At 37.7% G+C, this 144,179-nt stretch overlaps 1 protein-coding gene across 10 annotated transcripts; it reads right to left on the bottom strand.

Moving 5' to 3' along the window:
* Positions 1-65,253: 65,253 nt before the first annotated feature.
* LMBR1 (limb development membrane protein 1) lies at positions 65,254-143,734 on the bottom strand. 10 transcript variants are annotated; one of them, XR_012628946.1, is made up of 18 exons: positions 143,376-143,734; positions 127,802-127,874; positions 125,304-125,343; positions 122,750-122,889; positions 116,299-116,399; positions 94,547-94,673; positions 94,064-94,132; positions 91,561-91,625; positions 90,359-90,431; positions 84,291-84,371; positions 83,245-83,321; positions 82,959-83,036; positions 81,995-82,068; positions 81,655-81,745; positions 80,125-80,191; positions 75,717-75,878; positions 72,527-73,050; positions 65,254-66,907 (listed from the first exon to the last, which is right to left on the bottom strand). XR_012628946.1 is itself a non-coding variant. In XM_074868651.1 (17 exons), exons 1-17 carry the CDS (start codon positions 143,436-143,438, stop codon positions 72,968-72,970), a joined length of 1,464 nt encoding a protein of 487 aa, XP_074724752.1. In that variant the 5' UTR covers positions 143,439-143,734; the 3' UTR covers positions 65,254-72,967. The 10 variants fall into 10 exon arrangements, 7 of the variants coding, with proteins under 7 accessions (XP_074724752.1, XP_074724784.1, XP_074724793.1 ...); XR_012628947.1 differs by having other exon boundaries at positions 65,254-69,232; positions 72,816-73,050; XR_012628948.1 differs by having other exon boundaries at positions 72,816-73,050.
* Between the last annotated feature and the right edge of the window lie 445 nt (positions 143,735-144,179).

The following is a 144,179-nucleotide window of genomic DNA, read 5'->3' as shown; positions in this document are numbered from 1 at the left end:
ACTCAGTAAAATGCAGTCACCTAGAATAAATTATGGACCCAATGGGAATAACAAAGGACATCTTGGACCCTTCTTGAAACCCTCAGCAAAAAAAAAAAAAAGTTTTTGTTAATTAAAGTTGTAAGGACATCCTTAAAATCTTGCAAACTGTACCCAGTTATGTCAGTGAGTAAGACAGTCTTCCATTGAAGTATGTGGAAACAAAAAAAAATTGTAGTATGAGGGCCATCATTTTACTTCATGTTAGAAAAATGATGGACTTAAACTCCATATGCAAATTAATATAAACACAATAAAGCTGCATATAAGTCTAGCAGATAGGTAATATCTTTCTTAAAACTAGCCAGCTTCTAGGGATTGATTTTTACCATAGAGATTCCAGTTTATAGCACCATTTTTCTAAGTGATTCTCTGCACTAGAATATAATTTAGATGATGGATCCCTCTCAATTACTGTCCATTAGAAGACAGGAAAACATTAAGTTCAAGTGAGTATTATGAGAATTACAGGCTACCCTTTAAGTGAAGAGATTGTAAGTGAAAATTAATTTTTAACATGTTCAGTTCTGATGTTGGGTAGCATGATTTTGAGCAAAAAAGCTTTCCTACAAAGCTTATTTTTCCAAGTAAAATCGTCTTTCATTAAAGAAAAAAACACAGTGTGGCATAGTAAAACCATCTAACTGCAAAGGTCCTCAAACAGCAAAAATTGCTATATTTCACATGACTTCCCTAACTGATTTTAAAGGGGTCCCGCACCATAAGGTAGAGGATGGCTGCTATATGCTGCAGATGTTCTGAGCATGCAGATGTTAAAGGGCTGTGAGAGAGCACGTGTTGTCCAGCACAGGAGTAGCACCTTCAAGAAACACACTGGTGTTGCATGTGCACTTTTTTGTATAAGTCAAAGTAGAAGCTTAAGGCTCTTACCTGCAAACGCTATAAAGATAAAGAGTAAATTTTAAACCAACTCACTAAATTTTAAACTAAACTTTTCCTGTGCAAATTCTACATTTGCTCATACAGACATGCCTAGTATTTGCAGCTATTTGTTTTAGTTATCTATTTATCAAATTAGCTTAGGAAGCTCAGAAAGCCAACTTGAAAAATGCAACCCCTCTCATATAATCTTGACACTGAGACTAATTTAGAGACATAACATGACCATCATGTGTTTCAAAGACATTTCTCTGATCTACTTTTTAAAAATAAAGTTAAACAAACTTGAGGATTCTTTCAGACTGATTTTTTTTTTTTAATTGACAGTATAGCTTAATAAGAAACATCATGTGTTTACCCTTTGAAAATGACAGGAATAACATCCCCAATACTACTAGCGAATAAAATCTTTCTCCCTCTGTAGAGACCCATGTGGAAACAAGGGAAGATGAACATTTTGCATGACACAAAGAACAATTGCTCTGCAGCTGCTGTCATGACCCTCAGGCTACACTAGAGTCATGGCCCACTTCTTTTCCCCTATAGAGATCTTTTGGTTAATGTATCCATTTAGTTTACAGCCCAAGTATAAATCCTATTTTATGCCAACTTACTGAGAATTTCATAGCAGGTTGCTATCTATCTGTGCAGCCTGCACATTCCCATACAATAAAATATCTTCATTTAAGCTCTTTCTGACACTACGTGAAATCTGAGGGATTTGTGTGGTGAAATCTTTGTCCTCATGATGTGATCAATAAACTCCTAGGGCCAGGAAGTCACCATAGGTCCACTTCTTTGTTCAGTGTATCTGGAAGGAGTGACTTGGTCTGCCTATGTAATAACTTTGTTAATATTCAGTAGTTAACATTCAACAGCTTTCAGAATTAACACATAATACAAAATATTCCTAGGAAGACAATGCAGACATGAAAGATTCCTTTACAGATGTCTGTGCATACTCAGTCAGTCATCAGTATTGTCCATGATTTGCATTCTCATGGCAACTTCCATGTGAAGCCCCTTACCAGCACTAGTTAAGCCTCTCACAGCACATCTATGAAGATGGGAGAGCTCTCAATGGCTAGCACTGAATATAAAAGCAAGTTACAGAAAAGGGAAAAGTCCTGATGCAGGGTGAAATATTGGCCTTTTGAAGGTCAAAAGATGTTTTTGTTTCAACTTGAATAGAAACATGAATTGAGCTCATTTGCTTTCTATCTTTTTTTTTTTCTTTCAACCTATGAAACTGAGAGTCCTTTCTACTTCTCCTCTCCTTTTGGCTGTACTCCAGCTCCTACACATGCAACAGGGATTGATGACAATAAAATATGCTGGTATTGAAAATCTGCCCATTATTAATAAGGTAGATGACTCATTACTCCTTCAATATGATGTTAACATCAGAATAAAGCTAGTCTTTTATTGCTATGGGGTTTTTGTTTGTTTACTTCAGAGCTCTGTTGCTTTTGCCAATGGTTTAAATCTGTGAGAAAGTGCGGCTGCAGCGACACCAGTTTGACCCCTGTCCATTCCAGACAGTGACAGTTTTTCCATTCTTCTGAATTGGCACAGGATCAACCCCACTGTAAATCACTGAAAACTTCCACATCCTCCTGTTGTTGTTTCACAGCATCAGATTAGGACTCCTCCATAACTGTACAATCCACTAATGTTTCAATTTACACATGCTAGTTGTAGATTTCTTTAATGTCTTTGCACAAAAAGTAGAAAATAAAAAGTCCATAATGTTGCCATGTGACAGTCCAGGATGGCCTCTGAGTGGCTACAAAGCCTTCTCTTCCCCTCCTCCCTGAATCCCAGTGCTCATTAAATGATTATTTAGAGTGACTGCAAAACAAAGTAGAGGGAGAGCAGAGATTGAGACCAAGAACGCACTGGGATGGTGATGGCAAACCACACAGCACCCAAGTATTCATCAGTAGTTGACATGAAACAATGACATTCCATCAAATTAAAACTGGAATATTAATTTCTCAGATCTCGTGGCTTGAAGCAGTTTCTCAAATCTGTGGTCAGGATATTTTTGTTACTGAACTCTGTTTACCAAGTCCTTATTCCTACAAGTGACTTCTGTGTATGTTATGCTCTTTGACTTTAGGAGTGTCCAAAACCAAAGACATTCTGAAATTTTGAATCACTGAATTTAATTTCACTCTTCACCAGAAAGAAGATGCAAACATATCTGGATTTCCATTTAAAAAATGAGAGGTAAGAGATTCTAAAATAGCCTATAGTTGAGTAGAGCAGGTACTTCTCTGGGACACGGTGACCCTCAAGGAAACACTCAGCATTTATCCAGCAGGTCTTGTGTCTTTGCCTACCTTCCTGAAGATAAAGCCGGTGAGTAAGCTGCAGTCTTTCTCTTTTTTATGATAAAACTGATACTGTTTGTTTAAAAAAAAGCTTTGTGATTAAGTTAAAACGTGAGAGGAAACTTCCCAGGCTGTATCTGAAATGAAACAGCTGAATATCTGGCAAGACTCATATATCATAAACTATGCCTCTAAAATTGATACTCACTTCTCCTTCTGCCAGAAACCTAAGAATTCCTTCCTTCTACCAAATTGCAGGAAACATCTCATCTCATTAATGCCACTCTTCCTTAGAATCTTTTAAATATGTATTTTTCATTAAAATTCTAATTCTTGATAAACTGAAAGCAAGATCTTGTGACAAAGAGGTTATAATTAATCTAGCAAGAGCAGTCAGAGAAATCCATGTAATTGAAGGCGAATGTATGAATGAGGAGACTAATGCTACAGAACTTCCAAAGTCTTTTCTGTGGAATTAATACTACAGAGACCCATAAAAGATTAATCAAGATAAGCAATCAATAACTTCTCAAGTGCTAATAAGCACTGCCATGTTCCATGATATGTTGAGCAGTTTATCATGTTTAAACATATGAAGATTTATAGAAAATCCATTGTTAAAACCAAAGGATGAGGTAATGCACCACTTAGTAAATGAAGTGCAATTAAAATTTATGCTTGATATTACACATTCAAAAGATCTGTAAAAAATCATTTTGATTTCCTCTTTTTAAAGAAAAGGAATTAAGGTACTAGTTGAACTGTTCAGTCAGTAGTCCTGGGAAAACAGTGAAGATAGCAATGGTATTCTTCAAGTTAATACCTGCTTTCAAGTGAAAGGTGATGAAATAGCCTTAAAAAATTGTTAAGCACTCTTCTCACTTCATTTTACTCAGCGATCAAACTTTGCTTGAAAATTTTGAAAGTTAAATAGAATACCTATTAGGAACATGAAGGTCTCTGCTATCCATCAATCTGATAGATTTGCAGGTCAGATGAGCAAATGACTTAATGGCTAATTAATAGTCCATAAACTACAGGTCTTGACCTTAGGGTCACTGTGACAGAACTCCACACTACAGCATATTATTAATTAAAACCATCAAATTATATATTTAGTAAATCAATTCTTTAACAATATTAAGATCTCTCAAATGTATTGACATGATTTTTTATTTATTTATATGTCATTGGGCAGCAAATATATTCTCACAACCATACCATAAGCATCCTTAGTAAACTTAACAAAGCTACAGTAACAGAATGTATAACAATACTTTTCCTTCATATATAGCTGTTGTTTGTCTGGTTTTAGTGTTATTTGGGGGAATACTTTGTAAGTGAGATTCCCCTCCAAAACTCAGCAAAAATTTTAATTTAAAAATCTTTATGATCATAAACATTTCATACAAAAAAAGGCTAAGATCCTGTCTGCTTCCTTGATAAATTGTTAACTTTTAAAAGGTTTGTATTTAAAACAGTAACACTATGTACATCACTTTGCCTTTGCAATATCCTGTACCATATATTTAAGCTTATATCTAGCTGCATAGACATAAATATATACACCAAGTAATTTCTATATTCCAGTTACGATTATTCCCGAAGCACGGATGATTCATATTTTTCTATGGCATGCACATAATGATACAGGAGAGAAAATAAACAAACTATACATTGTCCCAAAGAGTGTACAAAATGACAATCAAATTTCAGCAAGCAAGAATCAGATTTTCAAGATACAGATGATTGTCACCTTGTAGGACTGAGGACAGTCACATTGCTAATAGGAGCTGGATGCAGAAAAAGAGAGAGGATGAGCTTAGGTGCCTCCATGGACACATAAAAACACTAGGATGAGGAGGAATTTAATTCAAGGCTCAGGCAACTCATAAGAATGCTTAGTGATTTAGTACCCATCCTGTTTCATAAGATAAACTCTTTAATTTCATCACTACTGCTCACAAGGAGGAGTGTATTCATGTGTCCACATGTACATGCTTTGAATTGCCCTCTGGAAGTACCTGCTACTCTCCCCTAACACAGGAAACTGAAGTTCCTAACTTCTGGTGTCCTAAATCACACCTAAATTAGATGTCTTAAATAAACAGCATGATTTACTTCTCTCCATGGACAATAAATTATCCAGACAAATTTATCACTATAAATTAAATCAGTATGATAGATACATACAATTGAGGGTGTGTAGCGCCTAATTAATTAAGTGGCATATTCATCTGCAATTAGTAAATAAGCTCTCAAATCTTGGCATGGGTACTGTAAAGTGTATAAGGCATGGTTGCATAATTACGATGAAGCATGATTCTTTTTTATGATAGTTTCTTTAGGAAAACATATTCACTCTAATCTAAATTCACAAATTTCTCTGACTCACCCAAAATAACATTTTTGAAAAACAAATATATTATTTAGAAGGCAATGGAAGGATTATTAAGGTCATATTAGAGACAAACTTTGCTGAGACATCACTTTCATTACAAATATTAGCTGGTTGTTTTTAACCAGCTTTGCTTCAGAGTGGTACAAATCATCTTGTACCACCTATAATTGAATATATAATACTTACTTCAGGAGTAAAGTGTTCCATAAACATTTACAGCTGAGGCAAGTTTGTTTACAAAGTGGGACCATCTCCTTTCCTGATATGAGTAGCATGAATAAAATATTCTATAATGCGTCACTCTGCCTGGCACAGAAGCCCATGTTCATTAGTGATAACTTATCAGTAGATGTTGACAGAGTTGGCCTAGGGTCTCCCAACAGCTGTGAGCACACTGATTGGAAAAAAAAAAAAAAAAAAGGAAAATATTTCCTGCTAAATCCTGTACAACTCTTCCATTGATTAGCATGGAGTTGGTTAAACAGTCTCTGAAGCACTCTGCTTAAGTCAAGCATGATATTTTTTGCAATATTAATTTCTTAGCAGAACCACCCTATCCAGTCACTACAATCTAAACAAGGAACTACCTAAAGTTATAGTACCAAAACATGATGCCAACACTTTCACTTTGAGTTTCAATTATTGTTTAGTTCTTTATCTGCAAGTCACGCATGAGACGGAAGCCCATGACACGCCACTTTGCTGAACCAAAGCAAAAATCACGCTTGAATACCATGCAATCAGCGATACTAAAAAGAAATCCAGTGACATTAATATGTCATGCTGGATGTACAACCTGCAGAAGAAACACTGCATCCAGAGCAACAAGCATTACCTATGAAAAACACGTTCCTTCCTGGCATCTCTAGGGCATAGGGTTCACTGCGTTTATAGTGATCATCTTAATGTATTATTATATTAAATGTTTCAGGCACTTTCACTTACCTTTCAGAATTAAAGATTAATCAATTCCATGGTTGTGGACATCTAAACAAAATGTATTGATCCCATTCATTTTTAAAAGCAAGACACTATGCTGTATTTCAATATGTCATATTTTAAGACCAGCTTATTGATCACATTTTGAGAACTCTTGATATTCCATTGGAATTTAAGATACAGAGTAAGTGTAAGATTTTCATTATGATGATGTGTCCACAGAAGCCACAGTCTTGTGTATTGACAAGCTTTTGTTTGCATTGAGATCCACCCATTACCCTTACTATAAGCAGAGGCTCAATCTGAGAACCATTACCCATTTTGGTGTTTCTGCTGATTTCCATGGGACTTCACATACCCATTGGAAGTACTCATACATGAAAGGAACAGGTCCTAAAAACTGGGAGCAGACTTGCATGAATTTCATATTACACATAGTCTTATACTGCAAGTCTGCAGAAACCTGTTAGATTTCTGGGAGCAATTTTACTTAATTCACTTACTGACTTTCACATTTATAGCAGTTAACTTCTTCAAACCAAGACTAGCACCTTCAGTTTGCTTCTTTAGTACTCAATGTAGGTCTAGTTGGCTAACAGAAGATAAATTTCATGGAGCACCAACAGTTTATGGCATCTAGACACTACGCTGAGGGTCTCATAACTCAGAAATTAAGCAAAAAGTGCACTGTTCCTCACAAATACACAATCAATTCGGAAGCCCAGAGGCATTAAGCAATGAGTCGACACTCATTTCTACTATTTTCAAGATTTACAGCTCCATATTACTCAGCCCTGGAATGTTTATAAAGCAGCAAACAGAACTTTTAGAAAGTGAGTCTGTTCACCAATACCAAACTTATATTCCTACATGGCCCCATTTTCTTAGATATGTATTTCTGAATGGATGGACAGAAATTGAGCCATATAGTCCTGTTGGCATCAATAGAAGTCCAAATGCTAAATATACGCACAGAGAGCATGTTCAAAACATGCTATTTATGTGGTAGTTTGCTGAAATGGGAATAGATTGAGTTAGAAGAAAGGAATGAATCATTTCTGGATGCTGCTTGGAACAATCAGCTTCGGAAGATGATCTCAAAGAAAATGGCACATACCTTAAAACCACTCTTCTGTGCATGCATTCCATGTTGTTGCTCTTCAGCATTATCACTGAAGTGTCTTTCATAAGTAATAAATATGTTATGTAAATAAAAACACACATAAATAAATTCTAGAGCTTCAGGCAAAAAAAAGCTTATATTATCATAAACTATGAAGACTGCAATTGCTACAGCCAATAACGTTTTAAAACAGAACTGTGCTGATAAATACGTGTGATAAGACTGAGTAAGGCTTACTTAGCTTAGAGTGGAGTAAATCAGTTGATTTAAGTCAGTGTAATTATAGAAGCAAGGTAATACGGTAAAGTCCTCAAAAAGTCACCAGCTTTCTCTCAGTCCATTTTTTAATGCCGAGAAAGAGTAAATAAAACCTGTGCAAGAGGCTAAAAAAATCTGTTGAGAACCCAAAAGATACTGAACTTCTTTTAAGTACCTTTACTCTCTAGCTACTTTTAAGAAATCAATACATTCTTTTCACAAGAATTCACAGTCAGTGATTTCCTATTATAAAATGCAGAGAATAGAAACTATGAACTTTACACTAGATTGTTTCCTGAAATGTGGCGGCTTAGATTAAATATAAATTCTATTTGAACATACCTACCACAAACAAACACACTTTGTAAAACAAAACAAAAATGCAGCCCTGTCTGCCTAGATATGAGGTTTCTCAAAATGCATGTTAATTCATCAAAATAGAGTTGAGGCAAAATGAAAAATGTTTTTCTAAAATCCTAGAGCATTGATAAAACGAGATTATGATTCAGTTTGTTTCTGCTTTAGGAAGATGGAAATTGATTTAATCAATTTTTTAAAACAAAATTCGAAGTGCAGACTGTCACCCATTTTTCTCAAGAGGCAATTACATCTGTTCTAAACACCAATCTTTCTTCTCCTGTATCTGTAGTCCACCAGCATACTAGCAACCACTTGGTGCAATAAATGTCTCTTATAAATCTTTAGGAGAGGCAGAAATTACAAAAAACAGTGACATTTCTCAGTTTGCATTCTGAAGCTCTTCATCTGATTTTTTCTCAGACAATTTCCTCCAGGCTAATTACCTCTCAGTCTCTTAGGTGACCTCCTCTGCCATACCCTAAAGGTTTGTCTCTCCATCTTCTACAGATCCTGTTGTACCTAAAATGTCTATATTTTTATGATATCATTAATCCTCAAGATCACTTAGTAGTGCACTTCAGTAAGTAAACTCTCTTTGGTAAAGGCCATTTAACTTAAAGAGAATATGATCAAATATGAATAATATTGCATTTCTTTTCTTATTTGTTTGATGACAGCAGCCTTTTTATTGTGAAATCCCCAACGTTTTTCCTTCTGGAGCCCTCATATCCAGACCTTGAAGCTTCTCCACTTTCTACATCTCCAGCTGTGTCCTGTATTGTCATGCTCACTTCTAAGACTCAGTTTCCCATTTTCTATACCACATTCTCATTCTCAACCCTTCCAGCTCAGTTGCACTTGAAATTCAGCTCCCTACAGCTCCTCTCTTTCCGTGTGTCTCATCAAATCTCCCACATCCATGTTTCTTCTTCTTTCTTTCAAAGCTTTCTTTCAAAGCCACATCTCTACTTTCATCTCCTCCTACACTCCTTAGCTCTGGCAAAACCATCCTCTTCACCACCTTTCATGTATATTCCTTACTTGTGCCACCCAATTTGTTTGGAACAAACTCAATTATTTCTCAAATTCTCTCCCTCTCCTTCTTCATCTATGGAATAAAAACTTCACCATTACTAGAAATACAAGCTATTTGGGTTCGCATGAGTGCATAAAATCATGAGTAACTCTTGTCTTACCCATAACATGCTGTGGATGTTTGGGAAAGTATCTATGGCTGATGTGGTCTTAAACAGGGTAAATCACAAAGTCCTGCTTCAAGAAATCTTAATCTTTGGAATAAAATCATAACTAAGAAATAATCAGTCCTACCTATAAGCACATGTATGGAGTCCCTCATATTCCCTGCAACATTTAAAACACATATATTTAAAATTTACTTCCACATATAATCCTTTATCGGAACTGAGAATTTTATCCACTTGTATTTGTAAAAATGAATGTCTAATTCTCCCCTGCAATGGGGTTTTGGAGTATCCCAAAATTACTCTTTGGGTAACAAAAGAACACTTTAGGTATGCCAAACTCATTGAACACATGATACTTGCTAGATTTCTTCAGCTTTCTGCAAGCATAATGCTATGTGGTAATACCAAGAGGTTGTCCTAAGGGTTTGACATTAGTTCAAATCTCAGAGCTTTGATTGTCATCCAGATTAAAAGCATTTTGTAAGCATGCCAAATTAATAAAAATGCCTCCTTGATACAATTCACCTGGCCTTGTATTACCTGTCTATACCCATTTACACCAGAACAATGTAATTTCAATTTTGAGATTCCAGAGAGAGTTCAAAAGACATTTCACTCCGCTTGGGAATACTTGTTTATCTCTACTACATAAAAACCATAAAATTAAGGTAAGAAACAGATCCTCTGCTGTAACTTAAGCCTGTCTATGCAGGCAGTGGTTTTTTTTCCATTAAGCCTAAATGTAGATTCCGTCTACCTGCAAAATATGGGTCCAAACTGGCTTTTCCTACCATTATGCTTTAACATTTTATATTTACTCAGCCTAAACTGAACTGTGGATTTTGCACAAGAGAACTTTTATTTATTAATTTTTTTGAATCAAGAATGTGTTCTAGAAGGTATTTGAATTATGTTCTTTGTCTCTTAAGACATATCCCAGTATTTATTATAAAAAAGGAAAAAGATTGCGTGTAGAAATGTAAATACATCAAAACACATTAGGGCCATCTAACTATAAAAAGAAATGAAGGAGCGGTAAGTTAAGGAATAATAGGGTCAATCTAAAAATATATCTGCAGAGGAAATCAGTCTAAAGGCAATGTGGTTTTTTGGTTTATTTTAAAGCGGTAAGAGGGGGGAAATGAAATAGATTTCAAAGACAGAGAAAATCCCACACGATAAAGTGAGTCAAAATTAAAATATTGGCTGAATCTAGATGTGCCATGGAAAATCTGAAATATCTTTGGTTCATGAGTGCATTAAATATCTAAATCACTAGTGCAGAATTGAATTAGCAGAGCCATAAACCCCATAATTCTGCAACGGCCTCATCCCTGAAACTCCAAAGACAGAATGAATAGAAGCAACAGTAAAGCATTGCTCGAACTGAAACTGAATCACTTCCAAAAATGAAAGCTCTGGTATTATAGAGTACAACACCTGTATCTCATACACATTCTTGAACTTGTAGACATCGCCACTCCACTCAAATGCTTTCTCTTTTTCCAGGTGTAGCGTACAACTGGGATACCTGAATTGTAGCTCCATAACTTCCACAGAAAATCTTATCTAGTATCAAGCAAGCTCCTTCTATTCAAAAATTCCCCTATAAAATATATAGCCAAAGATAATGCTACCAATTTTGTGTGCTGGTAGTCTGGTATAAATCTTACCCCATATAATGGAGAAACAGTAGCATGCTGTCAGGACATTGCATGCTATTGTAGAGATACAATCTACTTCAACTTCCATCTTATCCCCAAAGCTCATTAACATATGAAATTGCAAATGCTATGTAGGTCCTAATGCACGGTGGATAATCTTCTAATAATATTATTAATGTGTTGATATTAATAATATTGGCATATGGTCAGAAACACCTGGTTGCAAAAATCACATGCTTTCCTTCTGAAGGCAAAAGATAAAAGTCTACTTTTGAAAGGAGAGCATGACAACTTGAATGGAATGCTGATCTGCTTTCATAGAGTGCCAAATTTATCTAATATCAACTCTTGAGTTACACTAAATATCATCCAGTCCCACTTCTAAGGGCACCTCTACCTCTTCTTGGAGAATTTTCTCTATTTATGTTGCAGTCAATAAAAATTAATCAATCCTATTTCCATATGCATAGCTTGTTCTAAACCTCACTAAATCAGTATAACATTCAACTTATTTTATTCCTTTCAGTAGGCTTTGGAGTCATCCTGTATTTTATTAAAGACAAACATTCTTTTGTACCAAAGATCTAAAATGGGCTTATATTGTAATGCTATTACAAAAGATGTATTGTGGCATCTCCAGAAGCTGACACGTTTAAGTAAGATTGGAGACATCACTGCTCACCCATCAATTTAAAATGTGAGAGAGCACTGGTTATTGAAGAAAGCATTGCAGAAGGAAAGGGGATAGTATAGACTCCTGATAAGTGATAAAAAAATGTTTGTGTTGTATAGAATTTTCTGTTGGTTGCTCTTATGTTGTCCTCTACAGCATTGTTTAATATTCAGCAGCAGTAGATATTTCTTTACATAACTTACAAACTATGCTTCATATAGTTTTAATTCCTTCATTTCTAATGAGTTCACAAAAAAAAACCAAACTTAAACACATATCAAAGCTAATGAGCTGATGCAAGGTCACACTATATCAGCATAATATGCTGATATTTCACTACCACTACAAACCAGAGATAAGCAAAGCTGAGTTTAACATTCCTAACTTCCCTATTGACTTTCAGGGCTTGATTCAGCTGCCCAGACAGAAGCATCTAATGCCATTTGAGATACCACAGAGACTCTGAAGCATCCACCTGACACCCATCAGATGTGATGCAGGATTTGAGAGACCTACACCCTTCAGGAGTAGCAGCTGAAGGCCAGCCATGATAATCTAAGGCACTAGATACCTATGGCTAGGCAACTGAATCCCACCTCTTGTGATTTTAGCAATATGTTTACTAGAAAAAAGCTCTTGGGATATAGTGTGAGCTGTCATAGGCTACTGCATTATACTCAAATAGACTGAGCACACTCCATCATTAAGCTATTTAAATTTTTATCTCCCCACACTTTGGAATGGGAGGTTGCTCCAGAACTTTTAACTACTCTTTCTGATATATACAAATGTTGTTCATATTGCCAGCCTTACTCATGCATGATTAAACCCATTTATTTTAATGCCAATGCTATCTTCTAGCTTCAGTAGCATTAGTGTTTTTCCTCCCTTGACAGGTTTGCTGAGAGAAGACATATACACTTACAGTACAGTGTTTGTTAGGCTAAGCAATGCTACCATTTAACAATGCTTTTTGGGATGACGTTAATACTCTATCACTACTGGAAACATGGTGTCTCAGACTCTGTTTGCCTCTTCTGCAGTCACTTTGGTGAATCACAGTCATCCTGTTGTTAACTAGCAGACTCCAGTTTTTCTACCCCCTTGTCATTTTGAGTGGGTGAGCTTCCAGATTACATTTGTCTTTTCATTAACTCTAATTTATACTATGATGGTTTATTTCATTTCTTTCTCTTCCTTCTTATATATCCAGCTAGGTTATCTTTTTACCACCATTCAATATACCCTTTCTTTGATAAAACATGAGCTCTCACCTTCACTTAATCATTGAAAGCTCTCTATTCTTTGGCATAACTGAGGAAGGTCTTTATTAGCTCAGAATTTACATCTTGGGCCAAGAAGAAAACAGGGTTGTTTTCTGTTGAGAGGATACAAGCAAGAAAGGAGCAGGAAAAAGCAGATGAAAACAGCTGATTATTTGCAGACAGACAATCTAGCTTCTTATATTTGGGTATTTAAAACCCTGTCTAGAGAAAGGTACTGTGAACAACATCTAGACTGGGCAGTGAGCAATGCAAAAAGCAATGACAGGACTCGTAACAATGGCACCACCATGGCCTTGCATGTACTCCAGTATATAAAGATGTACATATGATAAACTAACATTCCATTGTAAGAAAATTCCGTTTGTGTTACTGTTTTCCAAGGAACTGAAGCGTTCCTTGGAAAGCATAATGGCTTTTCCCTCAGAATGAGACTATTTCCAAAACAGCCATCCTCATCAAGATTAGTACATTAAAATATTGTGGGGAAGAAGACCCAGTATCACAAGTTCCCTTTTCCAGCAGATGGCATTAGTAGTTGCCTGCTGCTTAGTTCCTGGACAACCTCAAGTCCAAGGAAGCCAAAAATCTTGGCAGAAGAATCTCAGAACCTGAATTTTTCACCTCTCTTACTGACCTTGCAGCTTTTATAAACCCTCACTTGCCCTTTAATCTTCTCTCCCAATTATTTTATTTCATCTTTTATCTGGATCTAACAATATTAACCTGTGGAGGTCAATTTCTAAGTCAAAATCTAATTATTCAAAATAATCATTGTTTTATTTTATTTTGCATCATTTGAAGCCTCACCTCCATTCCAGAGAATGTGATGGAGCAAATAATCCTGGAAACCATCTCCACACAGCTGAAGGTCAAAAAAATAATTAGGATTAGTCAGCATGCATTTATGAAGAAGAAATGCCTGACCAACCTGATAGCCTTCTACCATGAGATGACTGGCTTGCTGGGGGAAAGGAGAGCAGTGGAGGAGAGCAGTTGATGACGTTCATCCTGACTCCTGTATGGCATTCAGTGGTGTCTCCCACAACATCCTCACAGAGAAACTGATAAAGTACAGACTAGATAAGTAAACTGCAAGATGAACTGAAAACCTGCTGAACTGCTGGGCTCAAACAGTTGTGATCACTGGCATGAAGTTCAGCTGGAGGCCAATCACCAGTGGTGTACCCCCAGGGACGGATGCTGGGGCCAATACTGTTTATCATCTTCATTAATTAAGTGGAAGATGGGACAGAGTGCACCCTCAGCAAGTTTACAGATAAAACTGTGAGGAGTGTTTAACAGACCAGATGGTTGTGCTGTCATTCAGAGGGACTTCCACATGCTGGAGAAATGGGCAAAGAGGACTTTCATGGAGTTCAACAGAGGGAAACACAAAGTCCTGACCCTTGGGAGGAATAACCTCATGACCAGATGGAAAGCAGCAGGAAAGGACCCAAGGGGTCCTGGTGGACACCGAGTTTGACACAATCCAGCAATGCACCCTTGCAGCAAAGGCCAACAGCATCCTGCGCTGTACTAGGAAGAGCACTGCTAGCAGGTTGAGGGAGGTGATCCTTCCCCTCTACTCAGCACTGGTGAAGGCAGATCTGGAGTGCTAGCTGTAGTGCTGGGCTCCCCACTATGACACATGGACACACTGGAGTGAGTCCAGCAAAGGGCCGCAAAGGTGATTAAGATATTGGGCTATGTGTCATACAAAGAGAACCGGAATTGTTCAGCCTGGAGAAGATTAGGCTCTGGGGGATCTTATCAATGTGTATAAATACCTGATGAGATGGTGTATACAGGACAGAGTGTCTTCTCAGTGGTACCCATGGAAAGGACAAGGGACAATGGGCACAAACCAAAACACAAGAAATTCCATTCAAACATAAGAAAAAACTTTTATACTGTAAGGGTGACTGAACACTGGAACACGTTGCCCAGAGAGGTTGTGGAGCCTCCATCCTTGGATATAGTCAAAACCTGACTGAACATGGCCCTGAATAACTTGCTCTAGCTGAGCCTGCTTTGAGCAGGAGGGATTGGACTTGACAAATGCCAGATAAGCCTTCCAACCTCAATCATTCAGTGATTTTGTAACTCTGGAAAGCTAAACAAGACTCAACTTTTGACCAAATTTTGCTAAACAATAAAAATCTTATGGCTAGAGTTCCTTGAACTAATGAAATCCCTATTTGTCAAGAGTCTGCATCTTTCACTTCCCCTATACTGACAAGCCCCTCTTTGGAAGAATCAAGCCCCTCTGGTTTCTTATGTGCCCTTTTATTCATATCTTACAGACTCTTTTAAATGCAGATCTTGAAGACTATTATGTGTAACTGAACCGTTTGACATACCTCACTGCTGAGCTGTGACTAGCTCTCACTATCAGCTTGGAGGCGACCCATCCTCAGTGAATCCTGCTGGCTGCCAGAGCTGTTTGCTCCTTCCCTGCATAACCCATCCAGTATTGCCAGTGTATGTAGCGTTTGATCAAGGTCACCTTTCCTTGACGGGAGGCATTTAATTTCCTTCCCTTCCACCAATAAGGCTAGAGGGCCCAGTCCAAAACCCACTACAGAAGAGTCCAGATGAATTAAATGGACCCTCAGATCTCTCACTGGTTGCAATCAAGAAAACAGACAATTAACACACAGAGGAAATAACAAATTTGGGATTCACCTCTTCTAATTTCAGATGAGGCATCTAGTTCAAGCTAGGTCTCTCAGCTCCATAGTAAATGGGGTAGAACAGAACCTTCACAAGAGAATGCAATTCCTCTCTAAGACAGGAGGCACAAGTTGTTATCTGAAGCACTGAAGCACTCTGTTACTCCTAAACTAGAATTTCAGGCAGCAAGTCAGGTGAGCTGAACCCCATGTCATTTTCTACATGTTACCTTTGTCCATTTCCACATTGATATTATTGCTCTTCCTCTTTCCTCAGCCAAAAGCAAGTCCATTTGAATTTGCTTCCACTATGTCTCCTGACTTAGTAAATCAAATCCATTGTAAAGCACAAAAGCAAAGGCTTTCTTCAAATCCAAATAAATTATGTTCAATGTCTCAGGATTGCCTCCCAATCTGCTAGTGTATATAATGCATTTAAATGAAACGTATGCATATGAATGGTGATTGCTCCTTATTGAAACGCACATCTCTAAACACCCTGTAATCTTGTTCCTTACCAGTGTCTCCCAGAAATTATTCCAGCATAAAAGGCTTTCTTCTTCATCCTCAAACCAGTTTTAAAGCCATACAACACAAACTGTTACTCAAGCTCTTATACTGTTATTGTATTTATTATTTATTCCCTTTGCTCACACACACAGTTTTAAGTGTTTTCCAAATGTATAAGGGAAATTCTTGAGACTGGAATTTGGTCACAGATTAGGAGAACAAGCAATATATGAAAGACAGAAAAGAGAGTCTCCTAATATTCTTGTCAAAAATGAGCAATTATTTAGAGACCTCATCTGATGCTTATTGCCAAGACTGGGAGGCTTTCTTTTTGCAATGATTTTTTTGCAGCCTGAATTCTCTTCCCATCAGGCAGTCCCCCAGAAACATCCTATCTCGTAAATGAGCAAAGTAACTGAGTTGCCCTTTCTCTGCCTGTGTCTTATGCATTCTGATTCTGTAGCCACCGATTAAAACCCAAATTGACTCAAAGAGGCATTAAATCAGGATACATTGTCTCTGAAAAATATATAAAAGCTTTCCTAGAAGTGTTCAATCATACCTAGGGATATATTTTTACTGAGTCTCAACTGCTGTCAAATCACAGTTTTTTCAATTTGCCTACTAACACTGTGACCAGAAGTAAATTTCATAATCCTATCAAAATTACTTAAAAACCTAAACTTTATTTCCTAGTTGACTTAGGCGCTTCAGACTCAAATCACATTGTAAACCTCCTACCTGCCTAAATCCCTTTTGAAAACTGACTACTTCTAAGCTCTTTCCCAAAGAAACCTACACTCTCATTGTTAAATTACAGATCTGACTATTTATTTCCTTTCAAGTAACAAGGTGAATATTTTTTCCAGGAAACAGAGATTTCATCACCAGAAAAAAAAAAAAAATCATCTTCTAGAATGATGACATTTAAAATATGCTAGTTGCAGTATGATTCTTGCATGAACGGATGATGAAAGAAATGCATTTCTTCCTGCCAAAACTAACAGCTGTATTATTAAAAATATTGATAGGATTGTGCAAAAATCCAGTCAGGTTACTATTGTGAAAAAATACCTCATCTGCTGCTTCTTTTTAATACAGTAGCAAATATACTGCCTGGTTTGGCTTCATGCCAAGATTAATTTTAAATTGGACCTCATGAAATATTTATGAGGTCCAATTTAATGGGATTGCTTTCCCTGGCATTAAGCCTGTGTGGATAGCATCTTAAACACTGATGTTTTTAACAGAACCTCAAGACACACACACAAAAAATCCTTGGGTATTAATAGGCTTATTAATAAATTGTTTAACACTATGACAGTATATTTTAGAAGTATTTTGACAGGCCCTTTGTAGCGAATCTCTACCTGCTTTTCTCTAAGTCTGCACTTTGCACTCTGTCAAACAAATGCTGCTTAGCATTTAGCAAAATGGTATATCATCATTAGTTAGAAACAAGCTGAAGTAAGCGTGAGTAAAGAGCTAATCACCCTTAGATAGGCTTCCTGGGGAACTGACAGTGCTCAGAAAGCTACAGACACCACTCAGCTCCTCCGTGGCTTTCTTGACTCACTGAGACACCATTTACCTTTGGTTTCTAATTACATTTAATAGTTCAATAAAAACACTATATTGAGACACGTATACTTACAAAATAACTCGGTATTTTTTAGAGAGAAAACATCTTGAATAATTGATAAATCATTTTCCTTCTCTTTTTCAATTAAGAGCATGGACCTAATCTCTAGAGCCAATTATTTCAACTGCATTTGAACCCATTTTTAAATAGCTGCTTCACTGCTTCTCCTCTGACAGTGTTCACAGTGGACCTTCACCAACCAAAAATCACAAGTGGAGTGACTAAAGTCAGTACAGACCACAGCCAAATCTGATCTCAATCTGTTACTACTAGACAGCACCACTGATGTGTGACCCCTGTTAAGTGTGAAAACAATACTGCAGATAGATACCAAATGCCACCTAACTTCAAGGATCAGCTCAGCAAGCTGCAATACAATTGCTTGAGTTCAGCACTGAGTACAGAACCCATCTTTCTCCTACACAGAGCTTTGGGAGGCCAGACCAAACAGAGGTTTGTCGGGAGTGGAGGGCAATCATATTCTGCACCACCAAAAATATATTACTATATGTTCCAGAAAATATATTCCTGTGCGTTTCCCAGCATGATCCCTTTAGAAGGGCCACAGATCAGGCAAGCAGGAGTACGTAGCATGCAATTCAAAAATGAAAGCGTGGGGGGAAAAATCATGTCTAATGATGTGTTTAGATAACTGGAAGAAAATGGCAAAAAGATACACCTTTCCATATGTGTGCCATCTGATTCTACTACAGCAAATAACAGTCACAGAGTGTGACATGACATTGTAAAACATGCCTCAGTTCCTTTTTACTGGAGCTAGATGTATTCCCACTTAAATCCCACATCCATATCACTGATACTGCATTCAAAGAGGCAGAAAGTTGGCTTCACCATTTGCCTTCTGATGAACGAGCACACTCAATAGTGAAAGCTCTTTAACAAAAATAAAGCTGTGTTACCAAGAGTTTGGAACAAAACATAAAGAGCTAATGATCTAAATAATGAAACTACAAGGGAGTTTTAGGAAGGCAGATTGTAATTAGCCAACTGGAATTTAGCCAGGACACCACAGCTAACACCTCTGTGACCTTCCATCAACACTCCTTTAATATGCATGAAGTTGGGATTCTTTATCATTAATAAACTGAATGAAAATCCAATTGGAGCAAATACTCTGTTGGTTGATTTTCATCATCACAGAGCTGCTGGAATGATGAAATTCATGGGGGAAAAACTGTGAATACTCAGTCTTAAATGCTTAGCTAGCTAGCAGTCTGTCCCCCTTCAAATACTTCTGATGCTGACAGTTGTTGGATGCACATAGAAAATGTTTTCACACTCATAGCTAGGATGCATAAGCAACATGTTCACCTCAGATCTCTTCCTGCCAGAAACCAAACCACGCAAATTCCCACTGTAGTCAGTCGGATGGAAGAAGAATCCACAGAACAACACCTTGAACTATTTCCACACTCCTACAACGCCACCTTAGCTCTTGGTATCTTTTCTGAATTGGATGCTGCACCCACACACTTTATTAAGGCATAGAAGTGCCAGGTCAGAACAGCAAAAGCCGGCTCATTTTGTTGTTCCCACACAGACCAACATCCCCAGCATTAAAGAAAAGCTAATCACAGGAAGGCCATGATTCACAGGCAGCCATTTCAAATGAAGGAATCCCACCCCACACAAAGCAGCTCTATGGAATAAAACTTTGAACTAGCTACCCCTGTTCAGGAGTGTTGATAGCAAGATTAATTATCCTTCTGTTGAGAGGGAGAAGCTGCCACAATGATGTGTCACCAGCACTTACTGAGCAAGGATGTATTCATCACAAGTGACAAGACTGCAGAGAAGTGAAATTCTTGTTTAATATTTGTCTGTATGTTAATGCAGTTTGAAAACAAAGTTCTCTAAAGCTGGATGAGAAGAAAAAAGAGAAAAGGGAAGAAGAAAAATGCTTTAGCCAAAGTAAACGACGGGAAGAAGTAAAGCAATTTAATTTTTTTACTCATTTTACAGACCTTTAGAGATTTAATCTGCACAGCCATTAGGGATTTAAAGAGGACTGATGTTTAACTTGTTTGCCCATTTGACTTAAGACAAATCCATCTGACAACAACAAAGCACTTTCTTTGTCTTCACCACCACTTAATTTAAAGGGGACATGTTTACTAACAGCTTAATCTGTTTAATACAAATACCCTTTAACATTCTTTAATCCTGTCAAAAAACAAAAAACAAAAAACAAAAAAAAAAAACCAACCCAAACCCCAAACAAACTTCCAGAGACCCCTCCAAAGTCCAAAGCTGGACTTTGGGGCAACCTGATATCAATAAAATCTTAGCTTTACAAACACACTGCACTGAACAATTTACATCTTCTTTATAAAATAGAAAAAATATATTATTGCTAAAATGTCTGTTGAACACTATACACTCTTTTGTAACAAAAGCTGTCGATCTGCAGGAATTCAATGCAAATGCACATATTTATTTCACATAGCTGCATACACAAAACTTTAGTTAGCATTAGTAAGGATTAATGTCAAAGAGCATAATAACCACATCATCTCTCAATGTCACACTATTACTTAAAACTTTACTGTTCTCAGGAGAGTTCAATGGTCTTTCTTCAATGCACATGTAGCCTTGAATTGTTCATGGAATGCCCTCAAATGCATTTTTTTCTCATAGTATGTTCTCTTCCATGACCATCAGTGTCTCTTGGTTGTTTAATTCTAGTAAAGGTGGAAAATGTCACATTCTGCAAAAGTGTTAACCACCTGCTAGTCAGGTTTATTCTTTTCTAATGATTGCATTTTCTCACCTCTGCTGTTGATGTTATCCACAATCTATGAAAAGAGTGGAGTAGCAAGAATCAACAGATTCCAATAGTCTTAATGGTGGAACTGTCTGCTGTATGACTTTAAACAAGCAATTCAGGCCCAGACCAGCGTAATATGTGAGCATATGCTTAATCTTAAATTAAAGAACAATCATTCATAATAAAGATGTGCTTTAGTGTCCCACTGCATTGAAGCCTCGCCTTCCCTCTGTATTTCAATTTCCCCATCTGCAAAATGCACTACCAAGAGTTATTCCAGTGAAAAGGCATTGTAAATACAAAGTATTATTCTTGTCACTTTCCCTGAGAACTTTGTTCAGGTAGTGCCAAACTATCCCACAGGGTCTCTGAGGTTAAATTTTGTGGTTTGCAGTTTAAAATGAGTAGTCCACAGGCTTCAGAGCCTTGCAGAGAACTGTTTGTAGAAACTGTGTTACCATCAGCTCTTCTTGTATTTCAAAAATTCTAGTAGCATACATCTTTCCCCTTCTTTAAATATGAAGGTTAAAATATATGTCTGTAAAATACATTCAGGGTTTAGTATTTTTAATAGAAGACACTATAAAAATTGTGTACTGTTTTACTTAATATGTCAGTATTGCTTCAGGAATTAGTTACTAAAATAAAGCCTTTTATCTTCAGATTCAAACATAATGGAACTTAAAGACACCTCTGACAAAATACTCATAGTGAATACCTTCATGAGTAAATTCATCCATACAAAAGCTAAGCGATTATTAGTCCCTGGCTAAACAAGAAGGTAGTGGAAGAAATGGGAACAAGCCAATACTAAGCATTTACATAGGCCTTTTCACACAAGAATTTAAAACATTTTACAATGAAAACAACAACAAAAAAGAAGCACTCGATTCCTGAAACTCAGTCTTCTGCCGTATCTACTACACATCAATCTTCCCCAGAAAATGTTGTTCTAACATTTACTTTGTTACACATATTTTCACCCCACCTCTGTACCAGGTATACTGAGTAAACTACAGTCTTATACTGCCACATGCTCTTTTGAATTCAGATAAATATTTTCACTACAGAGGCTTCTATAAAACCCAATTACATCCAGTCCTGTAAAAGCAAGCTAATCCTTAATTGTAATAATATTAAAAATCATATTGCAATAATGGTATTTTCAAATTAATGGCACAATAAAGACCTGCTAAAAGGCAGTCTTTATCAGCCTAATAACTATACTATTTTAAAACAGACCATGGCCATAGAATAGGTTAGATTTTCAGAGGTTTACCTGAAAATTTGCCCCTTAAGAGAATATTTAAGATTTTAAGTTCTTTTGGAGGGAAGCTATTTATTTCATGTTGGTATAGCACCTGGAAAAGAGAAGACTTCATCCTATGTGTCAACATTGTAGGAATAATACCTAAAACTAGTAATATTTTCATTAGCATTGTGTTCATTCTTTACAAAAATAACTAGCTTGGTCTCAGAAATCTTACAGTTTTAATCAGACATCTTTTTCCAAAAAAAAAAATAAAACATGCTACCTCATGGCATTTGCGAGAGTAAGACTGGGGAACCAATTGACTGTACATCTAAAAAGTGCACCCCAATTTTACAGATCTCTTTTTGAAAGCCTCACTGGGCTATTTCTGGAAGCATGAAGATAGTAACTGAGAGGCTGTCTTTTCCTTCAGTTGCAAAGGTATACACAGGGGGTAATTAAATTGCAATTAACTTTTAACCATCTTGTCTCTCAACAAAGTAATTCTCTCCTGTGGGAAAGGAGAAAGTAAACGGGATTTGGAGGTGTGGTGTATTTCTCTCCCTGCTTTCCCAGAGCTGCAGAATGCCTACTCCAGCTGGAAAAATATAAACAGCTCCAATGAAGCACAGTAATTTGGACATCTTGCTTGGTCACTAAATGCCAGATACCTGATAATGCAGGCACTCACTAAATCCCCACGTACCTGGCGTTTTTGGAGTAAGACAGGGTATGAATAGGTGGTTAGTGAAGACAGGGATTTTAATTAGCCTGAATTTGTAGGGATTTACAATTTTAGGCTATGCAAGTGGTGGCATGTAAATTTTCTGCCTGATCCCTCTTTACATTTGCATGTATATAAACTGTAAGAAAAGCCTTGGGTATCCTCCTTTCTCAGAGGAAGGCTAAAAAAAATTCCTTGGAGTCAACCTCAGTGACAGAAAATAGACATGGTAAAGAAAAAAATCCAGTTAAACTTCAAGAATTCTACAGTATATAACCATCCCAAAGACATGGGAGCAACTGGGCATTTTCCAAACATGATTTCTCCCAGTGGCAGTGAATTGCTGGATATCATGCTGAGAAATAGGACAACCTGAAGAGGAAGTATATGTTTCATTGTTTTTTAATTAATAATGATCACTTCAGCTGTGCAGGCAAAAGGATATGCCATAGAAGTACACAGGTGAAAGAAAACAGCTTTTTACTAGAAATTTTCTAGTGAAAGAATCTTCCATGTCTATGCTATCACCATAATGTCTCGCTGTTACTTAAAGACAGTTGAAACTGGGCAGGCCTCTGCACTGCAGGGGATGTCACCATAAGGAAAATCCCTCTTACAGCCAAAATGTCCCAAATCTGTGGTGCATTTTGCTGTGTGGTGCTTCAGTTTCATCTGAAATGGTAAACCCACAAGATGACCAGTAACTCAGTTGTGGAAATTAAAAATGCTGCTTCTCTGAAAAGATCCCCACTTCAATTGTTACAGTGCCTCAAAGTTTTATTGATGTATTTTTGGTTGCCTCTGGGCTTTGTATTCTTTTTCAGTTAACATTGAGAGTGAATATGGACATTTTATGGATCAAAGACTCTAAACTGCTCTCTAATGTGCCACTGTCAAAACAAAATGAAGACTCTTAAACCTTGTGACATGTAATAGAGAATTAGGCATCTGGTGGGATAGGATGGGTCAGAATTTCAGTTTCCACTTTCAGTGTGCATCTTCTTGTGTCAAAATTCATTTCATATTCAAAATATCCTCACAAAATGTGTCTCACAAATTATTCCTATTTTTAAGAAGCTTTCCATTGCTTTCAAGACCATTGCCAGTGGAGTCAGAAACTAGATCAGAATCAAGAAAATACTGATAAGAATTAGGGGAAAGATTGTTCAATTGTTCATACCCACTGCACCAAGAACCAGGTATCCCCTACAAGGCAAATGCTGTATGTTTCATTTGTAACAGCTGACCTGAACATCACACTACTAAACAATGTAAGACAAATTAGAACAGTTTCCTCACTGAAAAACAATGGAAAGTCAACAATGCAGCTCATTATTACAGCAAATAAAAACCAAATGTCTCAAGGTTTTTCCTTGTATACTTCTTTTTTGCTAGAGGAGTTTGTCAGGACATAGGAGGGGTATTTGCAAGTGCAGTGAACAAAGACCATAAAAATGGACAACAAAGATAATAAACTTTGAAGATATCAGGGCTCTTAGTCAGACATTCACTGCAAACCTGAGTGTACAACCCCAGAACAACAGCTGCAAAGGTGCTGAGGCCTTTCAGCTCCTGATGATTTTGTCTCTAAAGGAATACTTTGTTGAGGGTGCTGCCTGTAGGAGCTCACTGTAACTATTTATTGATACCAGAAAAGAACTCTACTTTCACATGTTCATTGGAGGTTGTTATTTGTTGTGCAAAGCATTTGACACTGTCTCATACAACATCCTTGTCTCTAAATTGGAGAGACATGGATTTGACAGATGGACCACTCGGTGGATAAGGAATTGGCTGGATGGTGACACTCAAAGAGTTACGGTCAATGGCTCAATGTCCAAGTGGAGAGCAGTGACGAGGGGCGTTCCTCAAGGGTCAGTGTTGGGACCAGCGCTGGTGACATGGACAGTGGAATTGAGTGCACCCTCAGCAAGTTTGCCAATGACACCAAGCTGTGTGGTGCAGTTGACACGCTGGAGGGAAGGGATGGGCCATCCAGAAAGACCTTGACAGGCTTGAGAGGTGGGCCCATGCAAACCTCATGAAGGTCAACAAGGCCAAGTACAAGGTCCTGCACATGGGTTGGGGCAATCCCAAGCACAAATACAGGCTACGCAATGAGTGGATTGAGAACAGCCCTGCAGAGAAGGACTTGGGGGACACTGCTGGATAGAAAACTGTCTATGAGCCAGCAATGAGCGTTCACAGCCCAGAAAGCCAACTCTATCCTGGGCTGCATCAAGAGAAGTGTGGCCAGCAGGTCAAGGGAGGTGATTCTCCCCCTCTACTCTGCTCTCATGAGACCCCACCTGGAACTGTGTCCAGCTCTGGGGCCCCCAACATAAAAAAGACATGGACCTGCTCAAGCGAATCCAGAGGAGGCCACGAAGATGACCAGAGGGGGCTGGAGCACCTCCCCTGTGACAACAGGCTGAGAGAGTTGGTGTTATTCAGCCTGGAGAAGAGAAGGCTCTGGGGAGGCCTTATAGCAGCCTTCCAGTACTTAAAGGGGGCCTACAGGAAAGATGGGGAGGGACTCTTTATCAGGGAGTGTAGGGATAGGATGAGGGGTAATGATTTTAAAATGAAAGAGGGTAGATTTAGATTAGATATAAGGAAGAAATTCTTTACTGTGAGGGTGGTGAGACACTGGAACAGGTTGCCCTGAGAAGTTGTAGCTGCCCCCTCCCTGGCGGTGTTCAAGGCCAGGTTGGACGGGGCTTTGAGCAACCTGGTGGTGTGGAAGGTGTCCCTGCCCATGGCAGCAGGGTTGGAACTAGATAGCCTTTAAGGTCCCTTCCAACCCAAACCATTCCATGATTCTGTTCTATGATTCTATGAAGAATACCATGCCAAGGCAACCAGAATAAGGTATGGAACCCTTTTATAATTTTATAAGTAATTAAACATTGTTTCATGATAGGTCTTGTTCAATTGCAGGAAACACTGAGAAGGTATTGCAGAAAATGTAAATTATTTGTATGAGTTCCTGGTTTTAATATATATATAAAAAAAAGGTCCTGTAGAATCTAGCTATGCAGAATTTTATTTTAATATCTAATAGTTAATCCAATTTTGATGCAACTGTATAAATGTGGTAAAAAAAATCACACTCTATTTCACAGCTCAACTTCTCCAACCAGTCTTCACCTCTCACAATACACCAACATGGTTCAATCTTACCTCACTCTTGACAATTCATGGTTCAGGGAAGATAAAAAACAACTGAAGAGTTTGTCTCATTGAGGAAACTGGGAGGAGGAAGTGCAACAATTACAGCCATTAAAGCCTGCATAAGCACTTATTTACTTTTAAAAATCACATTTCCTTGTAGCAGAGGACAAAATTTTTAATAGGTTATAATAGTGACAAAATACAAATATTTGATAAAATGCAAAAGTAAAATGCAAAGTGGTATAAAAAAAGGCATTTTTTGCTCAGATTTGTATAGAATAACAACTGTCAGCAGCTAACATTAGTAGTCAGCTAAACCCAACCATCTGATTAAGCTAGGCTATGTCACTCAAAGATTAGGGTCAAATAATATTGTAAAGTATCAGAGGTGATGAAGAGATGGACACAGACAAACAGTAGGATGTCAGGTACAAGAAATGGAAGGTTCATGAAATTATAACATGAGAAAAAGAGATCAGATGAATGCTGAAAAGAGGCACAGATATTAGGGATATGAAAATACACCACTGGCCTGATTCTCATTTGTGTTATGGAGGCTTTATTCCTTTCTGTTTGGTTAAAGTGGCTTTGAATGAGAGAAGAAAAAAAAAAAAAAAGGAAAAAAAAAGCAGGTTCCAAGAGTTTTTAGATTAAACATACAGTGAAACCATAACCCCACTGGAGTTACTGGCATGACCACACCTGGTTCAGTGCTGACAACAATTTAAATCTTGTTTTTCAATAAAATTAAATTATTTAACACTAGAGCTGGTTAAATACAGAAAAAAAAGAAGTATTCATATTCCAAAAAATATACAGACTAACTAGGTTTCTAATCTCTTTAATCATCATTCATGCATATTCATCTCAACTCATTTTCATTTGCATGAATGGAGAATGTTTCAGACTCATACTTGATGTAAACACCTCGGGATGTGCATCAACAGCTCTATGTAATCTATTGAGAAAGTAAAACCATTATCATGTGTACTAGGTCACCAACCGCAAAGTATACAGTGAAAAACAAAGATATGGCAGGGAAATAGCCCAGAAGAAGCCATAAAATGAAATTAAATTGCCATGAATTATTTGGTGAATACCTATGAAAAAGAAATACATTCACAGAAATTGGAATTAATCTGCCAAATTATTTACAAAGGGAAAAAAAGATTGATTTAATTGGATAATGTTATTGCTACCAATATAATCAACTTCTTGTTGGGAAGGTTTAGTTTGGGTTTTAGTTTGAGCTGTTTGAAACTGGAGTGCTTTAAAATTGCACACAGACAATTACATTGGATTTGTCGCAGGAAGAGGTGTGTTCCAAAGCTGCTTTTAAAAACTAAACCCAACTGAAAGAATAACCATGCACTTAATTGAAAATATTAGATACAATCAAATGGTACAAAGAGAACAGAAGGCCTCCCTTCTATACTCATATTTTGCGGTGGTAAATCTGAGTACCAGATGTGTTAATACACAAGTGCATAAGTAGAAATTCGTTATACTACCCTGATCAAACCTCTCTTAAAAAGGAGGGAAATGAAAAACTGTTTTCATCCCAACTTCCTCATATGAAACTCACTGTCAACTGAGTATCAACTGCTAATGAAAGGTTCCTTCAGACTGCCTTGTACTTTACTCTAAATCAAAGTATCATGACTGCTTTCACCTGCTCCTGCTAGGATAATCATCTGAAAGTTGATCAAACATATCTGAACAAGTACAAGAGCAATAACTGATGGAGACGGATGCTGTCAGCTAGGAAGACGTCTTCACGCGCTATTTGTTCAGCACTTGTCACCTTTGGATCACAGTACCTCTGTGTGCACTTTTCTTTTTTATTATGACAACATTGCAGTCCAGTAGCTTTCATTCCTGAAAGCTTGATGAAAATATGTGATGATTTTTTGAAATATGAGAAGAAGCTGCTTATCTTTGGAAAGATGTTTTCTTTGATGCTGGTGTAAAAATGCATGGAATGCATCTAAACTCAATTAAGGAATATTTGTAGTATCACTTAACCTCTTACAAACGCTTCCTGGCCAATTGTAAAGAGAGCTGACATTTTCTTTGAACAGAAGAAAAAAAGGAGCAGGGAGATCCATATTAAAACATATTTCTTGTGGGAATATAGTCTGGGAAATTTCTTCCCAGAAGAGAAAAGTTTTAGGGCTGCCAACAAAAAATAACATTATGTAACATCATGTCATTGCTTATGGGTTGGATATAGGATACCGTTCGTTACCCAAGCCAAATCCATCTGAAGGTACTGGACAGATTGCAAAGACATCAAAGGATATTTCTGTATCTTATTTAAGAATGTTACTACCTAGAAACACCATTCCTTAGCTCACTTGTACTACACAAATTTTCCCACTTCCAAATGAAAACATAACAAAGCATTTTCCCACTCTTGGAGTCTCAGAGTCGGATACTCAAGAAAATTTGCTATTCTTTTCAGAGGTGGCTTCCAATGAATTTAATTCATATAAGAGTTTCATTATGGCAGATTAAACAGGAACACAGTGGCAAAGATCTGAGGAAGAACAGAGTGTATTAATAAATCATACCTCTGAGATCCCCAAGTCTGAAGGAATACAGACCTTGTCACTTCTAAACTGGCCATTCCAATCTAAAGTAAGTCACAAGATGCTGCAAGGTGCTGTTACTATCTTACTATTTGAGTATTTTACATCTCTAAAGTCATTAACAAAAACCAGCTCCTTCCCCCTCTGATTATTCACACCAATATCTCTAGGAAACACGCTGGTGGTCATACTTCAGCTCCTAATATCTCATGGTCCTGATTCTTATAGCCCAAACTCCATCCAAATCCTAACCCTTGCTGCTTGTTGCCTTTAGGCTTTCAAGGATTCTCAAGCAACAGAAAGCACCAAGTGGAGATTAGGCTCTGTGAATCACGGATCTCCATGTCCATGTCTCTCCAAGGCTGCTGGTTTTAACAAACAGTCTTGGAGGAAGAGGGAAGGGAGAGTACAGTGTAACATGTAGTGTTTACTTCCCCTACCTGTGCCAATACTACTTATTCAGCTGAGACTGAACAACAGATCTCAGTCTCCAGGAAAGTAATTCTCAAGGGTTCCCCAAGCACTAAATAAAAAGATAACAGAAGGTGAATTGTTTAGGTTTTTTAAATGCAGTAGAACAAGGAAAAGCGAACATCAAAACACTCCATGCTTCTGAACTTCAAATCTCCGCTATGTTCTTTCATTTACATGGATGATACAAATGTGACATCAATGGGCTCTTTAAAGAATTAGAGTGGATAACTACAGACAGAAAAACTGAAATACAAGAAAATTCTCTGACTGTTCTAAAAATGCTTACAAAGGAAGGGTGTGTATTTATTCAGCCAGGATAACACTAGGATAAGGTCAAAGTTGACAGATGAGGAATTAAGCAGCAACCTGACATCAGCATTATGAAATACTATTCACAATGACAAATGTGAATGTCAGCTGTCCTTGATCAACATCCAAGAATAGTAATGGAATTGCTAGTGTACTGTGGACAGTTTTCTCTACCACACTTTTACACATTAGAGAAATCTGGTCAGTAACTAAATGAGTGGAGTTTATGCTGGCAAACCTCTAGTCAAAACTTTATGTGCACTAGCACAGTATCTACAGCACTGTCACTGTCATGCCCAAAGCCACACACAAGCTACCCTCAATGAAGTTAGCTCAAATAGTCACACTAAATACCCAAGTATTTGTCAGACTTCCTGGGAGGGATTTACAACTCATACTCTCAGGACAATATTGTTAGTACTGGCTATTATCTACTTTTCGTACAAAGGGTACAAGCTGTTGACCAAAGGCTATTGTATCATGAGATAAATGACTTCCTGGAGTTCCCAGGATAAAGGCACTGGGAGATAACACAATACATAATGACTTCAGGTGGCCTTTAGACTAAGTCTGATTCCATAAGCAGGAGAAACTGGAATTTCCTATATTGATTATTGAATGGGGGCGTATTTTGGTAGTTCCCAAGAAGCTGGCCTTTAGTATCAAGGAAAGAGCAGATCAGTGGGATTTGGAATTTTAAGTCTCAGTTCCTTATAAGGCTTTATCGTAAAATAAGGAACAATCACACTAGCATATGTCTAGCATATATATGCAGGGAGTCCTCTATTGCCTTGTTCCTCCTGACAGGAGTTAGCAAGGTAATTAGTGAACACACTAAACCGTATGAAGAAAAACCTACACTTTTTTTCCAATTTGTTTTATTTGCAGTGTTTACTCATGAAGATTTATCAGAAAACTTTTGCACTTTTCCCAATTCACGCTGTAAGTGTTCTGCCCTCTGAACATCCAGGCTTTTTGATTTTGTTGTGTGATCTAAGTGACTGAGGCTGGAAAGATCTGCCCCCCTGCAAGTTGGGTCATCATGAACAAAATATTCTCGGTCACTTTGGTGTTCAAGCCAAAACCCAAATGCACTGATACCTAATAAATACTTTTCCGGTATACTGTAGGTACACTGCCCTGGCAAAAGGATACTACATTGCATTTGCATGTGGATGCTACATTGCATTTACATGTAATGAAGGAACAACAAGATTCCTTCCACATGGATCTCTGACTTCTAATTATAAACCATATCTGTGTGGGGGATCAACAACTAGACTTCTCTGCTTTCTCTTTTCTTCTTTCATTCTTCCAGTTCCTTCATCCATATAAGTTATTCCTTCTGTAATGCCTCCTTTTCCCATTCTTCTTGGAAAAAATGCTCAAATGCTTTCAACACAAGAATATGCCATTAAAATTATCAAAATCCTTGAAAATATGGGATCTTACTTATTGGTGGGCTGAAAAAGAAACAGAATCGGTGGGATGCAATCAGTAATAATTGAGACACAGAATGGGAAAAACAGATGACTATAGCCAGTGTGGATCTGATAAACATTGATATTAAACAGATTTGGATATAATTTCCCTAAGATTTAAGAAGGCCTTTTGATACCCTAATCTACAGGTTGAACATCCCCAGCACTGGGAAGGAGCTTCACTGGACTGGGAGGATATCAAAGAAAGAAGGCCTTTGTGAATGGAAAAATGTAAGGCAAAGGGAAGTGATCAGCTGGTCACCACAGGCATCAATATGAGGACAGTTTCTGCTCACACTGGATATAACATAAAATAAGAACACACAGTGTGGCAGAAGAGCTTAGCAATAATTAAAATAAAGCAAAGGATGGAGCAGTATTAAGTTTGGTTCCAATAATTTTGCAAGTGATCTGAACAAACTAGGAAAGCATATGGGAAAATTGTTGGCTTCCTTATTGCAACCTGCAGAAAAGCATGTTAAAGAGACTTTTACAACAGTAAAAATTAATAAAACAAAAAATTTTCTATGCTACAGAACTTAACAAGAAAGCTCCTCCTGATGAGTAAGCACAGTTTTATCAGTTTATTCTCTCCTGACTGCTTATGTTTCAGTGCTCAGCAACTCTTAAAGAGAATTGTAGCAGTAGTAAAAACACATACATATTCTAATATTTACATGCAATGAAAAATCTCTGTCTTCACTTAACCTTCTCAATGGGTATAAGAAAAATGATCTGCAAAATGGTTTTGGTATAAAAAAACCAAATTACAAGGTAACATTGCCTTCACTGGTGCAGGGACCAGTCCTTTATTTGTAAAAAAATTTATGGGCCTTATCAACAAAAAGTTATCACACTTCTGAAAATATATAGCTGTAGATAACACTTCTTAGAATTACTAATTTTAAAATGGTTTGAGAAGCTGAGGTTTCATTCAGAGACTTTGGAAACAGAAAAACATACGCAATATTTGAATAACAAAATTATTTGGGATGCCTATAAGCTTCAGTTGCGTCATCTCTAAAGATATAACACTGAATAAACTGTCACAGGCCACCATTGAGAGCTCCTAGCAAAGGCTACGCAAGCAATATACCTCAGACATTGACCTCCTTAACTCACTCTCATTGCAAGTAACCTGTCATAATGCCACAGGGTCAAACCTGGAGGTGAATCTTACCTACATTCAGATGTTTAAGTATATGTTAAATGAACTGGTTGTCTCACAGGCTGGAAGTTAAGCACATCCTCAAGCATTTTTTCAGATAAGGTTCTGAGTGACAATGCACTCATTACATATGAGATGTCAGTTTTAAGCAAACTAAAAGCATGGGGCAGGCCCTAAGAAAAGAAGTTTTAGCATAACCAAATCTGACCAATTTCATAATTGAAGTATGGATACAGACATGATTTGAACTGCTTTGTTTTCTACTCAAATGATGATGGGCTTGGTCACTGACTGTGTTTTACTAGGCCCTTTAGGCTGAACGATCTAGTGGGGCAAAAGTAAGAAATCTGCTAGGAAATCTAAGGTTCAATTCTTTCACTTACTTTCTCTGCACCCATTTTGTTCTAGTACAGATAACCAATTTAAATCCTTTACTAATTCACTGAACATAAACAAATACACAAGCCAAATTTTTCTTCTGTAGCACTAGCTTTAAGAAGAGTATTCTATCACTTTTCCTAATTACCTACCTAAATACAGAAATTCTTCATTTCTGTACTTAAAAATCACGTCACTAATAATATCCTAACAATAACGTCCTTATTCCTTAGTAGCTGGAAAGGAGGACCACCTTCTAGAGACCAGTAAGAAAGAATGACATTAACTTGTCCTACAAGAAATTCTGTTACTGGAAGCACTAAGAATACAACAGTGAAAAGGGGCAATAAGCAAAATGTTAAGTTAAATACATTTGGAAGTGAAGCACACTGACTAGTCATAGTGTCAAATAAAAAAATATGGATAGTCTTCAATTTAGAAAGCAAATACATTTTTTATACTATTACAAGCATTTTAGGGGAACTCATCGTCTTACCCCTGTTCTAGCAGTAGCCTCAAACAATATGGAAGTCACCTTTGGATTTTGAACTATTTAAAAAAAACCCTAAATATAAAAAGGCTTTTGACGATGCCAGAGGAAAGGAAATTTGCATGTGGAGCAGAACTAACAAGGACTGGAGTAAATCAAAATATGTATTTCTAAGGGTGTTAGGAAGCACTACAAAAGTAATGAACAAAACATTCCCACTGCCAGAAGATTACAGATTACAGTAGAGAACGCACTGGCTGCAGAGGACAGTTCTCTTAAACAAGGCTGTCTCAGTCTTCCCATTAAAAGACCATTTTCCCAGGAGTTCACAGCTTCCTCAAACTGTAATGGTTTGGGCTGAAAGTTTTGAAAATAGTTTTGACTAAGACTGAATTTTTTGAGAAATGTTGACCTAAAACAATTCTGTTCTTTCTCAGGGATGAGAGGATGAATACACTGCTTCCCCCATTCCCCTCCCACCTTTTTTTTTTTTAATAAAGAGCACTTTTTACAGCTGTTTGGTGGAGATGCTACAGCTCCCTCCATGACTCAGAACAGAATTTGGAAACATGGCACAGCAGTTGCCATAGTGTCAATATTCTGTTGTTCTTGAGAAAATGTCCACAAATTCAGCCAAGTTATGAGCTTCTACTAATCTGCCCACACAGACTGCACAGAAGTTTTGACCGTATTCCAGATAACAAGAAGCAAGCTCCATCCACTTAAACCTGTTGGGCCAGCTGGGGTGTTCATGCCACGTCCTTCCGAACTGCAGGTCCATCCCCTGGCAGAGCTTTACAAACCTTTCTGCCTGTGAGCAGCCACAGGCCCACTGCCTAGGAATGAAAGCAGTAAATTTTCTCCCTCCTATGCTTTTTATTGCCTCCATCTGTTATTCTTCCTCTCTTCGGTCATAGTTAGAAGGAATATTACAAATTATCACAGTGGAGTGAGGAACAGGCAAAAAAGTTTGGGGATGATTTGATAAAGCAGCTCAATTACAAAGTGCACAGGCAGAAGCTGGGCCACATAACAAAGACCAACAAATGGCAGCAGACTGTCCAGTGCAGCCAAGGATTTTGGCCTTGCCAGTGTCTCAGGCAACCAGTATGTTTCCAGGTGCAGCTTTACAACCACCTTTCCAACAATTTTGAAGTTTTATTTCCCTCCACAGCATGACATTATAAATATTAAGGCAGGAAAAAACAAAACAAAACAAAAGAACCCAGCCCAACACTCTTGAATGCCTCCATAACTTTACTTCAGCACCTGGATAGTTTTTAACTTTTAGATGTTCATCCACATGAAGCCATTTCATTCAGTGTACCAAGAGGCCAATAGTCTGGAAACCCATCACAGATATGCAGGAAATAAGACTGCCATCTTTAAGATCCTCTCTCATTTACAGCAGGAGTTGAAAGACAGGCAGTGCATGAGGAAAGGAAAAAACATGGTCTTAAGGTTAAAAAATGTCATCCTCAAGTATTGCTCAGCTTTGACCACAGCCTATATGATGCTGAAAAGATCACCCTGAACTTTTCACTGCTGAACTCTGACTGTCTAGCCCTTGCTTTCTGAAAATCCAGATTTTCTGAGATCACAGAATCTGATTTATGAAAGGGCCAAGACTTCAGAACTGCAGGAGTCATCAGCTACACATCTGCTTTTGCTACGAGAAGTGTGAAGTATTCTGAAAAGTATCAGGTTTAAGGCATCTCAAATTGGATTGATAAAATCAGTGATCACTTTTACCTTGCATTTCACTATTTTTTCTGTCCCTGTGTGTTAAATAGAAAAAATACATTAAACAGTGATTAATCAAAGGATTAATAAACTACCCTCTTATGGTAGCACACAGAAAGGTACTTGAGGAAGTCGATAATCGTGCATTCAATGCTGGACAGAATGGTGTGCAGCAAATAACTCAGTGGCATACACTGAGCAATTCAGATAAAAAGAAACATTTCATAAAGCTCCTATTCAGTGGTGTCTATTGTATACGTTAAAGGCGCAGACGTCTCAGAAAAAAAGTAGCTATGCAATCATGTAACTTAATATCCCTGTCAGGATGTGGATGAACAATTGGAAAAATTACCAGAATTAAGATTGCCTATGTATTTTCTGTTTTCTCTACACTTGACTTTACAACCTTAACACTCTTGTAACAAAGCGTATGATATACTGGCTTACCAAAAACGATTTTTCCACTTCTGAGTATTTCCATGTCAGGGATTTGTAAACACCTTTTTGTATTAAAGTCCTACTAATATTAAAAAAAAATGGGAACTTTAAAAAGTCACTGAACTTCATATATACAAAAATATTAGTTCATTATACATTTCTAGTAACCGAACCTGCCTTTCAAAAATACGTGAAAATGCTATCATTTATCACATAAGAGTATAAGACCACGTTCAGTGACCCATTTAGGAGGGTATGGGGGTAGAGGCCAGGAATCTGAAACTATCCACTCTAAAATGTCTCCCTTTTTTAACTTGAATCAATTAAGGAAATGGTTTGCCATTAAACTATGGCTCTCCCACACACCATTTAAATACACACTTGACTCCCATTGAAATGGTCAGTTCAACTTAAATTAGATTGAACTGTGCATAAACAAAAGCCTACTGGAGAGCACAAAACTCCCATAGCACCCTCTACTGATAAAGAGGGAATGGGATTAACATTCATACAGAGCAATTCCACAGAACAGGCAAACAGAGAAAAGTGAAAATGGGTTTTCATGGCAGTTCAGAATTTAAGCTGCTGCTTTATAAAGGGACCCTTTCAAGACATTTACACTCAAAGGCCCAATCCTGTAGTCCTTACTCTGGCAAAATTCCAGCTGAAGTCAATGGGAATATTGCCTGTGTAAGGACTATTCAAAATTAGTCAAACTGTCTGAATATCATTCAATCAGCTCTAATCACTGCATTGAGAATAAAGGCCGTAATTTTGGCATTTTTTGTCACTTTAAATTCTTCAACAAATACTTGCATTATTCTCTGTAAATCATCTTGCCAAGCAGTATTTGTCAAATAATTGGACAATTTTTTTCCATCAACCATTGAATAAATTATGAATAACAAGCACTGATTTAACCATGTGACTCCCATCAGTCAATTCTTAAGTTTCCTATGAAGGGCTTAACTGGGGGCTTTATTGGTGGCTTAAACATTAGAGAAAATCTCATTCGACAAGAACTACTCAGCTACCTTTCCACCAGTATTGACAGCGTAAAGGCTAAACCTAAATTGTGATTTACTTTTTTAATTATATGGACTACCATAAATGTTATCATATTTTTTTGACAGATTGTCTGATTTTACTGATTCTTCCCAATGCAAAGTATAACCTTTAGGAAAAAAATTGAAAAGCTCTACTTAGGAGAGACGATATATGTAAAGAGACTTAATAACATTTGTTAGATTAACAGATACACTTGGAATAAATATTTATTTTCTCTCAGGCTCATAAGCCTCACACAGGCACAATAGCTACAACACTACCACATTATTAGCAACAATATTTTTTTCTCCTATACAAGAAATCTTTTACTGGTTCTTCCACCTTTGGGACAAACTCTAATTAGAAATATCAGGGTCATTAGGAAATTTTAAAGGGAGAATGAAGATGCAGCTTCACTATCTTTTTAATAAGAAATTAAAATACAAATTAAATAGGCATTTAAAATAGAAATTTAAAATTTCTATTAAAAAATAATAGGGAGAAAAATTAACTTAAAATTAGAAATACTAGGGCATCAGAGTGCACCAACTGCCCAGTGACCAGTCTCTAAAATATTAAGTGAATTCTATTTTAGAAGAAGAAACAATCCTTTAAAAAGATCTATTATTGTGCAATACGGTGCTAAGAGAAAAATTTTGGGTTCATCTGAACTTGTATAGCGGCCGTAGCTACTATTACTAGAAACAAATCATTGTGGATATTAACGACCTCATCTGAAATTGTTCTTCAGTAACACCTATCCCCCAAAACGGCTTATAGCCTGTCAAGCTGGATACGCACACAAGGCAACGATAGCCATAAACAATGCCAAGCAAATGCATAGCCCGGGTCTAAGGTATGCCTCTCCTCCTCTCCTTTCTTAAATGAGCACATTGACTCCTTGAATGACTTTCCACTCAGGTCAAAACAAAAATAATAATAATAATGTGAGGAGGCAAGGGCAAATGAGAAGATGAGCAAGAAAGATTGTAATGAGAGTTTATAAAGCAATGGTGATTGGTAAAATAAATTGAAATCTTACAGGGAAAAAACATATAGAAGGAATTACTACTCTATGCAGTAGCTTGCTCTACATAACCAATGTGGATTCCCTCTCTCTCTCCCCCGTGTGGATGGATCTATATGCATGTTTTCTTGTATCATTAACTCACATTAACTTTGTGTTTCCCTCTCATTAATTCACCTTTTATTTCAGGTAGTATCAGGAAGTGCAATTAGCTGCATCAAGCACATCTTCACTATGCAAATTATTTAGCTGGTAATTATGTTTATAATTAAGTGGTTTAATACCACTTTCTTACATCTTTTCAGTTGCTTACAACCTTGCCAAACTTTTGTTTTTGATTGTTTTCCATGCCAGGTTTCTGTCTCAGGAAGAAAACTTTCTCGAAGGTTTCTGTAAAAAATCTTTTATGTAAGTGGAAAAACTGTTTTCTCTACATTCAAAAACTCGCGCCTTTCACTGATCTTGTTGGTGGCAATTGCAGAAAAGAGATACAATTTGGGCATGTCCTTCTACATATCTCAAGGGAGTCTTATCAGAGTTGGCAGATTTAAAGCCTCTGTCTACTGCTAACGTGTTCCATCCTCCCAGAGCTCTGAAAATAAAACCACATCGACCATATTTTAACCCCAGCAGTTGACTGTTCCCTATTCTTGTCCTAAAAGTCTACCAGGGGATACCAGTGTAAGAAGCACAAGGACCGAGATCACAAAAGCTATGGCTTTTAATCTTACACTGCAGCCTGTGGATACACATCTGGGTGATACAACCCAGCCAATTTCACAACACTGCCAAGTCTGCCTTAAGCATAGTGTGGGCCAAGCACCTAAGTGTTAACTCACTTTTCCAGAAAGGTTTTACAGCTCCCACTAAGCTGTATGTTGCAGAGACTTAGAGGCAGGCGGCAAGTTCCCCACCTTAAAGCTAATTTGGGCATGACGTCAAATGAGCAGGCACACCTTGACAGCAGCATAGGCATTCGATCTGCCTCCTGCACTCTCGCTGCTCCCCTTGTTGCTCTGTGGTGCAGAGGCAGAATAGTTAAACTCCTTGATGCCAATGGAGTATAGATTAGGAACTAGGAGAAGGCAGGAGAAAGGGCTAGACTGGACCAGACTGGGATAAGACAGGAGAAATCAGCATTCTACAGCAAAAATCAGAAGCAACTTTGCATTGACTGCAAAAACTGATGCTAGCCAACACTCAAAAAAGAACGCATCTCTAAAGACAGATGTAGTGTCAATTCTGGCACTTCCTAACCTTCGCAGCCTTGCTTTTGTAATTATGTTGGTCTTTTACTGTAGGTCTCTGCTGTAATTGCCCTGGTTTTTCATATTAAAAAGACATTGGGGTAGATTCTCTGCTGGTGTAAATTGGCACAGTGCCACTGATTCTAGTGGAGCCGTGCCAATTTTCATCAGCTGCAAATCTGGACCATTCTTGTTAATTTACTTGTAAAGAAGCTCCCCACATGCCTCTAATCATTTCTATTTTCCCCCTTGACCCTTCCTGTGTTTGAGGTTGGGTTTTTATCTTAGAAATGTAGTGATAAAATGCTTTCTTTTCTTTCATCAGCAAATTGGGATGTCGTTAGTCACCACTTTAGCCTCTCCTCCACGCACAGATTCACAATAGGGTGCAGCACAAAAAGCTCTGCAACAGTGCTGTCCCAGGCTGCTGTAGCTCCATGGTTTGGCAGGGTGCAGGAAGGGAAGAACATAGTGCGGCTTGCACGGCATCTCAGGTGATAAGACCTGCTTACTGTGCTGCATCAGAACAAGAGGTGGCACGTGCTTTGTCTCGATGGCAATTTAAATGCATCCACAATGATCCCTGGACACTCGACTGACTGATTTATTTTTCTGATTAAATCTTTTGCTTTCTGTCACCGACCTAGTTTTTCCCCACGTTGGCTTTATTTATGTCACCTTAATTATCAAGTTCTTCCTTTACAATTAGCTGTGTTACTAGCTACTGTCTAAAAACCTCATCTGGTATTTCTTGTGGAACTCGTGTCATTTTGATAAAACTATATAGGCACTTGTATTGCTAACCTTCTCCATTAAATTGTTAACCTTTAAAATATACTATAAGGCTGGAGCAGCAAGATATACTGTTGCAACAGTCACAGTTTTTTCCTTAGAATTATATTCCATCCAGACTCTTTATAGTTTTTTTATCTTTAACGATTTTATCAATTAAGTTTCCTGACACCAAGGAAAGGTTCACCATTCTAATTCCTGGAATCATTCTCAGAACCATTTCCCCCAAAACAGTTTTGTATGAAACCGGCTACCTTCAGTTTTCCTCTATTGTATCACATTTTGCTGATTAATTACCTAAGTTTTAATAGGAATTCAGGTAGCAATTCTTTAGCTCCTTCAGATTCCTTGGATGAATGCCACATGTTCTGCTTTCGCTGTCATTTATTTCCATGGGTTGTTGCAAACCCTGTATATATACATCACTGGTTTTGGCAACACTTGCTGTTTGTAAATAGCAAACATTAAGGCAGGTAGTTTCTTACAATCTGCTCTGCTGAAGTTCTAAGCAACCAAAATACTTTGTCTCTGCATAAGTCTTTGTCTTTTCAGGTTGTTCCCTTCCTGCCCTGGTGTCTCCTCATGCATTTCCAGCACATTATCACTACAACTCCATACATTCTTCAGATTTCCTCTAACTTATTTGAGATTAATTACACTTGTATTACAGGGATATGGCTTGAAGTAATAATAAAAACCTGTTATTTAAAATACGCACCAAAAGTCACATTCCAAGTTTCAGATGTGTTACAACCTCAGGTTTATAAGGTGTTTTTATATCATGTATGTTATATATCATATTTTGACATGACATTGAATGATATCATCCACCTCTACTTACACTCCTTAAAGTCCCATTGGAGAAGAAAACAGTCTTTGCTTTGTGCTCTTTACTGTCATACTTACCTTATTCAGGGCAGTATTCAGCCCAGCCATTCTCTCATAATCCCATACACTCTTTGCTTTTCTTGCTTGAAAAAAATCTATGGAATTTAGAGAACAGCCTCTCACTTCCACACCCCAATCTGTCTTTCCCACACAGTATACGAAATGAATTATTGTACCTCATTGATTTTCTTCACGAGCACCGTATTTCACAAGTGATAAATTATATCTATATTATCTTGATACCAGACATTAAGCCCTACCCAGAGTTTCCTTTAAGCTCCTTATATCAGTATTTGCAAGTTGTATTATTTTATTGAAGTGTTCCTCTTTAGAGGTGTCTTTTTCACCTTTGCTGCACCACAGCTGCAGTTGCTTTCTGCATCTCCGACTCTTGAGTGTATTTTGCAAGGATGAGAGATCTGTACAGCACGTAAGAAACAGAACATTTTCATCTGAAAATACCATGAGGAGATAAGCAAAATTATGGAAAAATACACTTTCTCGTGAAGAATGGTTTTTGCTGATAGAATACTTTTGTGTTCTATCAGGAAATACATGGTACTAAGGAAGAATATGAAATATTTTTGCTTTGTATGAGTTGCTGATGAAACAAATAACAGAATACTATATTGTTCAGATATCTTATTTTTTTTAAATTGAAAATTTGTAAAATGCACAGGGTAGAAAAAAGACAGGAAAATATTCTAGGCCTAGATGTCTCAAGAGTGGTCTGACAAACCCAATCTATCCAGATTAGCAGCCAAAATTGAGGGCTGACTTGATGACATTGTTAATGTATCTTTTCAAGGAGAAAATATCAGTTAATAAAGAGCTCTTCAGCCTAGCTGAGAAAGGCATAAAAAGAGCAAATGGCTAGAAGCTGATGCCAGACAAATTCAAATGAGATATAATAAAGAGTAACAGTCACGATAATTAACCACTTGAACAAACAACCTCCTCCAAGTTATAAAATTTTTAGATCAAAACTGAACGGCTTTCTGAAAGATATGATTTAAACAAATGGTTTAAGTTCTAAACTTTGCTAACTGCAGAAAATTCCTTGCACAATCTTAGAAGGTCAGACCGATGAATGAAATTGTGCCTCAAACCGGAAAGTTTTAACATGTGGCAAGACATAACTTTCAGAATGACACAACCATTCAGATCAACCGCTTGTTTGCCCTAATTGTCTTTTTTGCATTCTCTTAAAATGGTAATTTTGTGAAACAGTTTTCTAATGCTCTGTCTTGTTACATAAAAGGTTAATTTCCCTACAGAGAGATCAGGTAAAAAGCAGGTGAAAGTTGCATTTAAAAAAACCACCCGTTTCAAATAGCATTTAACATAAAAAGAGAGAGAGAAGGGGAGAAAGACACAAACGCCAGCGCTGCAAGTATTAAAAGCACCCTCTGAAAACCTCTGTGATGACAGTTTGAAGAAAGCAGCTTTTATGTGCTACTGAGCCCACCTCTACAATGTCTTTTAAATGCAACTGTTTACCTAGAAAATATAAGCAAGGGCCAGAATCTGGACTAGAAGAGGCACCTTTTGATTGCAGACACTGAACTGAATCCTTAACTAATAAATTGTTCCACACCTTTGTCTGAAACAAGAAAAGCAAAGGTCTGCATTTTCTCACAAGAATGCACAAGCCCCCTCAAAAGCAATATGGTTTTCTACATCTAAGTCTCAGTATTTGTTGACTTAAAGAGTTTGTATGAATGACAATGCACATCACTGGTTTGTTACTTCTGTCATCTGTGCTACTGAGTGTACCTTGACTCAGATGAAAGTTGAAAGCTTCTTAAAAGATACACAAACCACAATGTGACAAATAGCATGCTTTGTTTGACACAGCAAACAAGAAATTACTTTCATCAACCCAGGAAAAGAATCCTGTGTTTTCAGTGCTAATTCTGAAGACCGCAGCGATGGAACCAGAGCTTTACTTCATCCTCAAGGAATGAGGACCTCTCCAAAGACAAACAGAGAGAAAGAAACAGTATCAGTGCATTAAATGCTGACAATGGTATGAATTCGAGGCTTGTACTCTACAGTACATTTGTAGGAAATTCACCCCTTACATAATTAAACAGGTTTCCCACGAAGTGGAAAATGTCTCCATTAAGCAAATATTCATCTAACCGGAAATTACAGATTAGAACATACACAGCACTTCACAGATACATCCAAAACTAAACATTCATACATCTACAGCATTACACAACCTAGTACCATCCACAGTTAATACAAAGGCATCAGAAATACTGCAAACCAGATGTTTTGGCCTTGTCCTTTTCACAGTAACAGTACCTAAGCAATTTCCAATTCATTCTTATAAAATATTTGGAAGTTTTTACAAATACAAAGCACTTCAGATCTATAAATCCTTACTAATATGTGCATTATTGGAGTAAAAAAATTTTCACTATGACATGCACAATAAAAATTAATGGTCATGCATGAAAACACATTTGGCTTGGAATCTAATTTGTTCTAAAAATGTACATATACAAATTTCCCCTTAAATTAAGCTTTTCCTCCCTGAGAAGGTAATAATATTTACTTAACAGATTTTGAATTCAGCTATAAACCAGTGACAGCCTTTTCACTGACTTGAAAGGGCTTTAAATGGGACTTAATAACATCTCTACTACCCTTGCAAACTAAAACTGTGCAGCTTTCCTACCAAGTTGGGAGTACATGCCTGAAAATTAGCAGAAACTGACAGAAAATGCAAACTGTAAACAAAAAGCACAATGAAAAATACATAGTGTGTGTGCATACCTATGTATGAACAAATATATATATATACATTAAATATCTATGAACAAATAGTAAACATGGGAAAACATTTTCAAACTTCTGAGAAGAAAGAGCAGACACTGTATTTTTGTAATTAAGAATGTATGTCTGACTCTTAAAAAAACCTTTAACTGGGCAACTACATAGCTTTGCAACACGGTGTTCCTTGCTGAGTCAAAGGCATGGCTCACATGTGCAGATTTGCCAAAACCTGCCTTCCTCAGCCAGCTGAAGTATTTCAGGCTGGAATTCTTCGTTAATGCATTCAGACTCAGCTCTCATCATTTATGACAGCAGTGCATTTGATTCTTAGAAGAGTTACTGGCTTGTACACTTTTAGCAGCATAAATGTCCTTATTTCCAGTGAAAAAAAAATCGTTATCTCCACACGTGCAAAGGTCATTACACATCCTATTCTCTGTCCACACCATGGAGCTTGTTTTGGAGACAATAACACAGCCCAACATCACTGTAACAAACTACATACAACCCTTCCAGCGATAAGCTTACAAAATGTGTAGCGCTCACCATTCTTGCTGTTTACACTACAGACTTTACTTACTGTATCAATATACATTTTATAACATGTTCTTTTAAAAACACTGTTCAAATGTTGATCAATTTGAAGTAGACTCCACAAAAGTACTACATTCCTTTCAAATACATTGATTTTTTATTACACTCCTCTAACATGGCAAAGTGTAAAAACACAGTACAGACAACATCATGCTATAAAGACCCGGTTTCAGTGAAGCTCATTACAGTTGCTATACTAGAAAGTTTACTTCAAACCTTTACCCTAGCATTGTTGTTTCTCTATCAAATTTATTCAACCCACACAATTGATTAGCTCTTCCTGAAAAGTTACTCTCCTGCCACTGATGACAGCAGGCCACCTGCCTCTGCTAATTAGCAGAACCATGCTCAGTTGCCACTCTACAAGAAGAAAATGGATTGGCTGTTTGGCTAGGGTATTTTGTTCTAGAACACCAGAAGCTGTTCAATCTGTGCCTTACTCCTTCAAAGAGGCTTTAAAACTTACTACACCGTATGGTACCTCAGATGAGTGCTGCTAACCTGTGGCTAAAATCCTCATTTTTCCTTAATCTTCTTAAAAAGAATTCTGTAAAACTCAACTGTTCTAGACAGATCCATGATTTCAGCACTATTTAAACACACAATTAACATTTTAAAATTATACACATGGATAAAACCAGGTATCATTAGTCACTTATTAGTCACCTTCAAAACAGGGAGCGTGCTCATTATGTTAATGTCCTTGGAGTGTTTAAAGCAACCTTTTGCATTTGAAGTGGAAGCTCTTGGTAAAAGGTGGCACTTAAGAAATGGTAATTACCGAGGCATGGTACCCTCCAGAATACTTCAGTATGAATTTTAATTTCTTCCTGACCATGTAACAGCTAAGGCTAATGCAGACATTTTAGTTTAGAAGCAGTAGGAAGTACAGTAAAAGTGAAAACCAAAATAAGAAACAATACTAATCTTCTCTGAGTTTCAATTAAGGCCCAGCACCTCTGGATTAAAGGCTTATTTTAATGAAAAGCCTTAATTAAGCATACATGTGTATAGGATCACCTTAATGAGGTATGACACAAATAGAAGAGACATCAAACATTATTTTAAAGGAAGCTTATTAGCAACTTGAAGAAACTCAGTCAAGGATTCCTAAAAAACAAACAAACAGAAAGTAATGCAATACTGAAAAGACACAAGAATGCTGGACCAAGTTCAAGCATAAAACAGAGAAACCAAAATAAGTACAAGCAGTATTTTTCAGTACCTTTGTATTCAAATTGATACATACTGATGATTTTTCTACACATCAGTGGGTTTATTTCTGCAAATATTGCAGTATTTACACTTTCATTTACATTTCAGACAGCAGAAAATCAAGTTTTCTACTTTATTTGTTAATTAAAATTTATTACTAAAAATCTTTAGAAGTTTATACTGTCAAATATCCCTTTATGGTATTACTGAGTCAGGTTTGGTGCCAGGTTAACTTGCAAGTTCACTTTAAAACCCATTATTTTACCTTTTTATTCCTGTCTTCAGAAACAATCAATGATTTAATGTAATCTTAAAGATAGCCACTTCAGTTGCTTTTTACATCTTCCCCTACAGTACACAGAGGTATTCTCATTTGCAGATTTGACTTTAAAGTAATTACTTATAATTACAGAGAAGAAGTGCATCCAGTGGATTAATCACTCCATTTATATGCTACTCGAAGGATTACTCTCAGGACAGCCTCATTGCCTTTGCTTGGAAAATGTCAGTTCCACAAGAAAACAAATCTCTCTAGTCTGTAGCAGCTGAGAAGGACTCTGACAACTATTTAAACCCAAAAGATTAAAGAAATTGCACACCTGTACTTGAGGCAGCATCTGTACCTGTCCTCCTCTTGGGAAATAAAGGGCTGCCAAGTGAGAATAACCAGGAAAATGTCTAGAGGAAGCCTACACTCCTACTAGGGACTAAAAGGACCTTTGCACAGTTCTGGATCCGAAACACATCAGGGGTTATTAAAAACAAGGGCAGTGCTTCTGGCTCAGGAAGCCACACTCTAAAGTCTGGGAAGTCCCTGAAGGAGCTGCTGCTGTACACTAACCCTGGTCTTACGGTCTCCCCAAGCCATCTGCTTTTTTCCATGGGCTAATATGGGACACTAGGTGACAAAGACTTTTTGTTTGATCCATATGGATACCACTCATTTGTTCTCTTTGTATAGAATTTTTTTTTTTTTTAATGGTGACTCTCTAGAGTTGCCAAAAACACAGGTCACCCAGAACAGCAGTGATGTAAAGTTTTACATCACTGATTTTACAGTGATGTAAAATTTGAAGCTACCAGAGCGTAATGGGCTGCCCTGACTTTGCTAAATGGAAGGGAAAACGTAAACCCCCACCCTACTGAGCCATGCTTAGAAAGAGGTGCAGTCACGACTACTGAAATAATCACCGTAAAGGTGTTTTTGATGTCAGAGCCACCCATGACTGAACTGATCCCCGGTGGATCATAGATCACCAGCCAACTGGCGCTAAACCAGCGCAAATAATGACTCGGTGCTCATCACTACCCAGGGAAGCTACTGGAGCAAATGGCCAAAGACTGTGCATCCCTGTCACCATCACTGGAAGTTGTGAGAAGCTGGAGAGCTCTGCTAAAAGGCCACTGCTGAAGGAAGTCCTTCCATGTATGATAACCGCACGGCCTTCCTCTCATGTTAACACCTGTCAGATTATAAACAGCTCTGAAGTTAAAAAGACACATTGAAAAATTGAAAAATGCAAAGTGGAAAATAGCCTTCAGGACAAAACGTGCATGAAATTCTGTTAATGCACGCTACCGACCCCTGCGTTACACAGAGGATCTAAGGGGAAAACGCTGACGAGCAAGGACGAGATACAGGAAAGCGTTCGGCTTCCGTGGCGGGGGTAAATCAGCAAGGAGCCCCTGGCAGAGGCGTCCCTCCGAGCGGCCGCTGGCCCGGGCCAGGAGCGCTGCCCCAGCCCCCTGAGGGGAGGAGGCGGCCGCCCCCCACCCGTTGCCCGCCTGCCCGCCTGCCCGCCTTGCACGCGGCGCTTCCCGCGCGCCCACCGCGCCTGCGCAGCAGCCTCGGCCGCTGTCGAGCACGCCGGGGAGCTGCGTTGCCCAGCAACGCGGCCCCTGCCGCGAGGGGCGCGCAGCCCGCGCCTGCGGGCCGGTGCGCGGGGCGGCCCCGGGGGTGGCGGGGCGGTGGGCGGGCCGGGCCGTGGGGTGGAAAAGGGACAAGAGTTAAAGAGCAACAAGGGCACAGGCCTTGCGAGGCCGGCAGCGGGGTTGGCAGCGCTGTGCGGCGGCCCGGCCTTGTGGGCCGGCTGGCGGGGCGCGGCGCGGCGCGGCGCGGCGCGGTGCGGTGCGGTGCCCCTCTGGCCACCCAGAGGCGGACGGCAGGCTCGAGCCTGGCTGGAGGAGCAGGCGGTTAGCTGTGGTAGCGGGAGGAGCAGCTACACGCTGGGACAGAACAGTAAGCAGCGGCTCCTGACGGCCACAGCCAGCGTTAAAGGGTGCGCCCTCACCCTCTGCCAGCCTCCTCTCCGCCACCGGGCCACGCCGCAGGTCTTCCCGCTGTCCCGATGGGGATGTTGAGGTCGCAGCCGAGCAGTTTCAGCCCCAGAGGGGTTGCTGACATCATCCTTGCTCTATGTATCACAGGCTGCCTTGTCTACAGTAAAATAATCTGGCAGAACAGTTCACCGGGTTTATTGCTGCAGCCATATTTTTTCCTCGGTTCAGCTTGAAATTTGTGATTACCACCGTTCGTTGTGAAGCTGTTCCGTGTACGTTATTGGCAGCCCCCTGGGGGTGAGATGAGGCTGTCAGGAGAAGGGCACCAGCAATGGTTTATGGATCCAGAGTTAACTTCTCTGCCTGGAATACACGTTAAGCTGTCTGCCATGGTAGGCCTAGGAGAAAATGAGTGAATTTGTAGGTTTCCCTTTTGCTACTGATGAGGCTGTTTCTGCTGAGACATACTATTCAAGTTCTTGTACATGTCTATAGAGCCACACAAGTCCTGTAAAATCAGGTAAAGATTATCAATGGAGCATCATGATTTTGACAAGGTACAATTTCACATCTTTAAAAAATAAGGCAGAAGGGTGAGGAGAAATGAAGGAATACGTAGATAAACCCATTCCCAGGATGAAAATAATACATTCTTGTTTATATTCAGCGTTCTGGAAGGCAAGGTTAGCCTTTGGGATTGTTTTTAATTACATTGATGTAAAAATGTGTTTGGGCATGCCAAACTTTTATAGTCCATAATGAGTTTATTGCATATAATAATTACAGGCTCAGTAATTAAAACTTAAAAATTACTGCTATTTTATTTAATATAAATGATAAATCAAAGATTTCATTTGACTTTTTATAAGTTAAAACTAGGATGTGTTAGAAACATCAATCTTAAGTTTCATATAATGGTAATTGTATGTTAGGCTTCAAGTACAGGAGTTGCATGTGTGTGAAAGCCTTTGACAAGTCAAAAATATTGGCAGAATTTCTTTTAATTTAGTATCATATGTAAGTTTTTAAATAATTTATAACAATAATTATTCAATATTTGGGGTTTTTTTCTTTTTAGGGCCGCTCCTACAAAGGAGAGACAACAGCAGTTTTTGCAGTTGCTTTACACAATCATCTGATACACAGCCATCAGCTCCAGGATCTTTCATTAGCAGATTCTTTTAAGTCAAGGACAAGGAATACCAAGAACATTTACAAACCTGTGAACAAAGAAGTGGTCAGAGCAGCAGTAGATACTGGACTAAGAAAAAAGCACTCACCACAAAACCAAGGAAGATGCAGAAAAGGAGTATGTTCTTGATCCCAGTCTTCCACAGCTAACATTAGGTAAACCATTATATTCTGATTTGTTAATTTTTGTTTTTATTTAAAATAAACTAAAATGAGAAAGCTAAGCTTTCTGTCCAATAAGATAATTTAATGCTAAATGGCATAAAATCTTGTTTTAAAATTTGTCGAAATTCATCAGTTTAGGCCATCAGGTAAACAATGGAATTGCCATCGGTGGCTTGAATGTGTCTTTTCATATCTGAAATGTAATAAAAAAATATTATCCTTGTGACAATGAAGGTAAAAATGAGGAAGCTAGTGCGTCTTGATGAAGAATTCTTCATTAAGAGGCAGGAAGTCTTTTACCCTTTTTTTTAATGTTTTGTATATTGACTGTCATAACTTCACCTTATATTCTCAAGCAAACATCAATGATTTTGATGCTGTATTTACTGGGAGAATGTTTTACTATTAAGATTTTTCTTTAAGTCTATTTGAAATGGTATGGTTTATTCCTTATTCAGTAAAAAGACATTTACTAGTGCTGCATTAAATGTATTCTTTGTTAATATATACCCACCTTTACTCAAAGTTAAAAAGATTTGCTTTTACAATGGTCCTGGGGCTAAACCCAGGAAGAATTAACACCTGTAGTTAAATACCTTTTTCAAATTTAGAAGCAAACATGCAACAAGATAAAAGTCACAGATGTGAGGGCTTGGAATGATGCCTGGTGAGAAAACTCACTTTTAAATAGTAGTATAATAATACAGTTGTACAGCAGCGACAGACAGTATTGCTTAAAAAAACAAAGCCAGGGAGCATCTTAACAGACCAGGAGTCCAAATGTGTTTCCCACCTATCAGTTTCAGTCTTATATTTCCCTTTTCTAAAGGTTTCAACAGTATTCTTGCCGCGAACATCTTCTTGTCTCCATCCTTCCACTTGTCATGATTAGGCATTTCTTAAAGGACCTTCCGGCTCTACAGTTTGCAGCTTTAAGCATAATAAACTTTCATCATCATTAATAATTGTTTTATTTATTCTTTTTCATAAAAATGCCCTTAGGCCTCTCTGAAGATCATGTTGCCTTTGCTATAGTAACTGTCACAGTAGCCCCGGCTCTAAAGAGAACCATGTAAATCAGTGAGGCTCCATACAAGCACAGGCATCTGCCTTTTGGAATCAGCTGAAGGTTAAGAGGGTAACTTAAGATAATACACAACAAGTGAATGTAACAAGTGATAGGACAAAGGTAGTAAGACAAGGTGATTATTAGTATGTTTACATGGTTATAGTTCTAAAGATGGGAGGGTTTTTCCTTTGGTTCGTTTTAAAGAGGAATTTGAAAGAAGAGAGGATAGTGGAGGGGAAAAAAACACCAGAGAGGTACTGGGGTTAACGCAAATATAAATAAAGAGTGATTATGGAAGCTAAAGGTTGTGGTGAAAAAATGCAGCCCAAGTGTGAGCATGTTCTCTGCAATTATAAGAAAGACAAAGTGTTTTCTCTTTAAATCACAGCATTGACTGAAATGTCCCATATGAATGCTTGTGCAAGTGATGCAGAAGAACGTGCTGAAAGATTGCCATTGTTTCTGGGTTTTGCTTATTAGTATCTTCACCTATAGTCTCACATTATTTTAAAATGCTTGTGTCAAACTTTCTCTTCTTAATAAGGATTGTGTGGTTTAAACCTTACAGCTGTGAAACAACTTTGAAAATGTAATCTAATGCAAATGTTTCTTCATGAGTTTGTGGGTAATCAAACAAAATCACAGGCCGCTATCATTAAATTTTTCTCGATAGGGACTTGGGTCCTAAAATCAGATAATAATAGTTTAAAGGTTAATGTATGTAATCACTTTGCTAGTGTTCATTTTAGGATAGATAACTTGCTTGGCTGTAAAATGGGTGTGTCAGTAAATGGGTTGGGCTTGTAAATTTGGTGCGTAAGGTTGAAAACTCTTGGATGTCTTGAGCTGTGATAAATGTAGGCTTTCATTGCTTGTATTTATTCAAAGTGCTGCTTTGAGATATCTTCATAGAGCCTTTTGCTTCAACCACATATCCCTTCTTGTGTGTCCCGCTGCCAGTTTTCCTTCATCAACTATGTTGTATAAAAGCTTTCCTTCTAAACACCTGTATAACCTGTCCCTCACAAATATCCCATCTGGTTTATATTATTTAGAAGTTAGGTTTTGCCGCCAATCTCTTCCTATTTCACAGCTTTCATCATCCATTTGTGAAAGTTTTAAATAAGTATTTTTTCTTACCCCAGGGGTATCCAAAAGGCTTTCCACAAAGCCATCTCATTGTCTTCCTTAAAACAGTCTCTGACCACAGTGCTTGGAAGAAAATCAAGGGCAGGCATTTTTTATGTTAAGATACTGTCTTTCACGCTGTGACTGGTTTGCTGCCTTGTTCCCTTCTTGTGTATCCAGATTTTCTCATCGTGAAGACCATCGCTTGTGTATATTGGACTATCAAAACGGGATCTTGTTTCCTTACTCATTCACTGATAGCTCTTAGGTATTACTGTCAGATGAAACTTTGTACATGTTTTTACTGAAACTTTTATCCTGCATTTTATAATTTGATTCTTCCTTTGTAGTAGAAACGCTGATCTGTGCAATATATGCTCTTCAAGAGTTGAACGGTCAAGAGGAAAAGCACTCCTGGTTAGGAAAACTTCCTTGCCACTCAGCTACCAATTTCAGCAATTCATATGTCAGCTTTAAGCAAAATACATGTTCTGAACTAGTTTTTAGACTCTAAAAAGTTTGCAGAATCCTTCATATTTCTCTTAAGCTCATATTATTTTTCACCATCAAGAGCACCAGATAAAAGCATTTTACTGCACCAGAATTGATAGACAATACTATTTTATGTTAATACAGTGTATATTTTACATTCTTAAATTACAATGCCGTAAATACACACGTACGTACTTTGCTGCTTGACACGGAGTGGTTTGAATTGTAGCCCATAGCCTGCAGGCAGAGCTGTGAGCTCCTGCACGTGTGGAGGTGCTGTGTTTGTGTCTGGGTGTCGAGTTGTACAGGAACTGAAACAGCGTGCCTCTGAGACAATTCATATGTGACCACCAATTTAATCTGCAACATTCATTGATTCAGATTTTCTTTCGATACTTAGGTTTACATGCATTGCTTACCTTTGACTCGATACCTTTACAACGGTAACGAAAGTAATGAGATGAGGTCTGTGTGAACTAAACCATATGTAGGGAAAGCACTTCCCACGTTGTTCCAAAAGCATAAACTGACCCAGCTTGAAATCTCAAAGCCATCCTGTTATTCTAAGATATGTTCTAAATCTAATCAAATTGATTTACGTTTGAAGGATGTCATGAGCTCACAAGGAAGTAGGTTAGGCAGATAGTTCAACTAAAGGGAAGAAAGTAATTCCTTTAGTACCTCACAAAAGTTCTTTAAAAAGATCAAAGGCAGTTCTGTGCAAATTTTAAATGATTAACGATATACATCTGTAGATGGATGAGCTCCGGAGCAGAATTTCTGTCTCAAAAATTAACAAATCCTACCCTAGAATAATGAGATACTTGCTCAAGTGGATCGCCAAAACGCAGCTCTTTGGTTCGTTAGGATTCCTTTTCTCTTCACAACTGACTAGTATAATGGGTTTGAATATACAAGCTATCTGATAGGGTTTTGAAAGATTATACAGAACAAATAAGTGCTGCTTATTAATGTCTGCTTTATGCAAAGATTTCAGTCTGAGTGAAAGAGTTGACCCTTTCCTTCCCATTTAGAGCTAAACCTCTCATCTAGGGGTTATCAGCTTGCATTCAGACTATTGCATGTCCCTCTTCCTTTCTTGTCTTAGCAAATACCACTGAGGCCTCATCATGGACTCATGTTACTGGCTTACTACACATGCCTTGGACATTCCTCCACTGACTTTGGTCACACAAGCTGCTTCCTGTGCTCTTCAAAGATGACAAACATCTGTTCTTTGCTGTACCTACTAGCGTCTTTTTACTACTGACACTGGACTTTATCTGCCATTTGTGGGGGCAGGGGGGAATATTGTAAGTATTTTCACTGATTCCTTCTTTGAGAAGGCAGAGATTTCATATGGACATGCAGCAAGGCTCCTCACAGTTCTCATCTGAGATCGACAAGCTCAGCTATCAACAGTGACACGATCACTGGTGTCTCGTGACCATCTCTTTGTTTCTTTATGCTCTTTATTTCTCTTGCATCTGTCACACTCTCATTACGCTTCAGTATTTTGTGCCAGCAACAGTTTTTTATTATACCACTTTATTAATTTTTATTTTTAAGAATGCAAAAATGCAATGTTGAAGAAACCTTCCTAAATGAATTCTAGCAGATTCTGTTTATACTGATGATTTGAAATTATGTTATTGTGCATTGTTACATCGTCTAGTTAATAATCCCCATCTTAATGGCTGTGAGAAGCTATCAAAATAAATTCATATTACTTGGCAAATAAAAGTTTACATTTTTAAAAAATTCCTGTATAAATCCTGTATGTAAAAGAGGTTCTGACAATTACTGAACAGCTAATTAATCGTAAGAAGTATGGTGCCTGCCAGTGGTTTGTCTGATGATAGATTTGTGTGAAGTATCTGTATAAAGTATTTTTAAATAACTGTGTCATCGATGAATTTCACATGAAGAAGATCAATTGTCTGTATCTGCCAATGGGTTTTATTCAGTGATTTGTTGTTGTTATTGTCTACAACTCAGAAATTAAGCCTAGTTGAGCTTCCTTCCCTGCCAGTAGCTGCTGAAGAACAGGTAAAAATAAAGCAGAGATCCATACAGCGTGGAGACACCATACGGCCTTGTGCAATATGCAGGGAAGAATTTGCACTTCAGCCTCAAGTACCTGTATAACTGTGTAGTTGTGTGGACTACACAATTGTATTTAATTTTTTTGGGGTAGAGTTACTGCTAAAAATCATTAGCTGGGAGAAGAAAGGAAGGAAAGATTCTACTGTAAGAAACCATTTAGCATTTAATAGCTGAACCCAGCTATCAGTGGCCAACTCGGAAAGTATTTTGGTCCTGACATGGTAGAGAAAGGTTGGTAGTGTTTGTTCACTTCTGAAGTTATGACAGTAGAAGAGAAGGCAATCAGCCTTTTTATCTGTTCTTGCAAAGCAGGTGTAGGCTATTTTCTGCTTCATTTAAACTCCTCTTAGATACGATCCTAACCTTCATTTATCAGAATGGTAAATATTCACTAATTATACAATTTAATTTTCACAAGTTTTGTCAATTGCAGTTTAGTTCAATAGTTATGCCAGTCAGTTGCTTCCTTAGGTTATATGATGAAATGCTTGCATTTTACCTCAGTGGCTTTACTCAGTGTATGTGTGTAGCATAAGCATAAATACATCATGCTTTATTAGATTCTGTCATCTCTCATCTTGAAAATATTAAGCAAAAGGGACAAGTGACTGGTTGAAGAGGAGTGCTGCTTCAGAGAGATGATGATGGTAATTAGAAGAATTATCCCAACTACTTGCAAGTTTCTTTCCACGTTGCATTTTAGAGTGTTTTTTTCTGCCTGTTCTCCCTCTTAATTTTTCTTGAGGGCTTTTTACAGCCAAGTCTGTGATGTGAATCAAGGTCTTTTAATAACCTTAGATACAGGGCTTTTGCTTCCTTTTGCATCAAAGTTATCTGAAGATGTACAATTGTCCACAGACAGGTGGGATGGATCTGGCAAAAGACCATTCTGCCAATTTCTGGCTACCCTGAAAGTCTAAAGCTTGACAAGAGAGCGCAAAAGACAGCACTCATTAAAGAGGTTACTTTAGATTTGGCACAAAAAGGGAAATGCCTGTGGAATTCTTTTTGTCCTCAGTGTTTCGTTAGCTTTCCTCCCTCAAGGGAAAAAAGCCACTGTATCTGAAAGCTTTCCCTTCAGCTGGCTGCTAGCCATTAATCCTTTTGTGTTTGCCAGCTCAATAGTGCACACTACTTGTTCTGGTTTTCACTCCTTTCCCAGTTTTTCCTTCCTCTAAGAGCCAACTGCCTTTTTTGTCCAACTCTATATCTTTTGTCAGGATGGAGATCATCAGCATTTGGTGGGAATTTAGGTCAGATAAAGGTGAAGTTTTCTTGTAGCCTGTGAACATGCTTTCTCTTTTGTTTTTTTGTATGTGTGAAATGCTGCATTTGATGTATATCACTTCTTGAAATTTAACGTCTCTGTGGGGAAAAGGGAAGAAAATTAATCAGCTTTCATTTTAAGTACTTGTTTTATAATCTTTTCCTCCAGTCAGTAGCAGTTGGCATTTCTTGCTTTCTGCCACTCCATGTGTTGTTAACACAAAATTCACATATTGGTTTAAGATTTAATATATCAAGTAATTTTTATAGAAGACTAATTTTATTTTCACCAGAAAGACTTCAGTAGTAACAGAAAGAAACTGATGACCTTTCAGGCACTCAGAATTTTTCTTGTCAGCATTTTTTACTTTTCAGCTTTTAGAATGTTTTAAAGTCAGGTCTGGTTGGGTGGTTTTTTTCCTTTGAAAAAACAGGTGCTGCTTTCATGTTCTCATGTATTCTATAAAGTGAGTACATTTTTATATAACTATTCAAGCTTATAATACATGAGTATTTTAAACTACTTAAGTGAATATCTTAATGAATTAAATGTAATCATCTTGAAAAGTAATTTTGATTCCAGATTTTTATGGTAAGAAATACAATTTAAGACTATTTTATGATGAAGGACTTTATTCTATTTTATTACCGTTTTTAAAACCATATGGGAAAACATAATTTGTAACTGAGCAATACATTGTATACTAAGCAGGAATAGTTTAATTCATGAAGTTTCATGCAAATATATGGAGATTTACAAAATTCTCTTAACATTTTCATTATAAAAATATGCATCTTTTAGAGTGTTCATGGGTTGATGAATAGACAGACAATCTTTACATTCTGTAATCTATCCTGTTTCATCTGTTCCAATGATATGAAATTTATTGTACGTAATTGAAGTTATTTTTTCAGGCATGCCTGAAAGCCTTTGAAAAATTTACAGGTAAAAAGTCTTGTCCTATGTGTAGAACAGAGCAGTATCAGACCAGAGTAATACATGATGGGGCACGCTTGTTTAAAATAAAGTGCACTAGGTAAGCCTTACTTCTGCTACAGGTGTTATCACTGGAAAATATTTATTTCTAAATAATGTTCCAAAAGTATTAAAACTTTAATATATTAAGAAACTAGACAGAATGAATGCACTACAAAAGTTAAAGTTAAAAAAATGCATAAAATATTTGTTTGATATAAATAGTAAAATTATATAAAATTGAGTTTTCTGTTCTTGAGCAAAATTGTGTCTTACAGAACTCTAGCTTCCTGGAGGGGATATATTGTTAGAAAATGGTATAAAACCGAGAAAATCAGTGCCTCCTAAAGATAGCAAATTAAGAAAGCAATTCTTTGAGGAAAAGGGTGATGTTGGATTTGCCTCTTTCGTCTGTTTCTTGGTCTGATTCAGCTCCCTTAAATCGAAACTCCTGAATATCACCTCTCTACCTTTTCATTTATTCCTTCTTATTCATATCAGGCAGCACTGGAGGCACTCGGTTATTTGTTAGTCTGTTCATTCCATCCTCTTTACAACATAGAAGTAAGGAAAATAATTCAAATATTTAATTTGAAGGCCTGCCTTTTGCCTAGGCCAACAATAGTGGGCTTTTTGTGAGGCTCTATATTTCCCTTTTCTTTTTGATAAATCACAGTAATCTGTTTTTCTATAGAATTATACGAAGGGGGTATAGTAAGGGGAGAAACAAATCCATAACCAATCATAACTTCTTTTCACTGTCATCCTTCTCTTGCTGGACACTGAACTGGATTGTTGCATTCCATAGCTTTGCCCTTCTCTAACTTCTGCTCAGACACAAGTCAGACTGTAGTAAATTAGGGTCCTGACCCCCTGCAAATGAGGCCAGATCAGGTGCAAGCATTTTGCAATGACCCTGCTTGCCTTTAAGCACACAGCTGCTGCAGAGTCCCTGTGCAATCCTCAAGTCCTCCTTTGCCAACTTTGTCTACCCCCAGTTTAGTAACAGCCAGCCTAGCTCAGCTTTTCAGTAACAAAAACTGCTCTAACACATCCTCAGCAATTACCATACTGTTCCTCGGGGGGTGAGAGAAGCCATCTTCCAGTCCACATCACCAACAGCCTGGTTAACAGAGATTACAAAACCACACAAGAACCTATTTAAATGTAGCTAGTGTGTGCAACCAGGAAAATACTCTTACCCAAGTTGCAAGCTAAATCAGTGGTAGGTTTAAACCAATACTTAAATCAGTTATTTGGGGTTTTTTTAAATCACTGCTTCAGTTAAACAGAAGAGTGCTTGCAGAAGAAGGCTTGTTACTGTCTGTCACTATTTCTCATGCTTACTTGGTTGTATCCTGTTGGAGGAGAGCTTTGGAGGCAAAGACCCTCTCTTGCTATATTATGCATTTATGTATGGCAGTGAGATTGGTACCCTAGAGGTGATCTGGCAGTCTGATGCAATAAAACTGGTACCAGTGTTCTGCCTCTGTGGTGACAGTGGCAGGGGAGAAAGAAGAAATACTGTTCTCTGCCTTAACACTGAGACAGCTTGCTGGTTGCTATGCTACCTTTGTAGTCAGTGCGAAGTCCTTCCCTGTAACAGAGGAAATGAATATGGAGGTAACTAAAGAAAGCTAATGTTACATTTGAAGGTGCTCAAACACTTAAGTTTGGAAGAAGTGAATCCTTCTGTGGACTGTGACTGTCCTCAAGTAGCATGATTAGAACAGACAACAGAAACACTTAGGTTTTTCTGCATGGAAGACTGGGGAAACAGTCGTATACTTCTTTCCCAGTAAGGCTGTCAGTTTTCCAGGGGCTCAAGGTACCATGCTTAGCTATAAACAGGGTCTCAGTAAAGTTGAAGAAGGCTTCTGAATACACTGAAAGTTGCAGGTGACTGTCATTTGTTAAAATTTCTGTCACCGAACTTCAGATGGCTGCGGTAGCAGTCTACCAAGCTACCTACAATGGGCTAGCTTTTAGGGCCCCCATCTTAGATACCTGTTTTAGGGAGAAACAGCCCGATAGGCTGCCCACATTTCATCACATGATTATAAGCTGTGGGAAGGTCTTCATTTAACATCGTTTCCATATACAGTCCACAGCATTAGGAAATCATTCCCATATCAGAATTTTGCTGGGAACAAAATGGGCACTACTTTTTCACCTTATATTAAGGATAAATTTATAAAGTCTCCCCCTATGGATTAGCCAGGTTTAAATGAATTCAGTACCAATTGTGATTAAAGGATATATACTTATTTTTCTTAGCAGCTTTCAAGTGGGAATTGTAGATTAGTTTTCCTGCTATTTGCTCTTATACTTTTAAGTGTTGGTTAATGAAATCACTGAAGACATTTTTCACAAGGAGCTATCCATTTCCAGATGCTAAAAAGCTTTTCTAAAATAAACTTTGCCTTCTTAAACTTGTGCCGTGCTTTTAAAATGTCACTCCCTAAACATTAGCATAATCAAATCGCATCACAATTGGAAAAAAAAAAATAATTTTTAATAATCCTAACTCCTCTGGAAGAATCACAAAGGTTAAATGTCAAGTTTCATATGCTTAAATAAATACCACAAAATGAAAAACAAGGTCTGAAATACTAATACTAGGAAGGACCCATGCTACTTGTTTCAGGGTGCTACAGTAGCCCTTACTACACCTTTCATTAAAATTTTTAATAATCTAGATCAAAGGAGATAAGAAAGGTCACTGAAGCTAAAGCAGGCTACTTTGTAGCACTACTATACACAGAAAGCAGGGTGTTGCTTCAGCATGTTAGGTAGTGAATTTCTTTGATCCTACCTATAAATGTCACTTCTGTATGTCATTTAATTGTGGTATAGTCTTTTATTGGTGCAATTAAATCTTTTCAAATGCATTACATTATCTCCAGCTTTGCTAAAAATCTTGCCATTGTTTAGGAAGCAAGGTAAGTCATTGTGAAATGATGTAGTTGACTTTAGTTTCTTCCTCCCCTACACATGATTTCTCCCAACAATTTTAATTTAAATCTCACCAAACAGTATAATGGTCCTGGAATTTGTTTAGTCGTTTGACTTCCTTTATCACATGGAGATGGTAAACATTCTGTTGCTAACTTGAAGTGGCTCCAAGCAGCAAAACTAGGAGGATATTAAACCAGTAAAAGCTTATCAACTGATTCATTGATATGCTGTAAATTCCAGCCTTTTCATTTTACTTTTGAGGGTTGCCATAAGTCAACACATTAGTAAGCAATTTGCTGACATTGGATCACTTTAAAAGGCTTCCCAGTGGACAAAGTTCACCTCAGTGCTTTGTTTCATCGTTTTATTTTATCATAGTCTTGTGCTGCTGTACAGATGACTGATGTAGTTTTGCATACCGATAGAGTATTTCAAATATTCAGTTTATGCCATTCTAGTCAAGTTTTAAGAAGTCACAGACCTAAAATAGAGAGGTACGGTGTTTTCAGAAATAAATTCAATTACTCAGTTTCAGCTGCTCTAGGAAAAAAAAAGATTATTCAGCATTATGCATTAAAACACAGTGGGATTTAACATTTAAATCCTGGAACATGTTAACACTAATAAATTATACAAAATGCTTATTTCCTTTCTGTTCACCTTGATAGTTCACACTGATTTGCCAGTTTACAAAAAATTTTGGGTTGAATTTGTTACACATTTTTTTTCTTTCCTACCCTAGACTTTATTTGCTGATTGACAGATATGGGTTGGGTCAGGTCATACTGCAGGAGTAGCTCAAAGCAGATAGTATCTTAGCAGCAGGGGAACTTAATAGATCACTGTCTCAGGCAGGAGAAGAGTTTTCCCCTCGTTATTTTTACAGTTTCTGCTCAAGGAGGCTCATGAGAGGACTTTCAGGCTCACTTAGTGAAATGGGGTGCAAGCTCAGGGAAGAAAGGGAGGGCTTCTCCCTGCTGAGGGAAGAGGCACAAGCAGCCCAGGCACAGACAGAAAGGGGGCACTGCTTGCTTAATGCAAGCCCAGCCCCTCTCTGCCCTCTGCTTTCAGCTCTCCTTGCTTAGTTTTCCTCAGCAGCCTGTCTAATCATAGCGTAGTTCAGAAAGACAGGCCACGTCCTGGAACTGACCACACAGTGTCTGTGTTGCTCTCACGTTCACAGAAATAGACACTGGATAAGAGCAGAGTTAAAATGCGGTTGCTTTTCCTCAAATTTTGGGTCGTGAGAGGCTATTGGAAATCATTATCGTGCTTGCTCTAGCTTCGATTACATCCCTCTAGCTTTCTTATGAAAACAGTTCAGGTCTGTTTGAGTTTGATACCAATATAAGTGAAGACCAAGCATAAATCAGGACTGAAAGTGTTTTCAAATGGATCAACATTTACTTGATGTTGAACCGAAACCATAAATTATGTCAGGTTTAGGTGTAATCTCACCCTGTTCTTCATGAAGTCAGATTTTAGAATGAAATCAGTAAGAGCAGCTGAAATTGCAGTGTGGAATAGATTCAGTTCTAGAACCTAGGTAATAACAGTTCAGATAAAACATACTGGGACTGTTATTGCTTAATTAAATACATCATCCCATTAAAATATTGAAGACATAACCTGATTAAAGTGTACTGCATTAGTATTTCATGTCTTGTTCAGGAAGCCCACAGTGTCATCGTTTGGGATTGTTTGGAGACCACCAAGTGTAAATATTGAAGGAGGCCTGTGGTGGGATCCTTGTTTGGTTGGTTTTTTTTATGTTTTACACATACCACTGAAGGTCAGTGTACGTGTTTGCATGGGATAGGATCAGATTTTTTCTTTCTTGTCAGTGAACAGCCATGAGGAGAGCACAAGATTACCCATCTGCTCTCTGCTAGACATAGAATTCTCTCACAGAGTACAGAAGGGGCTGCTGCTTTTCCTAGCACATTGTGATTTAAATACATACACTATACAAGGGGGCTCAGGGGATTTTTTTTTTTTAAAGTTATGTTAGTTAATGCTGATGTATCAACTTAACAAGGTAACTAAATCCAGTTCGTACTGACAAATGGATACATCCTTTCAATATACTGTTGTGTTAGGGATCATGTGGAAATACAGTAAGTCATAACAGGTCTCAGTTAGCAGTGAATCAGACCATAAAAAAAAAGAATACACAGGATCAAATCTAACATCAAGAAGCAAACAACTTGCCTTACATTATGGTTTTCACCATTTCCCTTACCTGGACACTTCTAATGTTTGTCTCTAAAGTCTTTATTGAGAAACATTATGGGTTTCACTGGAAGACACTTTCACACTTGCACATACTTGCACATTTTTTTAAAAAAACCCCAACATTAACCAGGGAGTTTTTTCATAGTTTTAGAAGGAAATTAAGGAAATTCAAAGTTTAAATGAAACCTTAGAATGTTAAGCAAGCTTTTCAGATAGTTTTTGGGGGGGTTTTGTGGGATTTGGGCTCTCAATTTCTTTGAGTCTAGGAAAGCTCACTTTGAATATTCTGAGATGCTATGAAGGGTCACTTTAGCAGTTGTAGGGGAGCACATGTCCTGGTAGAGAAAAGCTACCCCCAAAAAAAAGTGAAATGAAACAATAGGAAACTGTTCAGGTACCATTAGGCTGTCTGACCTTGACAACACTTCTGCCGCCTCACCTCCCCCTTCCCATCCCACCCTCCCTGACAAGACAGCTCCCTGTTTTCCTATAAGGTTTTCACTCACAGGAAGTGCATGGAGAGAAGGGCTCACATTGCATGGTCATGGTACAGGTGTTGAAATGTTCCTTAAAGCTGCTGAAAGCATGTACAAGGAGAGTCACAACAGACAAGTCGAAGATTTGTGTGACTCCCTAAAGAACCTTCAGCTATTGTGGTAACAATGAGAAAGCGGCCACAGTGAGTTGGGATTGCACTCTAGGAGATGATTAAGTTTAAGGAAAGCATTCATTGCTCTTAGGTATTTATTTTGCTGAGCGCAGATGGGAGCATTTTCAGATATGACCACCTGCTTGCTTAGGCCTATGTGCAATATGCAGAAACATATTTAAGGTAGTAGGTCATAAAAGTCTGTACCAATGACAACACCTCAGATGCCTCTTCTCACACTGGTTATCAGTGCCTTTAACTAACCCCACAGCAGATGCACTGGTTTCCCATCCAATAACCAGTGCTTGGCTAAGTTCTGGACTTCCTTTCTCAAACACAGCTGTACCTTCTGTGCTGCATCATCTGGGTTAAGAATAGTACATCTATTTTGGGAAAGTTCAGCTATGAAAATCCTGTGTTTTCTCTGAAGGATAATGGCCTATCAGGGGAGTCTGGGGACCTGATGCTTCTAACCTCTAAATCAGCACTGGACACCAGCTGCAAATTGGAACAAGATTCTGTAGATCATGCAACGGATCAGGCTGCCTTGTCCAAACACTCACAATTCATCCACATATGAACTACCTGTAAATTAACTCCAAATCTAACAGCAGTCAATTTTCTTTTCAGATTCAATAGATCAGCAATCAACTGTTGAGTTCTTACGACATCAACCTAGCTGAATTTTTTTCTAAGATGGATTCTTCTATAGCTGCAAGTCAAGATGTGTTTCAGCAGTTGGAAGGAAAAGAATTATTAATAAGTGAAACTGACTGGGAGAAGATCCAGATGCAGGTAGGTTGGCTTTTTTTTTTTTTCCTTTTAAAGTAGTTTTGCATTTATAAGCTCTGTTACGCTCTTTTGAGGCATGACAGTCTTTTCAGAAAGCACAACTGAGTGCTTTCTGTTTTCTTAAATTTTGGCCCATCTGTTCCAAATCAGAAATATTTTAAAGTTTTTACAGTTCAGAGGTTTACCTCAACAGCATCTCTCTTCCACTCAAAGAGCCCAAAGAGGCTGTAGAAAAAATTGAGACTGAAAATGTTAATAGTTTCTCAAAATACATTACAGTCATAAAATTTGAGCATTTAGATTAGTATATTGCTGATATTATTTACCTTCCATTGTTTCACTACAGGTTGATTTATTTTTATTCAGGCATGTTAGCAAGAGATATTTGACTGTCCTATCTGTATCATGCCACTCAGTCCTACAATTCATCCTGCCTGTCTCTCTTCTGGTAACAGCAATCAGTTTTCAAGACAGACTGTTCTACTTTCTTGTTCCACATTCTTGTTTGTATTTGTTTCATCATACCTCTCTTCAAGTATTTGCAGAGTTTTCCTTGGGAGAGTGACATATTTGTCCTTTATGTCACTCACATTATCAAAAGAAAATCCTCAACTGTTGATACATGTTGAGGAGCGGCTGAGGGAACTGGGGGTGTTTAGTCTGGAGAAGAGGAGGCTGAGGGGAGACCTCATCGCCCTCTACAACTACCTGAAAGGACATTGCAGAGAGCTGGGGATGAGTCTCTTTAACCAAGTAACAAGTGATAGGACAAGAGGGAATGGCCTCAAGTTGCACCAGGGAAGGTTCAGACTGGATATTAGGAAGTATTTCTTTAGAGAATGGGCTGCCCAGGACAGTGGTGGAGTCCCCATCCCTGGAGGTGTTTAAGAGTCGGGCTGACATAGTGCTTAGGGATATGGTGTAGTTGGGAACAGTCAGTGTTAGGTTAATGGTTGGACTGGATGATCTCCAAGGTCTTTTCCAACCTAGATGATTCTGTGATTCACATAGCTCATAATGAACTACCTCATAGATCGTAGCTGACAACACATGCACTTCCAACTTTGGAAGCCTTTTCAAAGTCAGACCTTCCAAGAACAAATTATTTTGTATGGACAATGGCACTTGCATTATTTAGAGAGTTAGAAGAGGGCTGTTGCTTCCCTTTTATACTCAGTTTCACTATTGGTCTTCCAGCATTTTTATTCTTCCTCCCTCTGTCACTCCCACCTTCCTCCATTTTAATTTCCCTTTCCCAAAGATGAGACAGAGTTGTTTTAGGCATTGTGTTCATTCAGCAGTACCCTGCTCTTATCCCTCACCTGTTTTTTTACACCTGATAGGCTGCATGTTCCCACTCACAAGGACTGCCACTATTGCAGCTGGTAGCTGTACCAAGAAATTTCTCCTTTTCCTTCAGCCACGTTTACTAACTAGAACCCTGACTGCTGCTTCTCCTTGAATGACTCTGATCAATTCCATAGCTGTACATAGATAAAAGTGGCCCTCAAAGATGCATGATCATCTCAGAACTTTCAAGAGAAATAAAAACATGATTAGGACTTTTCAGTTATGCATTGCTGAAACTAAGGTCACCACAGGTAATTTATGAGGCCATAAAGACAGAAATCAGAAGCTAAACCAAAATGAAACAGCAACACATCAAGGTAAAAAGAAAATTCATTTTGCATAAAAAGGCAGTAACTGACCAACTACACAAATGATAGAGCGCTTCCAAATAATACTGACAAGATCAAATTGTGTCATGCGTGAAGGTGGTCACCACAATACTAGGTGTATGGATTTAGTCTTAAGCTAGAAGTGGGAAAGGCTGTATTAGAGAATCATTACAGAAAAAGTGCTTTACATATCGGTTGCTGATCAGCTTTGGTTTTGGGCAGCCAGAAGGCTGTCTGCAGGGCTTTCAGAGATAGTTGCAAGAACTTGTGGAGATTGTGGGACACTCTGAAGGACTAGGGATAAAAAAACCTATCTTGAAATAGGGGAGGAAGAAAAAAATTGTGGGGAAATGAGGACATTAGTTTCACTTCATTTCCCAGAAAAATGCTGGTACAAACTACTTCTAAAGAACTAATATTTGACATGAGATTTGCCAAGAAGAGAATCATATCAAGTCAATTCAGTTTGTTTCTGTAACAGGACAGAGTCCTGCAGATGAAGCAGAAAAGTGTCATAAAAAATTAAAGTGCAAAATACACACTTATGTAGGAATAACCCCATGTACAGCATGACTTGCATCTTATATATGTAGCAATATAGAGACTTTCTATAGAAAGACAACTAGAAATATATTTGAGAACACAAGTTCAGTATGAATGAATGATGTTGCAAAAAAAAAAAAAAAAAAAACCACACCAAAACACAACCACCAAAAGAAACCCAAACCAAAAAAGTACTGAAGACATGATGGAGTGTAAGGGCTCCAGCTTGGAGGTTTGCGTGTTCAGTTCTGAGCTCTGCATTTCTAGAAACACCCAAGGGTCCCCACAGGCAGCAAAAAGGATGATAGGAGGCCTATGTAAAACACTTGAGGGAATTGGGGGTCACTTCTATTGAAGATAAAGGGAAATGTAACCTTTCAGGGGTGGAAAAAGCTGGTGCAAGCAGAAAGACTTGTCTTACTGTAGACACTTGAGAACCAAATTAAAGCTTAAAGCATGGCAAGGGCTGTTCACATTTGACATTTAGGAAACCTTGGACAATTAAACACTGGAATATACTGCTTAGAGACAGCACAGGAATTGCATCGCAGACAGGCCCTGCCAGGCTAGTTAAATACCAGCAGTAATGTAGGTATGTTTGATCCTGTGCAGCTGAACAGCTCAGACATCTCCAGGTCCCCTCCAGCCATGTGATTCTTGAACTTCCAAAACTCCTGAAATCTCCATGAAATGGAAAGTCTGAAGCTGTTTCAGTTTCAAATAACTTAGGAAACATGGTGGTCAGGTTTTTAATACATAAAAATTGCCCTTCAGTCAAACTATTAAGCTATTGAAAATGAGTTATACTTTACATAATCAGCATCCTCTTCTATGAACAAACCCCACTTGCCTAAAGTAGAGTGCTCCGATTAATTGTGCACCTGTCAAACACAGAGCTGTAATGCCTCTGAATGTACAGGAATCTACATCACATACCATATATCATGTATTTTAAAAACCTGAGAATCTTCAAAGCATGTGAAATTGGGGGGAGGAAGAAAGAAGAGAGAGGAATGCAACTATTCACACCAGCTACTGACAGGGTAATTTAGAATGCCACAGATTTTTGTTTAAAATAAATTTTGTTTTTAAAAAATGCAAAACGCCACTATGAATCACACTTTAACTTTATTGAAAACACAGTAAAAAAAAAATCTTCCTACAAAACATTCAGTGTAACATTTCAAACAAAGGAAAAAACACATTACCACTGCTTTTCACAGAAAAAAAAAATCAACCTGGCTAAGGCGGCAAGGATTTTCATTTTGTTTTGTAACACAGCAAAGTATCCATAACTGAGAACATTGTCTGGATGACCTAAAATAAACCAGGAAGGGTTTGGTGGGGAGAAGGTATGTACACAGAAAATTGTTCTCATTGAAGTAACACTGAAAGCATAATTTTTCAGCTACATTTAACCTTGGTTCAAGATACATCCATGTGAAAGAAACATCAGCTGCTCAAGACTGCAGAGTTTACAAAGCCTTAAGCACAAATTGGGCCAAGAGGGGACCACCGATTCCATTCACTATCTCTCAAGCTCGGAGTTAAGGTTGTGCGTTTTTGGTGGTATTTTGTTTTTTGGTTTTTTTTAAGTAAACTGAAATCTTAACCAGTAACACTGCAGTGAAAAACCTGAAAGTGCATGACAAGCTACCTGCTGCCATTGTTACAGTGCCAGCAGCAGCAACATCCATAGAAATGCTAGTTCAGAAATATATTGTTATGGTCATGTCACCCAAGTCCACGTGAAGCTGATCCCGTGTGACGAGATGGCCAGCAGCACTCTGAGAACATTTGCAGCCTCCTCAGTGGGAATTTTGGAGACAAAGCTTTGTGAAGACAAGAGTAATACGTGTTTTCTATTGGGTAACGAACATAGGGTTGGGTTCCTAACCCCACAAGAAAGTAAAGGAAATCCAGCCATATTTTTTTGTGTACAAGTATGTGTTTCATACACTTTAAAATTTGAAGTCCATGACCCAAATGTATCTTCATTTTCTATCCATTTGTTTTTAAAGCAATAGAAGTCTGGCCACATAAAACAAAAATACCTTGAAGCTTACCTTTAAAAAATGAAAAGTGGCTCAACTTTGTTTTGCTATATAAAGCCAGGGAGGAGAAGGTTACTCACACAGATTTTGTGAATCTAAATATTTTGGCCCAGACTGGGAAAATTTGTGGTTAGGGGGAAAACAAGTCATGAACAGGTTAATTTTCTCCTTAAGCACTTAAATACACCCATTGTATTCAGAATACAGGTATGGCCATCATGCCACTCTTCTGAATGATCATTTTACGTGGAGAGAGAAGGTCCAAAATGTGCTCATACATGTGAACCACAAAAGGTACAGAAAACAAAGAGTCTTACCTTGGCACCATGCAAAGTCTGGCTTTGATCAAAACATGACAGTTATGCACTGCCGACACACCAGAACGATGCGTCTCGATCGCCAGTCGAGTGAGGCAGCCACACACATCAAGAGCTGTAGTCTTACTCTACAGATTACAAGGACAGTAACTGAGGAGTGGTTCCACAGAACGTCAGCTACACCAGAGTATCGGCATGGGCTCAAATCAGCTGTACGAGCACGTTACTCTCTCTCTGAGAAGTGGGCTGGTTGCCTCACACTACTGAAAGTTAAAAGCACATCTATATGCAATGACAAAACCATTTTCATGTCACTCCTATTTCAAACTTACATGAGCTCTTGGTAATTTGTTAGAGGACCCATTCTAATGACAGGATCATTTTCACGGAATCTAGTGGTAAAAAAAGATCAAGTACAAACGAATGAATAAAATACTAACATTTTCATAATGGAAGAACATTTCTAACTACAGAATGTCTCTGCATAGACTATGTGGGACAAGAAATATATTAAAATCAAAGCAATTGCCCTGATACTTCAATAGCTGCTATCTATGAAAGCACTGAATATATGAGGAATGCAAAATAAAGCACTGTTCATGAAAGGAGCTTCATCCAGTGATGCCAACCAGAAAACTTAATGTAAGGGGGGGGTGGGGAGGTGGAAACAACAGCAACACTTGAGCTTAATATACCAGAAACGTTTGGAAGCCATTTAGAAGCAGTATCCCAAAGTGCTCCTATAGGTACAAATGAATAGTTAGATACCTAATTAAAGCCTTTTAACAACTGGGATTTCCTAATGTCTATGTTTACATGAGGCCTTCATATAGATACAGCTTTTAAGCAGCTTGGAATTAGATATGCTAGAATTATCAACATTTACAGGATATTCTGACGCTATCCCTTTAACTGTTTGGAATGACCTTCTATATTTGTTAAACCATTTAATGCTATGTATATTTAAAAAAAAAATCTATGAGCAATAAGTGAAACTGAAAAAGTTACTTAGAAAAATATGGTAATTAACACAGAACTAGAAAGCATCCCCAGCTTTTCTGTTGCCAAGACAGAGCTGTCTTCAAAAGTTCACAGACTTCTATAAATTTAAAGTGAAGGATACTGCTGCACTGTGAATCAAAAAACAGATTTTAAGAATTTAAGTTCTTTTCACTGTTAGTGAATTACTGGCGTATTTAGAGGATGTGCGATTAACGTTCACATACTAATGATACATGTGTTTCTCTTTGAAAGAAGAGTTTAGGAGCTTCAATTGTGAAATATTTCAAAAGAATCTTCCCATTTAAGTTTCCTTCTGGTATGTATCAGATCTATGTAGATTCTTCCTGCTCTGTTAGTTCACGTTTTGTCTACATCAAGAGTATATATTCCGAACATCAATGCCACCAAATAAGATAGTGAATGACTTGAAAACATAAAAAAGGAAAGCAAGCCAAGATGTTAGATGTCTTAAAGAATTAAGGCCAGATTTAGAAAAAAGTTTTATCAGCCCCTGAATTTCTTAAGGATTTTAAATATATTTTTAGTAATATAGAATCTTAAGGATTGACTAGGAAAAGAATGAAAAACAGACTGTCTGCACAGGTGAGCTCCATGTCACTTCCCCCACCTCACCCCTTCCCAATTACTGGGCACAGTGGGGATTCTGGAAGTGACACTCAGTGTTAATTCCCAAGATGTGTTCTCCTTCCTGAGATTCTGACCAATATTGTCAGGCTTTAATTGTTAAAATAACACTTATAGAAGATCCTCTCTGGATGTGGTCTGAGGGGGTGTGGTTCTGTGCAGAGCCATGCAGCATTCTTGAGACAGCAAGAAGCCATTCAACCACAGAATGGCCTGCACAGAAATGTACAGCCAGAAAAACCTGAAGGACTTCTTACTCCCAACAAAAGAGCTGAAAGTGAAAAGCTACATTTCAAGAACATGCACAGCTATCACCTGGAAACCCTGAGAGTCTGCAATCCCAATCAAATGCAACCCAACTCAGCAACTAGAATTGTGTGTGGCAGACAGACAAACCGCAGGCTGATCTCCTCACACCTTCAGCAGAAGAGGAGCATCACAACTTCTTAAGACAGTGTCAGAGACAGTTTGCCTGGGGTAAGGGCACTGGGCAGGGTAGAAAAAGGTGGCAGAGGTTATCACCATCTGGGTGATGGCTGTTGGCTTAGATGGCTCTCCCCGAATGGGACGAATTCAAAAGCAGCATTTTTTTAAAGTTCAAATGCTGTTAATGAGACTGCTGTTAATGCAACTCTAACTTGCCGGTTTACCAACAGTAAATTCAATATTCAGGAGCTCAAGATTTCAGCTCATGAAATACGCGGGTTGGAGAGGGAAGTTAGTGTATGCAATATTGTCTCAAGTCAGCACTAAAATAACAACAAAAATACTAACGCTAGTGGGTAGGGGATCTTATTTCCTTAAAGCATTTAAAGGTTCACAGTTCACATCAACAGTTTTTTTTAAACAAAACTAAGCACATTTCTTTTTAAAGGGGTTATTAACATGGCCTTAGCGTACTATCTCTGCTTAAATTACTTTACCTAGATTTAAAAAACCTCTGTTTTAAAAATCAGAGTATATGTAAAACAATATGATTTAACTGTTTTCCTCTATTCAGTCTATCAAAATTGTAGATTCTGGTCCACTAAGCATAAGGCTCAGCTGCTGTACATACACCACCTCAGCTTCTGGAAGAGGAAGAAAAGAAAGAGAAAGGAAAATAACCTATAAGATTCTCACAAAATTCAAGGAAAGTCACATGCATGAAGAAGCCAATTGCTCTTTGTTTCTACCTTACTCCTTTCTAATTTAGATGGTATATTCTTTATGAAAAGGGCCATCTTTTGTCTTTACTACACAGCACATAGGGCATGCTCACATGGGGCACATGTGAGCACCTGAAGTAGCATCAACTGCTGCAGAGACATATGGGCAAGCAGGAGAGACCTGGTGGGCCAGAAGAGGGCTGCAGCCCCCCTAGCACTTGTCACTCCTGGTGACATACTGGAGAAAGCATCACTCTGCAGCACCCGCTCACAGGTCCCATTCAGCACATGGCTGCACGAGCTCCTGTCTGCACAGGCTCGACTGCAGCACTGCGCCGTGCCTCTGTGGTACTCGAGGTGGTACTTTGGAACCAGACAAGGAAACCAACTTATGAAATCCTTTAATTTCTATGGCACTAAAACAGTAAACAGGGTAAAAGGTATCAGAGGAACAGGGCCAGAGATAAACATCACATCACAGACAGCAAACAAAGCTTTCTATGAATGCAAAAACTGTTACTTGTACAGTAACCAGTACTATTATTTTTTAGCTTAAAGTGATAAGTATGTGTGCTTTATACTTAGAAATCCCACAATATTACAGTTCTGCCACTGCATTTAGTATTGTGCTACCAACACAGAAGAAAGCCAAGAAACGGCTAACTTAAAACACTTAGTTTACATCTACTTTTTGGTCTTGTGTGATATCTAGTTGAAGATGGAAGCATTTATGTGCTTTTTGCCTCATAAGAAGTGAGGCAGATGTTAATGTTACTAAGATCAGCTGTATATACCTTGAAGGTATAGACCACCTGACTCTACATGAGTCAAAATACTAGGAATGTATCGTCAATATCCATTAATGAATTACCAGTTGCTTGTATTTAAGTGACCATATGCTTCTGTGAAAAGTATATAGTGACCTGTATCTTACACATAGTATATTTGTAGCATTGTATCTGTAAAGTTTTGCATAAGCATGTAATTTTCAAGGCCAAAGGCATATTTTAATGTGAACAGTGTCACAATATGAACAGCTGATTTTAAAACAAAACACTGTCAGTAGTTGCACAGGGTAATTCTGTATTTCTCATCCACCTGGAAGCCACTCCGCATTTTAACCATCCTCCGTGTTTCAGTGTAAAATCTTCACTAACGTAGCCTTAACCTGTACATCTCTCTGACTGCAGAATCCAGCAGGAGGGGTGGGAACAGGCAAGGCTATAACTTTTGAAATAGAGTTATAAAGTCTTGCCTGAAACTTGTGTGCTTATCAGCAGGAACTGTCTCTGCTCAATTTAAGTAATTGCCCGACTTGCTTTCAGAGGCCACATACACATCATAATCCCATCTTTTTCTATGTTCTTGGGTCACTGATGCCAGGACAAACATCTCTCCAAAAGCATGAAAAGCAAGACCTTTGCCGGTTCACACTCCCTAGATTTATTCCTTACACTCTGTAAAACCGAAGAAATTAGTTTATTTAAATAACTGTCTTAAAATTGTAATAGAAATATTTTAATAAAGCTAACTAAGCCTCACACACCACAATTCACCAGCCCCATTAAGACACGAGGACAATTTTGGTCACACAATTACTTGCATGGACAAGTGGATTCATTTCAGTTATTTTTAACTATAATGCTAATACATAAGGCTACAAGCTCTGAGAATACCTGAATGATGACCCTAATAATAAATCTTCTTTTAAATGTAAACATTTTAAAACAACTTTTAATTACAGCTCCCTGTTCTTGATTGCAGAACTTTGACTCAGATTTCTCACTAAAATGTCAGCATTAAACTCAAACAACAGAAAAAATGCTTGTAAATCTTAGTGAAATCAAGCAATTTTACTTTGTCTTCCAAGACTCAGTACAACACAACAGTCAGTTTAATAAGCCTTGAATTTATACTAATCACACACAAAAAAAGAGTAACTCTCTAGTATCATATTTACTACAGCAATATTTACATTATGTCCTAGCTCCAGTCAGAAAAGGCAGCTGCAAAAAAAAACTGAGAAATCTTCATGTATACTGGAGCTTAATTTCTGAAGCACTCTAGGGGGGGAGCTCACATTCACACACACAGCAGCAAGGTCTAAAGGCCAGAGCAGTCATCTCAGAAGTACAGCCAGAGTTTCTCACACAGAGTTTATCTTTTTTCAGAACCACACTGGAAAGCTAGTTGTCACTGCTTGATCACGTGTAAGACTTCAAACCACAGACAGACATGCTTGTTTTACAGAAATGGGAAATAAATGGGAACATTATCTGACTCACTACATAATGGGCACACACTGAAGGTGTCCCCATTCCAATCTGTTTGAAGATTACTTGTGGCAGAGCAGGACAGAAGTGCAACCAGACTTTGAATATTTACTTGGGTTTTGGTTGGTGGGTTTTTTCTTTACTATAAACTGCTTGAAGGATTCCTAAGGCTGCAGTAATGCTAAGAAAAACGATGTTACCACCCACCAATGCCATCCCAAATCTAAGGCCTCTGAGCAGTTAAACTGTAACACCGCAGGAATTCATACCACCAAGACTGAACACGCATGCTCTACTTACCAAGCCACCTATGTCCTCTCCATAAGTTTAGAATTTAATTTACGGTATCTACACATATAGGCCTATATACATGTTCATGTGTACATTAAAAAACAGGCTAGTGAAAGATACTGGATTATGCTGCTGAACAGAAATCCTGGTAACTAGAGTATAAATTTAGAGAAATAATTTACTTAAAATTAAAGAAGATTGTAAAAAACTGCAATTGCAGCCTCCTAGGCCTGTGCTACTTGCATTGATTACAAGTACTGCTTATACACAGTAGTTCATAAAGAATTTTACAGGGATGTACTTGGTAGGGTAAGTGACCTCCACGGCACAACAGCTTACAGAACTGCAAGAGCTGTGACAGGGGGTCTACACAGCTTTTTACAAAGCATACTAGGCTCAGATTTAACACTGAAGTCTTCATCTTGTACTTCACTCTATTCAATAAGACATTGTCTGACTACCAGTAAAGTAACTGGCATTTATAGCTAAGAACAGAAAGCTGAAAACGCTGGCCTTCCGAGAAAGCTTCGTGACATTAGACTATGAACAGCTTACTGTATCCAGCATGAAAGGAACTGTGATCTCTACCAGTTACTGTCATTTTTAACACGTTCTTAGTGAAACTGTTTTATCTACTGTCAAGGATACCTACTCCAGGTAGTTTACGTTTCCAGTAAGGGTCACATTGGGCTTCAAGTGTATCTTTTTTTTCTTTTTAACCAAGTCCCAAAGTTATTCTTTACAGCTGTGTCTGTATAACACAGGAGGTACTGTGCATTCAAACGGTAGCAGGTTTGTACCTAAAGATGTGAGACTGTCAACAAATAAAAAGGAATGCATTATTCTCTTCAGCTTCCAGTCTTCAAGGCACCTCCTGCATTAACTTACTGGGAAATAAACACGCAGACCAAAAGTTCACTGGAAAGAAGAATCTGATATACCTAACTTCCTCAGAAGCACACAGCAGCAAAAAATGAGACAAGGTTGGACCCAAATTATCCACAAACAACACCAATATAAAAATGTTGATGAGATGACAGGAATGCCATGAGGTTGATGTTTTCAGCTCTGTTGATTGCAGGTGATTGTTAAATCACAGTGTTTTCTGATGCCCATTTGCAGACGGCTTTGTCTCTGACTCTCTTGGATTGTTTGACAGATGAAGTTTATCTAATCCTGCAAAACATTACACAATACAGAAAAACTGAGATTCTCCCATATTTCATACACACAGGTATTCAAAATAATACATATAAACCAACTTCTACTTTGTGATTAAGGACTTTGCACTTGCTAAGATCAGAATTAACATTCTACCTCAGGTAAGAGTTACTTCTGGGAAATTCCCTCAGTTGCGTTTTAAGTGAGAAAAGTCCCTTGCAATGGACAAGCATGGAAGCAATAGAAGCCTAACTTCACATTGCTTAAATCACAGACTTAGATGTTAAGGACCATGAAAGACTTGCAATCCCTTACTCTGTCAACCTAGAAAGACCAAAATAATTACCTAAAATATTTCTTTTTAACTATAGCATCTTTCTGAAAAGCATCCATTGCTGACTTTAAGATCACTGGTGATGACCACATCACCTCTTTAAACTGTTTATATGACTTAAGTATTTTTAGGCCTACATTACTACTGATTTTATCATCTCCATTTCCAGCCATTTGTTCTTATTGCATAGTTCTCTGAGTGCTAATTAAAGTCCTGCCCCAGGCAAGCAGTTAAACTACTCTTTTTTGGGGGGAAGGTGGGGAAAAATGGTAAATTTAGCCACATTTTATTCACAAAAGGCATGTCAGTCCTTCCATGATTGCTACAGTTTCTCTCTGAAGTCTCCTATCAAGTATCTAAAATTAAGAATCAAAAATGGAAAAAGCTTCTCATTCATTTAGTGTAGACTATATTGAACGTCTTACTGAAGTGCCATGATGTACCAAGTTAAATTTCTTGCATCGCTGGAATTCCAAAATTGACTGCACTACTAAAAAAACAATATCTACTCAATATTGTATTATTTTAAAGTCCCAATATTACATGAATTCTTTTGGTCACAGGCCTGTAAGCAGGAATTTACGTTCCACTAATAAGCTATGATGCTCCACCAACCTCTAGTCCTCAGTCAGTCTTCAGCACAGGGGAGAAATGAACACACAAATTTTGGTTCTCATTCTTTAAATTCTATCTGACAGTTTTTAACAGACACTGTTATGCATAGCATTGAAAACAAATGCAGTTTGTGTCAGGAACCTGCACTCTTCAGGATTTAGAACTCCCTGCTTGTGTCAAATACAAACCTTTTACCAATTACTGTGCTTCTCCATTTTGATCACAATATTTACATAAAATCACACAATATGTGACAGCAAGAGGCCAAAAATACCCCTAAAAAAATCCACTAGAATGATGCCATCCAGTGACCATTATCCTACTACGCCTGCATTTTGAAGTTGGTTAATCTGCCTTCAACGCATAGAATTTTTTATTAAACACTATAATAAAATGCCATGAATTATCAAGATAAATCTTTTACATCATTTGCTTGAAGACAGAAACTTTGAAGTTCTACCAGACCTGTTGCTATAAACCCATGCTGACTGATGTTAATTTATTTCCTTCAGAGCTCTACAACAGTCATTACATTATACAAAGTAATCCCTTTACAGTCATAACAGTTGCACAAAAAAACCCCCCATGATTACACAAGTCAGCTGAAAGAGATGAATCAAGGTGTTCTCATAAAATGACCTTCACTAAAAGCTAGGGGATAATGTCAAAGACATCATACTCGCATCATATATCTGTCTTAACAATGGAACTTACCTGAAAATATTTTCTGCATAAAAATCAATGGACGGATTTACACACCCCTGCCCCACTAACCCGTTCCCCTGGAGCTTCAAAACTCAACATCAAAAAAAAAAAAAATCACAGAATAGCTTGTTTTAAGCCTACACTATCAGTCATTTCATATTTCCCTATTTAGTAGGTCTGATTTTAATTTAATTGCCACCAGTAGAGGTACACTCTAGGAAGTGTTTGGATTTTGTTTACCAGGGTCACAACTCTGGAAAGCAGTAATCAGTGTAAACTAACATAAGTACCTTTTAGACACGACAAACTGAATCCACAGTTACAAATAAACACTGAAATTTCACCATTAGTCCTCTCAATTTAAGCAAATACTACTCTAGGGTTCTAAAGAGGTAGGAGCTTCATTAATTAGTAAAGATAAGATGTAGTAACAACACAATTACTAAATATGTACATTTAATCCTCTTAGTATCAAATATGTTTCAAGCCTTTCTTCTATGGCCAAGAAACATGAACACACAATTTGATCAAAATTTTGATTATATCAAGTACAGGTTTTACTCAGCCAGTTACTAAGATTCTGTATATTCCGTACAAAGATTTTCTGAACACATAGTGCTCAAAAAAAGCATCACAACAAAGCAGATAAGACTTCCACTAAACTAATTTTAGGGAATTAATAAGTTGCCTTAAACAAAAAGGAAAACAATCCAACCCACACACAAATTGAAGTTTTATTTTTGAATAATTGCTCAGCAGCAATGAGAATGTTTTTGTGTTCTCTAAAGGCTGAAAATCTAACTGCAGATCAGTAAGTACATGGACGTATCATTAAGAGCAACATTGTACCTTAGCTCTCAGCTCTTCAAAAAATAACACAAAGCTATGCATTCTCAACTTACAGAAACTTCCACCAAAAAATAGTTTTCTGTGATTTGTAACAGAACTTTACCAGTAGCACATCAAGTTATCAATGCTGGAGAAAGGAAATGTTCAAGTGTAAACTAAATTTTCAGTGCTCTATTACCTAATGCCTTCAGGAGCTCTTCTCGCACAGCGGAAGTGAACTTTCTGACCAGACATAATGTTGTCATGATAGCAAAGAGCAAGTTGTAAGATAATACAATATAGAAGTTTCCCAGCCAGTTAAACCTTCCAAAGTCTCCAAGCAGATCAAATCTGGTGATTCCTGTTAAAATTGCATTTAAAATTTGTATCAGAATCTTGATTACATTTAAGAAAAACAAAAATTTCATTCTATTACTTTTTACATATGGAAGCAAATTTCTTTCAAACAACAATGTATAAGACACAAGGTTAAACACACAAGACAATGTTCTCAAGGTCATTTTCCACTTCACTGACCACTATAAAACTGTAAGACACACTTACGTTTCTTAAGTTTCCTAGTAAAATGCTTGAATAATGTGAGTTGAAGTAAATTGTCTATTCTAGATAAGAATTCTGCTTTTATAATTTCAATAAATATAACTAGGAAAAAAAAAACAGTGTTAGTATGAAAACTGCTTGAAATCTCAGTTTCTACAAAATCCTCATCTATTCAAGAAAAGGATGAAATGCACCATGGGCTTTCTTATTAAAAAATACAGGTAGCAAAAAGCCTTTCCATGAGAGCCACAACATCTTACAGTAAACACTAAGCCTCTGTGTTTTTTCAGACCTACTGCTTTTGAAACCAAAGTTTAAAGACACCTTTCCAACTGCCACTTTCCAGACCTACCCACCACTATAGCCACAGAGCATTTGAAGGAAAAAGAGTTTGGCTGAAAGATAGTGCTGACAGGTCTTCTTCACAGTGGACTGCATAACACTAACACTTGGGCTTTGTACTGATCAAAGGCGAGTCAATCACTAAAGCTAAGTGAGCAAAATTCTTCCGGAAGTGTCTACAAGCTGTAGGGTCCATCCCAGAAGGCAGAAGAGGAAGAACCATAGGTTGTTCCTTTGCCAGGTCTACACCAAGGACTGCAGTGAGTAAGGGACAGAATATTAAAATGATACCCAAGTAACAGTTGTCTGGGATTATATTCCCAAAAAACTTCGGCACAGATGATGTCACAGTGGTGTGCACTCTCACAGTGGAGACCAACAGTGCAGAGGAAGGAGGCTTACCTCACCCCAGAACTAAAACATCAGAAAAAACTAGGCGATCAGAAAATAATCCTGGCTCTGAAGCTCCTGGGAGCAAGTTTTCTATCATCTTATTATGAAAGGGTTTGGGGGCTTTAGGAACTGTGACTTCAACAGTGATAATAAATGAAAAGAGACAGAATTAAGGGTCAGTTAGCTTCCTTTTAAGGGTAAACCTGGCACTTATGAATCACATTGTACTTTGATACCCAAGGCTTGCAGCCAGACATCACAATGTTAAAAGATACACACATGTCTTATACTCAGCATCAGACACTTAAATAAAAAATACAGGAATCAAATTTGGTATCTAAGGAAAACATGCCAAAATGAAGAAAATTAAAAGAAATTTCAACAGGTAAAGCAAAAAAAAATAACTGAAGCTGATCAAAATAGCAAGAAAGGCAGGGAGAAATACCAAAAAAGCACAGAAGGTCTTAGCACAAGAAGAAGAAACTGGATGACTAAATTAACCGGTAAACAGATGAAGCACAATAAACACAGAATTGCTTTCACACTTAGAGGCAAACAGTGTCCTTAATATTTTCAAAGATGCAGAGCTACAGGAAAATTGAGAAAGTCAAGTTTGAATGTAGAGGCTTCCAGACCTTTAAAGGAAAAAAAACAAAACAGGTAGAGCACTGGGTAAAGAGTTCTCTGGAAAAGAAATAATACTCTTTGACACAAAGAGGTGCAGACAGAAGAATAGCTAGCAATAGAACAGGCGTTATAAGGATGAACAAAAATGAAGCCTGACACTTCTGTTAGAGCAGATGGGAAAAATATTGTCCAGAAATTACATGCGTTTTCTTCTTACAAATAAGTAAGTCACTGCTCATCAGAAAAGATCTGACACAGCATCATTTTGTAGATTTGTGGGAGAAAAGGGTTAAAGAGCTTTGGATAACTAAGTCCATAGAGAAAAAAATTCCCCAAACTGCAATTTGAAAAATTACTCAGTAACTGAACAGAGAGGTACATCTCTAGTGGACACAAATATATATCCAAGAAAATTGGTGGCAATTTGCCAAATAAACTATTAAAGAATTATTCAGGTTGAAAAAAATAGACTTTTTTTAACCTAAATAATTCTTTAATATTCAAGAGTAGAGAATATTCTTTAATATTCTAGTAAAACTTTTGTATACTAGAAAATTATTTTTTGTTTGCAATTCTTTGTTTCTGTATTCTTGACTATTAAGTGCCCTGTTCGCAATTTGTTTCTCAGTAGTTCGCAATATGGTGCTGGTGGGAGACGTTTTTGAAGGACTACTAAAAGGCTGAAAAGTTTTGGAAAAAAATAGTTAAATAAGTTATTCTACTAAAATAAGTTTAGTAAAAACTTTCCTGGAGTTCTAAAAGAATGACAGACATCTACCACCTACATATCTAATGAGAATGCTATGAAACATGTAAAAAATTCTATTTCCATTTTTAAAGCTTGAAAAAGGTCAGTATATGTATTAGGTAATTTTTGCTTTTTTACCTTTCCCATAAAGTCGAGTCTTTTCTCTATAGTTTAGAAACTCTCTTTCTTAATAAAGTGAAAAGACTATGAATCTGCTTAACATATTTATTTCTTTTCATCTATTCAGTGCCACAGGGCAGTAGCATGTAGTGCAACACATGTTGATATTTTTGCAAAGCACCACATGACTCACTGTACTCTAATACACTCTATTAATCCTGTTTGGACAGCTGTGACTGTGCATTTGTTAGCTGTGTGTTAGTTGTTCCATCTTTTTTCTTCTTTTATTTATCTCTATGGCAAACTATTCAGGAATTTCATTTGTTAGTCTTTTTTTTTTTTTAAAGTGAGTTTTACCATTAATCTGTTTCCTATGAGACAACAATGCACCCAGCATGTATACTTACTTCCACAGAATCCATTTATTATCAACTGTTAATCTCATAGATCATTAACAATGATTTTTTTTTAAAAAAAGTGTGATGAATGCAGTAACTTAGTGAGCACAATACTAATGTTAAAATTCTATTCTAAAACACTAATTTTTCAACATAACATCTTGCTCTAAGTACTAGAACTGTTTTACTTAGATCTTTATCATACTGCCCATATTTTAAAACTCCACTACTTTAAATACTTGAATTATTCTTTTGCATTTTTGGGAAGTTTTACTACAGATTTTTAAAACGTGAGGTCTAGAATGTGCATTCTAAGATTCAACCCTCCAAAATGCATTACAGGGGGTTTTTTGTTTGTTATAGAAATGCTCTAGTAAATCTAATAAAACTCATCATTTGTAGACATACTCAGCAAGAAAATATACAGTATAGTTTACTAGAAAATATTAACTACTCCTGATTTGACAGTATTCTGGTTGAAAAGGAAATCAGCTACAGAACTATTGAGTACACATTACTGATCTGTAGGCCTGAGCTTAAACTCCTAAACTTGTACTTAAGATTTGTACAGTCCGAGGTGAAGGGTTTTGTTCTGTTCTGTTTAATGATCCCAATGAAATTCACAGTAGCTGCAAGTATTCTGCACTACTTAAACATGCAATAACCTTGCAATCTAACTTCAAGAATTCAAATCGAAGATTACCTAATTAAACAAAGTGAAGATGCAAAACATCTTTCTTTCCGACTGGTTAAAACAGTTTTTCCACTTCAAATGCTACTGGCAGATGTTAACAATAAAATCAGAACTTCAGTTCTACTATGCTAGATTCCAAATCTTTGTATTTGAAAACTGAAGCAACAAAGAATGCAAGCAGATTATTTTAGGGAAAATGAACGTAGCCTGGTATCATTGCTGATAAAAAACTTAATAAAGAGTCATTAACTGTTTTTAAAAAGACATTTGCACTCAACATTATCTCAAATTTTACACCTGAAGTCCCCAAATGTATTTTTTCACAGAAACTGAGCACCGTAATTTCAGTGAACATGAAAATATTTTATACTGCCCTGAACAAGCAGTTTCCATCACTCTTCTCACCATCTCCTGGTTTTAAAAAGTTTAAAATCTGACCTACCTTTTTTAAACAATATACTGTCCAGAAAACGCTTAGCATCTTTTTTTAGAATGTATGTTCTGCAGTTCACATATGTAGAATAACAGTTCAACAGCTCATGGTGGTGTAAAAAAGGCAACACATACATGCTCTTTCTATTGAAAGTGATGGCAAGTTAAATACATACTATGAAAGGTACAGCTACAGGTTGTTCCTTTTTCTTGGCTTTTGTGTTTTGTGGGGTTTTTTTAAACTCAATTAAACATCCTTTATTACAATGTTTTATACTTCCATTTCACTTACCCAGTGTCCTTGACATCACTGGCAAAGCAGAGCTCAGCACCAAGATTGAGACACAGTTTCCAATTATCTGTTTGAAAATGACAAACAGCATTTAAATTATAACTGGGATGGCTGAAGGCAAAAAAAAAAGAAAGAAAACCACTAGTCAAGATGAAAAAGAGGAATTCCTGAAAGTTACATTCGTCAAACTGAACCTAAAGCAATTTACAATACCATACTGTTAGTCTTGCTTACTTCTGTCACACTTCCCCATATGGTGTTACACAAGATGAAGATGATCCAAGAGACGAGTTCAAAACAAAAAAATCAAATATGTAATCATTTGCTTTTAATCAAAGTGTTACATATGCTTAGATTCAAAATAATTCAAAACTACCATGTTGCAAAATGTCAACTGTTTACTTAATTCCTGCAAACTTTTTTATAAAAGAACCATTCCATGGGTTTAGAATAGATGACTGATACATCAGCTTAAGCTTTGTATGTAACTGCTTGCAGGATTAGCATTATTTAAAAAATTAGAACAAAGAGCTTCCTTTCAATTGAATGCCTGTTGACTACTTTAAATAGTATGAAAAAATTCACAGCTGTTAGATTTTACTCTAGTTTTTGTGAAGCCTTTATAAAGAGTAATTGAAACTTTCTCTCACAAGGGATCACTTTCTTCAGCTCTAATTCTATCAGAATCCAAAAGAAAACAGAAAACTTCTTGGAAGTAGGTAGACATTAATGCATTCACTATTTATTTCTACACTATTCCTGCTGTACTGTAAACAATCCATAGAAAACATTAAGAACATTCCAACTCCCTACTACTTATCTATGTAACCATTCTGTGTGTTTATCTACTTTCTCACTTCCAACAATTTATGGTAAAAATTTCTTTATCCATTACTTTGAAAAACAATGAAACACATTGAAAAAATAATTAAATTCAACATCTGTTCCTTGGTTGCTGATCACCTCCCCTTGTCAGCTGTGGGAATATTTTGTCAAAAACCTAAGCATGTTCCTCGGCATTAGGTAACAGCATTTGTTATTCTGAAGCCAGTGCTAAATTGTAGAAAGTCAAATTAGCCTCAGACTGCAAAATGTTGCTGAATAGACCTCCTCAGTCTTAGTTTAATTATTCAAATTTGAATTACTTTGTCTGTATTACTTCTAGCAACCAAGTTCTTCAGATTTCAAACAAGCTCCCTGAAGTACAGTTAGCACAATCAAAGTTACTCATTAGCAATACGTTTCCTTTGAAAAAAGTTCTTTCACTAGCTTTTCTATAGCTAGTTAACAAGCTCTGCTATTCCCAGCTTTTTAGTGTGAATGGATGCCATCCAAACTAAACAGAGCACATCCTTTTTCCCACTCATTCAGCATTTTGAAAATCTTCCAGTTTGTGTTTACGCAGCTTACAAACAAATACTGATCACTGCAAATGAGCCATTCAGGGCAATTACTAACTAAAAGAGTCAGTTTGTCTTGGGTGGCAAGAAAGAGAGGAGGGGGCCATCACCATCACAGACTTTACCTTACCTTTGTCATAGTTGTGTCATCCTTCCTGGGAGTGAAATTTTCAAAAAAACGAAGACTGTAGAAGCCGACGACAGAGGATACCATAAGATAGCTGTGAGAATCAAGGAAAAAGGAACCTCCAAGGAATGCAAGTTTCACTCAAGTTCTCAGCAGTCTCCTAAAAGTCTTAAGAACCAAAGGAAAAAAAAAAAAACACCAAAAAAAACCAAAAACACTTCGAGTGCTTGAGGACTGACCTATCTCTTTCTTCTTTCCAGGCAAGTGTCTTAGTAAATTACCAGTGTCCCAGAAAACTAGACAGAATACTTGTTAACAGATAGAATTCTTAAAGAAAGGATACAAAATCAAAATGATTTCAAGTGCTGCTCCCACAAAACCAAAGGTGGATAGGGAGGCATTTCCTATTCCAGACCCCTACAAGGAGAAAAATGCTTTGCATAATTCAGTAAGATACATGCAACTGTTCATAAAGTTAACTTCTACCAGGACCAAAAACCTAACATCTTACATGAAATGCAGCCTCTTCTCAATGTGGTATTTAAGGGGCATTCTGATGTTCCAACCTGCAAGTCTCCCATCCTACACAATTGCATCAGCTAGTTTTCAAACTTGAGTGAAATGTGTTACTAAGACAGAAGGGTGGAATGATTCACATTTTATGCATGTTGCATCTACCCACCGTGCTGCATTTTATACATACTCCATTACTTTGGAAACTAAAATAAGCGGTCTCAGCAGAAGACAATTCCAGTTGTTCGCAACACCACTGGCAGAGTGGCCATCACCACTAAACACCTTCTATAGCTCCACAAGCTCATATACAGCTATACACAAGGGAAAGCATTACCAAGTTAATAAAAAAAAGTCATGATTAAAGACACTACTACACGATGTGCTGTTCTTTACTTTCTTGAAGTACTTTTATAATAAAGGAGGAAAAATGTCATGTTTTTTAAGAGGAACACAAACCAAGAGAGGCTTTTCATATTGTTTTTTAACACAGTTTCTTAAATTGAACATTTCTAGTCTGTATAAAAGTAGGAGACATGAGTAAAATGCAAACTCCAGGTGACTGATTTACTGAATCACTGTATCTTCATAAAGATTCTGGACTAGTTTTATTAAGAACTCACTATGACATGTAATAAATGTCTGCGTGCACACAGGACAAAAACCTAGAAGCAAAGTCAAGGTTGAAGTTCATTAGTTTCAATGTTATTAAAGCAGAAGTTCTCACTTGCACTTTTGTAAGGGCTCTAAAGCTCTACTAAAGTTACAAAAATCATAAGAGAAATTTACTTTACCCTTGATCCCTTCGGCATTGCAGTCTCATCAACCAACAGGTAAAGAATGTTGAGAGCAACTAAGAGGACTGAGATGGACTATAAAGAAGTAGAAACGGTCTTGTTATTTATAAGTATTCCACATTTTTAAAATGTATACGTTTATCCTCACCAGATTTCATAATGTTCTTTTAAAATGGTCAATGGCTTAAACACACATCACTCAAATTTTAAAACTATTCCCCCAAATGACTGAAGAATTCATAATTTTTGTTGGGGAAGAAAAAAAAAAAGCAAAAATTCTTACCGTCTCAATCAGTAGCAATATCATAACAGCTGGATAGACTAAATTCCTTTCCCAAGCAGAAGCTTTCTTCCGCCGTTCTGTTCAGAAGAGAAAAACCAGAAGCTTAATACCATAGATCACCTTAGAATAAAACAAGTGAAAATCATTCAGCTATCTATAAACTCTTGTTGTAACTCTGGGTAACAAAAGTAATCTTATCTTGAACCAACACCAACCAGTTCATAAAAATATCCACCTTGAAGAGCTGTGCCAAGCAATGCCAAAAATATTAAGCCTCTTTAGAGGAAGGCTGGGGAGACAGAGAGAAACAGATTTTTCTTTCGTGTTTACAGGCACACTTCACTGTAACATTTTTTTTTCCCTGACATACAGCAGTTCTGCAAAGTTAAAATATACTGAATTTTAAAATACGCTGTTTACAGGTATATTTTAGTACGACCTAAAGGGGCAGAAGGGAATTCCAAATATTTAAACAGTATTTTCCTCTTATAAGGCAAGACAGACAAGACTAACTCACCGGACATCACTAGTATGTCTAAAAAGAAAACCCAACAACTTCATACCAGTCTTAGTTTTGCACATAACACACTGATAATCCTGCAAGCCTTTGAATAAGTAAGGAGATTCCTGTTGAGTGGCTGCCATTAGCAGAAGTATCACTTTTCAGTTTTAAGACACTAACCTGCCAAGAATTATTTTACTGTTCTTGAACACAATTTGACTTTTATAGAAAAAATTCAAAATCAGGGATGAAAGTAATGTCTTAGATTATCCCAAATAAGGAAGTCAAGAGTGTTACAATTCCTCTAAAGTTATGTTAAAAATAAGATCCAAATCAGACTCCCTATTTAAATTTGTTTGTTAGAGGGGATCAGTGATTCCATGTAATGTATTTGTAGAAACTACAAATTTGAAAGGACTGCAAATGCACAAATTTGGTTAAGAACAAACTGGAATCAATCAAGTGACAGTTACAAGCTAAACACAGCTTCTTACGGTCATTTATTAAACTGCAATCCACATGAAACAGTAGAAAATTTTATTACCTAAATTCGTTTTCTTGCTTTTCACTTTTTCAAGCTCCCGTTCCAACTCTGCTGTCTGGTATTCTACCATGGAAGATATACCTTTTAAAACAGAAGACAGTATTTTCTTTTGGATGAGACTGACTACAGTACTGTAAGACACACTGTGACAATTCAGATTTAGGAAGCATCACATTAACTACTTGTGGCTTTAAACTGCAGGTGTTTCTTTGAGACTGCTTTAGCTACTTTTCAAAAAACAGAGGCTTAGTCAAGAACCCTCTAATTCTGTCTAACCAGAAGAGTTTAACGACATCAGAGGTTCCACGGTGTGACCTTGTGATCCCTGCCTACTCTGTTGACCAGCTGCTGCAAGTAAGAGAACAGCTACTGCTAAACTGTCACATGGGTCCAAAAACCAGTTAAGGTGTGGCAGCCTGACACAGGATGCCTCAAATGCCTCATTCTTGTATCTCTATATGACTCATATATCAAGATGTAAAGAATCTCTGGATGCCCTTCAAGGGCATTATTATTTAGCAACTTAAAGACAAAGTGGACCTTTGCCTCCAAACTGGAAACCTCCAGTTTCAGCTTCTGCCCTCCCTCCCTTTCCCCAGTCCTTTTTACTCGGCAAACACAGTTTCCATACTGCTGACCTGCTTGTTGACATATCTTCTGCTCATATCAGTTTGCCTGATTTGGTTAGCCTCTCTGTGCCACAGAGCTCCCTCTGACATCCACAGTCAGATCTTCCTCCCAACCACCCATGAGACCATATTCTTTCACCTTTTTTTTTTTTTTTACAGTTTACAGGGTATGTATGTCACTGTTGTGCAATTCCTCAAACTCTCTCCTCTCACCAGGTGAAAACTGATAACCATAGTATTAATACCTCCCCCTTGCTAATTTTCTGCCTAAAAGTTGCTCAGCAACTCCTCCTCTTATCCCTACACAGGCTCGAGGGAACCCAGCCTGTTTTTCCTCTTCATCCTTTTTCTCTTCAACCTTCCATTCTCTTCCAACCACCCACGTTTTTGAGTGCAAGCACACTGTGGTTTCTCTCCTTGATTCCAGTTCTCTGCAAACATTGCACAGTGTTCAAGCAATGATACAGCTCTGAAATGTTGACTAGAAGTCTGCTATTCCAGTTCTATCTCATTATTTCTACTTTAGCTTTTACTCTTTGCAATCACAAACCAGAAATATTCTTCCTAGGATAGAATAGAAACACTCTCCACTCATCTTTGCCCCACTTTCAACCCTTTTATTTCTGAATAATCTCACCCAAAAATAAGTTAGGAGAGTTCATGTTTTCCCTGTCTATTCCAGACCGATCTTACTCTGCAGCAATGACAGTTCAGGATCTTAACAAACCCTAAGACCTCTCTTCTTTCTTGATTTACATTGACATCTTTCACCTGTTGGCCATTCCCTACCCTCAGCCTCACCTTCAATTGCAGGCTAACCTGCAACAGCACCATGCTCCAGATACTTTTTATGAAACCCTCTCTAATAAGTTTCTATGAGATGAATAGTCTTGTCCAGGCTTTTATCTCATATCTTGATCATTTGCCTACAAAAACTAAATAGCACCTAGGTTGCTGACACAGTAACACTACTTTATAGTCCAGTGTCATTATTTTCTTATTTTCTGTTGTCTGTTTATCCATCCAGCAATCTCAGTACAAGATAAAGGCAAGTTTCTCATCCCATCCAACCCCCACATTCTCCATATTCCAGCACAGTGAGGTCATACCTGAAAACCAAGACATACAAGAGTATTTTCTGGACTTTTTTCTAAACTTGTACTCTTTACATTTCAGAGTATTAGTAGTGATTTGTTCAATTCAGTCAAATTATCAGTGAGGCACCCAACTGTTTCAAAAATTAGTTTTTAAGTGTTTACTTGCATTCTTCTTTCACACACATTTTTGCATATAACACAACCTCTATGCCGTGCCTAAGCATTTATCTTTGATACCAGTGACATAACGTGTATGTGGTAATATTTACAGGGCTTCAAATATATAAATATCTCAGATCCCACGACTAACAAGTAAGACCTACAAATGCTGTTTTGTAACAACTTCTATTCAATTGAAGTACCTCCAATATGAATGTCAGTTTAATTTCTCAGTGTTTTTTAAATAAGTAATCATAATATGGGGGGTTTTAGAAAAAGGATTTTAGAAAAACAGATCTTATTATCATGATAAAAATAAGCTTTTGTGCTGACACATTCCCTCCAAAAAAGTGTAAAACATCTGTTCTATGGAATGACTAATTACTATGAGTTAAGAAAAAGAGATGGCTATAAAGCTCAGTGGAAAAAGTCTCAAGACCTTTAATGGAAGCAGTTGAAAAAGTAAGAACACTCAAGTTACCATCTGACATGTTCTTCTCCATAATCGATTTAGGGGTCCCTGAGGAAAAGCTTTATTCAAGATATATGTTGTTCCCCCCCTCACAATAAAAATCCAGAGCTCAAAGCTGTTATTCACGGGACTCTTTCCAACAAAGTCAGCATGATCACATTAGATCCCTAAAATACTTCAGTAGAAATTCTGAATCATATTTAAGCGCTGTTCTAGTTCTTCCTTAAAAATAGTAGCAAACAACAGGTTGCTATACAAAAGGATATTTTACAAGAGGGGAAGGCAGTTTCAGATTAGTCAAAAGAGTATTTGAAAAGGATGCAGCTAAATTCTTAAAAGCTCTATAACATTAGCTTTATTTCAAACATGCACAAAGTTCAATGTCAGCGCTGTCTAGCCAATAAATCAAATTGGTAGACAAGACTTGTTTGGACTAGCAATGAAAAGTTAGAAGGGATTCTCCAAGAAAGCCACAAAGCAGCTCATTTAAGGTCAATTTAACGGTATTATTCTGTTTTTCTTCCAGCCCCGACACAAGATTTCAGTACCTCAAAGGAAATTGTAAGAGTATCTATTTGCATTCCCCCTAGGTGATTGGCAGTTCAACACCAATTAGTTCAAAATTACACTGTTACTAGCGTGCAATAAAAACAACACCTTTCATCTTTCTTACATAGGTAAGGATACCTTCAGAGCCAATAACTTTGATCAAGTAAGTATTTTTGATCCTACCCCACCCGTCTCTTTGGATTCAGGAAAACTAATAGCTGAAGGCAACTTTTTTCTTTTAATATAAAAAAGTCCCAGCTTTATTCTTCGACTGTAAGAGTGATGTGGGTACTGAAATATAATACGCTGGAAACAAACATTTTCCCAAAGCCCAGCATCTCTTCAATAGATAAAAATACTAGGGTAGATAACACGATCAAACTTTCCACTCCCTCCTCCTCCAATTTTCAGTTATACACTGTAGACATCTGAGAAGGAAGAAAATTAGTTTCCGCAAAGAAGATATGCAGTTTCACAGATTTATTTTCAAATGTGAAGAGCTTTACAGAACACTCTATCAATTGCATCACCGCCACAATAATTACATCTATATGAATCAAGAACGGCAGCAGCTCACACAGCTAAACTTTTTTCCTCCTCTGAAAACAGAGGTTTTATCCAGCCTAATCTGTGGGAACAGTGATTCATGTTACCCCCTTCCTATGTCCAGGCAATCTGAGGAAACAATAATTAAGACAGGGCAAAGCAGAGCTAGGAATGTGATAGCAATTATTCTACCAAGAAAAAAAAAAATCTGCATTGACAATCATCAAGTATTGCTTAAGCCTGTGCTCTGGTCCTCTTCAATTTTAATAAAAACTCAACTCTTTGGTTATACATATAAAATTGTTCTGAAATACATATTCCATTATCACAAAACTGTCCAGCAGTGTTACTTAAGTGCATGTATTTCCACTACCATAACTGTGGAAGAGTTGCAACAGCCATGCCAAGGGAAGTGTGTAGCCTAATATATTTGCTCTGACACAGCAACAAAACCACTTACACAATCTGTGTGTTAAGCCACAGATTATGGCCTCTGACATCACAGCACTACATTTACTGATGTAATTAGCACCACACCTCCATTTGTATTTATTTTTTAAAAATGCAATAGACATGATAAGCATGAGTCTTCATAGTTCTGGCAAAAATGGTATCTATTTTTCTGGTGTAATTCGTACATATCAGAAAGACTTCTGGCAGGGAAGATGAAGCTTTCCATGTTTGCCACATAAATGAGAACGATACTTAAAATTACTTAAATAATTACCCACAAAAATCTTGCAGAGTATCTTCTTGTGCATACAACATATTGCCCCCCACCTACATGCTATAGCCAAGTTTAGATTTTTATTTACTTTTCAGCTCAAGTCCAATAATTTTCTCCGCACCCCAAGCTATGGGCTTTCAAGCATTCCTTCAGATGGTGGTGTCAATACCATTCCCTTAGCATGTGAAACAGAAGAATTCAGTTCCCTCCCCTGTCAAAGGACATTTAAGTCCCACGTCTTTCACCTCTCAGGAGTAGTCTGGTGAGAGCTCTGTGGCACATGGGTGGGTTGCAGTTCCACTTTACATTGAATACTAACCGATTCACTGAAAGAGAATCCAACCTTCGGCTAGTGGTTAGGGGAGTCACCTGCATATGTCCTAAATCCAAACCCAGTTAGTAGATGCCTACAAACAGACTAGGTCCACCTCACCAGTGATAGTATTAAATTGGAATATAAACAACTGTTGCATAGACTTCTGTGAAGAAAAACAGCAGACAATCATCACCTCAATATCACACTCTTCACCTGAATAGTACAAACCACTCTGCACCTCTTCTAATGGATACCTGAATAACTATTTGGTCATTTTTCTGTATTGCTTTACTTATGTATAAGCACAATCACCATGACAACATAAAATATTCAGTAACAAATATTTTACAGTTGCTAGCGAACATCAAACACACAGAACAATTATAATTACCCCATCACACCTTCAAAGACATTCACTGCATGCACCTTTTTGCGTGTCTGTATATGAATGCATACATATACGCATGTCAGTATAAAAACACAGACTTCCAAAACAGCAAAGGTGAGCAGTACTTTTAAACTGAAACCATGGCTGATTTTAGCACAAGTCACTTCTCCACAAATTTTAAACACTGGAATAGACGACCACTGTGATCTACTGTTATAAAAGGTACTTTCCCTGACCAAGCAACTTCGACAGGAGACTTACTGAGGCTTGAAAGAAGAAAAGATTGAGATATATGACAAGACTGAAGAGTAAGAAAGGCAGGCAGTAAATTAAGAAAATTAAGGCTAAAATAAGTCATAAGACAACACAACAATGTGTCACGACATGAATATTCTTTGGTCTTCCAACCTGAAGCAATTGTATAAATTGTGGATGGATGGCTTATCCATGCAGTTAAAAGCAATTCAGAAGAAAGTTTGTACAATGTAATTTCCAGGTTTATAAAATCAATACTTTTTTTGTAAGTGATGCCTGCCATGCTGAATACTCTTTCTCTTAGAAGCCAAAGCTGGTTTTGAAATACTTCAAAACAGAAACACCTTATCAAGAAGTGCAAAAATGTAATACTAAATACAGGAAGTCTAAAACAGTTGTATAATTATTCACTTTAACTATTCATTAATAGAATTATTAACATTATTTATATTCTAGGAGCTATTTGGTGAATTTAAGGACTGCTCTGATGTTTAATAAATCTAAGATTCTAAATAATAATGAACTGCAACAGAAAAAATCCTCCAAATAAAAACCAAAACTCATAATGCAGGAAGTTGAACCTCTTGCTAATACAAGTTCTTTGTTCTTCAGACAAGGCTAAAATACAGTCATTTACCAATCCAAACTATTTTGCAGTAAGGGTGGTGGGTCTGGTCAACTACTCAATTTACCTTCTCAGTCTCAGAATATTCACATATTAGAGCTGATGAATGTGTTAAAAACAAAAACAAAGCAAACCACACACACTCAAGACCCAATCTTGAATAACACAGTGAACCTAAAATGCTTGTTACATACATGTTGAAATTTTCTATTTTGAGAGAAGAGGCTATGTAATATTGAGATCAACACTCCTAGCCAGAACCACGCTACTCTAAATACTGTATTTGAAGAAGTACCAGAACATACCATTAAGCCTCCTCTGAATTGCTTCCTCCTCTAAAGTGATGATATACATCTGCTCATCTAGGTCTTCAAGAATCTGTATTTGGAAACAGAAATATGAACTATCAGAGTCACTTGTTCTTCTGACCACACTAGGGTTAATTTTGTTCTAGTATTTCTATTTTTTAAATATCTATTTTTTAAATATATAGTCTACAACTTTACAGTACTAATAACAAATAAGAACTCCACAAAAGATTATTCCATTCTGTTACAGAACTATTTCTTTACTGTAAGCAAACTTCCTGTTAAGTTTTCATTTCAGGTTAAAACTCTTATGTCCAGTTTCAATCTAAAGAGACTCAGGGAACAGGGGAAGGGACAGTATATCTAACCTATATTCAAGTCATTATCAACCTTCACACTCAATTTGATTTAAACAAAAATAACTGCAGATTTTGAGAAAGTATATTAAAAAGTGACTTTTCACATAAGCCAGTATTTCAAGCAAATATAAATTGCTATTGGAAGCTAAAACCAAATAAATGAAGTCTACCTTACCATCAGGTGCTTTGAGTTTAAAGCTTACAGATAGCAAAACAGTATATATTTTCTTTGTATTTTCAGGGTTGAACTGGCTAGCGAAAAGGAACGCAAGACCCAAGTGCACCCGAATTTTAGTAAATACAAACTAGCAAACATGACAGCAAAGTCACTAGAGTGCATGTTACAGAGTACATGGTACAAACTTCTCCCTTCCCTCACAGCATCCAGCCCAAGAACAGTAGAGTATCTATGTCTAAGAAGTTCTTACAGATGCCAACTACCTACATTTTCACCCATAGAAGTGTACCCCCAGGTACCCTTCTTGATATCCAGCCTTAGTTTGGTCTTGTATCCTTTGCTCCTGAACTCAGAACAAGCCCACACTTTTCAGGTATTTGCAAAACAGACATAGTAGGCAATACTGGCAATAAATATTAATACTAGAGGCAGTTATATAAATTGGAAAACCGGAGGAAGTCTATACTATTAAAAAACCCAACTTTCTGTGGATAAAAACAGGCTTTTGTGCTCTATGAAAAATTTTACACAAATAGACTATGGAAACTCTGATGAAGAGAAAATTATATTGAAGTGCAAGCAAGCATTCTAAAAGAAAGTACCCTAATGCCATTCTACCTTTTAACAGATAGCACATGAGGACAGATTGGTGTAACACTTACTGATGGCTTCACCAGCAACTGACCCATTACTGTAAACATCCGTGAAAGTCCCACTGGTGTGCATACTACAGAAGAAGAAAGAATATGCAAAACAGTGATTTGTAAGACAAAGACCAATGTTTAGTTGGATGTTCAATGTACTATTCCACATATAACCAAGCATGGTTTTGAACAGAACTGCAAGAGCTTCAAACTCCAATATGAACTTTAAAACACACTGCTATCATACAAATTTTGAACAAGACAAGCATCTCTCCCCTCCAAGAGCATAACTGTGAATTTTTTGTCAACAAGGAACACCATATAATCAGATATCTTAAACTTGCCCAAGTAATTATTTATTCAAAGCATGTGGCACCAGAGGCTATGTCTACACTAATAAAGTCAGCAGTGCCAGAATACATTCCTGGGCATTAAGACTTGATTGCCTACACCAGTAAACTGCTAAAATTATCCCTGGCATGATTTGCCCTGGGCCAGTTAGCACTTTCCCAAACAATTCTCAGGTGCAGTTCTGGAGTTCGTGCAGTCCAGGAACAATTATCATGAGGCAATATGTACACAGCCACCTTCTGCAAACTGCAGTATCATGGATGGAATACTACTGGGCCACAGCACTGGAGAACATCTCAGGCACATTTAATCTGTTAGCACAGGTGCAGCTGTAAAATCAAGAGATCATGAAGCTGCTTTGCTCTGAAAGTTATACTGCAACTTCAGCTGATAGTAGACTCAGCTACCAGATTTTAAGCTACTTTTCTATGAAATAATAATTGGCCCTTTTTGATCGTAGCCTGAGATGGTTTCCAGGTATGGTGCATATATGCTTGTTGGGAGAAAGGCTCAAACCATGATAACAGGAAGTTACTCGTAAAAATCAACAGTTTAGGGAGAACAGCCTTCAAATACTGAAGTGTGTAGGAGATGGAAGAAATCTGTAACAGTAGGGGTGAGGATATACATTTATAGTTTCCATTATAATAAAACAGTGTTGCCAAAAAAAAAGCAGCATACAAGATTTTATAGCGAGGATTACATTTCTTTTTATTAACTCGTGTTTCACTATGACTACTATGTTTACAGGAAAAATATGAGAGTATTCAAAAAGGCTAACTTCAGCTAGTCTTCCTTTAGTACAGAGGAAGCCTGCAAGAAAAAGAGAAAAGAGCAAGGAAGCAATGCTCCACTCCAAATCACCACTGCAATAAGCCTTACTCATACACTGCTTCAGCAAATAAGCCAGCGGAAGATCTTACGAAGCTCCATCCCAGCATCTACCACTTTCCCACTGCTGTATGCTGTCCTTTCAGCTACACAGATAAAACAGCTTGGAGGGCCTTAAATAATTTTAGTGATTTGCTTGTATAAATTAGAAATATCTCTTCCAAAAATTGGCATTTAATCCCAATTATTTTGGTGAACTTGTTTACAATAGTCCCAGAACACACTCTGTGTTTTCAGCTCTGCTGAAAAACTGCAAAACAGATACAGGAAATTTGTAAGCCAGCTTCCCCATTAAAATGTTCAGCAACTGTTGTGAATCGCACTCTTGAACAGCCTACATGAGACATTCAAAAGCACACTTTTTTTTTACTTCCTCCCCTCCCTTCATGAAAGTGGATTTAAGAATCTCCACATAGAGACAACTTCAGAAGACTCACCAAGGTCTGTGAGCAACACCTTTCACAGGCAGATGTGCTTAGTTTTAAGGATGTTTCAAACTGTCATTCCCCACCCTTTCTCCACAGTAAGTGTTAGCTGTAAACCTATAACGCCTGGAGAACAGGTGAAAGCATGATAATCTAGGAAGGAAGATGTTCTGTCCCCCTCAGACATTTTCTAGAAATTATTTGGGGAGGGCAGAGGGGGAGCAGAAATTATAAATGGGATTTGGAGCCTTCCATCATCTTTCTTACTCCCCTAAACATGGATGACTGAAGTCTGGCTAGGACTAGTTGGTATAAGGTTGGGTTTTTTATGGCATTTGTTTCATATGCAACTGTGTAACTGACCTCCAGACTGGCCAGATGGCTTTCATAATCACAAAACTGGTAACTGCACTGTTTTACAACTTCTGTCTATACAGGAAGATTTTCAGCTAAAAAAGGAAGAAGGACCATTTAATTAATATAGGACAAACTAAGTGTTCCAAAATAACTTTCTCTCTATACTACTGACCTCCTGCAGACATTTCATTTTAAAATTGTACTTTTGTTTGCAGAATGGAGTCCCTATTTTTCAAGTACCTGCTTTAAAAAGTTAAAAACTGAAATTATTTCGGGTGAGATATGAAGTTCCTCAAAAACTGAAAGTGTAATGTAGCATTTGTTCACAAACTTCAGAACGCAAAACTAACAAATTTACATGTAAATTTAAACTTAAGCATGAAGAAAACAAAAACATTTTTTCACACTCAACTGTCACAATCTTAATTTTCACAACAAAAAAGTTTCCTTTAATCTTTAAAAACAATGAAATCATTCATGCTTCGGAAAATACTTACACAGAAGTAACAAGCATCCCATCAGTGATATACAGGAATATAAATACGGGAGGTAGTATTCCCAGAGGTCTGTAAAGAAAATATTGAGCACAGCCTTAGCTTATTACAAAGACACTACTTACATCACAAACACAACTAAATTAATTTCTTTTCTTAGGCATTCAGGATTGAACAAATGTATTTTCAACACTAAATTAAGAATTAGTTAATAATCCTGCAGGCAACTAAATTCAAGTACTTTAGCTTGAAAAATATCTTCAGCTTTACTTCCATTCCACTTGAGTCACTTGTTTTTAACATACATCGAGTCCACATGAGCATGGAACTTCTCAGCATGCTAAAAATGGTATTGACTAAGTTAACACAGCTTCTTCACAACCTGTGCAATACTTGCGTAACATTTACTAAAAATACATTTCATTGAAAACATCCATTCCCATAATTAAAACGAAACTAGTGTGGTGGGTTTTTTGAATTCCATACCATACAAAGACTCCATACTGGCAGCATCATTGTCTATGAGTGCTGACGCCACCCATACGATTCCAAGGATAAGCAGTGCAAGAAGAATAAGCATTACAAGGGTTTCCAAAATGCGTGCTCTGATGCCCTGTGGGCAGAAGAGAAGAGAGGGAGAAAAAACACAGCCAAAAACTTTGAATCAGATATTTTCAAACATAAGAAAAATACAAATAAATAGCAGTTCCTTCTTCTTAAATATATACTCACATTTTATCATGTAGACAAAAGCATAACATGTAATGCACATTTAAAAGGCGGTGCATAAAAAAAGGAAGTACTTACAGCTTTATAGTGCCCAGATTGCATTTTTCCCCTTAAAACCATAGAAAAATGTTTTAAATTGCATATGCCTTACAGTTCTCATTAATCTCATTATTCCATAAAGTATTCTTTATACCATATGATTTTGCTCGAGCATTTTTAAAAGATGGATTACTTTTCTAATACTTTCAGCAAAGAAAGTGGATTAGCAAATTTTTATCTATGATTCCAATCAAGGGAATGGAAAGCCAATTATGGCAAATAGCCAAATGGCCTAGCAAGCATTAAACCCTGCACAGGTACAATGCACCAATTTAGTTAAAATACATTCTTCAACTGCAATTGCTTCTGCACCATTCCTCACAGTCTTCAGAGCCCTCAAGTGTACGGTTGGAGTAACACTCGCTCTCAGTCTGCCCACACGCTGCTGCTGCGGCAGCCGCATCCATTACCTCCCATCTTGGCAGGCTCGGTGCTGCCTGACACACGTACCTCTCGCTTACAACACACACAAATCACAGGTCTACAAGGTTATATCTCATAGCATTTGCTCTTGAGTCTAAAAAGGTAACAATGCTTTAATAGATGAGTGTTAGATTTGCAAATGTAAATATAACATTTATTTTTTCTTACTGGTGTTTTTAAGACTAATTGTATTAGTGTCAAGCAACAGAGCTATTTGGACACTTTCTTCAGACATACTTGCCATTAAGGGACCATCAGATTTCACATAACAATTTTATTTTTCTTCATTTGCCAGTATGTATCTCCACAAGCAAACCCAGCCTCTTGTTTCTCACACAGGTTCACCCCAACTTGGGCATATTCCACTGAAAAGTCTACTTTATAGTTAAAAGCAGAAAGTTTGTTTTACTTTATTGTTTCCCTACTATTGTCACCTCTTCCCTCGATGCTTAACACAAGAGGGTAACCTTAACATGACATTTACCCTGAAAATTAGGCTCCCTACATAACCACTGCATCCAACCATGAATGAGGACCTCAGACATCCTAGCCATGAGCACTGATCTCTTCTAGCACACCAATTCCTCTCCACCACCAGTCCTGTGCAGAACAGCTAAGGTAGCACAAAGGGAAAACAAAGGAGACCTTTGCAAAATTCCCTTTAAGGCTTAAGTGATCAGACTAAGTCCAACTCCATAAAGGATCTCAAAGACCAAATTTCAAATTAAAGATAGTATGGATAGGATACAGATTTACTTCTAGAATGCATTTTGTGTAGAATAAAAGTGTCTTTGAGGTTGTTAAAAGTTATTAAAATGTTATTTTTGTAGTGCTCAGAAACTAGCTTTCAGTCTTCCATGAGTTATTTTGAAGGTGAGCATGTAAACCAAATTGAAGATTTGAAGATTAACTAGCCATATGCTTAACATTAAAGTTTTGAACTTGAGTAATAAGTTACCAGGAAATAAACAGGCTACAGACTAAGTACTGAACACTGATACAGTTTCTTCACTTTACAACAGAAGAAAGTCACAGGATTAGAAGAAAGCCCAAAACATTCTAGGATGCATGCAGAGATCTATTTCAAGCTTTCCAAAAACCTTGCAGATTCCTTTCCTCTCCTATGCAGAGGAAAATATAAAGCTACCTTCTGGGTTTCTGAAAGCCTTAGCCAGAGAAAGTGGATTCCTTATTTCCCTACTATGCATCACATGCACAAATCTCAGCCTCTCTGACTTTAAGCTTCACAGCTACAGATTCTTCTGGACAAACCTGGAAAATGTTTCATTTTACATGGTGACCTGAACATCAAATTCTCCTCCCTTGGATGGAGTAGCACAATTGTCAAAACAGATAAACAAGAAATACGCTATGATGGAGACAGTCAACTGTATTTTTTCATATCTACTGCAAGTGTTCTCTGAAGACAAGTAAAGATTAGGACAATACAAATAACACTCTCTCTCAAAAAAGAGATGACCACAGCAAGTATTTGGAGGTAACATTGCTTTTGGCCAGAATTACCATTGGCACAAACTCTAGAAAAAGACAGTTAGCTGCCTAATAAGCCTTCCCCATTTTTTGGTTTCTATGCTAGTTTGAATAATCTTTGACTCTCAGAAACTTGGGTTTAACTAGGGAGAACAGGAGGAGATTGATCTATCTCCACACCATGTGATACATCAAGAATACCGCAATCTCATGCATTTATTGAAAAGCGGGACTAACAGTTCACTCCAAGTGCAGAACAATTTTTATATTACACAGCACACACAATAGGATTCACACACTGATGATCATTTTAAAATAGTAAAATAGTAATATTTAAGAACTTCAGTGAAGTGACTAGATAGAAACATTCTGTTGTACGCACTAATGAATACATGGTAACAGTCCAGGATAAAATAGAAGAAAAAAAATTAAGATGCTTAAAGCGTATAGGTAAATACTTCATCTCAATTAGTCACCCAAAAGACTGTGCCCTGTTAAAACATTCACATTCCAGGCACATTAGTTCCTACGTACATACATTAGTGTACCTGTCAAACAGCTGCTATTTGCAAGGAATGAAAGGTAGAGAATTTCCCCTCATGCACACACAGAAAACTTCTGGAGAATCACAGAATGGCTGAGGTTGGCAGTGACCTCTGGAGGCCATCTGGTCCAACCCTCCCTGCTCAAGCCGAGCCACCTGGAGCTGGTTGCCCAGAACTACATCCAGGTGGCTTTTAAGTATCTGCAAGGATCAAGATTCCACAACCTGCCTGGGCAACCTGTGCCAGTGCTCAGGCACCCTCACAATTAAAAAAAAAAAAAAAAATTACTAAGAAGTGAGCCTTAGACACCTTTACTACTTATTTTTGCTGAAAGTGGTTTTGTTTGTCCAGCTGAAAAATTTAAATCTTGGGCATTATCATTAGTAACATCACTAATTTAAGAGCTGGGCAAAAATCAATATCCCTGACTTTGAGAACAGAGAGAAAAAACAGGTAAATACAAGCAACATTTCATTTTATTTAAATGAAAGCAAAGCTATGCAAAGAAACCTTGAAATTCAATGTTGATTTTTTTTTTCCCTGAGCAAAAACCTCTTCACTGACATTTGGGTCTGGCTTAACATTTCTTCTTTGAGTCATTTCACTTCTCTCCCACAGCCCCATTATATTACTCAGCACAAATACAAGCACAAATATAGGCTAGCTATGAGTGGATGGAGAACAGCCTTGCAAAGGAGGACTGGGGGGTACTGGTGGATGGAAAACTGACTATGAACCAGCAACGTGCGCTCACAGCCCAGAAAGCCAACTGTATTCTGGGCTGCATCAAGAGAAGTGTGGCCAGCAGGTCAAGGGAGGTGATTTGAGGGAGGTGATTCTCCCCCTCTGCTCCACTCTCATAAGACCCCACCTTAAGAACTGTGTTCAGCTCTGGGGCCCCCAACGTAAAAAAGACATGGACCTGCTCAAGCGAATCCAGAGGAGGCCACGAAGATGACCAGAGAGGGCTGGAGCACCTCCCCTGTGACAACAGGCTGAGAGAGTTGGGGTTTTTCAGCCTGGAGAAGACTCCGGGGAGACCTTCTAGCTGCCTTCCAGTACTTAAAGGGGGCCTACAGGAAAGATAGGGAGGGACTCTTTATCAGGGAGTGTAGGGATAGGATGAGGGGTAATGATTTTAAAATGAAAGAGGGTAGATTTAGATTAGATATAAGGAAGAAATTCTTTACTGTGAAGGTGGTGAGACACTGGCACAGGTTGCCCAGAGAAGTTGTGGCTGCCCCCTCCCTGGAAGTGTTCAAGGCCAGGTTGGACGGGGCTTTGAGCAACCTGATCTAGTGGAAGGTGTCCCTGCCCATGGCAGGGGGGTTGGAACTAGATGGTCTTTAAGGTCCCTTCCAACCCAAACCATTCTATGGTTTCTTAGATGAGCCAAATGTCATGGCATGTCTTCACAGCACAGAAGATAACTGCTACTTCTATTCTATTTCACATAATACTTCTTGTACTTTTTAAATCCATTTAGTCCTTGCATTCTTTTGTGTGAAAAGAAGCATTAGAAGTCCACTATCTTCAAACCAGCAACAATTCCATCTAAAACTGGAGATTTCAAATCAGCTTGTAAGAGTACATTTGTTGTTCATGCTCAGTCTACACCATTGAACCTGTCTTGAGTATAGAATTAACAAATGAGCATAACATGAAAAAACACATAGCGTAGGTATGTAGGACTACTTCAAATTAGCATTCTAAGCAAGGAAAAATAGTCATACAGCATCAAAATCTTAGCATCAAAAAAGTGAGTGTATTTGAACCAACTGGAAGAGTTCTTTGATTCCTCATCCTCAATGTGCAACTGGAAACAAAGGAAACCTTTACAACACAACTGAAGGAGGTGGCCTACACAGCAAGTTAAGTGTGTGTGCACGTGCATATGTATGTACACATACAGGGGCAAATAAGGAAAGAAGGGGGGGAAATAGTCACCTTTTACATCAGAGTTTTCTAGTTTGATTGTTTAACTGGGAGAAATAGCCTCATGAGCTCCTATGATTACTGCTTAACATTCCTACTGAAACTAAACTGACTGTACAAGAAATGGCAAAATACTTTATATTTTTAGCTTTCCATACTGCAGTTGAGAAGGAAGATTAAGTTGTCCAAATCTTCATCTATTCTTCTTTTCCTAATGGTTCTGACAGGTAAGAACAAGTAAAGTAAGCACGATACAACCAACCAGCTTGCACCAGGTTTTTTAGAAAGTTTTTCTAGATCTCAACTTTCAAATCTGCATCTGATAACACAAATACTACTTCATTCTTAACGTGTCCTTCATTACGAACAGAATGCATATACCACAACTAACTCACTGTCTTCCGTATTATTCCACTTGCAGTTTAACCTCTTAAGGGAGGAGGGATTTATCTTCAAACTAAGCATGAATTGCACAGTAAAGCACCAGAACGATACCTCCAGGATATTAACACAGTGAGGAAGAAAGACTGGCTTGCATCTATCCTATGTTCTAGTATTTAAAGAATTCAAACATAAGATGCAGACGGAAACAAATTATAAGTGTCTATACAGCTTAGAGGGGGACATAAGAAAAACAACCTTGATACCACTATTAATTAAAATATCGAACTCAGATTTCAGTACAGCATTAACTGCACAGCCTTAAATAATGCTCCCATGCTGTAGACTTATGAGATGAACACAACCATAGCCTTTAGAAACAATTAAAAATGTTCCCCTCCATCTCAGGCTAAATGATATTGGTTTTAAATACGTTGGTAAGACAGTTCTAAGTGAGGAGAGTGAGCTCAAGCAATACACTTGCTTTGTTTTCAGTAAGACAAGCTGACCCCCACAGTACTCCTATTAGCATAGCAATTTTAAGGAGATCAAATCCCTTACTTTCTCTTGGCCAGTTACTGCTGGGATGCTGGTTAAGTTGGAGAGGTAACAAAAACCAAAAACATCAGACATACCAAGATTTTAAAATCTTTTTTAGTGCTACAAATACCAGATATCAAAAGGAAAAAAATCACAAACAACTCAAAATGTAATTGAGCTTGAAGTTATAAAATTAAATGGGGAATGGAAATATATGTAAGGTGGTGGGTTTTCACACTTTCACTGCTATACACTAAGAATATTGCTTCAGCTTACATTTGTGTGCATGAGGAGAGAGGTGTGGGAAAGAAATAAGTAGGAGGACCTAAAAAAAACCCCAACTATTCTTTTTTTAGAAAAAAGCTTGTTTAGAATAAAGCCTAGTATTAGAAAGATTATTTGCCAGTCAGGAAGATTAGAAAATCTCAATCTGTACCCAGGACACATAGTCCTCAAAGAAAGTGGATGAAGTAATGTAGACCATGGCTACCTCCTCAGACACTTCCTGAAGATCTCAAAAATACAAGCATGATATGAATAGATTTTTTGATTATAGAGAAGGGGCTCAGAAAGCATCTTCACTTTTGTAGGTGTTGCTGTTGCTCCTACTCCCCAGGGATATGCAGAGAAGGGGGAAGGCTATGAAACACTAAAAAGAATGAGAAAGAAATGAGCTGGAAGTGAAAAAGAAAAGCAAAAGGGAATGGGACAGCAATAATGTGAGCTAAAAGAAAGGTAGAAGCGTTGAAAAGAAGAACCTGGTCTTTGGTCTTCAACTCGTACATAAATTTCTCTGTAGATCCAAAAATGAGAGGAATGTTTCTGGGACGGACAGTTAGGGACATCCTTCGGGAAGCAAAAACCACAATTTGAGGGAAGGTGGCACTTCTGCTGGATTTTAGTTTTAGTAGCATAATTTTAAAGTCTTTTTTCCATGAAGGTATCTAGAACAAAACATTAGCTTTCATTGCTTCCACCATTACAAGCACGTAAGACTATCTTTGGTAACTGCTAAACAGGAAAACAAAACCACATCTAACAGCTTGCAGTTTCCTCAAGTGAGTTTCAGATTATCCATACAGCAAAATGGACTTCTGAAAGTGAATTACCTGCGTGGTTCCCTATTGTCAGGGAAGCAGAAGCTTGGCATCAGAGAGGACAACTTGACAGTTACATAAAAGGAGTCTCTTGTAGAGGATGAAAAAAAAGCCACAGTCAATACAAATTTTTGGAAGCTAATTACTACAATTTGATATAAATTACAATTAAACTGTTTATGAAGAAAAACAGGGGAAAAGAGTGGCAGATTATACCCTCACCCACTTTTTTTTAAAAAAAACCTTCAAAGTTTCGCAGTTTAGACTCAACAGCTCACCTACATTATTAACTCACAGCTCATTTTCAAAATCCATCTAGTTTTTTAATGTGAGTGCTTAACCAAGTGAATGATTTTTTTAAAGGAAAGATATTTAACACATCAATCCCAGCAGCCTGGAACTTGCCAGAAACCTAGTAATATCCATCATTTTCTCTGTACACTAATGGGGGGGAGCCAGGGTGGGCAGGGATGAACAAGAAGTGCATTTGAAGCTCTCAAGGCATGCCTACCAATAAAGTTGTCCTACAAACATATTCTAAGGATCTTGTGGTTTGTACAGCCTTAAGAGATACCTGACTCTGACTTCTACTTCTTTAAAATTCAATTGCTGAGACATTCAGAAGTTTTAAATACTGTTTAATCCTGGGCTACTTAACACTGCCTGGAGCAGCGGGCCTAAGGGTTCATGTTTCCAGAAAAGCCTAATTTTAGCAAGAAAGGTTTTAATTATTCTAGAAGTGTTCTGACAAATTTTTAGTTGCTACTCTAGAAAACATCATCAAAATTTTACCGTATTTCTTTCTTATTGTGATTAACACAGATAAATCATCCTGGATGGTAAACATCCAAAACATACTGAAAACTAGCACATGGCCAAAAACCGGGTAATTCTTCAGCTGAAAAGCCCAATGAAGTACAATGACAACAACAGTCCTGAAGGGATGACTGATGTCATACAAGAAAAGTATAATTACTAAGGAAACTATTTCTCCTCCCCAGTACATTTGTGTTAAGCAGGATGACTCCTATGACAGTTCAAACACATTAAGACTTTTCTCACTATGTCTGTTCACACATAACACCTAGAGGCTGGTTTTTACTTTATAAGAGAACGTGTTTGGTGATAGTTTCTTACAGCTTTTCAATAAGAAAAAAGGAGACTTCTTGATAATGGAGACAGTAAGAAGTGCTAGGGTTTTTTCCCCACATTTAAAATTCTACAACTGTTTTGAATGATATAAATGTAACAGTACAAAATGCTTTGCCATTAAGCTAGCATAGGTAACAAGTAAGACCTTGCTCTGCATACGGGTTGTCCACAAGATTTCAGGTGCCTGGGGTAACTAGCAGTTAGCACAGGGATCCTTCCCGACTACAATGACTCACTAGGACAATGCATAGGCAAGAAACCTGCTGACTGTTCCTCTCTCCATTAAGTCACATGCAAAATCTGGAAAGCCTTAAAAGGAATTCTCTGACCACTGCCATTCTTGCAGAGCTAAGGTAAAACATGCACCATATATCTAGGAAGCACACTGTGGAAGATACGGTTATCATCCAAGCAGTGACACAACCCTATGCCAGATACTCACAAGTTGTTACTTTTTGGGAAAGAATAATTACATAAGTGAAAGCAATCAAGCCATTTCTTGCCAATTTTTGCTCTGCTAGTTGTGATTAGGAACCCAAATATTATTTTCCAGCAATTTTTAATGCTTTTTAATGCTATAAGGATTTTAACATATATGTACAGATGGTATTTACCAAGAGTTCTTGTGTTTTAACACTGATGAAAGAGTAAAAAGAGTAGAAAAACTTGCAAGGTGTTTTCTTTTTCCATAAGAGGCAAAACTCCTGTTAAAAATCAAAGAACTACAGCCCCACCCCTACCTCAAGTAAAAGCATTTCTTTGCTGGAACGTTACCTGGCTATAGTGATTTTGATGAACACATTATCAGCTCCTCTAATATGGACAATTCTGGAACTACATCACCAATGTATGGCTTTTGTTAATTCTAGTTAATGCTACATTTTAATTTGGTTGCAAATTGTGTAAAAAAAAAGCCAACCAAAAAACTTACTAAAGTAAAAAAATTACAACACTACACACAAAACCAGAGAGTCCTAACAAAGCTTCTACAGTGCTGAATATTTGAACATAGCTCTGCTTGGACATCTTGACCTCTTGCAAGGTAGGTAAACATTACTTTTTACACCATGCCCTGACCCATTGGGAAAGCCTGGGAAACATTTCTGCAATCATGGCACATTTAAAGTACACACGAAGCCCATTGTTTTCATGTGACAAAAAAGAGTCTCAGTAACTTTAAGATTTGTTCAGTGAGAGGCTGACTGCAACAAACATGCATGCTAACATCTGCAGAAAATAAATGGAGGCGCTAAAAAAGAATTACAGCAGGTATGAAGTTGGGGATTGTTATATATTAACATTACATTTTTAGCATGCAACATCCCCTTCTTTCTCAATTTGTGAGCATTAGTGAAGAGATCAGCTTCAAGCATTCTAACCATTTCTATGGTCAGAAACCATACAGCAATCTTTGTTCTGACCTATTCAAGGCAGTGCAGAAAATTTTTTTTAACAAGGAGACCCATTTTCCATCAGGTAACATGGAAACACATATTACATTCAGCATACTGATATTAAGTCAAGGGATCATTACCTTATGAGAGTACCACAAATTACTGCCTCAAAAACAGAAGCTGTAGTTTTACTAAAACTCAGTTAACTTTAATAATGTAGAAGCCTATGACTCAGAACCTTCAGAGCAAGCTAAAAAAATTTAATGAAGAAATAATACATTCAGATATCAGATTCAAGCAATTGGAAAGAAGTTTCCTTGCCCATGCAAGAACCAAACACTTCAGACCATAACCAGTGCTGACTGTCTTCTCTCACACCACCTCTTCCCTCACAGAATCTTTCCAGCCTGTGGGGATTTTAAGATTAAAATGAACACTTTTCATCACAACACAATAAGCATATTTTAAAGTTTATTTTCCACACAATACAAGTCTTAGAAATTCATAGTCCTAAAACATTCCCAGCAACTTTCAGCTGATTTTTGTGTTAGTATCTTTTCCCAAATAATTTCATGGTGGTTACCCTTCTGTCAATGGAGCAACAGGAGGCAGCTGAAATAATTTAACTGTGTAGAATTTAATAGCTACACAGTATAAGTTAACAAAATATAGAAATTTCAAAGAAAAACTAAGAACTGGAGCAAAACAAAGTGAAAGTTAAAGAAACTTGATGGAAAAAAACGTTATGAATTCTTTGGGTATTGGCTAAAGACACATATTGGCTAAAGACACGTACCAATAAGCGTTAGAACTATGCCTGCCAAGTTGGAAGTGAATGACCAAAAATCACTCAACTGGAGGCCAAAAAAACCCAAAAAAGATGTCTGTCTTTAGCAGACTGATGAAGAGGACATCTATCCAGGATGCAGTACACCCACTGGAGTGACTCCTCTGCCAAAGAAAACTTAGGCCCTCTTCTCCAGTGTCCCAGAATAGTATCCAAACCACAGTGTTATAGTGTACTTTGGGGTCCATATCCATCAAACTTTCCTGTTGACATAACTGCATGCAAAGAACTCACTGAAATAAGCCTAAAAACCAATATGGACTCTTTGCAGACTTGCATCCTCGTGTCTGGGATGAAAAAAACCCAATTCTTTCACTTTTTTTGCTAGGATCTATTTAATTATCCAATACAAGACAGACTCCACCAAGAATGAAAACATAAGATCCATTTATTGGCAATTGTTTCAGATACATGGATCCAAATTACTTAAAGAAAAAGCATACATCTGGCTCTTCCATATCTACATATCACTCTTGCATATTTAATATAGAAATAGTGTATTAGAAAAACATTCCCTCCGAGTTTCGTACAGAACACATACCAATTTCTTAAAATGAGGAAAAGCCAGACAGAATATCAGAGAAAATGCAAACACCTACTAGCTGGAATAAAATAATTACAGCCTACAGCTGTCAGAGTACACGACTACCCTGCTGCAGCCTGCCCTTCCCTCCCCTACAGAAAGAAACTATTGCAAAAACCACAGGATTATGTCTAAGCTCTTATTAAAAAGGACAGATGCAGATCTTTTGACACTACAGTAAAAGCATACAACCCAAACCTTTTGGGGAGAAGTAAGAAAGGAAAGGATACACATAGCAAAATGATGACTGTCCCAGTGCTACCCCCTTCCCCCACAAGTTTCCTCTGTTCCATTCACTAGCCCAGCCCTCACTAATTAGCCTTAGATGCTCCACTCCCTCCACCTACCAAGTTTCCCAGACTTTCCAAAGCCACCTGCAACAACAACACAGGAGCTGTGGGATTTCTGACACTATGAGTCTCCCTCTAATCATTCACTTTTGGATCAGAAAGAATCTTTCCTGCTAGACGGGAGTGATAGGAAGATAAATAGATATTTTCCAACTTCTTTGTAGCTTGGCAGAGGATTAAGATAAGCAACGCAAAAATATAAAGAAAAACTTGGAATTTGTGATTGTGTTTCTGGCAGAAAGAAAACCACAAAGACAGTTCCCAAAAGCAAACGAATGTAGAAGCATACAGGTCACTATTAAAGTTCTAAAATAAAGAGAAACCTTAAGTTGTTTTGGTGTCAAGGTCTTATTACTAACCCTCTGCAAGGGTGAGTAAGACCAAGAAAAAAAGCACACTTCTAGGAACTGGCCAAACCAGACTGTTGGAAGTTCCTTTTAATAAGCTGGGAAATCCTTCAAAAAGTTACACCAAAAAAAAAATTTTAAATTTTAAAAAAAAATTTTAAAAAGGGCCAGGGATGGGAAACAAACTCATTGGTCCTCCTTCCTCCCCTCCTTTGTAAATAAAGTTGTTGGCTCCCTTAAAAATCATCACTACATATGCATTAGCTCCTTCCTTGCACTGTCAATCCAAAATAATTCTTAGTATTGAGCAATCCTTATTGTGTGGAGTATTTGTGGAATATTTCTAGTATACTAAGTAATATAGACTAAAGGCCTAAATATCACATTGCTGGTTATCAGTATTAATGAAAAACAACATTGTTTTTAGAGAGAGAATACAAATTGGTGTTTACGTAGTAAAGTCTCATTTAATAAAAGGAAGCCTATTAGGGAAATTTTTTCATGCCTTTCTATGATCAAGATATTTATATAAAGACTTGCCACTATAAATATAAAGTTACATGGCAATTTCCCTCTCTGTGAATTAAAATGACATTTCTATTAAATCTGTAAAGTGTTTTTCAATTTTTATATGAAGTAAAAGTGCATAAAGAGACTTAAAATAGATACAATATTTTTGCTTGTCCTGAAAGGTCACTATTTGATGTCAATGAAGAGTCAAATGAAAATACAGACTAATGTGAAAATAGTCAAACATTCAAATCTTAACATGCATATAATAAATGTTTTTATAAAACAAATCACCATGGTCAAATAAAAGCAGCAGCAGATCAGTTTAATGTTTCTCACCATTCAATAAAAGAAACCCAAATACTGAGATGGAACGGTGTTCACATTGCCTTCTTGAAGCCTCTAACTCAGACATGCCAGATTATTAGAGGCATCTGCCCTTTTCCATTGACTAAGAGATGGGGCTTCTAGATCCCCTGAATCTCAGCCATTTCAGGGATCCTGCATGTGTGAATACTTCCTTCCAAAAGGATGGCAAAATTTTCTCATTTAAATGAAATAGATACATAAATTTTATTATAAACTCACAATTTAAAAAAATTAATACATCTCAGGTTTTTTAAATATACAGCGATCATCTACCAAACTGAAGGGCATTAAGAATGCTTCATCCAAACAAAATTTGAAAACTACTCATTTCTGCATTAAAAAAGAGAACAGTGTCTTAGGAAAAAAAAAAAAGTCTTTTAGAACCTAGTACTTCAGTTTGCATCAATGATAAATGAAGAGATTCAAGCTTGGTATTGGTAGCTGTACCATCTGTACACTTTACAAGTAGTACAAGTATTTAGCATGTCTATTTTTACTCATGCAGAACTCCGTAAGTTAGATCATAAAACCAAATAAAAACTGTAACATAAAAAAACCCACTCAACTTATTCACTAAGAGAGCAGCAGAGAAAAATATTCACATCTTATCCCATTCCAGCTACATGTTAAAGCTTTTAGCAAAGAACTAAACATAAGCATGCTAAATACAGCAGAAACGTACAAGTTAAGAACAATGTAGGAGTGGGGAAAGCACAAAAGTTCAGCAATGCATTTCGTTCCTGGCTCAGATGAGGTGGAATAACTAATGTTTCAGTGCTAGCTCCTAGAACTAATTAGTTTTACAGATGACTATGTACTCATAACGCATCAGTCATCTAATACAGTTTCTCACAGTATGCTAGAAAAGTAATGGTCACAAAACCACATTTTGAAATAACACCAAGTGTGTTTGGGATTTTCTTTGCACAGTATTTTTACCCCAATATTATTAACAATCCTTGTTTCACCTAGTTACTCTATTAATTTCCATAGCTCAAATACATGAAAATGTTGCAAGAACACAGACTAATCTGACACATTTTGCTTTACTATCGACATTAAAGAGTCGGTCAAAAAAAGTAATTATAATCTCAACCCCATAAACTGCTGCAGAAAGGCTGAATCATTCCTCAGCTAATGAAGGCGCAGTGAGGCAGGTAGTCCAAAAAAACTATGCTGAACAAACTATACCGTTAGCTTATCTCCTGTTAAGCTATTTTATTGTAGCTTACACTGAGGCCTCTTTAAAAGACATACATTCTAATTTATGGAAGCAACCAACTGACATTTAACTACTTCAATGAAACGGAGCACAGATCACATCTCATCACATCTTGATCCAATGTGTGCAACAACCAACATCCACTTATTTCCCCCTCAGCTGTCCCCAGATACAGGACTGGTATATATATTCAACAAACCATAGATCCCCTTATGGTAAAATAAGAAGGGCAGATTTTGCATATGATGTCCCCAACTGACTTAAGCAAGACCTCTTATAAAACCTTATAAAATGTTTTATGTATTTACAAAAACAAATTCACATTAAGCTGGTATTCCTCAACAGTCACAAGTTTCTCTCTCCTAACCACTGATTCTTGAATTTCTTTTTATCTTGCTCTCATTGAAACATGACATGGCCCTATATTGAAGAATACATGTGTTATTTACCTGTCCTGCACAGTCTTTGTTCCTAAAAATCTAAATACAAACACAAAAAAAAAATTATGCATGCTGAAGTCTAGGCTGTGTAATACAAAAATTAATACAGCCAACATTCCCAACCTCTTCTTGACCTACCTGTAGTAATTTTCATGTTCTTACTGTCTTTAACTTCACTTTGTCTTCCAGCCATTGTGAAAGGACAAAAACAACAGACATCCCTGCAATACTTTTACGGACAAAGGTATTTTCATCTCATACTAATCTACAGTATAGTTACACATTCCAATCACAAGCAGGCCATACACTCACATAACTCTTTTCAGACTAAATTTGCTTAAATATACCTGTAAGGCAAGAATTTTTTTTCTTCTGCAGAACTGCAAATAAAGAACCTGGTAGTGTAAAGCTATAATTTTAAGATGTTTTCAGAGTTTAGTGGAGACACTTGTCAATGTGACATGCTAACAAGTATGCTAAACCTCCTCATCTTGCACTTCCTGCCATTTTATAAGCTCTTCTAAACTTAATATTAGATGTGCCTGTCCTCTATTTTACAAATTATAAACACAGTCTACATTTAGCTGTGTACATGCCATTTCTGAGACTTCAGCAGAAGCAGGAAGCATACAGAGTCAAGATATGCAAGATTTCCTGTGAAATATAGTCCTTAACTATCCACCTTACGTCTTACAGACTGTTATCAGTTTGTATAACTGTCAGTTAAGTATGCTTTCATTTTAAGAGGGAGGAGGAAAAACCCTGATCAAGCTACTTGCCAAATCAGAATCCCAGAATAATCGGGATCTGATTCTAAACAACAAAAAAAAAGTCTAATAAATTTTAAGTGGTGTCATTTTAAAATACTCCAGTTTAAAGAACTGGACTTCATATCTGAATTTTAGATGTTAGCTTATGTCAAAAATACAAAACCAAACAGCTGCCTTTGATGTGACTGATTAAACAACTTTTGTCACTGGTATTACTAATGGAATGAGTAAATGGGTTGTAATATAACATACAATAATTCAGTTACATACTAGTAAACATTTCATGGAGATCAGAGCACTAAAGTCTCAGTTCATGCTGAATGATTTTATAGACAAATAAATATGAGCTTAAATGCCAAATAAACATACACTGTTAACAAGGTACCTCAAGACTATTTGGTGAGCCATTACACACTGTGGCCCATGGATATTGCAGTTGGAGCTACATGCAAGCCCAAAACACAAAGTCTGATGCTATTTCCAAACAAGGTTCAAGACTCTTGCACTCTCCAAATCACTTTTCCAGAAAAATCAAGACAAATTTAGAAAACTGACTGAGTTTAATTAGAGATAATCTCATATTGGAAAGTATTTCCAATACATTTTCCCCAGTATTTTGTATTATAGGAACAATTGCCTTCCATGGAATACCGCATCAGATTAGCAAAAAAGTTTCTAAAAGTAAATACTTCAAAACTAAATCTGAATATACTTCCTACATTGGCTTCATCACATACTGAAAACGTATTTTACAGTGCTCTACACCTATAGTTGTACCAGAGTTTCACTGGTACACACAGCAAAACTACGGAGTACAGCTTTTCTATGTGGAAAAACACAGAAATTAGAATTTCCATACCCACCGAGAAAGGAAAAGAAAGGCAAGTTTACTTTTCACTTAGGTTTATTACTATGTTTAGTTACCTAGAGTTTGCAAATACAATGCACTGCAACACAACACATTATAAACTTAAACTAAGTTAAGTCTTATTATATAGTAACATGAGTAGAAGAAGTCATTGCTACTGATGGAGTGTATCAAATTAACTCAGATATCAAGGAGATGGAAGATGTACACTCTGTGGCTGCTCAGCAAGTTAACAATACCTTACCCTTACAGCAAAAAAAGCAGTTTCAAAAAATGCTAGTAACAATATTTTTGCAAAGCATCACTTTACTCCCTCCCCAGATAAGTAATTTTATCTACAGACCACATTTTTAAAAGCCATGCTCCAATGAAAGAGGGGAAGGGAAGAAATCTGCTTTTAACAGCAGAAACCACTGCATTTCACTATTTGGAAAGGAACCTACACACCACGTTTTACTTGCACAGGCTATGCTGCAACTGCTAACACAGGCAGGACTCTGCAGTTGTGACAGCCAAATCTTTTTACAGTAGCAAGCACTACGCAATAAACTGTTCTGAACGCTGGCCCATCTCACCTGCCTTAAGTGTATGAATAAACTGCTACATTTTTAAGTGGTGTTTTTATTAAAATAAACGCAATGAGAATTTGGGAAGAGATATCAAGGAAAGGCAAGCAGATGGAGAGTCTAGCTGACACATAACAATAGCTGGTGAAATATTACTCTTATTTTCTGTAATAAACACCAAGATCAAAACATTATGCAAGTTAAATTTCCTTGAAAGGTTCCCAGCAGGAGTTTTCCTTTTTGTTTGTGCAGTACGCGATTTCCTCTCACCCACAAAAAACATACCAAGAATGTGCATGTGCCACTAACACTAAGCAGCACTTCCTTAATCACTCATTTCCAACAATTTATGGATGATCAGTGGCAAAAACGAGCAAAAATAATGAAAGCATGCAATGAAAGCTCATTGAGACAAACCGGCTTGGACTTCCTACTCATTTCTGTGTCTCTTTAAGATGGGGGTCTGATACAAATTAGCCACTGGGAAAAAAGTCATCTGGTCATAAAATACAGTACAGGGTCACTTTTATGTAAGTTTGCCAAAAGGGACATAAACCAGGACAATTTCAAACTGTGACACAGGATAGAAGTATATTAAAAAAATCTTTGTTCCTCCTCCATTGTGCTGTCATGTTGCTCAGCTTTATAGACATTCTGAGCACCAGCTCTGGCCTCTTCGCTTCCACCTGGTCTACCTAATTAATTAAGCAAGGAAGTTACCTCAAATTTTTGTACTATTTGTTTTTATTATCATGCACTTCTTTTGATGTTCCAGGAGTTAACCTCTTAATCCACAGACTCTGTGTGTTGTGTTCTGAACATTTTGAGATGTCTGGATAATTTGGATAATTGGTCAGGATGTTGCTGTCGCTCATGTTAAACTTTATGCCATGACTTCAAGTTCAAAGATCAGTATTAAGGTAAAATACTTCATAAAGCCTTTTTAAAAACTCTACACTCATGATTATGCAATACCTAGTTATTCCAGTTTCTCACAGCAGTAAATTGCACTATTTGTATTTTCTTGCAAGGAAATTACTCCTGAACATCTTTATCTTTGTCAGCTTCAAACAAATACAAATTTCAGTTGAAGTTACATCAAGAGAAAGTGTATTTTAAAGGTCAAGAAAAGGTATAGCAATTATCTCTTCAAAAATGCTTGCCTCCTTCACAGAGCAGCGCACATGTAATTTTCTGTGCAGTCTGTTATCACACATAGAAACATCAGTACTGGGAACTACAGATACTCAACTGCAAATACCACAGATTTGCTTTTTTCGGAGAGAATGATAAAGAATGCGGTTAATTATGACATTAAGAAACATGGTTGACACCTTTGTTTCATTACTACAGAATTTGAGAAGGCCAGTGACAGAATTGAAAGAACATCTAAACAAGAAGTATAACTTTATGCACAGACTTTATCTGAGAATATAGGAAGATATCAAGAAGTTCTTAATAGTGATGCAGGAGATTAAAGTTACTACAGGTACTCCAATAGCTCAGCTAAGAGTACCAGCTGAAGTGTAATATATCATAATGACCTCCAACCACTTCAATAGTCTTGAAAAACCTAATTCACATGTGTGCATTAAAATACGTATATGTGCATAAATACACACATGGCATGTACCTGTATATGTACAAAGATATACATACACACATACATATATTATACACCTCCAATATTGCCTTTACAATTATTTTCCTGATAACAGAAGTCTGCAACTGCCATTAAATGGAAATAAACTATAGCAAGGAGAAGAATTTAAGCTCTTTAGAAGGGCATGGTCAACCCCCTTGGGCCCAGAATGCCCTTTTTCAATTAACATAGTGGTTTTAATTAAAAACTAAGCAGAGGATCAATTTGATTTTCAGTACAACACTGCATCCGTCCATGGTGAGTGCCTAATTTCCGTATTTCTCTCCTCTGCACAATATGCAAGTCCTTGGTTGTTTTAAACTGTTGCCCTGGGGAATCAAAAAGAGTCTATAAGAGGGGCCATGTGCCATTTAGAAAGTATACTAGCAACCAAGAAAAAAAGCCATAGTAAATTGGAAGATGGTTAATCAAACCCATTCTGATTCGTGAAACTTAAACAGTTAAGGGGACAATACTTCCTTACAAGACTATGGAAAGAAAAGTTATACAAATCTATCATAGCTTGCAAAAAGTTCCCATTACAGTGAATACATAAAATCAACTTTTATGGCATAATCTATGATAAACAGTCAAACACAGGGCTAAAAACTTTGGGAGTTTGGCCCATATGTGATAACGACTAACATTACTGTCCCAATTTAAGCTGAACAAAGAAATCCATTAAAAAATGAGAAAATCCATTCCATTTCAGAACTGAACTTCTTTTAATCATTTATTTTCAGACCTTCTATTAAAATCCAACAAGCAATTCTTATATGAACACCTTCAAATAGACATCTTGACTGTGCACACCTAAATCTCAAGTGACCTATTTATTCATTATAATGAAGGTAATTCTATGACAAATTCAAGATGACCTGCATAAAAGCTTCCAGTGGAAGTTTTTTCATCCTAATTTTGAGAGGAGCTGGGTATCTAGAACCAACTGCTTTCCCTACTCCTTGTATCCAATGCCCAGCTGAAAGATTAAACACCACATATCCTGTCCCAAACCTCCTTATTGGATGTCTTCACATTTACAGTGGATAGCTCATCTCTTAAATGTTGCAAGGTTTGCCAAATGTATGAAATGTTCTTTTAAACTGAGATCACTAAAACCTGATTTTGCCAGTTAAGAGTAACAGCATTTGAATGATGTTTCATCTCTCTGGCCCATTAATCTGATGTGATGAATGACAAAATGTGACTTTTTTTTTTTAATTTGCAGAAGTATAATCAAAATAATTTGTTAAAGTACCAGAATTCTACAAAGCAATCATGGTCTCGAAATCTTCTCTGAAAAAGAGATAAGCAATGTGCCAAAGTCTAAGGAAAATAAAGAGATGGAAAGTAGCCTTCATGAATTCTAGAACTGAAAAGCTTACATCTAATATTGAGTTCAATTAACCATAAATTTTCCCTGATTCTAATCACCCTTTTATGTGATGTAATTCTTTCAAATTATATATATAGTACTTATTGCAAGCAGAATCATTTATCTGCATCAGAATTTGAACAGAATAGCACACTCAATTTTAACTATCAATTTAGTCCAGAAGTGACATTTGCCACTTACTTTCTAAGAAAAGTGATTAAAAACAAGGTATGTTCATATTAAAATGGACTACAATTCCTACATCTTCACCAATAGCTTTAGGGCTCACTCAAAGCTGGTAAAATAATTCAGTACATCCGCATCCATTTTGGATACTTTTAAATAGAGCAGCCAGGTAGAACAGACATTGGACGAAGGCCTGGAGTACCTGTACTAGGAATCACACTTGGCTTCTGGGATGCACCAAAACCATCCAGGATAAATCAAAGTAATAAACAAAAAAAAAATTCCCCAAATTGGGTTTTTCCCTCCCCCTCACAACAGGTGGGTTTTGGTACTAAAATCTGATCTCATCTACCTGCATGAAGAAGCAGAACTACTCTAAAGCACCAACAATCATCTTTTTCCTGACATCTGCTGACAGATTATGGTTCTATCTTATCTGGAGTTACAAATATTTCCAAGTGTAAACATGTAATTGTGATCCTATTTATGTTGAATGGGATTTACTGACAGTCAGTATCGTATTTTAAAAGTTACGCTCTAACTATTAAAGTTTTATGTGAAGTGCAAGTTTACAAGGATACATAATGCATCTGTTGGAGCCAACAGAAATCTACAAGTCAAGGGGACACACCAGCAGTACCGTTCATGATACGCTAATGCAGAGAATCCTTGGTTTTGGTTGGACTGCAGGAGACACAAACCTCACTAAAATCAGTTAACTTCTTTTTTAGAAGAAAAGATATATATTAGCTGTGGCTAGATACTTAGAGTCAGAAGTAAAATGGAGTGCCCTCCACTTGAAAACTGAAAGGACAAAATGAATTGCTAGAAGTTTTCTTAGCCCTATAGATACCCGAAATAAAGGAAGGAGAGGAGCGTGTTTTCCAGCCAAGTTGGATAAGTGCAGTTAAACATAATAGCTCATCACCAAACTCCTTTGAAGTTGAACTCATTAGCTTGGCCATCCAAACTTGTAACTGAAGTAACTTGGATACATCTGCAGTTTGGTCAATACACAGCAACACTGCAGTGGCATCAAGCAGCTCAGAACAGGCTACACCAAACAAGTATTTACACACCATCTTGGCTGGGTCCTGCAGGTCCTTTCTGACACAGCTGTATTGCCCAGTCGATGTAACCTGCCAGTAGCTTCAGCTATAGAATAAAATCTCTGTTTCTTTACATTATTCTCTGAATTAAAATTTTCCTTTATGCTGTACTTTAAGTATTTTCTTTTTTATCCCATTTTCTCTCTTAATTGTCTATAAGAACACTAAAATGTCAAATTGAACGCAGTACTTCAGTTGAGTTTTCCCCAATTCCACAAAAAAAAAAATATGGCAACTTCATTGCCTCCATGCCAATTCCTGTCAATGCAACCAGGAATTATGTTTTCCTTCCCACCACAACCATCCCCTCATTGATTTATGTGTGATCTACCAATGATTCAGTCTTTTGCATCCATCTTTAATGCACTTAATTTTCCTGATTTCAGACCACTTTTCAAGATCGTTTGCTTTCTAGTAACTGCTATTCAAAGGGCGCAGAATTCCCTCAAGCGTAGTATCATTAAAAACAAAAGCGTAATCATTTAGATGATAACGATTAATGAAAACGTGCTACAATTGGTCCCCAGACAGTCATTCCAGTTTAATTTGATATTTACAATTTGAGATTCATTTTTCTATGCCCCCAATTATAGTAATTTCTCATATTTCTTTAGCTCAGATATTAATACAATTGTTATCTTATTGTTCAGAAATTGCTTTGCCAAATTCCATGCTTCACTGGAATACTCAGCCCTCTCAACTTTAATATATTCAATCAAGTTGAGTATTTTTAGTTATTCTCTACCTATTTAAGACAGTTTTCTTAACATATTGTTAATATTGACCACATTTGAACCTTTTTGGGGATGTCTGTAATCTCTAAAAATCACAAATCGAGCTCGTCTTCTCTGGGTCATCTTATTTAATTACCCTTCCCATTAGTAAGAAGCTAGTACTTCTTTTCCTTGTTACTTTATTTCTAGTATATTTATTGAACCTTCTCTCCTTTTAGCATCCCAACAAAATAATTTTAAAAAAACCCAAACTGATTAACATTTTGTTAAAGAAAGAGATGAGTTATTTTCTTGATCTCAGTATGCATGCCTTTTCAAGGACTTTTTTTTCCCCTTAAGCTTTCTCACAGCCACACACTATATACTCACTTCACCTGCTCATGAAGGAACACGCATCTGTATATACCCATTCACAGAAACATACATATCCCACTGTCAAATCCTCCCAAAATTGTAATTTCAGTTTCATCAGACACAAGAGCTGAAAATGGAATACATATTGTAATTACTCTGTATTTAACAATATTTTCCTACCTTTAAGCCAGCAAATCCTTCCGATTCCAAGAAAAAAAAGGCAAAGGGCATCAACACAAACAAACATAAATTCGAAAAAAGAGAAGCTAGATTCCATAAACCTGCAAAAAACAAGATAAAGTATACATTATAAGTTCCTCAGCTAAAGAGTTAAAGATATTACATTTTCCTGCATTACATACAATGATGTAGTATACATACAAGTGCTAACAGAAGCCAGATTTTTATGGATACACAGTTATTTACAGGTCATTGCTGAAAAATACCCAATCTTCAAACAAAAATTAGATGCCAACTTAAACAATAGCAAATGTCTGAAATCTTGGGAGACAGACTCCAGACTCAGGTGGACTACTTCCACAATATCCCAAGCTCTTTAGATAACCATTTTAAAAGTTTTTCAGGACAAAAGTATTTTACTACTATCAGTGAATCTCACAAAATTCAGTTCTGTGTACTCACTTCCTCCCGTAACTTTTCCTCAAGAGAAACTTAGACGAACCATGGATTTTAACATGAGCAATACACAGTGCCATTATCACCTCCAGATGAGAAGAGGAGGTATCATGGTAACAATAACAGCAGCCTTCCATGATGAGGTGACTGGCTCAGTGGGCAAGAGGAGAGCAGTGGATATTTAGTGAGCCTTTCAACATCATCCTCCATAAATCTCCTCATAGTCTAATCAATGAAATATGAGCTAGGTAAGTAGACTTTGAGGTAGACTGAAAAACAGCTGTGCTTCTGGACTCAAAGGGTTGTGACCAGCAGTACAAAGTCAGGCTGGAAGTCAGACACCAGTGGTAAACCAGTAACGACTCCCTGGGGTATAACATCTTCATTAATGACCTGGGTGATGACAGAGTGCATCCTCAGCAAGTTTGCTGAAGATACAAGATGGGGTGGAGCTGTGGCCTGCTACTCAGATGAACCCCAGCAGGCTGGACAAATGGGTAGAGAGCACACTGGAGACCAAACATGCCACAAGCAGCTTTGTAGAAAAGGCCTTAAAGGTTCTGCTGGACACCAAGTTGAACAGAAATCAGCAGTGTGCCCTTGCAACAAAGGCGGCCAACAGCATCCTGGGCTGCATTAGGAGAAGTGTTGCCAGCAGGTCGAGGGAGGTGATCCTTCCCCTCTGCTCAGCACTGGTGGCACACCTGGAGCACTGCATCCAGTTGTGAACCTCTCCATACAAGACAGACATGCCCATACTAGAGTGAGTCCAGCAAAGGACCATAAAGATTATTAAATAATTAGAGCATCTGTCATACAAGGAGAGGCTATGAAAGCTGTCATTGTTTAGATTTGAGAAGAGAGGACTTGTGGAGATTTTGTCAATGTATATAAATATCTGACAAGGGAGGGGGGAAAAAAGAAAAAAGTCAAAGACTCCTCACAGTGGTATCCAGTGAATGAAGACAGGGCAATGAGCATGAACTGAAAAAAAAAAAAAAAAAAACAGAAAACTTGCAACATTGCAACAGATGGCCCATAGAGGTTTTGTAGTCTCCATCCTTCAACATACTCATAACCCAAATGGGCACTGCCTTGAGCAGCCTTCTCTGACTGACCCTGCTTTGAACAGGGGAGTCAGACTAGACTATTTCCAGAGGTCCCTTCCAACCTCAACCATTCTGTGATCTAGGTGAAAAAAAAAAAAATCAACAACTGACTAAAACTAGGACATCTGTAAGACACATGTGACATCTGCAGGAAGGGAAAAGGTTTAGAAAACAACCTGAAGTGATAACTGATCTCCATTAAGGGCATCTGCTCTACTAAGATTTTTTTAAGCTGAACACTTTGTGAACAACCAGTTTCTGGTGCCTAAACATGAACCTATCATTAATCATCCTATCACAATTGTGCAGGATGCGGTGTTTCTTCTTTATAAAAGCAGAAGCTTACCTGCAATTTAGTAACTAACAGGTTTAACTAGTGTCATATGTTCTGCATCCTGAAAACACAGCCTTTATTCTGTAGTTGAGAAAAACAGGCTTAGTCCTGCACCCTCCCCAAAACACATACATTTCCACAATTCTGCAGAACTATATTATATCACCTGAAATCCAAAAAAGAACATCCCCTATGATAAGAAAATTTGAACTAACAGCTCTGTTTACTTCTTACTTACATACAGGCTTGTTCATTTTCTTCTTTAAATTTGTCCATTTTGGAAAGAACAGGGAATGAAAAAGACATTCACTGGATGTCTGGGGAATTCATTATTGAAAGAAATTCCTGTATTTAGTTCCAAATGTAAAATAGTTAGCAGCTATCTCCACCTACACTCCGTTAAAAAAAATGCTTTCACCATATACACTTTTTTCCTTAAGTGAAATTATCTAAATTTCAAGGAGAAATAAAAATGAGTGGGGAGGAGGGAGGCGGGGGACCAATCTACTTCAGCAATTGATAGCACCAGGAACCAAACTTAGACAAATAAGCTACAGAAAACAAACCAAGAAAATTCCAAAAGATAAGTGAAATATAATACTCAATTGCTAAAGAAAACAGACTGCCTGAAGGTGGCTAAACTCCAGTTAACAAAGAAGGGGATTTTTCCTTTTGAATTTGCTTAGCCAGGAAGCTCCTGTTACCATTCAAGAAACATTCACGCATAGCAACATCAGCAAGAATGTCATTAATAGCCCTTACTAGGGGTACACTAACTCAAGAGTCTGCGTACTTCCCCCCCCGCCCCAAGAAAATTAAGGCACCAGTGTTAGAATAGATATACTATTAGATGGGGGTGTGGGTCTTATCTCAGACGTTTTCTCTAACTGAAGACAGACATCAGTCGCCTAATGCAAAGCTCAATACCTGGTTGTCCTAACTTCAGCAGCTCTATTACATGCATATCTACAATGTAAAACGGCGCTTAGGAGCTGGATAGTATGCACAGAGCATTTTAAGAGAGGGGAGAGGGGTGTGCATCCAGGATGATTTTTAAGAAGTTAAAATCCAGAAATTTACACATTAGCAGCTGGTAAGAACCACGTTTACAGAATATTAAACTACAGAGCTACAATATGCATGTACAGTTATGAGAAGTAAGGACAGTGCTGTACTGCTGCTGACATACATATACCGTTTCCTCAAAGTAAGGAACATACAGGGCCCTCTTCTTCCCCTACTATATTTCTTAACCTACTTTGATAGTTCAGAAATCAAATTAAAATAAACCCAGAAAAATAATTATTTCCTACTACATTAACTGCATCACAAAATTGTATGAGAGATAATTGCAGATATCAACATATCTAAAAGCTTTAAGCAGTCTATTGGAGTATTTTAATTATTCTTGCATTTGTAGCGACCTAAGAATATCCCCCATAAAACATAAAAATCTCTCAGTCTTTGGCACACAGATTAGACCCTCAGCAATTTTTCATCTTTCTTATTCAGGGCAGTTTCATTACGTTTTACCCCCACCTGGTGGTTGTATCCAACAACAGCACAAGTGAACATCCAGCTATCAGAAGTATTTCTGGGTTGTAGTTCAACATGCATTAGGTAAGAGTGTTTATACAGGATCCAGGCATGGGCTTTCTGCCTAGTTTCAAAAATTAGAGGCATGTATTTTCTATTTTTCTATATGCCACAACTAATGCAACAGTCTACACTATAAAAACCCTTAGTGTTACACTCAAATAGCTCAGACTGTATCTGCAATTGATAAAACCAAAGTGTTTTAAAGCAATACAAATTTTCCCATTTGATAACATGTGCAAAGCAGTAAGCAAAACCTACATGAAGGCTATGCTAGATAGAGTATTATGGAGATATGAACATTTTCTGAACTTGAATGCTTGTGGTATCACTATCAACTCTCCAAACTTGCACAGGTATTTCATAACTAACTCCAAAAAGGTATTGCCACTACATGGAATAGGTTTTTACAGAGCAGTGCAACGCTATTGTGCAAACCTAGTGAATACCACAAGAGGGAGCCCTTCCCCAAGGTAATGTTTTGAAATAAAGTACACTGATTCCTGTCTAGTTGCAGTAACAGAAGTCCGTGGTCAGATCCAAAAATCTACTGATGTTTCTGAAGTCTTCACAGCAATTGTGGTAAATCTTGGTTTAGTTCAGTAATGTCTACCCCTAGCATAAGCTCTGCAATACAGAGTCAAACTTAGAAACACTAAGATATTGAATTTACTTCCTTGCTAGCCATTACTATTGGATTTATGAACCATAAATTATACTGTGTATGCATAAAGTGGTACTTTCAAAAGATTATCACATGAAAATCAGAAGATGGTCACTGGCAAATTCAAAGACCTTCCTATGTGACAGCTACTTCTTCCAGCAGATTTCTAATTAAACCAAGTTTTCTCCAGTACTGCAGCAAGTCTGACAGAGTGAAAAAATTATATAATTTTCACCCTTTGATATATTTTTTTGTAGTTTTTCCAAAGTCAATTCAGACACAGAAGGAAGGATTATTTTCTATTAATTTTTTTTTCATGTTTGGGAGTAAAGAATATAAATCTGTCTGAGCAGCTAAATCCATGTGAAAAATGAGAATTAGCTGGGGTTTTTTTCTTCCATGTAGGAGACATACCAAATTAGCAATCCCCCATGATGTGTGACAAAACAGATCATAAAATAACTCAACTAGAAAGAAACTCTAAAGTCATGTAGTCTGATCTGCTGCTTAAAACAGCTAAACTGCAGGTGCAATCAGGTTTCTCAGGGCTTCAGCCAGCTGAGTTTTGGAAAATTTCCAAGGATTTTTATCTCCCAGTCTCTCTGGACAACCTTTTCCAGTGTTCAACCATCCCCCCTGTGAAGAATTGTTGCTTTATGTCCTGCAAACACTGCTTCTTACCTCTCACTGCACACTGGAGAAGCAGCTGGCTCTATACAAAGCCCTCAGCAGTTGCAAAAACAGCTGTGCTCTGGATTTCCTAATAATCACACTAGGATATTAACCCAGGTAATATTTCTACAGCCCTCCTGGGCAGTTCACCCCTACCTCTACCTTCTGTACACTTCCTTTTGGTTTTGAGCTCAGGAGTACCCCATTAAGCCAAGTCGTCCTCCTATTACACCTGCTCATCTTCTTGCACACCGAGGTGCACATTACAGTACTTGAAGGTTATCCTTGAAAGCTAGCATCTCTCTTGGCTTCCTTTGCCTTCAAGAATTCTCCAGTACAGTCCCACATACACACTTCCTGAAGTGGACAAAGTCTGCTCTCTCAAAATCTAATGTCTCTATTCTACAATTTTCCTTCCTCACTTCTCAAGTCTTACACTACCCTAACACCACAGTCAGGGTCACCATTGACCACCACACCTAGTCAGCTCCTCCTTTTTCATGGGTTTTAAAAGAAATAAAGTTCTTTTACAGTCCAGATAACACAAAAAATACTCGACAAGTTTCAGAAAGGTGGCAGACAATAGACATTATTTCCTGTCTTCACCTATCCACATGTAATTTGTTGTAAGCTTCTTTAATCTTAAAAAAACCCCTCAAAACAGAAACAAAAAACCATATCCTTACAAGTTAGGGATCTGGAATTTCATGAATTTGCTATCTGTATTATTAGACATTCATCAAAAACTATATATTTTTCAGAGAAAAATCCTCCAAAGTCCTATTACTACCTCTTCACAGAGCAGGAAAAGGACAGCACAGTTAACTTGTAAATTATTTGTTCCAGATTAAATAAATTGTTTCACATAGTGAAGGTACTACCTCCTTTCTCCAGCCAAATCTACAAAAGAATGTCCTGTTTCCACCAGTTATTTCCCTAAGACATATATAAATGTCCAAACTGTTTTCAAATATTAGTATCCATTACACATGTCATAGCCATAAGCATGTTAACCAATACTGGAAAGCATGCAAAGCTCACTCTGCCAGACATCAAGGCATCATTGCTGCAAGTACAAGTAATATTCTTTTCTTGCACCTTGTTTTCCTTGAATAGTTTCCTAAATAGTTTGTTTTTCTTGCATATCTTTACCACACTCACTATGCTTATATTCTACAATTTTGCCTGTTTACAAATAAGTCACTAACAGTTGAACTATCCAATCCCAACTGCTCACAGCTAGTAACTTTCTTAAAATTTTTTTATTTTGAGAATTTATACGTATCATCATAAAGAGATGGATTTATGAATCTTGCATTAACACACAAGGAAGAGGTTTGAACAGCATGTTTTCAAATTAGCTTCTAATAGCTTTTATTCCACATTACTATTCAGAGCAGTGAATTTAACTCCAAGTCTGCAAAATTCTTTAAGAAAATCCAACAGAGTTAAGACAGACTTTTGTGATATATCACACAAGCAAAATCAACTAGCCAATAACATATTAACAATTCAATTAGCATCTTAAATGAACATGGAGTTAGTAGTTTGAAAATAAGAATATATCTGTACACATATAACAAAGACATCCATTTTAATTACGTTATGCTGAGTACTAACCATGAATTAGTGAGCCATTTAACCACTGAATATAGTAGTTTTGTGGAAAAGAAAGCAGGATCTCATTGCTGATTATTGAGAAAGGTAGAAGCAGGACTGCACCAGCTGAAACTGCTAGAGTGAAGGTGCTCAAGAACAGCCTGAAATTTAAAGAAATGTACCACTGTTACCATCAGCATGCTCTGAACAGGAAAAAAAGTAGTTAGTCTACCTATTAATCAGTGTCTGAAGAAAACACATTCTTACATTGTAAAGGGATAGGAAAAACTGATTTCTAGATTATTTCACTTCTAAAATGCAAATTTCAAATACCAAGTAGTTCACAGAATCTAGTAAAAATAATTAGTTTTTACCAGCTACCACAATTATTCTCTTGGGACTTGCATGCATTCAATTCCAATGTCATATACAAGTTAAATTACTGAAGTTCACAGAATATCTTTTCATAAGTCTCCTATTGTAATTTTAATTTCCCACATACACACTCAGAATGAAAAAAAAAATCCATTTCTATATTCTTCCTACAATTTTTAAAAACAGAGCAGCTTTTTAATGTCTAAGTAGTGAGTACAATTATACATTACCAAATATTTTAACAGCAAACTGAAAAAAAAATTGCTTTTCTTTCACAAAGTAGTTATTTGAATGTCATCTCATTACTTGGGGTTTTCTGGTAGCTGTTAAGTCAATACAGGGAAACTGTCAGATTTAAAATATTTAAGCTTAATTCTTTTTAGATCTAAAATACAATTTATATCAAATGCCATCTTGTGGCATTAAAAAGAACTGTGTTCTTAAAAAAAAACCCATTCTTACAGAACTAATCCAATGCTGGAATAAAATCAGAAATCATTCTCAAAATTGCATGACAAAAGATACTTAAATAGATTCACACAACAGGAATGTCAGTAAGTTGCTTACAGAGATCTTACTTTTCCTTAACAGTCTATGAATTCCTTTTTCATTCACACAATACTTAACTACGGAAGAAAGTTTGGGTGACTAATTTTGTTTTTAAAAAGTATTCTTATATGTTTTTGTTGGTGGTTTCTGAGGTATTTTTTTCTTTTATTTAAGGATTCTAAGCCAGAATTATGAAACTTAACACATTACAGCCTTTTAAGGTGCTAGAGCAGTTCAGCTTTGTTTTCTCTCCACCACCCCTACCCCACCCCCACCACCTCTTAAGTCCTGACAATTATGCTATGCAAAGAAATAGCCATCTGCGTATGTTTGACAGTTATTGCTTTCTGGAAAATAACATGCTCAAGGAACAAGAAAGCTTAGGCTGGAAGAACAAGAAGCATTTTATATTTATAACAACACTTTTGACGAAAGGCTCTAATGGAAGTGCTAATCTTGTTTTATGTTGTTTTCACATGAAGAACGCATTTACAATTGGTATTTGTTGTATTTTAAAGCTAAACTAGGAAACAGATGCAGGGGGGATAACAGTTAACAAAACAAATTTTGCTCTTTGAATATTGAAATCCAGAACCAGGTTAAGACCACAGCTGCTATGAAAATCATCAATCTAGAAGAGCCTTCACTATAGTCTTAAAAGCACGGGAGAGATGCTACTCTACTTGAGAGGGAAGAGTTTCATAGCGTTTAAAAGTATGTATTTTTCTCTAGATCTGAAGTAGACTTTGTGGCTAATAAGTATTTCAAATTCATAGAAAATATTGTTATCAGACACTACCGGCAGCAGAACACTTAAGATTTACATCACCTTTGTACATCTTTCAAGCTTGCCACAAATGCGCAGCTAAAAGTGAACAGCTTGCAATGTACTCGGCACTTTCCCAGGGTACAAGACAAATCAATAAAAGACTCAATGAGCTCTCCTTCCAAGAGGATGACAGTACCACCATGGAAGAGCTAAGAACATTGTAATAAGCAAGTAGCAAGTCCACATAGTTATCAAATCACATAACTGTGAGGGCAGCAACAGCTCACAGATGTTCTGTAGATCTTCAGATATATTTAAATAAGAGAGATTAATATCTAGTTTTACAAAGGAACAGGAAGAAGAAAAAGAGTTGCTGGCAGACCAGCAGTTCTGGCAAGTGCTTGTCTTCCATTTGTTATTCTGTTCTACTCCTTAAGATGATCAAATACAGATGTCTACTTCAGGGTCAGTTAACTTTCTTTTCAGGATCCACTGGCTCCCTTAACAGGGCTTCCATCAACTGCAGTGGGAACTTGAACACCTACCTTCCATATAAGACACCTACATTCTAGAGACCTAAACTTAGGTGCAGGTCTTGCACTGAATTCCACCTCTTGTATCAGGTCCTCATGCAGTATTCTGTCCAGTTTCATGCCTACCAGGAAAACCACAGGTGAAAAAAGCCCCAGACCAAACTGCCTTGCCTGTTGTCATGCCTTTCATAATACAAGGTGCCACTTGATCAAATATTTTTCCTCTGCCCTGTAGCAATCTATTTGCTGTCACATTTAAAATGTACTGTTATTTATTTGGAAGCATACAAGATTCCTTTCATAACAATATATTCAGGAAAAAAAGTTCTGCAAAAAAAGCTATACATACGATATTCTGTTAACGATGGCATCTTCATCCTCTTGCTCATCTGAAAATAAAATTAGAGCAGGTTATACTCAATACTTATTCGTCTTTCCTCAGGCTAAAATGTATACACGTAGGAATCATTTTAATTTACAATTAAAATTTAGGATTACTGAAACAATTTGTTAGCATCAATATTTAAAGAACGTTCTTACCAAAAATGAATACTCTTTCCCTTTTTTTTTTTTCCCTGGCCTTAAACTCTTTTCAATCAATGTAACTATGAAGTTATTTCATTTTATTTAAATATGCATATCAAAACTTCTTGGAAACATCTTCCAGAGGGCTCTACAGCAAACAAGCTTTCAGACTACTACTACTACCATGGCTGCTGCTAGGAACTCTGAAACAGAGATCAGGCAAGCGACAGAAAAGTCTTAGGGTCCATACTAACTACTACTATAAATCCCTAAATAAATGTTTCATTTTCAGTATTAATGTATTTTTAAAACAAAAAAGCATACCCATAACAGTAGTGATGACCACTCAGTTGCTTCCCTTTACTCATCCCGACTCTTGGGGATTTAGGGAAGACAGGGAAGGAGCGTTGTTGTTGTTCTTGGTTTTTTTGGATTTAAGATACCATGGCTTCCTTTCTGGTATTTCACATTTTAGACCACTTTTGTTCACTTATTCCTCAATTAATATTCTAGCTTTTTGAAATAAAAATCAACATTTAACTCAGAGGTCAATTGCTAATATATTCTTCATTTATTCTTTATATCCTTTTCTACACACATCTGTAGACAAATGTATGCATTTCTACATTTGAAATAATTTTTGAGTCATCTTTCTTCTTTTAAGGTTCCCAGGTTTTCCATGAGAGGTAACTCAAATTTATTTTAAAATCTAAACATAAAGCTGGGTGTCTCAAGTCCTTAAGAATCATGCACACACTTGAAATAAACATATAGCTACTAACATCATGCTATTTTGAAATTCTTCTGTGAAAGGACATTGGGTTATTGTTTCTGATTTTTTGATGGGAATCTCATGGTGTTTTGAGAGATTAAGTCAAGGTCACTTATGAATCATTTTGGCTAAAGAGCTTGTTGTAGAAACAGAAAACAATTTGTCCTGAAAGAATTCCAAACATGTTAACTCTTCAAATGTGTCTCATCAGAAAGATCCTAGCAGGCTACAAAGTTTGCCTAACTAAATGCTCACAAAGCTTTCATAAAGTCAGGACAGCTGGAGAGCAGTTCCTCTCACTAGCTGATGAGATCAACTGCCAAAGAGATAATAAAAGTGTCGTTACTTCCATAGCGTTTGCCAAACCAGTTCCTTCTTCCTGCTCTTCCCTATCTCAAAATGGTAGCCGCTTTGTAGTATCGAAAATACATATCAGGATGAGGAGATAGTATCCATCTTCCTCATTTGTTTAAAGTTTCATATGTTTAAAGAGGTGTCCTTCCTTTTTTTAAAGGTATTAAGTTTCTTGAAGAGTTTACTTTTTTTAAACATGAATCCATCTATGAAAGCAGCTCTATCATAATATGGGTCACTGTAGCTCAATGAACAGTTCCCATTAAAGTTCAAAGTGCCAAGATCATTATGCGTAAGAATGCTTGTTCAGCGTGACTGAGTATTACTAAGCACCAAGGTCCCAGATAACCTGTCAAGAGTCAAAAATTCTGCCATTTTATAAAGATTTTTATGCTCTTTATCCTGAGAAGAAAGCAACAGGGGTTCCTACAGACTAGTGTCAGGCAGACAATGTTTCTAAAAGAAAAAAAATACAGTATTATCTCAAGGAATAAAACTTCGGTGGTGAGGTCATAAGGAACAGGTTAAAAACACTGAAATAGCTGTACCTGAGCAGAGCAGGATTTTTAGAAGAAATCCACTATTTCCCTTCTGTATTACTGGCAACCTTTTCACTTTACCAGCTAATGCTCTGAACTTGATTTTGGTGCTAGCATACAGCCTGAAAATACTTATTCTGGAAAAGCAGACATGAAAGGAGAACAACAGGATCTAAAGGCAAGGGAGGCAGAAGCATCTACTTGACATTCACACCTTTCTTCCTCCTCAAATCAGTTAAAATTTAGGCTGCCACAGAGCCACAACATAACTGATTATGGCCATCCACACCACCTCCATAACAGCCATCCACTTTTACTCACAATCACAGAGTGCCAGCTACAGCGCTCACTGATCCTTTTCTGAGATGCTCAGTGCACTCCCTCCCTTGGACAGTGATATTAGAAGGCACATTGAATGGTCTGAGCAGGCACAAGGGAAGTGACGGAAACTCACAGCCCAGGGACAAAGGGAGCAGAGAGAAGGCAAAGACAGCAACATATACAGTCAGATCAGTCTGGGCTGCCATAGACCAGCAGCCCACTTTTGGTCAGGGATCTGGTTCTTCCGCTTTCCTTGTGGAGGCAGGGAGAAAAAGAATCACCTATTCACTTGAAAAACAAAATTATTTTTGAATATATTGAAAAGTCTATGCTTACCTGCTTTCCTTTTGTATCTTGTGATTATGAAGTAGGAAACTATGTAGAGAACAGCAAATAGAAGAAAACAGATCTGGAAAAAAAAAAGTTGCATTTATGGGGTTGTGAAGAAATGCCTGGATTATAATAAGAATAGACAGAAAATCCAGTATCAACAATTTAAAATTTAATTCAGATCAACAAAAGCGTATTCTATGTAAACATCAATACTGTTATGTTTTATATCTTATTAATAGAAACCAATAAGAACAGTTTAATTAGAGTAAGAGGTATTGAATCAATTCTTAAGAAAAAAATAAGAAAAAAGCCTTATTTACAGTGTGATTTTTTGTTTGGGAGAGAGCTGGGTGAGGTGGGTTGTTTTCTGAAGTTTGAATCCACTTGACTTTTAAAAATTATCATGTTTTGTATCCCCTTCACATCTAACCTAAGCATAATTGTATTTATATGACAGGCTCATCAAGATCTATTTTGGAGTAGGCTATCAACATATGAGGAAAGAAGAAAGCAGTTACGTTTACTATTTCCATCATGTCTTGAATCAAACAAATTTCAGGTGACAGTACACACAAGGGACTCATCTACCTACAGTGGGTGTCCAAGCACGACCTAGTCAATGTTTCCTTTACAGTTAGAAGCCAAGGGCACAATTTCCCTCCTCATAAGGTAGGCCGATTATCTAGGTCAGATGTATCTTGAGCCCAGCGTGACTTGCATCAAGGTGTTTCTAAGATTTAGCACTAAAATTTCAATATAATACGGTAAGACCAAAATACCTACAAATACATTGGAAATCTTGGAGGAAAGGAATCGAACAGCAAGACAGTTTTAACCCTCCAAGCCTTTGTGGGAAACAAAAAAACCCACCACATTTTATTTGTTCCTGAATGAGGCATCAGTGGCTCAACGCTGCTTCCTTAATCTTATTTGTTGATACCTATTAAAAACACAAGTCAGTCAGAAATGAAACAAGAACAAAGCATGCCATTCCATGATGCTGGGGCCTTGAGCCTTCACTAGAACCTGAGCAGCCAGCGACCAGCGCTATCTACCAGCAGTGTACTTGCTTTCTATTAGCTTGCAGGAAACCAATTACTTGCACAGCACAGACTGAGAAGCTACGTGAAGCAGCCCAGTGCTTGTGCACAATACCAGTAGCCACCTAATACATCTTAACACACAGCAGTTAACCAACTGAATCAGGCAAAACTGTTTTAGCAGTTTTTAATAGTAAAGTGAGTTTGCCCTGTTACCTGTATTTTTTAACAGGCCCTGTCTAGATCTGCAATTAATAATGTGTTCAACTTCAGTCTGAGCTTTAATTTCCTTTGTGATCTGAAATTGCAAAATCACTTCACTAGGCAACAGTTGATCTGTTTCTTTAAACAATCATTTAAAGATCTGTTGTCTTTAAGAACTCACTGTCTTAAAAAAAAATCAGGAGCAGAAAAGCTACCCTAAGTGAAAAGAAAAAAATGAAAGCAAAGGTAGTGATGATATCCCTTAAAAATGTACATCTAAATAAGCATATTACATCCAAATCAGCAGAATCGGGGGGGGGGGGGGGGGGCGGCACGGGAAAGAATGCATCGCACAATCGGGAAAGACAGACCTTTTAAGAACTACTAAAAAATAAACTGGGAGAGTTCCTTCTTTTCTGTAGTCAGACATTTTAGATTAAAAAACCAAAGCATAGCCAAGTGTCTGAGCCTGGCATTTGGGTGTCTCCAACTGCCCTACGCATGTCTCCCAGAAGTATTATGGTGCCATAGGTCTGAGAGTGGCAACTGAGCTCATTCTCTGTGCAGGAAACACACAGTGGTGATACCTGAAATACAGATGCTGAAAATTAGATTTCATAACTAGATCTCTGAATTAAAATATTTAATCTGAATAGAGTTCACCACTCCAACTTTCCACAGGATGCTTCAAAGAAGAAAAGGTTTTGATAAAGAATTTCATTCTTCAAATAAATAATAAATAATTTTATTAAGATTTAATTAAAAAAAATATGCTGGTATATTTTTGAATCAGGAAGAACAAAAGAAGCTGAGAATAGCCTTGGATTTTCAGAGTACTCTGACACAGCTTGTCCCCTCAGTATTGGAAAATGCAGTGCCAGTGCTGAGAGTCCTTCCTAAGTTTCCAGTTCCTCTGAAAACTAGACCAAGGCTACAGATAGAGACATCTAATTTTAGGCATCCACTTTTGAAAATCAGGTATCACATATAGAGGGTCAGTAAAACTCTTTAAAAATCCATCAGACCCAAATAACAGTGCCCCGTGTAAAATCAAGGTATAGTTAGGCTCATTTTTTGTTTAATTTTATTTGAGAATAAAAATTACTGCTATCTTGTTTGTATCTTCAAGCAAAAGTAGATGACCTTTATTCTATCTATGATAACAGGGTTACAATGAAAATGTGGGTCTGTACTTATAAGGTACCACTGAAATAACTGAGGTATTTTGAGGGCACAGCAGATGAAAGATGTCCAGTAACACGAACTGGCAAACGTTGCATTTCTAGTGTTAGATGACAGCTACTTTGCAACTTGGCATTAAGGTGTAACTATATAACTTGGTGTAATTATCCCTCTACTTCTGTCAGAATTGAGAACAACAACTTTATCAAATATTTACAAAGTTGTTTATTACTGAAAAGTCACATAATTTAAAAATGCTCAGCAAGAGAAGAAATAAGTAAATTCTAATCAGTGAAAGCTTTAGGATCTTAACAAAAGAGAACTCCTAAATTAAAAGTCCTTCATACTGACCAAAACAAGTCAATAAGCAAACTCGGAAATATTACTTCAGTCTCAATTTATACTTAGTGAAATCTATTATTCTGAAACACTTCTAATCATGCATTCTGAATAGCTTTCTAAAGGGAGTAGCAAAAGCCAGCATCGTAACTATTTTTAGAGCAGAACTCAGTTAAGCTGGGGAAAAGGAATGTGTTGCCCATGATAGCTAAAGAATAGAGTCCCCTGTCCTGTCACACTGCAATCCTGGGTTCTTACTCCTCCTGTTTGTTTCAGGATATTTTTGTACTGCAAAAAAATACTGCCCTTGTTTGTACTTCTTCTAGCGTCAATTCGTATTTCTCAATTATGAATGATTAGGCTTGTATGCAGTACTCCAGGTAAGGTCTTACAGCCATAGATAAACAGCACTAAGCCTTTCTTTCTGTACTGAAAACACATCCACCTGAGAATCACACTAGTAATTTAGCATTAGTCTCCAATGGCTGAATCCATCCACGCTGTCCTCCCCAATTGCTTACAGCAGAACAGTTCTCAAGTTACAGTAGAAACTTGTTTTTAGGGTTCAAGGTCATCATCATGCCTTTTGTTTTCCCTTTTAAAAACCACACCTTAATTTCATATATCTATTGTTTTGGGATAATTGAGTCCTTTCTGCACCATGTTTTAACTCTCCTTTGTATTGACTACATCTCCTAAATAATTGATTTTGTGCTAACAACAGAATGTTTTACTTCATCTTCATTTAAGTTGAGCAAGGTTGCTCTTAATACTGATACCTGAGGATACTGAACAGTAGCTTTTTTTTTTCCCCCCAAACACAACACCTATTGTCATGTACACCTCAGCCAGTTTCTTATTCACTTTACAGCTCCTCTAAGGCACACTGACCCTAGTTTAAGAAATACCTTTCAATGCATTTCCTGCATAAGCAAAAGAAGCACTCTATCAGTAGTCATGTGGCTTCAGAAAGTAGAGTTCTTAACAACTCCTAATTTGACACTCTTGAAAAACCCTTAGAAGAGGGCAAATTCACATATACATATGTTCACAGTACCCTAAATCATCTGTCAACTTTCATTTCTAATCACTTATTTAAAAGCATAGGCAGTCATACTGAAATAAGACACTAATCAGAAGAGAACACCATACATAAAGCTACATTGATATCTTCAGTGACAGAAGAGACTGTATTCTTTAAATTCCATCTTTTCTTCAGAGAATTATTATATGTGACAGTATTGGAGCCAATATTGCTATACAGTGTTAAATCCAAATCATACTGCAAGCTATGTTTTCAACCAAAAAGCTGTGTTTTATGTCATCACCCATCTCTACAATAAGAGCTGACAAAAGTTAAGGATGCTGTAAATGCAGCAAATCTAGGACAAGCTATATTCCTCATATCCCAAGTTCTGTGCAAGGAGTTTTTCACTGAAGCTCTTCCAGGTTTGACTTGAGGAGACAGTGAAGACACTGTGCAAAGAATGTACACAACTGTGATGAATAAGGATTTCTGACATTCCCTGTTAGTGTCAACTTAAAAAAAAAAAAACACCACACCCAAACCACACAACAAATAACAACTTCTAATCTTAAAATTTGTTTCCTTAAATTCATTCCAACCTTACGGAGAGGCAAAGTAGTTGTGGATTTGGTGCCATAGTTAAGACTGCTCCTGGGAAGCTACTTTAAACCCAACTATGGCACGTTCTCACATTGTAGGGGAAATACATTCAGCCCATGTTTGACCAGCTGCATCAAAACATAAAGAAAATTAAGAGGAGTCTGAGAATTTTATATAGTTATAGCCAAACAGTCAAGGCAAAGCAATTCTTAACAATTTTTAATGTCTTTTTTTTTGTGCTTAACCCTTCACACCACTCAGTAACTGAAAACAAAACGCATGGATTCTACACTACATGTAGAGGCTCCCTTTTAACAGGTGGCACTTTAAGAAGTCTCCAAACCTTGAGCATATACTTCATTCACATCTCTCTGCATGGACTAAATACAACCTCTGGTAGGACAAGCAAAAGAAACCTGTGTTCCCCTGGAGTCCTTGATCTTCATTTGGGAAAGGAAGTGCTTTATGCTCCTGCTTAGATTACAGACTAGACACGCACGCCAAGAGAGTCTACTTCTGGAGATGCACTGCACTACATTCTTCAGTATCTTGTATCCAGCTCTTCCACAGAGTCATACTTTTGAATCATCATCTAAAGTCACCCAAGTATGATCCAAGTCATATTTTTGGATCTGTACCAGACAGCTCTCGAATTCTGTGAGAATGGAGCTGGAGATAAACTGCTTGCATTTCAGTTTGTAACTACATGCACCTAAGGGGCTGGCACTGAAGAGTCCAGCATTAAACATAAGCAATAAAGGTCTGAACTAACTCAAATTATGTTGTACTTATCCCACTGACAGTTACTAAAGATGAACTGACACTAATTTGTCCAAGTGGATTATCTTTAAAACTCTGGCACTGAAATTCACACCTGCGATTGGTAAAGCATCATCTCCTGTTGCAAGTGCTAGAGCTACACTTTCATGCTAAGAAAGAATATGCTCCAATTGCACAAAATGATCTTTTTTTTCCCCTTATGCAAAAGATACAACCATCTTTCACAACTGTAATTCATGTGTGTGCATTAAAAGCTGCATTTTTGTGTACAGAAAGATCAACAGCTTCTATTTATATAGCACAATATTCTTCCTAACTGTTGTGCAGGAAATACAGCTGTAGTTTATACTAGGAAAAAAGCATACAGCTGCATTGTCCAGTAATTGTTCAATACCTGAGAATCAGCATGCCCTGGTAGCAAATGCTCCAAAGAGCATCCTGGGCTCTATTCAGAAGCAAAGTCAATAATCATGGGAAGTAATTATCTCGCTCCACTCAGCATTCATCAGGTCACATGTAGCTGCTGCATCCAGTTTTGAGCCTCTAATATAGGAAAGACAGTGGTGATTGCAGCAAAGATGATTATCACCATGGTCAGGAGGCTGGAACACATGCCTGGTGCAGACAGGCTGAAGGACCCCTGCTCACTGAGCTTGAGGACAACAAGGCTTCAGGAGGACCAGACAGCCACTTGCTAGTACTTACGAGGAGGTCATTAAGAAGGCAGAGCTGGGCTCTTGACAGTGGTGCACAGTGGGAGGATGAGACTGGAGGCAAGGAGAAATTCCCTCCATGAGGGGAGCCAAGCGGAGGAACTAGTTGCCCGGCAAGGTTGTACAATATCCATCCCTGGAGGCTTTCAAGCCCCAAGTAACCTAGTTGACCCTCCTCTGAGAAGGAGACAGGTCCAGTCAGCCTTCTTTTCTGCTACCCTGAACAAATTAGCACCATTAGAAACTTTGTCACCTCATAATTTATACCCTTCTCCAGGTCATTTATGAATGCGTTTAAGAGTATTAGAGTAAGCACAGGCCCCTGAAGACTGTCAGGGATGTCCCCCCCCTATGAAAAAGCTGGACATCGTACAGAACAACTTTTAGCAGTAAGGAACCACCACAGAACTCCTTTGCAGAAAGGAGTCACAGACCTTAGTAACATTCTTATTTAACACACTTCCCAAGCATGAAACACAGGTTCAGTATTTCCACTTGAAAAGCATCAAAGCGGACAAGGTGATCATCACCTCCCACTTAACTGCATATTAGCATGTAGAATAGGGTGACTCAGTCTGGAGGAGCAAACAGACAAGAAGTGAACAGCATTTTACTATGCTGTATATGAAGTGAACGATCAAGAAGCTCCAAAAAACAGGGAGGGAAGGCGGGAAGGCGGGAAATAACTTTAAAGTGGCTGTGTCAGTATTAAAAAAAAAAAACTTACTGCTATTACATCCACCAGAATTTCTACACAAAGGATACATAAAAACAAGCAGCTACAGACATAATGAAGAGCATCTCTACTTCTTGCTGTTATGTTACAGAACACATCCCTTTCCCTAAATAGAAAAAACAGCACAGAGAAGAGAGGTCACTCAGGGTAACACCACCTGGTAGAATAAGTCTAAGAACATGAAAACATGGTTAAGCGTTGAAAACAGAACTGTCAGTGTTTTTCTTGACTGTGATTACTACTTATAGATAAGTAGAAGTGTTGCACTTCTGGGTTTTAATTTCTGTAATAGAAGACAACTAAACATAGCATTGTACACCCATCTCCTACCGCTCTCATGCTGCTAAAGTATTTTAGTGTGCATTAAAATGCCACACAACTAAAAAGCTTCCTCCTACTATCCCACTTGGCAACTACTTTTGTTTACTAGTGGAAAGGATGGCAGGAATAAACAGCAAGAAAATACAGGTGGAGACAAGCAGTTCTGCTCAGTCTATTTCCAATTACCCCATTGACATCTAAAAAGCAAACAAGGTGTTCCACCTGTTTTGGATGTGTCAACAGTAAATTGCCTATAACAAACTGCACACTAAAGAAAACTACAATTTTTAGCTATGCTCTCAGCTTGACCTTGGCATGCATAACAACAACTGCTTTGGATATCTCATTTTTCTCAAAATGAGATATTAACTACTTATTCTTAATCTAGCCACAGAGCACAGAGTTTTTAAATTCACTCTAATCCAGCCAGCCTTAGACACTTAGCACAACACACTAAATCCAAGCTTATGAGAAAATGTCAAATGACTTATGACGTCTTATGACTACAGATTAATGTTACTCATTAACACAGCCCTCCATTTTCCCCACATGTATGGTCTTCTCTCAGGACTCCTCCCTGGCTTAAGACATGTGCAAGAGGTTGACCCACTTTTTTTTACTGGTTCCTAAGTCATGAAGAAATCATAAGTTGTTCAGAGGCTGTGTGCCTAGACTTGCTCATCTAGCATAAAATTCCAGGATCTAACAGAAAGTACGAAACATCCAAAAACATGCAATGTGCTAGAAATACTGCTCAGCTGAAGATAAAAACCAGCCTCTCTAGCCCTTCAGGAGGTAACTTCCATTATGTCATTCACTTAGAACTACCTTCACATTAACTTCACAAGCAGCAGAGCCCCACTTCAAACTAATGAAGGAATTCAAATCAATATATGAATTTGTTAGCTTTTACATTCCCTTTTATACAATTCATGGGAATATATTTATGTTTCTAGGTAAAGGGGAAAAAAAATAATGTTATGACACCTCCACAACCCTTAGTAATAGGCCCTAGATACCTTCGTTCAGGGTAATGTACTGTATACCCAGTAATACACTCAAAATCCCTCAAAAAATTACTGCAAGTCATTTTTCTTTGACCTGTATGGGCTACAGAAATGCCATTAAAATTGGATTTAAGAATATTTTTCAGCATTAGTGCAAGATTTAAAAACACCCTCTAGAATTAGCACCAATAGCACCAACCTAGATGATGCTAACATTCTGCCACTGAATGAAGGTATTATTTAACATTTTACAGCCAGGCTACAATAACTGGTTGTATTAAAACTCAGACTCATTCCATTAAAAATTCCTTTCTGAAAAAATAACCTCAGAAGTCTCATTAATACAAGTATGGTAAACAATTTGTTTGTGTTAAGGCAGCTTCTTTGACTAATATTAATTTCCAGGGCAAAATGGATAACTATCTTAGAAGGCAGAGCTAACTTATAAAAATCCTCTTCCTTGTCTTTTCACACATACATTTGGTAGAATTTTTCAGTACCACATCTTTTTTTTCACCCCCGCTCCCAAAGCACAAACATATATAAACTGCAATACTTGTATATTTTCATAATCCTCATCAACTATGCAGATTCTCTACTGGACATAAGTTACCACAGTATTAAACCCAACAAATATTTTAGACATGTTGCTATTGTCAAATTCAACACAAACTCATCAGCATCAATTCTTCCCATCAGCTAAATATGTTAAAAATAGGAAGTACACTTAGGTAATGGAAAAAATTGGATACTCAAGGCATAAACAGGCACTTAAAATCAACAGTAAAACTGTGTAGCATCACGTTTCAATGACAATCGTGGAGCCTAACACTGGAAACCACACCACTGTAAGCCAAGAAGGTAAAGGGGAGGAATAATCATGCACATATGCTGCTTCTATCCTTTGTATATTAAACTCAGCCATACACAGACTTCAATGCCATCTATACACATACTACTTGCTGTGGAGAGCACACGTGCTCGGAAAATAGAGGAACTGAAACAAAGTTCTGTAGAATAGTATTTTCCAGTTAATCAAAATTTTCAAAGCCAAATTACTATCAAAGTGCTGATATGTTAAAACAGTACAAAACACTGGGCTCTTTCTGGGAACCATGTTGATGGTAGTTAGAAATAACTTTTAATATATTCAGGTAATCAAGAAACTAGAAACCTCTGTGTGGGAAGCAACACTAAGATACATATTCAACACCAACCTGACAAAACATCAACATCAGTTTGTCACTATCTTCAGGAGAGGAAGTTGGGCCCTAAAGAGCAACAGATCAAAGCTGCTGAAGTATGAAGCAATTTCACTTGTCACATGAATGACTAATAAGGGAGTTACAGCAGTAACTTATTTCAAGTCATCTCTACCTCGCTGTATGCTTACCTTTCAGAGTGATGCAACAACCAAGGCTGTTTATTATATGCATAAAAACATAAGCTACACTCATGACTTTCAAAGTCTCTCCTGCTCCTGCACTATAAGTTATGTAAATCCTTGCACATTAATGTTACCAAGAAGTCAGCGTCCCTAGTCATTTTACAGTACGTGTTTACAGGAAAGCATCAGTGGTTTTCAAGGTAAGGGGGAGGGTGTGGAGTAAAATATCGCAGAAATTAAGACTTCCTCAACAAGAGTTATCACTGCCCTCTTAAATTGAGGATAAATACCAAATTAAAAAGGGGAAGGTAAGAGACAGGAAAGGAGAAAGCACTGCAGTTAAAAAAAATTGCTTACAAATAAAAGCAGTAAGCTTATATTGAATGAAATGTTTTCTTTAGATAGTCTTCCCTAACCCAAATTCCCATCTATGTCACCAGAACTGAACTCTCACTTTCTTATCATAACTTCACTGACAACATGCTTCAGATTCTCTCTCTACTCTGACATTACCACCATCTCCTCTGCTGCTCTGCTCTCTGATGCACCCACCCCTCAATCCTCCTCAACATCTCGGAAAACACTTCCTTACAGAGAGCCTTGTGCTTATAAATTCACACTCAGAATCCCTACATCACAGCAAAGATTGAGATGCTCATTATAACCCTATGATCTCCCCATTACATCCTGCCATCTTATCCAGCCCCGCTACTACATGACCAGGTATCCAAACAAAACCCAAGAGGGATATGCTCATCTGTGGTCTTGTAATCAATAGCTGGTTTTGTTTGCTGTCAGTTCTTTCACTTTTCACCAGATTTCTCAAATAATCTGAGTTCTCTTAAACAGATGTCTGTACCTTCTATGAAGTGTGTTACCCTTCTGGTCAACTGCTGCCACAAAGAAACTCATCAGTAACTAATAGCAACTTTTTACACTTCAGCCTTTCATGCTTATTTTGTGTAAACAGAAAAAGTGGAACTCTCCAAAAGTTGTTCCTGTTGCAGGAATAAGCATCTCTCTATCCACTTGTCTACACCAAGTATTTGGAGGTGCTTATTGATTCCAGATGGATCCACCAGTGCTGATCCTCAGGACCAGCAGCGAGAAGATGACTCATCACTTCTTAAAGTTCAGTACCCATGTTAACAAGTAAAGGTATATTTTTAAGATGACAGAATGATGCCAATATTTTATATATGTAATTATGTTAAATGTGCACCTCTCAGCCTTATATCTCAGGCCACTACCACAAGCACTGCTTTAGTCAGTTACAATTCTTTTCCAAAACATTTAAAAAAAAAAAAAGCAATACTGAGAAACCTAGGCAAAGTTATTTTTAAGATACAAGATGACATTTAAGATATAAATTACTCCTCAAGTTTTCAGCATATGGATTAAAAAAAATTGAAAGGCAACAATTTTATTGAATAAAAGATAAACTTGCATAAACATTCAAACAAAAACATTTCAGTATTTGCAGTAAGTTTGTTTTTAAAAATCACCCATGTTTACAATCAGCATTTTCTTCCTGGCCCACTATCAGAATATCATCACTTAAAAAAGGGTCTGTGAAGATTACAATTTTTGTCCGGGGCATAAATTTAAGGAAGCAGAACTGGTCAGGAACAAGAGCACACTACCAACAGGAGTACAGTGCTCAAATCAGCTTTCTCATTTTATAGCCCTATAGCGGACAAATGCCAGCAGTAACCACACTGCACTACTTCATATAAAAGAATCCTGAACACTTCTCTACCCCAAAATAGGACGAGAGGACAAAAGGTACAAAAAGAAAGCCAGTGGTATTAGTGTGAGGTTGCAAAAAAAAAAAAAAAAAAAAAGACACGACACAGTCACAACTACCTAAAAAGGCTTTTCTAAACTGCTGGAAATTATTTTTAGATTCAGATTTACACACATTAAATAACCATTGTATCACCTGTAACAAAAAAAACCCACCTTAATATTTAAAAGTAGTATGGATAAAAAAAATTTTTTAAAGTCTTCTTGTAGAGGGAATTGTATTAAGCAGTAGAGAAACTAAGTTTCTCTGAATATCTAGCATCTGAAGCCTATATCCCTCAAAACATTTAGTCCTTCAAATGGAAGCATCTGACATTGATCATAAAGCTACATACTACACCAGTTTCAACATCTGCCTGGACTTGCATGAAGTAACAACAGCACTTTTGTATTTGAACTTATTCTACTAGGATTTTTTTTTTCATTACATATTTAATATAATTAAGTCATTTCAAAATATACTACGTTTGTTCTTAAACTAACTAATAATTCCATGGTCACCAAATTGTCTTCCACAGTTCTCCCCACACTACAAATGCAAGCACAGTGTATTTATTTTGCCAAGGAAAACCTCATAACCAAGTGTATGTGTATATTTTCACAAACTCAAAATCCTACATTTTGTAAATGGTAAAATAACATCAAAAAGTAAATCTAAATTTTAAAAATACAAACTAATATTGCAGAATAAAAGGCTCAAACTGGGAAAAAAAAGAAGTGTAAGAATATTCTAAAAAGTAAACCCAGGGGAACACAAAGAGACTGAAACCATTGCACTTGATTTGCGCTTGAAATAAATAGTTCACAACAATACTAGCTGAAAATGGAACACTTTATAATTACGTTGCATAAACAGACATAATAACAGGACACAAGGGAAAAGCAGTTCCCTAAAAGCTGAAGTATCTTCCATGGATGTGCAAGATCTCAGCAAACTATAAATTAATCTAAAGGATCAAGAAAGACAAACTAATTAAGCATACAAAAATAACAGTTAGTATCAGACCAGCACAGAACATTGTCAGAACACTGATCAAGTACAAAACACAGACACTCTTCTATATTTTGTAACCAATATATTTTGCTTTTCAGAAAGATACCCCTTTTAGTTAGAACTGAGCATGACTCTGGCTTTATTAAAGTCAGGGCTTTCACTGACCTAGAGCAAACTCGTGGCTGTGCCCTCTCTCTTATACTGGGTCATCAGTTCTCAATCTCCACGTTTAGTTTACTGAATCTGAATTTTAAAGTTTGTACAAGTCTGAAAGTCTGGTTGTTGAAAACAACAGATCTTCGACATAGCAGATGCACATATGAAGAGCCATGCTGAAACTAGATTAGGGAGTTAACCTCCTGTTAGTAAAAGATGATCCTCATGAAGCAACAAAATACAAGGCAGATTATTTTCTTGCAAACAGGCACCCTCTTGAAAAAACAGGTCCCACGCATACACTCCAAACAAGGTCAAGATGGGCCTGAGTTAAGTTAAGCATTAAATCACACAGACAGTCACCTCAAGAGCAGATGAAGGATTTATTTTAAAAAATAATCTTTTACTATGCTTGCTCAATCTATAAACGTGTCAGAAACATTTGTCTTTTCAAGGTGGAATTAGCAGAAGCTGGCACCTACAAAAAGAGACAGACACCAACAGCAGAAGAATAACAAGCCTTTAATTTTTGTTATGTAACACAACTTTATGGAAAACTTTGTAGCTTGCCAGTTCAGGGAGTAGATGAAACAGAAATGAAGCATTACAATGAGGTTAAGCTTAGCGTGCCCTTAAGACTCCATCAGAAAGCACAATCTAGAAATTCTACATCTATTCAAAGAAAACAAAGAAAACTTGTAAAAGAAAAGTGAAAAGGGTTTTCTTTTCAATTATATCAACTTACTTCAATTTCTCTTCTCTCATGAATGTATCGTTTTACCTTTCAGTGAAGACTGCTACACAACTAAGTCTCCAAAGACAGTACTACCAGATTCCAGGAATTTGACTTAATTCTTACAGGCATGTAGAGGTTTCCTCCACCGTAATATTACACAACAAACATCAAATCCTCCTATTAACGGCTCCACTGTTCCCCAGCCTACCTGCAGCTGGAATTAAAGTCTTGTGCATGTGTCAGAAAGTGGAATATGTTCCCTCCTCCAGCTGAGGGGCTGATGGTTATACCCACTACCCACACAACAACTGTCTATTTGCATAGTTTAAGAAGTTATATTCACCATGTAACTTCATGACCAGCAAGGGCAGGAAAGGTTAGGAGGGGATGTTAACATAATGGTACATGTAAGCAATGTACTCAGTGTATTTTGTTATGCTTAAACTAACCACAACTGTAATCATACTTGCAATATGCTTCTGCAGCTCTGTGAGAGCCACAAGAAGGCTGTATACTCAGCTGTGGATGGCAGCAGTTTATGCACTCATAAAACCCTGTGGTCTTCCAATATGAATTAAAGATAACAACTGTACCAATGCATGATTTAAAAGGAAAAATCGTTATAATCCCCACTGATTAAACAATAACATAGATTGCTTGTCATCAATATTAAAGGTCAAAGTACAGTTTCAAGAGCAAGAATATTCTGCCTCCACTGTCCAAATAAAGTAACTCTGTACATCTCTGGAGTTATTGGTGTCTTATGTGATTTCTTACATGACTACACCAACAAGAAGAGCTACCAATTGCTCTAGAGGAGCTGAAAAAGCTTTAGAGAAGTGGTTGTAGTATAGATCAGATAGTTCTTTATGAATTTAATAGACCTCTATTTGTAACAGTACCTCGAGAGGGTGCACACAGCCATTCCTTCAGACTCAAAATTCGTGCATCCTACTAGGTACAAAAGCACAATATGCAGCATACAATGTATCAGAACAAGACTCTGGTGGATGTAAGTAGGAGATAATTAGCACACAAAGAGATACAAATGAAAAAATAAACACTAGGGAAAAGATGGGTGCTAGCATCCAGAAGAGATGCATGATTTGTGTATACACCCGTGGTTTTGTAGCACAAAGGAGATTACAACAATGCTTAAAGACTTTACAATGAAGTATTTCTTTACAATGAAGTATTTTTCTTTTTACTCCCCTCCACTGGTCACGGTTCTCATGACATAGGCTACATCCACTCACAGAAAATAGAAGGTCCAGAAAAACCTCCTAAAATAACATACAGACTTGGTTTGCACTCCAGAAAAAAAAATATCCCAGAAATTCTTCACCAGAAGAAAGAAGGTCTTAACATATGGATTCACAAAATACAGAGAAGAAATTTACACTCTAGGGATCAGTTAAGGAAGTCTCTGTTATCAAGTAACCTAGCCATAGGCCTACATCAATCAGTTAACAGTGGTATTTAACACTGTCTCTCAATACAGCTGAAAAATTTTTAAAGCTAAATTATGAAATCATATTTTAATTCAAAAAATCCATTCTTTCTTAGACGGCAGTAACTGCAAAGAGAATGCAATTACCCAGCTGAGTTAGGGCAGCACGTGCATAGAGGACAACGCTGCATGTCTCCTATGTGCAGCATGTATTTCCTTCCTTAAACTGAAGCAGAAGAGAGGCGAGCCCCATCAAAACACCTCTGTTAGCTTTGAACAGTCCTGAAAACAATTAGGATGCAGGCAGAGAGGAAACCGCAAAGAGCTCTCCCCATCTGCTCGTAAGGTGTAGTGTTGCACTTGACTACAGAAGGCTGAGGAAGATGGGACGGCACCGGCACTGCTTATGTGCTCTGTATTGCTCCCCTTGGAGAGCACGGGGCGTGCAGCAGAGCCGAGAAAAGCATGAGGGGTTCGGGAAAACATGACGGTGACACACATCCGTTGCAACCAGCGCAGCAAGAGACAGGAGGCTCGTAGTGTCACAAGCGATAACGCGAAATCCCCACATCCCTTGCAGTAACAAGGCTGCAGTGGAAGGCTGAGGTGTTGAACACAAAACAGAGTGGACAGGGGTACATTCCGAAGGACACCCCTGCCCTCACGCATACACAGTATCTCCCCTGTTCACTGAAGGTACACAGGAGAGGAAAACCCCCAACAGGGCGAGAGCTAGGCTCCCCACCAGCCGGCCCCCACGCACCCAGCCCCCAGGGAAAGATGCACGCACAGCTCTGCCCTCGGGGGACAGGCCACCCCAGTCAGCCTGGACACGGGAGCTGGGGCGAGGGGCAAAGCAGCGAGGGGCAGGTAACGGCAGAGGGAAAGAGCGGGACAACCCCGCGGATGCCGGGCGGCGGGGGCCAGGAGTGCAGCAAGGCGGGGGGGGTCCCACGGCAGCGCGGCCTGCGGGGCACCGCCGTGACAGGTCAGGGAGGAAGGCGGGAGGGGGGATGGCGCAGCCGGGGAGCCGCGAGGGCAGGCGAGGCCCGCCGGAGGGGCCGCCGGGCCCCAGCGGCGGGAGGGCGGTGTCGCCTACCGTGTACTCCCGCACTTGGCTATGGAAGTTCTGCTCGCGGATCGACACCTCGTCCGCTTCCATCCTTCATAGTCCCGCGGCCCCCGCGCGCAATGGCGGCCGCCGCCGCCGCGCCTGCTCCTGCCCCCCCGGCGGCAGGCGGGCCACCATGGCCAGCGGCAGCGCCGGCTGCTCCCCCGGGCCTGGCGGCGGCTGAGGGGCCCTGGCGGCGGCGCCGGCGGATGGCTCCGCCGCTCTGACACCGTCCGGCGGCGGAGGAGGAGGAGGAGGAGGAGGAGGAGGAGGAGGAGGAGGAGGAGGAGGAGGAGGAAGGGCGTGCAGCACCGCCTCAGCTCCTCCTGGTGCGTCACAACGCAGCGTCCCCGCGCACACCACGGCCCCGCCCCCAGCGCCCGGGGAGAGGCGGGGCTAACGGGAAGGAGGCGGGGCCAATCCCCCCGAGGGGTGGGAGCGGTAAAGGGCGGGGTTTAGCTGTAAGCGGAGGGAAGGGGAACGCGGGCCCGGGGGTGTGGCTAACAGGAAGGCGGGAGTTAGGCTGAGGGGGCGTGGCCGTGGCGGGGGCGGAGCCAGGGGAGGGGTTGGAGAGCGAAAGGGGCGTGGCTTGAGGAGCGGGTGGAGGGGGGGGTCGGTGGTGTTACCTGGGCAGGAAGGCGTGTGCCTGCCTGGGGCTGGGCGGGGACGGGCAGAGCCCACGGGTGTCATGGGGACAGGGCGCGGAGGAGGATGGAGGAGGAAGCATCCGCACTGCCCTGAGGGGAGGGGACGGGAGGCTCCTGAGGCGCCAGCAGGGGCCGGGGAGCGGGC

This window comes from Strix uralensis, chromosome 1 (assembly GCF_047716275.1).
Source record: "Strix uralensis isolate ZFMK-TIS-50842 chromosome 1, bStrUra1, whole genome shotgun sequence".
NCBI classification, from domain to species: domain Eukaryota; kingdom Metazoa; phylum Chordata; class Aves; order Strigiformes; family Strigidae; genus Strix; species Strix uralensis.
Note: the sequence above shows the minus strand (reverse complement) of the source record. Positions and strands in the feature narration are given on the sequence as shown.

Excerpts from the sequence above, each read along its gene's own strand:
- LMBR1 (XM_074868651.1), bottom strand. The coding sequence starts at position 143,438 with ATGGAAGCGGACGAGGTGTCGATCCGCGAGCAGAACTTCCATAGCCAA. Across the intron at positions 91,626-94,063 it reads GGGATGCTTGTTACTTCTGT|TATGCACACCAGTGGGACTT; the intron begins GTAAGTATTTTC and ends CTTCTTCTGTAG. Across the intron at positions 83,322-84,290 it reads AAGCAAGAAAACGAATTTAG|AACGGCGGAAGAAAGCTTCT; the intron begins GTAATAAAATTT and ends TCTTCTGAACAG.